Below are 127900 nucleotides of genomic sequence, written 5' to 3'. Positions count from 1 at the left end.
ACTTTCTAATGCGTCGTAAATTAACGTTTAAAAAGAAGTAGCACTATAAATACTTTTCTATTAATAAATCGTCACATTTATAATCGCTATATCATAAATCGTTTTCGCTCGATGACAATTTGAAGTGTTCTCAAAAATTTCAATGAGTTTTATTAGCAGCATTAACTGAATAATAAAATATGCAAAAAAAGGCTCAAGCGATGAGCTTATTATTTTATAAATTTTTTCTTCGAAAATTTAGCAATTAAATTGCACATTTTATTAGAGGCGAGGTCGTCATAAATGAGCAAACCGAATTGGTGTAAGGTCCGAGCGCTTCGGTGTGACCTAAGACCTTTAGCAACCGAGAGCTACTTTCGAAACGCTCGATCGCCTCTCACACTGTGGGTCGCGACCCCTCAACCGGTCGTGTCTCGTTACTATTGCTCTCTGAACCACCGGCCAGGGGGATGAACGTGAAAAGCCAACCTCGAGAGGAAAACAGCAAACTCCATTCGAATGGAAAACTCGATTTTATTTAACGCACTGATTATTTATGACACTCAAACTCCTTTCATGCTTAAATGGTGACGTTGTGTAATTCACCATTTGCAACTGCACCTGGTGCATCAATATGCGAGCGCGCATCTTCTGCAACTCATTACGATGGAACTTTTCCAGAGCGGTCATCCAAGCCGCAAATTGCATAATTCCGCAACATTGCGTTTTATCTATGATGATGCACGTATGTCATCAACAGTAGTACTTGCCAGTGCCTAATTAAACATCTCCGCTTTAGATGTTGCACAACGCATCTCATTTTTTTCAGACGTATCGGATCTGATGGAGCAATCGATGCCGTTTATCGGTAAATCGATCAAAATTTATATTTTTTTATCGAGTGCGTGTTCTAAAAACATTTAAATATTATGTTACAACATGTAAAGAAGCCATTTAAAAATACTTCCTTTGACTGTTTTTTTTTCGTTTAAGATGCGTTTACAATTTCAGGGTTGGTCTGATGATTTTTTTAATTTCAATATTATGCAACACTACTAGAAAGGTAATTTGTGTTCTAGGCCTGATATTACGTGACGTTACTCGGGTTTGACATTAAAACGTAGAGATGAGTTCGAATCGAACGCAAAACGTTAAATGAAAAAAAAAAACGTTAAAAATCGAAAGTCATACACCACACGTTGCAATTGGTCAATGACTTGGTGTGTTGCAAGTGTCTGATAAAAAAAAACTATGTTCGATTTGTAGAGGTGAATGCAAAAAAAAAATGAAATAAAAGATGAACGATGACTTTTATTGGTCATTTCTATCAATTAAAATGTATGGGCGTTCTTTTGCACAACTACTGTGGGTTTTATTTAGATTATTGGTTTGATCGATTTGTGTCAGTATTAATTATAGGAGATGATCAGTTAAAATGCAAACCCTGACTTTGAACATTAAATTAAACTAATATTCAGTGATTTGATCAAAGAAATATAGCTTTCAAAGCGGATATTGGACTATATAAACACATCGTATATAATAATTGTCTAATGCGTGCCTACATGCGTGTGTGCGTGTGTACGAAATACTCGCTTTCAGCACACTCCGTCTTTCTCTCTCCCTTGGAATCGTATATCGTAGAAAGAGACGCGGCATAGTGTGAGCTTTGCGCATGTCACTTCGACCAGTGGGTATCGTAAATAATACAAATATATAGTATGAATGGCGGCTTCTGTTGATCCGAATTGCAAAATTTTACAAAGTGTACAAGTTTGTGCTCGCAGGCCACTAGTACTTTTTCGGAATGTTTGAAAAACGATTACCACCTATATAGTAAGATCACACTGAAAAGTACGGCATGGCACACTTAGGTGACTACAGCTGTGATAGGCGTGTTATCATGTAATTTTTAATTCGTATGATCTTATTATGTCGACAAATTTCTTCTACATTTATTCAAATATGGGAATCACCGCTATTGACCGTTGTCAAATCTATGTCAATACAAGGATAAAACATCACTTGAAGAGATGAGGTTTGCGAAGGGACGTGACGGTAAAGATTTGGTGTACCGACGATTTTTTATCATGTGTTACACAATTATCTAAAAAAAAACACGTTTACCTCTATGTGTTTTAAAGTTAAAAGTTTTTCAAAAATTCATGGTTTTATTATAATTTATACAAAAAAAGTGTCCATTCATTATTATGTTGATCCTGCAGTTCAATAAGAGCGTTAACTATATATGTACATACATACATATACTATATGTATGTAATTAGTGATCAACTTTTAGTAGGAATTTTAAGATCTCAAGCACTCCACTATAATGTTTTACAAACTGTTTTTTATTTTAAGTTATTCTTGAACTGATTTTGTGATTTTCATATTATTCTATTACAAATATAAATATTTCCATACATACATATGCATCTGTACACACAATGTACATGTTATATTTAGATATTTATATGCAGTGGCGGACTGGCCATACAAGCGAACATGCCCGATGGCATGTGGGCCCCACTATCTGTTAGAAAATATGGGCCCTCAGTAAAAGTAAATAACTTTTTAACTATTTATAGGATATTGCACTTTGGGACCTAAAGCTTGGGTATTTCAACAAAACAAATTTCTTACTATATACACAAACAACTAATACCTGCTTTAACAGCCCACGGATCGGTTTTTTTATTAGGCTCGAATCGTGTAAGTTTCAAAATTTGCGTGGGCCCATTTCCAACGTCAATATTATGTATATACCAATACCTATGTAACAACTAACTACTGAAATATAAATGGGAATAAACAAATTTTCGTGAATAATATAAACAGAATTGCTTAAAACAATTTTGATAAGACGATTCATCATCAAACAGCGATTTAAATTTACTCCATACTTTCAAAATAACATTTGATTATACTTCGATGATATAGTAAGATTTAAATACACAATTTTAAACAGTTTCCGAATATAAAATCTATTCCTAATCTAGACACATCCATGTAAATAGAAATATAGGATAGGGGCCCCCTCCCCAAAATCCCGATTTTCGATTAACATTAATTTTATTAATTTAATTAATTTAATTTGGGGGGGCCATAGGGGGGCACTCGCCCCCCTAAATTAAGGAATAGTGTGAATTTAGAAAATATTATGAATTTAATGATTAATGAGATACTATGGATCTATGAATGCTACGTTTATTTCTTATGTACATATGTTATTTTTGGGTAACTAATAAAATAATCGCTGTTATGTGCTTTGAAGAAAAACAAAACAAAAATGTATCTATTGTTATTACGTACTTACATATGTACATAGATAAAGTGAAAAGACAGTTGGTAGAAATTAAGTTAATTGATAGTTTTTTGATGACTCAGTTTGATGGTCGATTAATGTTGACCATGTGAAGATTTGTGGAAAAAAATTTTCGCCTGCGGCGCTTTTTTCTCTTTTTACATAATATTTTTTTATAATTACTTTTTCAAAAATAAGTTCCTTTTTTTTATATTTTATAACTCAATAAGGTAAAGGATATTTTCTATATTTATTCTGATCTAAAAAAGATTTTTTGAAAAAAAATTTGACCAATCTTTGCCTGCCCCCCCCAAGAAAAAGCTGAAATGACGTCCCTGATTGTTTTCTAGCGAAAGTAAAAGCCGCTTTTATGCCGCATTCTATTTACCCAGGACAAGGGTTAAAACGAAATATATTTATTTATTTATTTATTTATATATATTTTAGCTATCAAGCTAATTTAAAAATACATCTTAATTATTATACTTAACTCTAAAATGTATAATTAACTTATATGTACTGTCCCTCACAGAGGTGTCTCTTCGCACCTCGCAGGAATGCATCCATGTTTTTAGCAGACCTGACGCACTCAGGTACAATGGTACAAAGGTACAAAGGTACAACTCAGGCATATGTACAATGAAATTTGTGGATCTATTTTGCTTTTGACATTTTTCTTGTACCTAAATTTGTTTATTCCCATTTTTTTAAATTTCATTTATTTTTTCCCTTGATTTTTAGCGTGGTGGAAAGAAGAAAATTTTGTTATATGGGGGGGGGGACAAAATTTTTTAACCCTGGGGGGGCCCCCTTTGACTCCTGGCATGCACTGATTTCAGTCCCAGTCCGCCACTGTTTATATGTATACATGGGTTTGGTGCAAACGATCGACAAGCGCCCGACAGACTGCACCACAGATAAACTGGATGGCTGCTTTAAACTCAATTCTCGACTTCACGAATGATAGATTGCACATCAGATGAAGAGTAACCTTTCGATGTGCACGGATGCAATTATTAAAATGGTAATTATTAAAATTGAGTTGGATCTTTCTGGCGAGTTTAATAAGGCAAAATTCGGAACTAAAGTATCAGAAGCACATAACATATACAGGGTACGTATGTCGGGACTTCGGGTAGAATTTGCATAGTGTAAGTGCGAGCAGTGCGCACGCATAAGGTACACGTGTCGTTAATCTGTGGTTCAGTCTGTCTGGCGCTTGTCGATCGTTTGCACCGCATCGTTATACATACATATATGTATGTATGTATATCCAGATTGAGAAATTCATTCTGACAAAATGATATTTCTCTTAAAAAATGCTGTGTTTTAAAATGAAAATGGAGTACCTTGAAAACTGTATATATGTATGTATGTAGATAAGTAGATACAATTTTTTAACATACGGTGTGGTATACATTCTCGTGAAAAAATACTCGAATCACGAACATATGTACATACATACATATGTCATCATCAAGACGGTGTACTGGATTTGAAGACGTCCTTCATCTGTTGCACATCTTCGTTTCAATTTTTAATAAAAAACCATTAAAAACAAAAAAAAGCATCAACAGGGACAATCGCTGATGACCAAGTAACATTTTTATTACGAGCGTTAAGTCATGTGTGTGTGACCTGAATTTGACCAGTCGTCTTTCGTTTTCGAAATGTCTAGGATGCAGATGCATCTTTCCAAAAACCAGTAATACTGGTGCATCGAAATGCATCTTTATTAAAGTGCACACGTTGCTTATCCACCGGCGACCTTGCGTATTTAAAAGGTCGTTCGGAGACGATTGACATTTTTTTAGTAATCTCAAAGAAAACGAGTTGACGGTTGGTTATTTCGTAACTTTGTTGACATTATGTATGCATATACATACATATGATACATATAAACAAAAGAAAATTTACATAAAATACATATGTATGATATATACATAATAGAAAATCTGAATCTAGTCCATAGATTAAATTAATTTTGTTAGCGAACGGGACTTTTGATATTTATAAATTTTGTTGAAAAACATTTCACAGATGTCGTTATGTTGACGCCTTCTTCAGCGATTTAAAAATTTTGCAATTTGAATACATGTGATATTTTCAACAACCTTGAAGAACTGAGGACGATGCACTCACTCTTCTATGTATTCATTCTTGAATTATTGTTATAATCACATGATTTTTTTTTTACATTCGTCATAGTCACACTTATTTATCGTATTTAAAGCTCTTCGTGACTATTTGACTAATATGTTTTAATATTTCCGTAATAGTATTTCAAATTTGATTGAACGCAAGCTTTTAGACAGTCAAACTATTAATGGAACATGCGTAAGTGCTTAAATTTGAATTGAGCAATGATTTATTCTCAAGAGTCATTTAAGAGTAAATACATATTTGTTATGACACTATTAATATGAAGTGGGTATTCGGGGAATTCCATTTTTTTTTAAACCAACACAAAATCAAAACTAATAAAAGAGGTATGTAAAAATACCACAGTTTATCAATCAAATTTTTATACCAGGGCTGTAGAGTCGGAACATTTCAAACGGAGTCATAAAAAATCAACCGACACTTTTTTAATATTTTCTTTAATTAATTACGGTGTGAGTCTCCAATTTTATTGAAGTAAATCCATTAATAAATTTTAATTTAATAATTGCATTATAAAAATCATAAATTTAAATTACATTATAAATTAAATGGTTGAATTGTGCGTGTTTTGATATGTTATTTCAAAAACCGATTATTTCGTCCGTTTCATGCTTTTTTTTTATAATTTTTCATTTTATCTTTTTTTTTCTCATTGATTTATTTGTGTATGTAATACATACACATATATTATTAATCTACGTACTTTTCCTTTATTTAATTACCAATAATTCAATAAATTGGGTAACATGTAAATCTTTAGTGATTTTTTAAATTCCTAAATAAATAATTTTTTATATTTTGAAAATCGTTATAATTTATTTCTAAAAAATTTATTCGTTGGCAAGAAAATTCGATCTTACTAAAATCGTTCAAGCTGGAGTCGGAGTAAATTTTGAACGGACTCCACATATCTGGTTTATACGGAAAATTGAATTAGATTTTTGTTTATTTGCCATTTCGTATTTGCAACGATTGCACAATCTCCACCTTTTGTCTTGCAAAACAGTTTCTAACGTGAAAAAAAGTGTACGAAAGGAAATTGGCAATTATAAAATAGCTCATACATCCACCACTCTTAATCTATTGTTGCTGCAATTAAATACAATATAATAAATGCGGGTGAAAGAGGTTAAAATGGATGCATTTACAACCTGGAGCGGTTTTCCTAATGACCTGCTTATTATTTTCTTTACTTCTCTAATGATTTTTATACACGAATACGAATACGTTTTAGATTATCTTCAGACAGTTCTGCTTCGTTACTATCATATTAAAATATTAGGTAACCACTTTGCGACTTTTCTGCTATTTGAATTCAAATATTCGGTCCATTGTGCTGCGACCTCTACATACAAGTTGTCGCGAATTACTGTAATTCTCAGTGAAAGTAACTTGAGTCTTGACCATCGTCTCCAAAACAATGTCTACCTAATGTTACATTTTTCGAATCGGCAACTTCGAAAGTGGCCCAACTGGTCGATCTTCGATGGCATCGTTAGGCCCACAATTATGCGCAGAATCGAAAGTTGAATGTTGTCTTTGTCGTACCGGGTGCTTCTTCTTACCGGGTTGACCCAGGATGACTTTCACCGCTCTAGCCATGATTATCCAATGGTTCAAATGCGAAACTGTTATAACTATTCAACTCTGTGTACCAGTAAACTATAGTTAAATTTTCTGAGCAATTGAACGATAATTGCTCAAAGAACATTCAATGCTTACTTTTATAGCTTATTAGGTACTTATTATATTATAAAGGCTACGTACATTTTGAAATTTAAGTCATTCGAACAATTATTCTTTTCACTTTGTTGCATCAATAACTACAAAAATAAAGTAATAAAACAAACGTTGTACTCATCGTTAATGTTTTCCTAGCTTTTTAATTTCTGAGAATGTGTCTGCTACATTTAACGTGTATACGGTTCTTATATTAATAATTTATAATTGCCTTTCAAATGTGAAAGATAGAAAAAATGTATAATAAATCAATTATAGCGTATAAAAATAAGTACTATACCATAGTTAGGGATTCCAATACCGGTACTACTGAAAAGGATTCTACCAGTGTTTGGTCAAAACTCGACTACCGGTATTACTGATAGTACAAAATAGACTACCGGTGGTAAAATAATATTTATTTTATGTTAGTTGATTATTTTTAAATTAAAATAAAACGTCGTATCGGCTAGTTTGTATAGATTAGTCAAAGAATGAGTCACCAATGAACACTCAACATCCTTTTGACCTGCTATTCAAAGGAGCCGCTAAGCGCATCATAAATTTAAAATCAAAAATAAAGTATGCCTTCCAGAAACCTATTTTTTTTCTTAACAGTTATTTGACTGCATATATAATATTTGAAAGCCAAACCATCCCTTCCACGCAAAAATTCAAGGAGCACGCAAAAAATTATTTACTTTTTTTTGACACTCGCTGATCGGTGATTCGCGTGGTGTAGAAGGACTCAATGCATTATTTTGTAATTTATAAAGTAATTGATTAACACTTGTGGCACTGTGATGGATAGCGAGTGTCCAGGACTTTTATTTTGTTTTGTTTCTTCAAAAATACTGAATGCAGGGTTTTCATATTTTATGCATACCTCATCAAAACCTTTATGATTTGAATCACTCCATTACGGAATAAAAACATTGATCAATATCAACAGAAATAATTATTTTCGCGGGAAGTCCCTTGTACACGTGCCTCACTGATACAAGAGAGAGGGGGAATTCAGTATGTACCGTGCTTAACGGCCAGTGTGAGAATGATATCCGCCTTGGAATGACAGCTCTGCTTCAGACCTCGTTTTTTCATTTCTATCACTTATTTTATATTATTCGACGTTTAATCCACGATAAAATGATTTTTATTGTATCCTATGTATAATTACAATAATTAATCTCGCAGATTTTGCAATATTTTAACTTAAAACACAAAATTTTATCTGGATGCTTGGAGTCCAGCATAGTGGCTAGCGGATTTTTTAGCACAATAAGAAAAGTCTTAAATTAAATAATGTTTAGCCTACAGTGAATTAATTATTATTTTATTGGTAATTAATTAAATTTTATTACACAAATTGCAAAAATAAATCAATTATTACAAATACCGGTACTATCGACATTGTGGATTTTTCGGTAATACCAATAGTGTCAAAAGGTTTTTTTTGGAATCCTTAACATCCATGGAATCTACATAGATATATGAAAATCCAAATGAGTCATACACCTCATCGGGAATCGAATCACATTTAACTATACTGTGACTATTAACAAAATGGAAAACCTGTATCTTAATTGAAAAATATGGAAAGAGGAGACGAGCGTGAGATCCGAATGAATCGTACGAACCATATTAAACCGTGCAATCAGTGAAAGTCACATCGTAAATGACCTATGTATCTGACATCGATTATGTCAAATCCACCGGTTATACACTAAATGGCCGTTGAGTTTAAGACTACATACCTACATACGTATCACGAAATACAAATCGATTCGTTTTAATTGGTAATTACAAGATCGCCTGTGCAAAAAAATGTGCATGTGAACAAGAGTGTATTTGTGTATGTGCATATAAATAAAAGCATTGTCCACGTTCACAATGAACCGATTGCGCAACTAGAAAAGACGAGTCGCAACAGAGTCGGCAACTTCTGGGTCACCGTATCAAATCTTACCTCGCCGCAAAATTGCCGAGAGATAGCGAAAAATTTCGCGCATTTATGTAAATAATTGCATGTCTGTCGGCCGGCAGAGGCTTTGCTTTCCGCAATCCGTTCCCACGCGTATTTTTCCTAACACTTTTCTCTCAAACTGTCGTCTGTTGATGCTGCTCAAAGATTTATCGCATTCGGGCGCATGGGAATTTGAGGAAAGCGCAGTTTATGCAAATTAATCGCCGCTGAAATTCCACGCATTTTAATTGACGATGAAATTTTGCGATTGATAAACTTATCATGTCAGAAATTCGAAATTAAACGATTTATAGGAGAGTTTTTTTTGTACAGTAATCTAATGGTTTATCCAAATGAAAGACACTTTCTGAAAGAAAAATCCGACTGTGGTCTTTCTTAACCATACTATGGAATGATTGATCTTTATTTTGAAAAGGGGATGTTGGTTGCAAAATAAATGGTTTGAATTTCATTGACTACTGTGCGGCAATTTTAAGTCAGAATATATTTGGACAGATACAGATGCTTTGATTTTAGGTGCATTTACTAAAATAGTATATTATGGTAATAAACAGGACTGGCACAAAGGCGTAGGAGACTAGGCACATGCCAAGGGGCGCCTGCATTTTTTATTTTTTATTATAAAATTGAAGAAATAAATATAGCAATTTGCTTTCTTTGAACTTGTAAAATATTTTATTTTCAATTTAATTTTTCTGCTCGAAGTAACAATACTGACTGTAAATACTATAATTTACGAAGAACGCAGGAAGTCGACTATCAAATATCAACGACAAATAAATAAAACTTATCAAAATAAATCGTCAATACAATCGGTTACTTGGAATGGTATTTTAATAAAATACTGCTGAACATAAGCGGATCCAAGAGGTGTGCCATGAGTACTATGGCCCCTGCTTGGTCGATTTTAATTTCAAATATACATATGTATATAAATAATTTTTTTTGATTTTTCACATTTGAATTCATTATTCAAAACAGATTTTATTGTATGTATATTTTAGCTATATCTATTTTAATTTTACATCAGAGATATATTTGTTTTGAGATAGATGTTTTTTTCTTAATATGATTTTCTTCAACAATTTAAAAAAAAATTATTGCTTAAAAAAATAAAGGGGAGGGGGGGGGGCTGAAAACCAATCTGCCTAGGGGCGTCATATACCTTCGGGCCGGGCCTGTTAATATATAATAAAAAAATTAAATAATATCTAATAATTAATTAAATATACACATATCACCAAAAATCGATCAACGGAGACGGTAATCTGATGTATGTACATACATATATGTAATATGAATGACTTGAGCAAAATATTTCTACGCGCCAGAGGGTAAGATTATACCAATGAAATTTTATCGATTTTTATAGTTGTACGTACGCTCCAAAATTTAGTAAAATCCCTGAAACATCACCACAGGCGAAATTTGGAAAGGCGATTTCTATCGAAAACCGCTTATTCAAGGCACGCAATTCGCATAATCCTAAGCCTTGTTTTCGAATTTTTGGTAAGCAGTGGTCTATCACTGATTGAGACATAATTTTGATATATGTATGTAGGTAGTACATATACAATGTATTAATGCATATAATGAATCATACACAATCGTATTTACAGATATTTCAATTTGACTTGATCAGACATGTACTGTGAAAATTATTTTCAGTTTTTCCTTCGCATTGAAGAGTGGGTAAAAATATTAAAAAAAAATTTTTTTTTAAATGTTATGATACTTATATACATATTTCTGAAAGTTTAGACAAATATGACTAACAATGCGTTTCAACAATGGCAATGTTTCATGTTATATTCATACGCAACAGTCAGCAGAGCGATGATGAAAGTCAATCTTGGTCGGAGACAATGTGCAGAATCTCTACACGTGTGTCGTACAGGAAGTGAGAGAGCAGATTACTTCCGCTACCGCATCTTTTGGGAATATTTTTAAATAATAAAGCGCTTGCGATTCAAGCGAATTATAATCGAGGGATTCATTCGCCTTTTCCCATTTCTATTTTGTAAAATAAAAGGAAAGAAAAAAATCAATGTTACTTTCTTCGACCTTTGGTTACGGTACAATTGACATGACTTGACCATCGATGTACCGGCATTTCTAAATCGTCGTAGATAAAACATTTCACATTAGATAAATGTATACTCAAGCGAGTTATGGAGTTAATTGAATAGTCAGATTTAAAAAATCAATTAAGGAGAAAATAATTAAGCTCGTCTTAACAACTACATATATTTTAAGACAGAATGAATTCAACCAACAGTACGAGGTACCGATTAAAAGTGATCGGAAGAGATGTTAACACTTTCATATATTTCAAAATACCTATTTGCACTACATATTTTGGTATTGTGAATTTTCATAATGAATAGAAAGTTAATATTCATATAACGTTTTGCACATTTTTGTGAATTAACTTTTTTGCATTATCGTGCTAATTGAACGTTTGTATTGAATCAATATTTGTATATTCCGATGATAATTTATAAATAAATTTTGCTTTAGATATATTTACCTACTCGAATGTGTTTCTACAATGTTTTTAATTAATTTTTAGACTGCTATCTCTGTGTATCATTAAGATTTCAAACATCTCTAATTCGTTTCATCATATTCTAATATCGTTATTATTATCAACCACGTGTCATTTACATACATACATATGTATGCATGTGTACATACTGCTAAATCCGACATGCTTTCGTTCCACTCTATTCTGGGCTATTATATTTTACTTTTAGAATTTAGCGTCATATATCCCAACTCGTGGTAAGAACACTCTCAAAATTACGGCATGGCACGCTTAGGTACACTCCAGCTGTAATAGCCGTTCTTCATGTCATTATTAATTCGTACGATCTTATTATTTTGACAAGTTTTTATTACATTTCTTCAAATATGGGAATCACTGTTATCGATCAATGTCGACCTATATCAATACAAGGATGAAATATTACCGAAAACACTTTGGAGGGTGAGTTTTGCCAAGGATCGCGATGACATATGTATGTAGATAAGGCACACTAGCGGGTTTTTTACATGTAAAAATCTATCTAACACTAGCTCCTTCACTAGCTCCTCTCTGTCAGCTATGTGCTTTAGTCATAAATATTATGCATACATATGTATGTATGTATGTACATATCAAATTGGCAAAAACGATCATTCCCGCTATGTCAGAAATATCTGAATTTAATTTATGTACAATATATAAAAATTTATGTACAAGTCTAAATCCATAGATGTTTCTATGGATGGATTCATTTATTAATTCATTGTTAATTTCGTGTTATTCAGCCTCTCGAAATACAGCGATTTATGTAATAAAAAATTCTGCAATGTTAGTACTTAATTTTGTAGGAAGGCGCATTGGGATTTACCTGTTAGACCTTCCTGGTATATATCTACAAATATGAAAATAAAATTAATAAAAATATATACATACTTTTAGAAATACATATATATTTCTTATCTGCATATGTATTTCCCTTACTTACTTTTTCATTATTTTTTGCATTTTTAATCCTCATACTTTGACCAATCCACGGCTTAGAAATAGTATCTACATAAATAATTCAAAATAAACGGATAAAGCCAATAATATTTTTTTATAATTAATTAGCAAGGCATATTTAACGACCGGCAAATGAATAATTTAATTGTTACTATCCACTAATATTAAAATAAAACGTCCATTTGAGAATTGCGATTTTGATACGTTATAAAACGCCAATATGTAAATATAAATCAAACGTAAATCAGGGGTTATATTTTTTAATTAAAATTTGTTGACCTATTGACTGCGGAGTATGAGGAGAAATTTTTGCAAATATTATACGGCTGTAAATTTTTTTTTTACATTTTCTTCGTTACGTTGATTATCAGAGATAAAATAAAAATTTAAGAATGCGATAATCAAAACTAATACGCGCTTTAATGATTATTATTGTTATATATTATACATAAGTACATATAAAAAACTTTATTAAAAACTGAATATTCAGAAGACTGCAGAAATTAGTCACGGATTTAACCAATTTCTTTATAACATCAATATTTGAAATTTATTCATACACATTATGTCGCATGAAGCGGAAACAATGCTGATTTTTTTCACCGGATGGATATAACATACATACATACATATGTGTACTTTCGTTATTCAACCATTTATTCGGTGATTGCAGGTTGTTGTATAATCTTGCGCTTTGCCAGTATTTCCTTTAATTAACCATTCGTTGAGTGGCTGTTTTGTGACGGAAAGAAACAAATTGGTACATCGGATGAAACCCGTGGCATCAACGCATCTCAGAACAATGAGTTACGTGCGTAGGTATCCCTATGTGTAATATTTTTTATTGAGATACCCAAACCAGATAGTATTGTTCACTTTTTTCTTAAATGTCATAACTGCGAATCAAATTTTCACATCGTTTTATTATTAAGTGAGTTGTCGCTATAGTTACGAATCGAAATAGCGCCATCACGATTTGAGAAGCACTGTTGTTGGTCATGTCCGAGTAAATTACATGTCTCATCTTCATCTATCCGGGAGGCTTTCACCGGATCGTAAGAAACGGTAACACAAGTATCGTATAATGGCCTATCACGACTACAAAAATTACCGGTTAAATATTTGTACGTATTCGATGAATGATATTTTATGTATTACAAACTCCTATCAGTTAAAATATTACACAAAAATGCCCTCGAATGTATGGATGTATGAAGATGTAGATATTTAAAAGTGAATCATTCAATGCATGTGATGAAACTTAATATTTACTGAATCATTGGACCAAAAGTGCTTTCTTATAAAAGACTCTTTAATAATTGATTTATAAATAAAAAGTATGTATAGGTACGTTTGTGAAGTAAGCATTTTGATTCATTCTTTATATGAACTGACATGATAATAAACCATAGTTATTAGAATTAAGAATGCTTCAATGACAATATGGAATATCGCAACAAAAATTTCCAAATCGCAGTCATCAATAGTCATAATGGTCTCGTTCGCTATTGTATGCTTGCGAAATTATTTTAATGGTAAGTAATATCATGTCATGGCAGGGGTAGGCAACTTTTTTATGATTATAACTACATACATACATACATATGTATGAGGCTGTATGTATACAAAAGTGTGAGATTCAATTAACTTTAATCCACATATGTAGATAAGTAATCCATGTCTTAATTGCTTACTTAAAATTTTAATCCTCCTTTTTCCTATCCTTTACATGAGCTTTTTCTTGTGATTAATGTAAAAGAAAATATAACAATTTGCACCAATATTGTATGTACATGTTCTTTAAATTAATTATAATTTTGCAATTCGTTGATTTATCAATTGAATATGAGACCGTACCAAGTTTACCGTGAATTTGGTAAACTTGAATATATTCAAATAAATATACAATCTTTGAAACATTTTAAAATTGGAAGATGTACCAAGGCCAAATTTTAAATCGAGGAAAACCAAGTTCGATTCACATGAAAAAATACGAATTGACAAGTAGTAAATTTAAATTCGCAACGTGTGTTTATTGCAACATTATCATTCAACACATTGAATTAAATTTAATGTGTTGAATGATAAGGTTGCCCATATGTACGGTGGCCATAAAGAAAATTTAGAATTTTAAACAATCATGTTTACTATTCATCATTGAAATTTAAATGTGCTATTACTATGCCAGCAGCATAGCTCGGTCGTTAAGCTTCTGCTTAGCGTCCAGAGGCGCCGGGTTCGATCCCTGGGACCGGGCCTCGAATGAAAATGAATTTTTCAGAGTATTTGCCAATTATCTCTGATTTCATTGTTGAAACGGTTCCCGGAAAAAAAATTGGCTAAAAATCCTTCCTACCTACTATGTCACCACTATTTGAAGTATGATTGATGTAAAATAAAATGTATGTACAATTCATAGATGTCTCGTTAATTTGCGAGTTTTTCAGTGTCTCGTAATTCAACGACTTGTTATAAAAATGCTGCATTTGTAATTGGCCAGGAAGGCGCATTGGGATTTACCTGTAAGGCCTTCCTGGTATATTGTATGTAAAAATAAAAAAATAAATAAATGACATAAATTTTGATATTTTTCACAAGAATTAACTTTTTTTAATAACGTGGGTTCGGGCTGTAAAAAAATGTATACAGCTTATTTTATAGTTGTACATATATATATATACATGTACATATTTGGTATAAATGCATCATCTCGATGTTCCTATTTACAAGGTTTTTATTTTAATTGGTTTGTTTCATTGGTCCACATATTGTGCATTAATGAAAATATTTGTTCAATGGGGACATTAGATCCAGGTATATGTACATAAGGAAAATTCAACAATTTTTAAAATTATTTTATTATCTGTGAAAAATCCAAAAATTTCGACCCACCCATGTTGGTAGGACTTGTCATTTTGTCGTCATTCTTCGATCTTTTCATCTGTTTCGATCTTCGATCTCTCTAACAGTTCTATAGCATTAAACAGAACCGATTTTTTAAGGTTTCCCAGTAGGGTCGTACTAATGAAACATCCATAGTCGATTTTACAAAAAACAAAGGACAAGAGGGCAGCTTAATAAATAAATAAATCTAAAGTACAGAGCAGTGAAATAAAGCACTGTTCTCTGAAATAAAGGACGTATGTTCAGCGTACCCATATGTACAAGTAGGATATATATTGTAAAATATGTACATATGTATGTACATATCTCGTATATGTACTGCTGCAAGTTATAGTAATAGCTTTTTATTCGTCACCGTGATTTTATTTCAAACAGTCTGATATGTTTTTGATCATTTTTAGCTTCGCTTTTATATGCCTATCTATAAATTTAATATAACATCCACTGTCTAATGTTGAGTATTTTCTTTCTTGCCGTTATAAACAAGCCATTAGATCTACCGTGCGTCATCGGTCGCGCGGTGTGTCGAAAATTACGCTTGAAAAAACAGCGTATCACACATTTTATTATTTGTTTATATATTGGACATAATTAATTGGCGTGTTATGCGTATTTAGTCGCAATTTCCGGTTATTTAAATTATTAAGTTGTCATCGTATCCTTGTGATTTATGCTCGCGCAATAAGCGTCCCTATGGCGCGTCTTCACAATTCACTTTCGTTTTCACTTTGATTGCTTGTTAAAAACTAGAAAATACCTGCGATTTAGCCGTGAAATCGATTGCGACTCTCGAACGACGAATCATGCGAATCTATTATATTTGCATATGAAAATTTCGCTTGTAATCGAACGTGTGCAAGTGCAGTGTAGGCGACATGCAGTTTTTATTGAGCCATCTAACCGAAATCATGACAGATTGTTTATCTATTGTAAACAGCCGGAATTATTACGACAATATATGAGCGCTTTATGCAAATTTGTGCCGTTTGAATGTGGAGGTGTTCTTGTAGTTGCAAAATGTATGGGTCAACTGACCACTCGATCGCGTTGAAGTTCTTTATACAGATAGGAATTTTCTTGGTCTCTAGTGGGACACTATACGTTGCGCATTATTGTTGGTTACGTAAAGGTGGCTCTTCACGCTCCGTCTTGTTCGAATTACACAATAAATAACAACAGGAAGGGATTATCGCACTCTTTCCCCCAGGTCAAACGTCACATCGTCGGTCTTCGGTCGGTTATACAACGATATCTTATAGACCGCTCCCCAAACTATGGCTCGGGGTCAGAATGGAAAGGTGCATATGTATACATATATTTATTACATCGCTTGGAGACTGCTAAATTCTTCGACGCATCTTCAAAGGCGATATTGAATAACTCTCTCGGAATTAAAAAAAGTAATGGAAATCTTACTCGCAATGAAGAAGCCTGTTACTTGTTGCGTTGTCTCTTACATGTGCAGCTTAGACCGGAGGGGAAAATACAAATTTTGGATTACCCATCACCTGAAAACTTACCTCGTATAAAGGGAACGTCAAATAAAACAAATCATCGATGTCCTTGACTACAATCAGTTGATTTATCTCTGTAAAAATCACGAAAACTACGACAAAATATGATATTCTGGCTTGCTTATATTTTATCCAATTAGTACATTTTTTCTGATTTTTTTTATATACATATCTAATATATAATTTCGAAAGAGACTTTGTATGTATGTATGTATGTAAGGTTTGTTGGTTATCAAAAAACAAATCAATGTTTCTATGACACGATTCGATATGGTTGAATTTGAATTATTTTTTATTAGATTCGCCATGTTTAAGCTGTTTATATTACAAATACTGAGTGATGCCGGGTAAAACAACTATTATAAGATTAAGATAGATACCAAAGGAAGTTTTCATTAACTTTTATATTTTAAATAATGATTTGAATACGACCAAAATAATGATTTTCTAAAAAGAAAGCTTCCGCCATACAAATGCCCGTTGTATGCGTGGCATGCCTTGAATGATTATTTATGGGAAAAACGACGACTTTAAATTATCTTTAATAAGTCAAAACTAATCATAATCGACTCAATTGAACTAAAATAGGTGGCTATATAGTGTTTATTTTTTAATTGTAAAAAATATCGAATCAATTCTAAAAAAAGACATGGAAAAACCCACTTTTTGTTATTTTTGTCGAGCTAAATCGATTGGATGGAGATTTCATAAACTATTATGGGAGATCCAAAATTTGCATTTTTCGCTCCGGCTTAATGTACATATAGATGTGCCTCTTAAATTTGCCATAGTACAATCTCCATGAGAGGGTTCATTTCAAATTATTATCAACCGCAACATTTCCGCAATGTTTTTGATTTATAAATTAATTTTTTCATCAATTGATTCAAGTTATAACTTTCTGTTTCGTTATACATACATATGTACATATGTATATAACATGAATAAATTTAATTATAAAGTCTGAAAAAGACAGTCAATATCAATTTATTTTTTCTGGATATTACCAGAAACTACAATAAATAATATACATATAATATAAATCATCTTCTTGAACACCATCCAGTATATTGATTCAATGCCAACACTAAGTTTTATCCGACATTCCAATTGAGAATCACTGTATTGTCATATTTTAGTTCATATAATGCTTCATCTCTATGGGTGACAACGCGTCATAGCAATTTTATTTTACTGTTAGAGCATCGTATTGGTCAAATATTGCAAAAAATGATGATCAATAAATTCTTGAATACATAAACAGAATTGTTTGATTAAATTGTTATATAAGCTGCGAATTCCTTTTATAAAAATGCTATTTTACTATTTAAATATATGTAATAATTTCATCGCTTACGACACGTTACATTTTTTATACGTATATGCAAATGTTGATCCATTTGAATATTACGCCCATCAAAAAGATTAATGCTTTGGGCAATCGAATGAAAATTTTCTCATCTTTATATTCCTTTCGTCTGTGAGAAGTTTTCCATTGTTATCGTCCGGACTGAGTTTTTTTCCACGTCTCATTTTCACTCTTTTCTAAAAGTGAAAATTACATTTTTGTTTATTGTTGAGTTTCATCGAAAACGAGTTTGTCTTCGATGTTCGAATATAATCTTTGCGAGATCATCGCTAGATTTATGCATTTATCTCGATCTCGGTCCATTGACCTTAAACTTCACTTTGGTGTTGGTCGACCTATGTACATATATGTATGTATATATAAAGTTTCAAAATAATAAAAATAATTCGTTAAATCAACTTTTTTTATATATATTCATATGTATGTACGTCATTTTTACTTTAAAAATGATACATACATATCGTATAACTAATATTTGAATATAAATAATCATTTGAGAAATAAAAATACCTTATTTAGTCTAAATTTTGAGGCTTATGTAAGATGTACTAAAAAAAAGGATATCCGCCCCAAAGTTTTGTCATAATTTCAGACCCAGTTTCATAAGTCATATAATCTTGTGATGCAATTGAAATTGTAGCACGGAAGTTTGAGTCGTTATATTTATCTGTTGCACAATTTTAAACGTTTTATTCAATACACAATCCTGCACTTATTTATTAAAATTGCTTGTTTGTCAACGCATCGATGTCACCGAAGTAGTTTCTACACTTTTCACAATTTATCTCAAATTACGTATGTTAAACTGAAAACAATAGTACAATGGCAAAACGAAAGCAGATTACAATCATTCCGAGAAAATGTAAGAAATTTTGGTAAAATTTGCAGATTTTTTCGTGTCGATTAGTAGGTACTAATGATACTATAATTGAGCTTTGTAATAAGATGACAAATTATCTCATTGTAATATTTATAGTTTTGCATAATGGATGTATTAATTATGTTTAGCTGAAAATGGTTGCAAAAAATTATTAATAAAAAATTCACAATTTATTCAGGACCATGATTTATTAGCAGAATTTTTTTTTCTAATACAATAGTGGAGTTAATTCGATTTTCTAAATAAAATTACTAAATATAGACATGCATATATTATATAGACATACTTGTGTTTATAAATAATTACAAATCTACTGCTGCTGTTCTTTTTTCTTAATAATTAATTTATGTGCTAACCAGCGGCGTGGACTAGTGGTCACTGGTTCGAGTCTCACTAGAGTCCCGCTGCTGGCTAGACCTTGGTTTGTGACTCCAGGTGGATCGTTTCTTGTTTGCTGATTTTTCTGATTTTCATTGAAACGGTTCTTGTAAAATTGGCATTTTCTTTCCTGTATCTCTTGCTAATCTCAAGGTATTCAGCGTCTTGAGGTTCAACAATTTAATTATATAATATGTTGCAATATTTTTTCCATATACATACATACATACACATATCACTGTGGATGTTTGTATGAATTCGCATTGTATAAAATGCTTACGTATATTAATTGTATTGTATCTATTTAAGTGCGCTAGTCGACTTCATGTTCTATGAAATAAAATAAAATTATAAAAATAAAACCAAATTATGAAATAAATTTAATATTAACTAAGTATTCAGTACAAAATTGATCAATGAAACATCCACATTTTATCACTACGTGACGGTTTGTGCAAATATAGCGATGTCTATATATTATATATACCAGCAGCATGGCCTAGTTGTTAGCATATAATGTTTTCCAACAAACTTGTGATGGGTTCGAATCCCACTGGTTGCTGCTGGCCAGATCTTGGTTCGTGATTCCAGGTCGATCGTTTGCCAATTTATCTGATTTTCATTGCAATGGTTCCTGCGAAATTGGCATCCTCGCCCCTATCTCTCTTGCAAGTGTCGAGCTATTTAACATCTCGATTTTTCGCTAGTTTTATAAATGCTACAATTTTCTCCGTAAATGTCTCTTTGGATGTTGATTGTATTTGCCTTGTGTAAATGCAATGTAAATTGTACTTCTGTACAATTTTTGACCATACATGTCATGTTTAATGTAAAAATATATAATAATTATGCAATGCTGTTGTATGCTGTTGGTCAGGCTAGGATATTTGTGACTCCAAGTCGATCGTTTCCTATCAGAGTTTGCCAATTTTTCTGTTTTCATTGTTGAAACGATGCCTCGATTAAAAATTGGCTACAAACCTTCCTACCAACAATGTCACCACTATTTGAGTATGATTATGTACAATAAAATGTATGTACAAGTTAAAATTCATAGATGTCTTGTTAATTTCGGGTTTTCAGTGTCTCGTAATTCGGCGACTTGTATAATAAAAATGCTGTATTGTTTGTAATTGGCCAGGAAGGCGCATTTAGGTTTACCTGTAAGGCCTTTCTGGTATATATTTATATAATAAATAAATCAATAAAAATATATAATTGATATTTCTTGATGTACACTCGTCCCATTGGAGCGATCTGTAAGAAGAGTGTACATGATTGATTGAATAATTGAATACCTCAGTATTAAGTACTATTAGATGAACATAAAAAATTCGGAATCACTGGTATGAACAATTTCACAGAAGCCTCTAATGAATTCACGATTCCAAATGTTTTTGCCAACTGATAAAAATGAAAACCAAGAATATAAAAACTCGTACGAAGATATTTTTTTTGTATTACTTTATGGCAAAATCATTGTACATATCTTATTCAGTATTAATATGGGAGCACACAGTGGCATAACACACGAACAAATTACGGTCGCTATTAAGTCACAATATGATTCAGCCGATTTTTCACATCTAATAAGCAAAAGACTGCCATACTCTTTTTTATTCAACCGCCAAAAGTGAACGTCTCAAAAGCCCGAACGAGACCGCCAGAATTTGTCGGTACAAAAAAAGAGCTTTATTCAAAGCGGCAGAGACGCGCTCGTGAGAATACTATTTAGTATTTAAATCTATTTTTGACAGAAAAAACCCTACATACATACATATGTACATATATGGATGAGATGAAATGGACGAAGAGACCATTCGTCCCCACTTGCGTTACAAAACCGATCTCAATTGCTCACCTCTTTTTAGAGATTACACGGGGCCGAGGTCATTAATACAGTCGAAACATCGAAAAAGTGCCTTGCTAAAATTAAAAAATGCCTAATGGTAGGTACACTTACGCGAAAATCGACCGAAAGTGAGCGTCGAATCGTCAATTTGGTACAATTGTTTCGACAAGTGGGTTAGGCTACGCCTACGATTACGTGTTCGCCTATAAAAAATATATTATGACGTATCGATCTGTGAACGTGTTTCAATATTAAAAGTACATATGTATATTCAAAGCATCTCCTATGAATATTGGAATTTTCTTTTATGAATGAACATAAAGTTTGAAAATTTTAAGGTTTCAACATTGAGTCAATAAAACGGGTATTTTATGAAATATCATAAAATTCAGACAACCTTTAAATGTACGTACATACATAAGTATGTTAACGTTTTGATCTAAGGTACATATCACACATATAGAATGTAAATATGTACACTTACACATATTCATATATGCATATCTACTTTATAGATACGAATTTATAATCAATTCCACATTATAAATTTACAAACATAAATTGAATTGTTTAAATTGTTATAAAAAAATATATGAAATATATTTTTGGTACATATATTTATTGGTAGATAGTCTATATTAAGAGTTTCGAAGACATGCAAATTTTGTCTGTACAAATGTTATCAAACTTAGTAAAACTTATTATTTTAATATGACTTATGAAAATTTTCTCTATCTACAGAGTATGTACATACATATATATTTCATATGTTCATATGTATATGTGTATGTACAAAAATACTATTTATATTTGACTTAATTCACAAATTGTTATCACTTATTTTAATTTTATATGTCCAGAATCTCGGAAAAGCAGAATAAACGTATTACAGGCCAACAGTATTTTTAAATATTGTTAAACGTAAAACATTATATTCAATGCTTGCGAAATATTTCACGAAATGAAGATAAGTGGACTTATGCCACTTTCAAATATAATGGCTGAATTATAATGTATATACATATGTAAATACTAAATCTAAAAAATCTACTAAATGATTTAATCTTTTGAATAAAGACAACTAAATTTTCCAATGACATTTTTATTAAAAAATCGTGTGATTTTTAAAAAATTTAAAGATCGTGTAGTTTCTATTGCAGTTTTGACAAACAATTTGAGTTTTTTTTTTTAATTTTGTGCCAAAACTCAATGTACATTTTTATCTTGAGAAAAATATCACTAATTTTATTTACATAAGCTTTGTATCAATTAATTAAATTTACATAAATACAATGTTCCTTGTTCATAAGCACTCATAAGTGATCTATAATTAGATTTAAAAACCCTTTTGCTTTAAAACTCTGCATGTCACAAGCCCTTATTTTTAAATATTGTATGTAAATATACACTTACATATGTACACGTAGATTTTAAATCTATATAATTTAATAATTATATACTTTAATATACATATATTAATTCAGATGGTATTCACAGTGATTACTTTATTTAAAACTAAACCAAATCAGTGATTAACCATTTGAAACATGAACTTTAAGTTTAATATTTCATTGGCCCACTTTCAAATAAAATTGAAATTTGAAACAAAGAAACAGTTAACCATCGTTCTGACTACATATGTATATGGACACTTAAATATTATAGTAATCGAAACTCTTTAAGATGAAAAATGTAACTTTTGACAGATGAGTGCTATAAATATGCAATGCAATCAACTTTTGTCTGAGGATTCGAATATCGGGTAAACTTTGGCATTGAAAACAATTGCGCAACCGGGTCAATTTTTCCCAGTGCGAAAAGTGAACTTGTTGTGAAGCACCGGCTACGGAATCGGCAGCAGATTCCCCTTGGTATAATCCCCACCATTGTCGTCAATGGCCAGAAGACGATCCCCATATATATAGCCGTACTGGCCGTTCACAAGGCGCATTCTCTCACCCCGACCCTCCCGGCGAGTACCGTCAACCTAAACAACATGAACAAATTCACCGTGGTAAGTGGACGGACACCCACACCTCTCTCAGTGACAACATCTCACCTGTGCTAATCAAAAGTGATCGATCGATGCCAATTTATAATCGAAAACTATTTAAAAAACCAAAAAAAATAATCAAGTGTATGTTGTGCGCGTGTGGTTCCTCCTAAATGTTGTTTATATTGGCAGTGTTGTTTACGACGGCCAAATATTTAACGGATCATTCTTTTTTTTGTATTTAACGGTACTTAAAACGATTTTGATTCTTATATGTTAGTTATTGTGCTGCCAAATAACTATGCTTATCAAATCTATTTTATGTATAATGTGCAAATCTCATCTTGACGATTTAAGATTGACGCAACAAGCAAAATCACACTGTATTCATTACCATATAAAACACAATTATTTTAATGACTAAATTTAGCATTCAATCAACTTAAATTGATCAAATTGTTTGAAAGTAAATTCAATTGATTTTTAAAGTTATGTATGGATGAGAGCAAAATATATACATATAAAAAATCTGACAAGATTAGTAATAGTACACTATTCTTAATCTCTTTCACTTTTATTGCCTAGTTTTCGATGGCAATGAATGCCATATTAAATTATATAAAATGAAAGAACACATTTTATTTGTCCAAATATAATTAATTGACGAAACGGTGTTAAAATTCGACACATTCACTCCTTTTCTTTCACTTTCAATTGCCATTCTATAGTAAATTTTATTCATATGTCTAATCAAATACAAATAATAAGAATGTTTCAATAATATTTTCAAATAAAATTTACAATATTATCAATATTACTATATTGAAGTATTTTTATACTAATAACGAATTTGGACCCAATTTATTTGAATGCGATCAAATCATAGCACAGCTGAAATGATTCACGAGAGCTTATAATGTTTTCATAATTCAAAATAAACTAACACAACTATAATTTTGTTTACACAGTGTGCTCTGGTGGCCCTTTTGGCGTGCGCTGCTGCTGAGCCTCCATCAGGCTACAACTACAACAGGCCATCAGGTGGTGGTGGTGGCGGAGGATTCTCGAGTGGAGGATTCTCAAGTGGAGGATTCTCAAGCGGTGGAGGATCAGGACTTATCGGAGGCGGTGGATACACCGCAGTCAGCTCCGGCTACCAGACCTCAGAAGGCCAACAAGTCGACCCCGTCCTCCTCGAACAGATTAAACAGATCCTCCTCAGAGAAGAATCCCAATCTGGAGGCGGTGGTGGTGGCGGCCATGGTGGCATTTCATCTCCCTCATCATCATACGGAGTACCTTCCTCGTCCTATGGCGTGCCCTCTTACAACAGCAGGGTCGTAGGAATCGAGATTGGACAGGTCCAACCAGCCCTCCAAGTCGCCCAATACGAACAACACGGAGGATCCTCCGGTGGTGGCTACCCAGCAGCGCGCCCATCAGGCTCATACGGTGCCCCTTACTAATTCCCATCCCATCCATAGTAACCCCTATAATCCCAAATCCCTTCCTTATTCTTCATCCCCCATTTTCCAATCATAACCGCCAAGAAAAAAACCATGCATTTTAAATGCAAACATTGTATAAAGCATTTTTTTAATGTTAATCAAACTAGCTTAAGTTTTATATTTATATTATATTTAAAAAAATAGAAAATACATTTTTTGCCACCGTTACATTGAATTTTAAATCATCTACATACATATCTACCTGATGCACAGTTTCCCAATGTGACTACAATTACTACTACTACCTGACTTCATGCATGATTATAGGTATTATATGTGAAGGTATTGAGACAATTTATCCAATTATATTTATTATAAAACATCCAAAGCTCAGATGTGCATATGTTACAGTCCAAGTGTACATTTCATTCGTTAATGAACGTACTAGTTTGTTCATAAACGAACCAATCTGGCCAATACTGTTCACAAAAGAACGAATTATTATAATTTGTTCATGACCCAACTGGTTCGGTGATTATTCCGCAAAAAGCGATCTTGCGCATCAAAATAAAATCTCGATCACGGAACATCTGGTACCCAAAAACTCCATCAAGCGAAATATTGTACTAACGAGAACTCGAGTGCCAGATATTCCATATTCGCGATTTTCGTGGAAACGATTGTCGTGCATTGTTGTAATGCGGTTTCCATAGGATTTCTCTTTTAAATACTTGGCGTTTTGACATCCCAAAGATTTTGACAGCTAAAAGTTTCTAGTGAGTATATTTGAAGATATGTAGCTTTTGACTGTTGGCACTTAAGTTCGTGTATGAACAAACTAGTATGTGAATAATCTAACCGAAGCGATCACTTGTATTATAGCATATGTATATGTACATTGTATATGAGACTCGATAAACTGAAGAAATAACTTTCTCTAAACCTTTAAGAACAGAATACTAGACGGATAGCATCTCAAACACAAGTTCGTGGTGAACTCTAACGTTACTCTTACCTGTCATTTGATCGCTTATTTATGTGCAAGTCAATTGCATCTATACTAGCATTGTAATAGAGAATTGGAAGCCGTTAAAATGAACTATTGTCATTCGAAATATAGTAATTTTATAGATGTATATGTATTTAGCATGTTTGCTACCACAAAAATTCTGAAATCGGCGATTTTTTATATATAATAGTACATATAGTACTGTTAATAACAACAATACTGAATTATGAATGTATTTATGTGAACGTTAAAAATGCACTAACGATCGTTACTATGCCTTTTAGCACGGTCTGTATTTGTCGAATGCATTTCTGCAACAACTTTCACCTTCCGCTTCCTTCCGTGAAAAATGAGTGCTGAATTTCTTCATTATCACTCTGGAGCTAATTTTCGAAAATATTTATTCAGAGTAGTACGTCATCTTCAAAAAGTCGGTTAGAGTAAAAAATTAATTTGCATACGTACTATTTTTTTGTAGTTTAAAACGGACATCGGATAAAAAAGAAGTTTCGAGTGAAAGTTAATATTTGTAATTGTTTAGTCCGTTCAATTTATCTTAATGTACACAAACAAAAAGTCGTAGAGATGTATTTTAAATAAGATCGAAATCAATTCATACGCCTAATTTTTGATGCAGGTATGTATATATGTAGATAGTAGTCCAATAGAACAATTGAAAAATGAAGAAGTTTTTACTCAATTGTATCGTAAAAATGTTGTGAATTTCTGCAGCAAATGAAGGCATTGTAGTCTTACGAATATGTGAATTTATTGTTTAGGCGTCATTAAAGGGAAATTTCAAAACTTTCACAAATACACACTATATTGCATGTCAAATCTTGGTATTTGACAATTCTATCAATTATTGTCCTAAACACGCGCACTCTGCAGATGGAGTATTTCAAAAACTCTTTGTGATTAAATCTTGGAAAGAGATTAAATGTTTCAACTTGATTTATCTATAATGTAATATAATGAATCAAATATATCACATGTGTGTATATATTCAAAATGCATTCCCATACGATTGATTCGAATTGAATTTTTATTCTCATGCCTTAAAAGCCTCGTATTGTGGTGGCCTTCGAAGAAAATTAGAAGTCATCTCCACAACATCTCGACAATTCTCATCGGCACTTTCTCTCCTGTTGATTGCCGAAAGCTCGGACACCAAAAGTGGTCATCTCAAGTGACGCCTTATCATTATTATTCATACATATACAATACTTATTTTTTGTTATCTCAGTATTAAACGGTTTAATTCTAAGCAAGATATGTTACGGACGTTTAATCACTTCAAACCGGATTTGAACCAGTAGCCGATTGGTTGATGAGTACATATATTGTATATATACATGTACATATAATACATTACTGTAGAATTACATATGATATATATTATAGTTTAAATGTTTACGTTGAATTCCTAGTCTTCAACTAAAAGCTCTTTTTATGATATGAAAATATTAGGTATAATTGGTTTACATTCCAGTATAATTAGACATATATAATAAGAATGCATGTATGTAAATCTTTCAATTCAATTACTGACGTCCAAAAGTTAATATGACATTTGACACGAATAAAAAATCACAAAGGTGAGATTAATGCAAATCAACGTCGTCAGTCATCTGAAGATTGATGATGATGAGCACGACAGACAGTCTAAGCCAGAATTTGGGTCCTGAAAATTGCACAAACACACATATAATTCGTTTTTCAAGCAAGAATTTGACTCACAGTCGACTACTTTAGACACCTGTGGATTCATTTCATCTCACGTGGTGATTCAAGTGTCATCGAGACGACATATGTCCATGGCATTTTTTATATCGAGAGAAAACACTTTTTATGTAGTCATACGTTGTTTTTTTTTTTCAGTTGTTTTTTTGTAAGCAAACTCTTATACGCTCCTCAAATGGCAATTAAGCTAAATACGCAAGATGGAATTTTGCCGAAATTTCGAAATCAAAGCTATAACCATGACCACGTATGTACATACGTACATACAGCAATGTAGTACTTGATGAGATTTCTTACGCGTTTACGAAAAGCTTTAGAAGCTTTCTAACTGGTAAGTATGTGATTTATAATTTGAATTATACTTCGTTAAAGTATGAAAAAAAAAATGTCATAATACAAGTAAGTAAACATAATATGCAAGTATTTGCCGAATCATCGATATATATATTTATTTATTGAAATTATCAAAATATGTACATATATCATTAAAAATATGCTCAATTACATATAACTTGGAATGACAACATGTATAAAATTGATGTTGACCCCATGCTTATTCACAATCAAATTCTTTAGTAATAAAGTTGCACAATAAATTTTCGCTGGAAAATGGCAGCAGTATTATTGATGCGAAAGAAAAGTTTTAATTGGCACAAAAGATTCTCGTGAGTTTTCATTGCACGAATATGTGATGCAACTTGCATTCTTCGAAATAAGGAAATTGAAAAACACCTTTATTGCAGATTGAATAAGAACATAATTTGTCACATTGTACTGACCTGAATGCAAGTAAATTTTATATCAATAAATGGAAAATGACTAAGTTTTCAGTCTACACATGTATGTATGTACATATAATAAATACAAAATAAAAAATTATGTCAAATATTATACATATGTACATACATACATACACGTATATTCATTATTATTATATTTTCTTGAGATATATGAATGCAAGGCTAATATGGAAACCTGAAATACGATAAGTTTAATCTTGGACGGAATTTCTCAAACTTCTTCTTCGACGATTCAAAATAGAAGGGTACGTGCCTCATTTTGAGGCCATTCTTAGTATGAGAGCAGCCTCCCTACGTCGTAGTGTATTTGTATCGTCAAATTATTTATTTGCTGCCGCCTCTTCTTTTTTTCGCCCATCTCTGTATGTTCGTTAGATGGAGCTACTTCATAAACATGAAATTGATTAATTATCATTTATTATTTAATATTATTATTATTATATGGAACGCTGTATGCTTGGCATGACGAGGAAATACTGGAAACGGAATACGTGAGTGAGAAGTATGACAAGAGTAGTGGGTATAGTGGATAGAGTGAAGAGAATGAAATGGCAATGGGAAAGCCACGTGGCATCAAGATGGACGAAAGGTGGACAAAAGAAGTACTAGAATAGTACCCGAGAGAATGCAAAAGTGTAAAATGAAGGCCACAGGGAAGATGGGTAGACGAAATTAGGAAAATGTGTGAGATGAGATGGATGATATTTATGCAATATAGATATGATTTGAAGCATGTTGGAGATGATGATAATTATATTATCTATATACTATTTACATATATGGACGATCGGGATTGTTAATTAAATATTTCACGGAACAACGTGGTTATTTTATAAGGTAGGCAGTTGTTATAAAATAGACATATGCGTTTAAACTATTTCAGGTGCATTTTGATTTTGATAATATTTCACGCATGCACAATCCACGGAACATTATTTGAGCAACCCCAACCTAGGGTATCTAGCATTTTGTGAAATAGGCTTCATTTTTACATCACTGAGTTTAACATATTAATAAATTTCCACATACCTATGTATGTACATAAATACAAATTCCAATTTATGAAGCCTTATAATCTCTCTCTCTCTCTATATTTTGATGCTTTAAAATTGTACACAAGTTGAAGTCATTGTGATGGATATACATACATATATACACAGTGGCGGACTGGCCATACAAGCGAACATGACCGATGGAATGTGGGCCCCACTATCTGTTAGAAAATATGGGCCCTCAGTAAAATTAAATAACTTTATAACTATCTCACGTGTGTAAAAAATTATAGGATATTGCACTTTGGGACTTAAAGTTTGGGTATTTCAACAAAACAAATTTCTTACGATATACACAAACAACTAATACCTGCTTTAACAGCCCAAGGATCGGTTAACTTTTTTTATAAGGCTCGAAATGTAAGTTTCAACATTTGCGTGGCCCATTTGCATTTTGCCGGGCCCATTTCCAACCTCAAGATTATGTATATACCCATACCTATGTATTTACTATACCTAATTTTTTTAACATTGGTTGGGCCCCCTTTGACTCCTGGCAAGCACTGATTTTGGACCCAGTCCTCCACTGTATATATATTATACATATGTATGTATGTATACATATACATACATACATATGTATAATATTATACGGGATGTACATATTAATCTGTTACACCAAAATGTCGTTTATATGTACATAGGTATATTTACACGTTGATGGAAACGTAATAGCATTTCTGGTTTTGATTGAAAGCATTTGAAAGATACATATGTACATTTATCATTTATTTTTTAATGATGTTTACGTTTACATATGGATGAGTCAAATTACTCCACTCTAAAAGTCTCGATCATTGATGCAATTAATTGCCATTTCTCTGCTAAAGCTTGTAGGAAGTAAGCAAGCGGACGCGTGCGTTACTTTCATCCTCGATGTATCGGAACGTGCGCTTACCGGAATGAGAATGAGCGTAATAATACGACGGACGCATAATGAGGAGTAGCTCTGTATTGCGTAATAAACGACTTTATGACCCGCAGAATTATTTTATTTTATTGGGTGGATATATAATATAATACATCGAAATTGAACCGATGGTAAATAACTCATTCGTAATCGTACAAGATTTTTTAAATATTTCATTCGCAATTTTAAAAATTGCAAACTTTGCATATTGAGGTCAGTGAAATAATATTAATTTTTATAGTTATTATTAACGCATATATTTTAAATTGAAGATCGAATATCGATTGCACTGTGATGACCTTCCGTCTCTATTTTTCTTTTTGTACTATTCTCTCGTCTTGTGCATCTTCAATTAACTTTCACTGTTACATGAGAATTGGTCATCGTGAGACCCGAAGAATCACAATGTTTGCCAAATTTTCCACAGCTACAAATCCTCATTCGTTTAAAATGTCGATAACGCAACGACCCGATTTTGCTTTGGATCTCTCTTTAGGCGACGTGCAAACAATGTCGATAAGAAAACGCGAGATATTTACCAAAATTTAATCGAATTCTAATGCACTTTCACAAAATATTATACATTTGAAATAACTATCATGAAAGGGAAAGAAAATGGTAATCATTAGAATATTCCGAGTTTCAGATTTAACGAGTTCAAATATTTCATACGTATGTATGTATGTATGTGAATATACATATGTACATACATACATTCTAAGTAAAAACAATGCCTACATTGAATTGTGCAAAACTTGAGTAATATAATCGAGTGCTTTTTTAAACCTGGTTGCCAAATTATGGTTTAAAGTGAGCACACACAAACATTGCTTCTTATCATATGTTTCAACACGAATGTTTATTTACTAATAATTAACGAAAGGTCATAAACTCAGTACATATTTTACACGCAGTTTGTGAAGAGCGAAATAAAAGAGAAAGGTGTTGTTATAATGATGATCATTTCGAGAGGTCATACATACCTTCTGTAAAATTTCATTATGATCGCGAGAAAGCTAAATTCTATCTACATATCTTTAGATCTTAGGAAAAGTAGCTTCCCAAGCATGTCCAAGTATATTTATATAGGTATGTAGCATGTATGTACACGTGTGAATACCATTGAATGTTAAATTTTTAATAATTGATAATGGATTTTGAACATAGGTACTAAATATTTTATCCAAATATGCTTATTCATAACAAATAAATAAGAAATCAATGTATGTATATATTTTAATAACAATCTAGTATGAAAGAAAAAATATTTTTAATGAGTGTTTTGTAGTATTTTTCAGCATGATAATAGTTTGAATAACTTTTTAGTTGTATAATATTGAATTAGTTATAGATCATTAATAAACAATTACATATAACAAAAATAATAGATTTTCAACTTATACAAATATATTATATGTACTAGCCAAAAAAAGCTTTTCAGAAATAATTTGCAGAAGTTTTATTGTACCTACATATGTACATATGTATATGTATGTAATATTATCTACCCTAATACCTTTCATGTTGATTTAAACATTACTAGCATATTTTTATTAGCATAACAATCTTGTATTAATTTGTAAGAAAAAATAATTGACACTTAATGTCAATCTCAATTTAAAAATATTTATCATGTATTCATATTTTTTACTACATCTTAGATCCGGATCAATAACTCTTAAATGATTATAATTTTGAAACGGATGAAAAAGTCTAATGTAATTAATTTCTTATATACAAATAGACATACATAATGTTATATCAAACTATAAGTGATTTATAAAACATATGTCTGTGTACTAGCGCGTGGCCAACACTACATATATTCGTTGGCTACGCCATAGTTGTTGACCATTTTGATTAAAAGAAAAAAAATTCTCTAAATTGACTGAATTACTGTAATGCCATCAACATTTGCTGCCAGTTATTAGTAAACGAGAGCACTGTGAGAGCTTAAAATATATTCCGTGATGATTTTTTATTTAAATTTAAATAGCCAACGACCCAATAAGCACTGGTCCATGAATATATGTAATATTTCCCCTTTATAATATAATATGTTCATAAATAATAATTTTCATTTCGAATTTTTTTTTTAAGTGACACAATTTATTTCTGTGAAAGAGCCATCTTTAGACCATTGATTGAATTTATTTTCTCATCAAAATTGTGGGATTTTTATAATACAAAATTGAATAATAAATAAATTGCAATTTCTTCACCTGACATATATAAAAAAAAGATAGAGAAGACTTGGGTTACTAAATAAATTAGAATTGTGTATATTATTAGTAGCCAATAATTATAAATATCTTAAAATCTAGATATATGTATGTATATATTTATGAAGACTTTTTCAAGAAAAAAAATGTGTCTCTTTTACTTGTGCTAAAGTGATGTAAAACACAACTTCGTGATATAATGAAACCAATAAAAAAAGTTTGTTAAAATAGTGCACATATCTACATAAATTGGTAGACTGGAATAATGGTTGGAATTTGTAGTCTTACGATCGAGTTAAACGTCAAAGCTCTAAACGTCACTCAAAATGTTCACGCTTTGGAGTCTCTTTGAAGCCTCTTTGCTTTGTTTAAATGCTATTTGCATTCTAAATGAAAACAGATTTTTGTCAAAAGGTATTTTTCTCAAAATTTATAAGTGAATAAAAAATATTTCAATTTAACCTATAAAAATTAAACAAATTCACTTTGTAAGAATAATATTGTCAATTATTTGTATCTATAAATTTTATTTATTTTAGTTGGCTGGGGAAGCACTAATCAGACGACTCAAGGCTATGGAGATCAACCCACTTTTAAAGGACAAATTTTAAATTTGATTCATTCCATTAGAACTGTTACCAGAAGTAAGTATTTAACTTTGGATTAAAATTGTTTTAAATATCTTACATATTGTTTATAAATTTTATTTCTTTGCAGTACCTTTGATATTTCTCAACATTATTGCAATATTCTTCAAGTTGCTACTGGGATAGAGGAATCGTCACTAATTTATTTTTACATACATCGGGAATATTATAAATATTTTTATATAATAATAAATTAACTATTTCAGTAATGTTCTTTTTTTGATAAACAGCATACATATCTTGAAAATGTTGTATATTTGTTGGAATGGTTATGGGATGTATGTAGTCAAGGCTTTCTTTTGAAAAAAAGTTACCGGAACGCACTTCTTGCTAACATTTTACCAAAGAAAATTTATACTCGAATATCATTTAAATGAAATTTAAGGCAGATTTTCCTATGTCAAGAAACAAAATTTGTCATATATTTTATTTTTATTTAATATACATGTCAAATCTAAAGTTAAATAAACAAATACAAATGTAACATACAATTGAAGCCTTATGTAAAAACATAATGTACATACATAAATTTTCATATGGCAAATCATCTCTTATTGTTTCACAACATCAGTGTGCCAATTTCGAATCCATCCATATTTCATAAGGACACCATATTTTATAATTTTGGCCATTTATATAAATATGGATTGTGATTATGTACGCACGAATATTGTTTCTTCTAATTGCTTTTAAAACATTAAAATACCGTGAAAAAAAAGTGCCGGAACGACGTTTCACCACGTTCTTGGGAATAAAAGTTTTGTACGTAACCCACATCGGGTCAAAACATTTGATTATTTTTTTTTGTGTTAAGCATCCTGATAATATTCAAATAAAATTAATAGGGGAAACATTAATAACTTAACCTATGCTTCATTGGCAACATGGATTTTAAAGTTAAAAAAATATTAACCATGTGATGTTACCAATTTTTTTTCAATGGTCCACCAATTTTCTTCACTACTCGTCCTATAGTAGACTGACCATGTTTTTTTTTTTACAAAAATCGGATGAGAGTTAAAAAACTCAAATCTAGTGGGGGTAGGCCCCTGTGAACCAAAATGAAGTTAATTGGACTATTCGTCATATTGCGGTGGTCACAAGGACAATTTTTGCCATGAAAATCGCGAATACACAATATTTGGCACTCAAGTTCTCGTTAGTATGAAATTTATCGTTACTATGATGGACTTTTCGGCTGCCAGATGTTCCGTTATAGAGATTTTAGTGACTTTGTGACCAGTAATCACCGAACCCAAAATGATATCCCTATTATGGACCCATAAACAAAAGTATTGTATTTTTATACAGTCAAATCAGATATCTATAATTTTCATATTATCACGATTTTGATGTAGGATTGAATTTTTTGGCTATGAATAATAAATTTATGATTAATCAATATTAAAATTATATTAATAATTTTTATACAATGGAAAACGATAAAGTAGTCGTGAAATATGAAAAAAGAGGAACCGTCCAGTTAAAAAACTTTGTGTATTACTTACTGATAGTATTATATAATTTCTTACCACGCGATAGTCGTTTGTATTAAAATAATACACGTTGATTGATGGTAACAAATACTAATAATGTCCCGGAGTTTTTATTTTTAAACTTTAAAATCCAAGTAGCCAGTGACATGGGCACCCGCAGGGGGAGGGGGGCACTTGCCGCCCCCCTGGATTGATTGAAAATACTCAAATAATGTTACTTTTATTTTAAATCACTTCGTGTTAGCATAAAGAAAGTGTAAAGAGACAGAATCTTATTTTGCGGAACAAATGATTTGGCAATTTGTGGGAAAGATAGCACCAAAGGAAATGTCGAACAACTTTATTCGTATCCAATTGAGGGAGGAGACAGTATTTTAAAAAACCATTTTGATACAGCTGCTGGAAATGCACGTTACACATCACACCGAACGCAGAATGATTTGATCAATTTGTCTGAACAAGCTCTGCGAGAAGACATTGTAAAAGCTGCTAACAATGCTGTTGGATTCTCGATCATAGCCGATGAAACAGCAGATATCTTAGGAACAGAACAGTTATCACTGGGAGTCCGGTTTGTAGATACGTCTAGTGAGAAGGCTATGATTCCTGAGGAATTCCTTGGACTACTAAACAACATTACTAAAATTATTACGCTCATGGCCAGTGACTGTACCATTTCCTCTTCTTCAACCTCAGCCTCGTTCACTATCGACTTATTCAATAATTAATGACACAGTTGGTATGACTGATACAACAGGAACTGTCAAATGTCGGCGTCGATTCAACTGCCAAAATGTCTTGTTCTTACGCCGATGGATTATCTCCATATGCTCATAAAGGGATACTGGGTGCTGCAGAGGTTTCAAAACAACTCATTTCTTTAGTTTGGAGTCGAAATAGAAAGCTGTTACTTTTTAATTGAACCCAGAGCCTAATATAAAACATAGGTTATTTTTCAATGAATGAATGAATTTTTATTTTCTCATCGAATTTCAGAAATTTGATTCACCTCAAACTCTAAAAGAAAAGTGTGAAACCCTTACTCAATGGATAAAAGAGTCTAAATATATCGTGATCCACACTGGTGCTGGTATAAGTACCTCTGCTGGGATTCCAGATTTTCGGTATTGCACTTTATCCTTCATTTCGAATATTGATTATATTTAAATTCAAACATAATTATAATTAATTTCAGAGGACCTAATGGTGTTTGGACTTTGGAAGAAAAAGGATTGAAACCTGATATCAACATTTCATTTAACGATGCAAAACCTACTGCTACACACATGGCGCTAAGGAAATTAATCGAAGACGATGTGATACACTATGTCATTAGCCAAAATATTGACGGGCTTCACTTAAAATCAGGTATCCCTCGATCACATATGGCTGAATTACATGGAAATATGTTTGTTGATCAATGTAATATTTGTAAACGGTAATACATAATATTTGTGCTTATAATAATTATATTTAATTTTTGTTTATTTAATATATTGTCAAACTCTTATCATTTTAAGTCAATTTGTGAGATCATCTCCAGCTCCAACTGTTGGACAAAAATCTGTTGGAAAACCATGTCACGGCGAAAGGTCTAGCGGGCGGTTGTGTCGAGGAAAACTACATGATACAATTTTAGATTGGGAGCACAGTTTACCCGATGATGATTTGGATATGGCCGATATGGTAACGAGGTAATTTAACACACTTTCAACTTTTGTGGTTTGAAATGCAAATTACATATTATATTGTGCATATTAAACAGTGCAAATTACACATTGTAATATTTCAGCATTGCTGATCTGAGTATTTGCCTTGGCACCACTTTGCAAATTGTTCCGAGTGGCAATTTACCACTAAATACATTGAGATATGGAGGAAAATTAGTTGTATGCAATCTTCAACCTACGAAACACGTATGTTTTTATATTTCTGTACCTGTATTATGTGCATTCATGGTTAATTACATTATAAATTTTATTCAATGTTCAATTTTTAAGGATAACAAAGCTGATCTTATTATTAACAGTTATGTTGATGAGATTTTACAACATATAATGACAAATTTAGATAAGAAAATACCAGAATATAACCGTGAAATGGATCCTACTAAGTCATGTGATATTCATGAATGGACAATAAGTAAACAACAATTGAAACAAACTCGGACATTATTTAAAAAACAGTGTGATGGTGTTTCAAAAAAACGCGTGTTAGTAAAAAAATCACAACCCGTTCAGAAATCTCAGATTAAAAATAAAAAAATCAAGAAAGAAAATGATGTAACCAAAGTATGTGTTAAAGATACTTTACGTGATTGCAAAATATTGCCAATGATAGACATTCCCAAAATAATAAAACACGAAATTATCGTTGATGAATGTATGGACGACACAAATAAGAGTGAATCGATCAAAGAAAATGTAATAAAAACTGAAATTAAAATTTCGAACGACAAGGTGGATAATTTTATTACTGACGTTGATTCCAAAGTAGATACGATTACACAAAATTTAACAAACGTTACATGATAACATCTCAGCCTACGATACGATTCCAATCAACTGAAATTCAAGTTTATGTTAAACATGAAAGTTGCGACTGTTTTTGTTTGCACACCAATTCATGACACGCACTAGAATAATATAAATGTTTTGTAAAATAAAATTATTTGTAATGTATGAAGTATGATCTTTTATTTGTTCATCTATTATACATTCACCTAACCTAATATTATACAAATATAATAGATAGAGCTATAGAAAGTGTAAATAAATTAGCGTAGCTTATAAACAAATTTCCGAACCCACATCCAAGTGGTAAATGCAGATAAACTGAACCAAGTGACAAGATAGGCGAAATGCTCATTGCGGTATGTCACTCTGGTCTGGTTAGGTATTGGCCAGCCTTTGAGTACATCATTAGTTCCTCTTGCATCTAATAAAACTGGCGCAGATCCTGCTATAACTGCCATCTCATCTAGATTCCTAGAAATTCATTAAATTATTCAATACTTTATCAAATGACATGTGTAATTTCATTGCATCTATTAAACATGTGGAAACTAACTTGTAGAACCACATTCCTTTTTCGGGGATATTTTTCGGTACGAATGTAGGGCGTTTTTCATTACTTCTTACAGTTCCTATGATCTCAACTTCGTAATTAATTTGCCCTTCGGGTCTATCGGCTGGCATTTTCATCTTTGGTGGTACCCATCCTCTATTTATCATAATAATCTCCCTAGTTCAAAATAATTTTCAGTATTAACATATTCATTAGATAAAATTTCATTGGAAATATAAACTGTTTTACTTTCTATCTTTAAGTTGGAATGGTGTAATGACTACAAATCCTTGATTTTTTGATGAACTTGATATGATGGAACCTCCTGACATGCTACCACCTTTTTCGATTAGAGCCCGTGGGCCTATCACAAATTCTTTATCGTGTAGGAAATGACCTGTCACTTTAACTGGACAGTATTCCAGCATATTCAGCTCCCAAAGGCTGAAATTTTAATAATTTTAATTCTAAAACTAATATCAGATAGTATAAAATATCACAACATTGGCATACTCTTCTGGAAAATCGATGGGTTCACTGTTAGTTTTTTCTTCCAATACTTTTATAAGATTTACTTTCCATTCTCGGCGTCTCACTTGCCAGCACCCCAAGCCGAACGATGTAACCGGTATTGTCTAAATTAAAATATTAAAGTGAATTCGGTGTAATTTATTATACGATAACAATAAAGCAGTTTAAAAATACCAGTAAAAGCCATTTTATATAATCTGTTTGTTCTTGTGGGGCAAATCGCCGTCTGGTTGATTGATACCTAATTTGATTAAAATTTTGAATTAAAGGTGTTGACACACGCCACATCCGAAACATAATTTTTGTTTGGTGTCTAATTTTAAGGTTAACTATTAGCCGAATGTCAAATTTTCCACGAATGGTCGTAGTACATCATTTTATGACCAGAAACTTATGTAACTATTTTTGTCAGAAACTATAACATCGGAAAACGCCACAGATGTTAGTCGGTTATATGTAGTTATTGCCTTTTGAACTAAAATAATTCACTAATGCTAATTGAGAGGAAAATATTGCATTACTATCAGCTAGTCAGTTATTGCATGCTGACACCATTGAGGCTCTCAGTACTCACAAATTTCATATTTCTTAACTATGAAAGACAAAAGCCTATAACTCTAGATAAACACTGTAATGTTTTCATCCCACGATGACGTATTTAAATAAAGCGGTTTTAAATGTATAGAAAACAAATATACCTATGTAGGTACAGGTCTATTACAGAAAGTTGGCGCATTCTCGTTCTCATCCAGAAGTGCGCAAAAGGTACAGAGCGTCTTTCAACTCTCGGTAACAGACTTGTACACATCGTATTATGTAAGTACATATATATTATGTACATAGATGCTGAAAGAAAATTTGGGGACTGGGGAAAATTTCATTTAGTGACCAAAAAAGTACATGTACATATAAAAAAAAGTTATCAAAAATAAAAATTAATTGTGCGTTTAATAAGTACATCTAAGCAGGTGCGTTACAAGGCAGGTGCCAGGGGTTGCGGAGCGTACTAGGTTCCCCGCTCTGGGAAAATCTGAAATGACGCCCCTGCTGTCTGGGAATATGTTTGTTTACCTGAATTTCATAGAAATATCTCTAACACAATGCAAAAAAAAAAAAATAAAGGGCAATCCAACTCAAGGATGGCTAGTGGTGCCATCATGTTACCTAGTGAAGCATGCAATTGAATAGGCGCTCTTAAATTTAGATGATCATGAAATTGCAATATAGAGAAGACCGTTTTAATTCTGAACTCCAGATCAGATCAAGAACCATTAAGGACGTAGCAGCCATGTTTCAGACTATCAAGCCAAGAGTATCATATTTGCCACTCAAGAAGATTTTTTTATTTTTTCCTTTGTAAATTTATGACTTTGGGTTAAGGGGTGACACCCACCCTAGCGACGCCACTGCATGTAAGTACTTGACTGTTTATGACAATTTCTTCAACAAATTCGTCACCGCTGGACAGACAGGAATTTCCTGGCTTCACTTACATCGCTTACCATTTCAGAGCAGGCCCTTAAAAGCAGCCGGATCCCCCTCTCCCCCCCTCTTCTTGGTCCTGCGTATACATACATACATATATACATTGGAGCTGATTAGTAACCAATTATCACATTTTAAATTTATTTATTATTAATATACATATTAATATCAGTTAGTAATGCACAGATCGAGGGCACAAAATAATAGTATAGGGTTCTTATTTTTTAACTTTAAAATTTGAGTGACCATCGATCTTATCATGGCCAACGACTGTAATGTTTCTCCTTGATATGTACATTTGAATATCGCTATTGGGTTTTTATTATTGTATGCTATCTACATAAAGCAATATCAAGCTTTTGTAATCGATACACACATACATAATTAAAGTATATAATTTATAATTATTAATTTTGATTTTCAATTTATATACATACATATGTACATAATACAAAATGTGTAAAAGAAAAATACATAGATTTTGGTTTATATAGAATTTATTGAAAAATGTTTTTACATTAGAGTAAATAATACATATTTAACAAAATTTAACCTATATTACTATCCAGGATCAACATAATAAAACTTACAAATAAATTAAAAACTATTTTGAATACGCTAGGGATATAATTAATTTATGGTAAATTATATTTATTTGCATACAAAGTATTTAAACTTCTTGGTGAATTTTAAAAATAATACTAATGGCAATCATGGGAGTAATATGTAATGTCTTTTGCTTACAACAAAATCTTCAGATTTACATTTCTAATGCCAAATTACCCCGTTGATATATATGTAAACATGTCCACGTTTCACACCCGAACAATTACACTTACATAGTTCGTAATCTTAAATTTACATCACAATTCACATTAAGTACTAAAGACAGAGAATAATATATTTCATTTGAGTATTTCTTGTTTACTTATAAATATACATAATATTTATATTAATGGAGTTTGTATTGCATGAGTACAATTAACCGGTAACTTTTTATTATTAATATTATTAAGGTGTAATAAGCAACTTATAAAAGAAAATCGTATCTATGATATGATATGGAAATTCTAAATTTATTTTATAATGAGAAAACTTCTTACAAACGATGCAATAAATTATCTTTCTTTTTATTTATTTTTCAATGATTTTTGTGTCATATATGTAGTTAATAAACATTTGATTGTTTCTACCAAATAAACAATTTTCTTTGTATAAATTATTACATTAAATGAAAGTTACGTGTTTGGCAACTTATTCAGTATAACATTTTTATTAAAAATGATTATTTTTCGAAGAAATTTCACGGTATTTACCTCTATACAAATATACAATAGGATTTGTTAAAATATATCAAAACATTAAAATTGGCAGTGTTTTCGTTTCTTAGATTATAATCTAATTTACAAATAGAGTTATGCAAAACAATTAGCCTCATCAGCGCCGTCAGTACAGTCAGTGTGGTGATCACACAATTGAGAGAATGTGATGCATCTGCCATCTACACATCTTAGTTCACCGGCAGGGCATGGTGATGAATGAGAAATGCCCGAAGAACCAGCATCATCATAGCTACTTTGACGGGTAGTGCTGCTAGCTTCAGTTGATGATGTAGTGGTACTAGTAGAGGAAGTTATGGTACTGTCGTTCTTTTTCTGATCTGTAGAACAGTTCATTCCGGAAGGACAGTTTGAAGTCCTTGTCAAACCAGCCTTGTTTCTTTTACAGCTCGGATCGTACTTTGGACAAGGAGAAGATACACTGATCGAAGAAGAAGAACTGGTCACTTGGTAAACTCTGGGCGTAGTTGTAGTGACGGTACTTATCTTCTTACGTGACGTTAGTGTTGATATAGGTTTAATCATTGGCATTACGGAATCACTCATCATCAATAATTCTTTACTACTCTCATATTCCGGGGTGGACTTAGAAGTAACTGGAAAATCAAGTAATAGATTGGCAATCAAGATCAGATATAAAGATAATTATCAACTACACATATAATATGTGGACGGTTTAACGATGATGATATTAGAAGCAATCATATTACCAGTATATATTGAAGAGCCTGGAAGTGGTTGAGGTCGAAGCTTAGGTCTCGGTACACGAGCTGGTCTCGGATGAAAGCTAGCAGCACTGACGACATCTCCTTCTCCCGCTGGTCCACATGATGCCTCGTCTTCAGCTCCAGGACAATCTTGATGTCCATCGCAAACCCATTCCTCGGGAATACAACTTCCGCGTCCTCCACATCTAAACAAATTTCAATTGAATACCCACTCTAAAACAAAGAAAAATGATTAAGAATCAACTCGTGTCATACCGGAATTCAGCAGGAGCACAAGACAAATCGTCACACTGAAGTTCATCAGTACCACCGGGACAATCACTGATGTTATCGCATCGCCAGTGGAGAGGAACACAAGATCCATCCAAAGGACATCGGAACTCTCCAGTCAAACAGTGAGCTCCTCTAGCCAGCGTCACACACTCAGACTCATGTTCTGGGTATTGCTGGCAGTTGAAAATTTGCGAAAGCTCCAACGTCCCGGCTATAACTTCTTGGCAAGACTCGGCAATCGCTAAAAATTATAATACACATAAATAATCAAGCTAATCAGAATTCATACTTAATTTATTCGTAGTAAAAATCATTTACCTTTGCAAGACCTCCTGCAAGGAGGCAGTATCTTCATACCCTTTGGTTTACATTCAGGCTCTAGTAAGGAGCAGATGAATTGTCTAGATCTTGGACTACATCCTGATCTTAAAATGTAGTCGAAGTAAGGAACTGCTGCATCCAATTCTTGGAAGGTAGTGATTCCAGCCACAAGAGGAAGTGTAGTCAAATCATATGGTAGGACACCACGGCACATAGAAAGACGAGTCGAATGACACATACCTAAAATTTAAACATTCGCATTATAATATAAGAAATTTCAAGGTAGACATTATCTAATAAATTATACATCACCGTCTTCGGTAGTATTCCATCTGCTTCTAACAGTTGTGCTCCTTATTTTATTATTTCCAGTAACTGTGGGTAAAGTTGGTGATACTTTGGTATTGTAGATTGCAGCTTGCGTGGTCGACTTAATCTTCCCAGCTTCTTCAATCGATAAACCGAAGCTATTTTGATGGCCAGAAGTGAACGTAGGCGCATTTAGTTCCTCTTCGTGCTTGACAGCTTCTTCCGCCTTCTCAGAGGAAGATTCGTGAGAATCTCCAGTGGTGGATTCTGCAGCATCTCGATTGTAAAATATGGCGAAGGTCTGCGTCAAGAACTTATCGTCGTATATATCAGTGACGGGATGCTGAAGAATCGGCTTCTTCGGTGTCCTCTTCTCATTTGAACCGTCATCTTGGTGCTCATTTCCATACTGAACCGATGGTGATATGTTTGTTGGAAATACGGGAGGAGATGGAGTCGTAGGTGTATTGAGTTTGACTTCAATGTGGGATTTTTCAGAACTGGATGGAGGGAGGAGTTTAACAAACTCATCAACATCGTCATCATCTGTTCCACCGTCGACATATCCAAAGTGAAATAGCCCTATAAAATAAAAAAAACTTGAGTTAATACTAACCTTTTGTATAAGCAGCGATGATCTAAATAATTAACTCTTAGTTTATGTTGAATGATTAGAAATCGTTCATGATTAACCTTTATCGTCGATAGTAGTATGTTGTGAAGGATTCGAAGATGATCTACCACCTCCCGGTTCAATCGAATTATTATCCAAAAACGATCCACCATCTTTAATGCCTGCCGAATCTGTTCCTTCTTGCTTGAACGACTGCTCCTCTTCTTGCAACCACTCAGTAGTAGAGTTGACATCATCGTACACCAAAACCGAAGGACTCATTTCTGTAATAGGAAAACGATGTTTTATCTATACTTTCTCCTTGGGTCAACATTTTAATAATGCATCGATTAGAAGCCCGACACCAGTCGATCGATTAATCGATTCAGACGCCTCGAGCGGCCCAAACTCGATCGGATACGTCTGAAATATCATAAAACGAGATGAAAAAAGTGGATCGCGTTACATAGTAGATTACTGGGAAACTGGAAGCATGGTTATAATACTGTTGGGTCGCAAATCGTGCGAATATGACTTTTTCAGTATGTATGTAGTATGTGGTGTGCGCTATTTGCCTTCGGGCATATTAGATATGAGACCGGAGTGATTTAAACGTGCAATTAAACCGCGTAACTCATAGTGTATCGCCCCGTCAAAAATGACGACTTAAATATATTTCTTATTTGCTAAATGTATTGGATGATTTATCAAATCGGTAGCGGCTCATTCAGAGATGCAGGGGCACTGCAATATTCATAAATAAATTATGTTTAATTTGGAAATTTAATATATGTATGTATGTATATGTGTGATATTTTATTTAATACATATTGTAGCTACATACATATATGTGCATATGAATATCTAATATATAATTTCGAAAGAGACTTTGTATGTAAGGTTTGTTGGAAACATCGAAAACAAATCAATGTTTCTATGACGGCGATATCGACATCGTTGAGTATTATTTTTTTTCAAATAAATAAATTTAATAAAAAAACAAATGAATGTTTACTATTAGATTGTTTTGCCATGTTTAAGCTCTTTATATTAAAAATACCGAGCCAATCCGGTTAAAACCACTAGTATAATATATACCAGGAAGGCCTAACAGGTAGATGCGCCTTGTGTCCAATTATCGTTAAAGGATGGATTCATCCCATGGAACAGTCTTACGTCATTTTTCATTTAAATATTTCCTGTCAGTCATTTCACTAATTAAAAATGCGCACGAACTTATGGACTGGCCTGATATTTACAACCAGTATAGCTCGGTGGTAGCGTTATGCTAACTATTGAGAGGTCTCGGGTTCGGGCACTAATTTGATCTGGATTAAAAATAATTTATTCTAAGCTTTTGTGCATTTCTGCTGCTCACACAGCAAGTTGATCGTTTTCTATTAGAGATTGACAACCTATCTTATTTCTTTGTTGAAATGCTCCCTCACCAAATTTGGCAACCAACCTTCCAACTATTTGTAACCACTATTCGAATATAATACAAGCTTAAAACCATAGGTGTCATTTTGGGTCAACCTGTAATGGCTGTAAAATATAAATTTTAAATAAAAAAGTCGACGAAAGTCCTACTGGGTGACAAGTCAAAGAGGACGACGCAAAATGTGGAAGAGGCGACATCTGGGCGACGTGACATGTGTGACATCTTCTACAATATCTGATGTTCAACTAATTTTAGTAAATTTTATATTGAACCCAAAGATTTTCCCCATTCATTACCAACTTGATATACTTTATTTTATGATACAATTTCTATAAACATTTTGCAATAACACGATAGATCATTTCATATAAGAATCCATGGCGTTGTTATTGAATGACGTCTACGTTTGAAAATGCATAATCGTAAATCTCAACGCGCACAAATGCATTCTAAATCGCACACACAATGTTCGACCATACTCGCTACACCAGGTATTGCAAAACTCATCATTTTACCGGGTGAATCGTTTTCTAAAACGCGGTTTACCATTATTGCATTAATTCGTATTGACTTTCTATTCTGAAGGAAACACAGTCGACTACACACATATAAATAAATACAACTACGTATGCAACATCTTCCGTGACTAGAATGCGACTCGTATGAAAGTAAGTGAATCAGATCAAAAACAATATCGATACCCTTAAACTTTTAAACGCAAAAAGATTACCGACGCCTGACACAGATCGTAAAAGAGTAATCGCATTTTAATTGAAAATTGCACGAGCGCGCGTCTTCCATCGTCATACATATTATATGATTAATGACTCTCAGATGAAATAACCATGATTTTCAATACATCATTACAGCATATTGTTAAATAAATAAACATATACACACATATACCTGTATACCTACATTAAACGTAGATTTTAATTAGAATGCATATATTAACAATAATGTATGTATGTTGCATGTGCAACATACGAATTATTCAGTCACACCTACTGCCTACTAGTCTATAATTCAAGTCGACTCGAAAGCTCCTATGCACTTTGCGTCGCAAGTTACTCACTTCAAAAAGGGCGTGGTGCAATTATTCTGAATGTGTGTGTGTGTGTTTTTGTGTCATAAGCCCTTATGAAACGCGACAGCTTTTCGGTGTAAATATCGCACGTGAACGATTAACGTCACATTTGCAAATTGTGTCGTATGTAATAATATGCACACTCTGGTATATGTACGGCGTTCACTTTAATACGATACATTTACATATAATTACAATTTTAGCTAGGTGGTAGTTGGCCACATTTTTTCATACGAAATGATCGAATTATATATACTCAGCGGAATATGATTTCAAATAAGAATACTTCCTAAGTAGGTATGTATGTACATAGTATGTACATACATAGTGCATACTACATAGAAGAAGGAATGCGTGGAATTTAATGTATGTACTTATGTATGAAAGTTGCACAAGAATAGTAGGAAGATAAATAGTACATCCAACAGTAGATAGTAAATAGTTGATGATATGTAAGTATATTATTAAATATATACATATAATCAACTATACCTAACTTGTAAATAATTGTTCTTATTTTAATACAAGCAATTAAGCACATTCTCCATCAGACGAATTGACGCTTAGTCTTAATCAGGGGATCTCATAGGGATAATCATATATGTATATATTAATAATGATATAGTTATTAATAGATAATAATATACATATATTGATAACGATATGGATTATTTCATTTTTGATAGTTTAATAAAATTTAAATTTTATAATTATTTAAATTTTTATTAAATTTAAATATATAACATAGTATACATATATAATTTAAATAATATCTAAAAATATACTAAACAACGGGTATATACTAAACAACGTTATTTTCTTCCAACCTAAATATATCCTTGACACATGCACTATTTTTTTTTAATTATCCAGAGGGAGAATTTTGGTCCTCGCGGTTCATAGAAAATATTAATTGCAAATATGTTTTATATGTTTATTGATTTCGTACTAATAATAATCGTCTTCTTCTTGTTTAAAACATAATTTAAATTTTATAAATTGTTATAATTCCGTGAAAAATATAAAGCAGTTGCCCAGTTCGGTCTCTAAAGTGACCATTATTATTATTAAGCTACTAACTGAACCCGGCATGCGTTGCAATGCTACAATAACGCATGCAATTCCCGTTCCCGTTCCCATTTGTCGGATGCGTTGCAATAACGTTGAAGAACATTTGAAATTATTGCGTTACCATGCCAGTCATTCCCGTTTTTCCCGTTTCCGTTCCCGGTTTTGGCCGATTTTTTTCACGGTAAGCTTCCCGGACATGCATAAAATAAATCCTGAAAGTTCCATCGTACAATAGCCCATGCAATTCCCGTTTCGATAAGTGAATGTTTCAGTTTCAAATTAATACTTAATAATCAAATTAAATTATAGTTTAGTATAGGAACGCATACGTGACAGACAGACAAACATTGATTTATATAGATATGTAGGATTGTTATGAGTGGTGCGTAATGTCAGGTTGGTATGAGTGGTACGTAATGTATTTGTACGTTGGCAATGCGTGCACGCAAGTTGGTTACCAACGTAAACATTTCCTTAAATACACACTGGCGCTTCATACTTTCGCGTCAATAAAATCGTAATTACGAATATTATTATTAAGAGGTTTTTTTTCTCTTTTTTTCACAGTAATCTTTCCGGACATGCATACAACAAATCCTGAAATTTCCATCGTAATCAGTTTTTTGGTTTAGGACCCTATTCGAGATAGACAGACAGACAGACACACAGTCGACAGACACACAGACAGACAGATAGACAGACAAACATTGATTTTTATATATATAGATATTTTCCCATTAATTTATTCCATATTTTTTTAAAATAAGCATAAATCCTAATATTTATTATTTCTTTCATAAATCCTTATATTTATATGTTCATTAAAAGTCTTTAAAATATATAAATCTGGTTGTCAGGAAACATAAACGGTACAAAAAAATGAGACTCGTTGAGCGTTTTGAAAACATTGTTTAATACTGGGAGCGCCGCACTGTCTAAACATCGTATTACATGTTACCAACATATGTATATATGTGTGTATATGTAGGAATCATTATTTTTTTTAATTCCAAAAATGTACAATAAGAGTACAGATGGTCACTCACTACGTATTACATTCATACTATAAATGTACTTCCAAGATCCCAGATGATGTCACTTTTTCCATGGAGCTGATAAGAGCTCTGTTACGATTCGGCGAAATCGATGACGCATTACAACGATTTGTTTTAAATTAGCGAACTTTCCCTAGTGTGGCGAACGAACTGTGACACTAAATAATCGTCGAAGCTCATTACGAGCTTTGGACGAACAATTTACCGTGTCGTAATTTGACCGCACGGTAAAAGTCATCCGACTCAAAAGTTGCCCAAGATTAATCCACTGTATATAAACCATTAAAAACGATGTACATACGTAGAGGCATTATCCGACGATATGAAATTACGGCGTAACTTCGTACCTGCGTGTGCTCAATTATAGTGCGGTGATTTACATAAACGTTCGTTCCAAATATTTTGTACGGATCATTGATGACTTTTTTGTCGAATTTATTGTGATCGGTATGTATGTATGAGGCCGTTGCATCCGAGATAGACGCGATTGCGCAACGACCACGAGGAAGTTATGTTGATTTTTGCAAAGCGAATTCAAAAACGTTATTACCGCACTTTCGTGTAATTAATTACGTAACTGTCGTTATGATTTACAACGCGTGAGGTTAAAGTGTTAATGCGTTGTCGCCAGTAGCGAACATCTTCATATCGACACACATATTTTCATTTACCGTACGTTTGGGCTTTTAAATGATTAATATAAGTAAAATTGTGAATATGTAATGACCCGTTAAGACTTAACGAATTTTAGTAGTTTTAGTAAATTTTCTTTTAATTGTTAAACAAGATGTACATATTTTGGTTTGCATTGTTTTGGAGTTCGGTGGTTGTGTTGATTCTAACCACCGAGAGGTTGCCGGGCTTGAGCTCAGGGTTGATTTCGATTTAAAATAATTTATTCCGAGTATTTTTACAGTGCTGCTGGTCAGACTTGAATATTTGTGATACAATCGTTTCATATCAGAGTTTGACTATTTATCGGTTTTCATTGTTGAAACGGTTCCTCATCAAATTAACAACACCATTTTACCTTCTATTTGTCACCATTTAATTTATAATCGCTCAGGAGTAAGCCCGTAATGGCATCTTTGTAAAACATAAATTTAAATAAATAAAAATAAAATATAATAAAAAGACCCCAAGTCAACTTAAATATGTATGCTACAATTTCGTGGCCTAGTTTATTTGCAATTGAAATGATTTATATAGCATTGATCGTATAGAATCGGGATGTAGTAGCCACTGGTATACATACAATAGTTGGTATATATGTAAATAAGTATGTACATATATACTTATGTGTGTTCGTATATAATATTTTAAATATTTTAAAAATAAAATACATATGTACATACATACAATTCCAAATACCAATAAAATACATAAATATAAACCATTTGCTTATGTTGAAAAATATATTACAGTAACATTGAATCATAAACAGTATTACTAGTATTTGTTTTATAAGGTCTCACCCTATATTCAAATTTTTAATGAGTCGAAAAACTTTTGTGCTTTTGAAATTGGTACCGATAACGATCAATTCTGTTCACACACGGCTACTGATATTTTTCCGAATGCATGTTTAATAGTTTACGGAACGGCAATTTAAATAATTATTACGTGTTGTATCTTTGATGTTCAGATAATGGCGCTGTTGAATATAAGGTTAAACATATTGTTATTATCGAAATATCTGACACACCTGCGAAATTGCCACGGACGTTTCGCTTCCATCTGTAAAATCCTATAAAAATATACATTTCGTATAATATTTGAGATAAGCGAATTAGATAACCGAATGGCAGTGCTAAAAGCGACCATTGTTGGATTTCCATTGCGGAAAACACAATCGACACGCTAAAGTGCTGTTTGACAGCATAATGGATCGCAAAAAGCGTTTCCATTCAACTTTGAAAAAGAACGGAATCTTCCGACTTTAAAAAACGAAAATGAAAAAAAGAAATGACACAGCTTCTGAAGCTAGAATACTTCGATGCAGATTGAGAGGAAGAATGATGTTTTTATTCTACATAATTTGAAAAGAAAATCAAAAAGCATACGACTCTGTTAAATGAGTTCATGGCAAAAATTTATTTAACAAATGAAAATTATATTTAATTTTAAAATTTTATTTAATTTGTAAGTTTATTTGTATTATTTAAATTTTGAACAATTAGAATTAAGTACATATATGTACATACACAATGTAGAGTAAATTCGATTTTATGAAAAATACATACATATGTAAATATATGTAATATATGTAACTAATGGGAAAATACAAAAAAGTTCATATTTCGAATGATGATATCAAAGTTGATTTTCTTTGAATTGATGCTGTAATATTTTGAAAAAAAAAGTTTTCTAAAAATAATGTACCGTGACCGATGACCTCTTGGGACGATTAAAATTAAAAATAGTGAAAATTTATGATTAGAAAGTTAAGTATCTATAATATTTAGTTTTTTGAATCATTCATCAAAATTTAAATTTGTATAACGTATGATTTTTCAACGCATCAAGTCACAGTTAATAGACATTTAAGGTGCAGATACAGATTCGTACGCTGCACGCGTATATTTTAATAGTTTTGCACATGCAAAAAAAGCTAGCACGCCTAATCTATGCCATCGCGATCCTTGACAAAACTCGCCATCTAGAGTGTTTTCGGTGATATATTATCCTTGTGTTGACATAGGTTTGACAGTGATACGTTTGACAATGATTCCCCATATCTGAAGAAATTTATGTAAAACTTGTCGAAATAATAAGATCGTATGAATTTACAACGACATGATAGACCCATTACAGCTAGAAACCACAAGAACATCTCATACCGGGTGTTATTACCATTATAAGGCGCCTCAAGTTAAGTTAGGCTAGATTTGAGTTAAAATTTATCGGTATATCAAAGAAAGCCTACTCTCTATAGGTGTACATTTTCAAACAAGAGCCTCGAGATGAAGATGAACCAGTGTCAAATGACAATGGACGATCGATTCCTCGGCGAGACATTCATCACGCAGTCGTCCTCTAACGACCGGACATCAATCACTCTCGAATCGAGATTCAAAAGTTGCCATTGTTTCCGGTCATTAATCGGAAATCGATCAAAGCGCGGGGGCCATTGTGTAAATGACAAAAAAAAATACACATAACAAAACAAAACATATAAAACTTTCTCTGCGCGTATGTAACCTATTGAATGCGACTCGTATATTACGCACATACCGTTTATTAAAACGTAAGATTGAATTAGTGGACATTTTTTTAAGAATAGCCCGGAACCGGTTGGTATTCGTAATTCGAAATTTTCCACTCGGTGGAGATAATGCGTCCGAATGAAAAATGTGTGCTTTGGGTGATATAAAAACCGTCGTGAAAATGTCGCTTCTCAAACTATCCACGAACAGTATTAAAACTCAACAAATGTATGTAATAAATGAAGACATTCAATGACAGATTTTCCATTGACAGACGTTTAAAGAAATGAATAATTATAAAATCGAGCGACGGCAAATGTGGACCGCATTCTCGTGTCGGATAATTACGATCGTTTTGACGTATGGGAGAAATGTGTTTTAATTTGCAAAATTGAGCCATATAATAAAACTACATAATGCCATAAATCAATAAATAATCTCGGTTCCGATTTTTATTATGACACATGCTGGAAAATCTTGTCTTTCGGAATTTCGAATGAAATCATTAGAAAAATGCATTTGTCAACGGTGGCGTAACGAACATGAGCGGGATTGGAGCAGCATACTAGACGTTTTAATAGCGCAATAATTATAATTTTTATTAAATTAATTTTTTGTTGGGATTGGAACGGCTTATCATTTATACATTTATACATTTATACACCTGGCATTAAGAAGTAAACTAGAAGGGCCAGGCTGATGCAGAGGGCGGCTAGGGCCAAGGGCCATCTCATTAAGCGGCAGGGGGCGCGTAGGCGGGAGGCTGCGGCGCTACGCCCCCATGGAGAGCTCCCCACTGGAACACGGCATAGTGAATCCGGATGAGAGCCCTGCAATAAAAAATAACATAAATTTATTTAAAAAATAACATAAATATGGTTTTTTATACTACATACTTGTCACACAAAGTTACACTCAAAACACACAAAACAGTAAAAGATAGAGAGTTCTTAATATTTCTGCATTTCAATTTACATATATTTGTAGTTTTGCCAAAGTAAAACTAACCGATGTAAGAAATTTTCGACATTTATCACAATATGACGTTTCCACAGAGTACTGAAAACTCAGAGCGGGCGATCTGAAGAGTCGACCCCAAATAAATGGGATAAGGCTATGGTAATAAGTAGAGGTAGGATAGTCACAGTGCTATCCATTGTTCGGCAAACCTTTAACAATGCATTTACAACCTTTGAACAATACACGGCCCCCTCAGGCTCCTGTGACTAGTAATAAGTATAATATGCTTTCGAACAGAGTGGTCACGGTTTTGAGTCCCACTGATGGCTGCTGGAGAGACCTTGTGACTCCAGGTCGACCATTTACTATAAGAGTTTGAGAAAGAGAGAGAGAGAGGGGGGAGGGGGGGGGTCACGAGTGCTTTTTATTCCTGCTATATATAGAAATATTCAAATGGGATCAGGTTATATATGTACATGCATAGTTCTATTGAAAAAAATACCTCCAATTCATTATAAAGTTGCTGTTTATTTTAATTTTTAAATTTTATTTATGTTAGTTAAAAATAAATGCATATTAATAATTAAATGATCCACAAAAACTAGCACTCAGTGAATAAAAACATGACATAAAAAAAACTTATTCTCATCAATCAAATTTATTTGATTAGAAGTTGAGTATAGTTTTAAATATATTAATCAACTATATAGTACAACTAATTTAAAATAATTAAATAATGTTTAGCAAAAAAAGGCCACAAACCAAACAATGAACATAAACGTGAGATCGCTGCAGATTATAATTAACCTTGGAAAAGCTGTTTTTTATTACTAAAAATCATCGTTTGGTTTTTATTATTTTTTTTATTGCGATTATAACTCGACAATAGTCCAAAATATTGTTTGTATCTACATATACTAATGCTAATGCTAGAAATGTTATTAATTCGACAATATTAATTTTAAACAAAGGTTTCTAGTTTTTGCTAACGGGTAAGTACCTTTTTTGTCCTCGTTTGTACTATACGTACACAGAAGAATTTACTTAAGTGCAATCAATCTTCTGATGAATCAAGGTTAACAGTACATGAAATGCTTGATTGAGTCATTTGTTAAATTTGTGTAGGTATAAGGAAAAGTTAAATCTTAAAAGCAATTTTTATATTCATTCAGATTATAATAAAAAAATTATTAAAATACATATGTATAATGATATAAATTGCACAACGTGTCATAACGAAGCACCGGAAGCCGCAGCTTGGCCATAATCGACGATAAGCATAATTTTAACCCTTTGAAAGCCGTCAATTGTAAATTTTACGTAACGAACACGACGAAAACGTATTTTTTAACCATTCGTATTCAAATCCATACCATTATGTTATCGAAGCGTCATTTACGATACGACAAAGCGATATTGTCTCGTTCGCGCTCAATACATTATTTTACACACCAGTATATTTACAATATTTGTATGTTAAGTAGTAAAAGTAGGAAACGAAAGAAAACGGTACGGCTGATAAGAGATGCCATTAAGCTGATCGACAAGTCGACGATTAATATTCAAACAATTTTTAAATGCGATAAAACCAAAGCTACCTTTTGATACAAATTATACCGCGGTCATATAATTTTTATATGTTATATCTATTCGTGGAAAATCGCAGGCTGAATTTTCACGCAACTTTCTTCTATGCTGAAATAATTGATCATTTGTCGATTTTTAAACGGTGAACCAGATGTATCATAAAGGTGCGATACTTATCTACCTCGGAAAGTGTGAGTATGTCTAGTAGAAAGTAACATTTTTATCTCGGGTAGATGTATTATTAAACTGTCGATTGTTACGATGCACGATTGGGAAGCGTTGGCTTAACCTCCCGTATTGACCCGAAACATTTTTTCAATTTATTTCAACGACTTGTGAGGTCATCCAGTGTAATCGAATTTCGTTTTCGAACCGTTGCAATAAAAGTGGAGGTAAATTAAAATCGGCGATGCAAAATGAGATGCAGTTACGCACAAGACAAGCGCATTTATTCGCATCGAATGTCATAGTCGAAAAGCGTAACGGATATGCACCAGATGACGCTCTACAGTTGGAGCATTTGACATTTTTTTTTCAATGACGTGAGAAAATATTTCAACGTAACAAAAGTCACATATTCTGTAAGAACTGATCATTAAATAAAGTCAAAGTTATGTTTAGTAAAAATGACCAAATAAGGAGACATCGTTTTCGAGTCAAAGGAAAAATTCCATACATACCTTACATGTATTGCATTGCATGTTTCTCAATAAAAGTATATTACTTGGACATTTGAAAAAGGTAAGTTTCCCTTACTTTAGACGAGCTGTTTGAGATATTCCTTACTCAAAATAATCCTTGTCTATCAAAATCGAGCAAATGAATTGTGTATACATATGTGTGTATATGTATGTATATTCACTTCGTATGTTCACTAGTATATATGTACCTACATATATACTAGTGAGCGTAAATTGTCGGAAATTACTCTAACCCATTTATCTGGTAGTCTGCGATCATCATTGTTTTCATGATTGATTGTGATTTATGAGTGAAATTTTGATTAACTCTCTTCCATTTGGGCCTTACAGGGATGTTTTGTATTTGTAGTTGTTTCTTACATATTTATTGAAACTGGCTGTAGGTGCAAGGCATTCCTTATGCTATATTTTATTTGATATTTTTACTTTATCTGTTATTATTAAATGCTATTTTTTATGTTTATGTATGGATGTATTTATGTTTATGTTCAAATGTATTTTTTTATGTATAATTGATGAGTATATTATTTTCGTTATGTATTAATTTATGTTTAATTGTTATTTTCTTTTTTTTTGTGTTATATTTTTTGACCATTGTGGCGATTTAAGAATTCCTGTTATGCCACAATGGTCTGTTTAGAATAAAATAAATAAAAAAATAAAATAAATAAATATATCAAACTAGAATGTTTACTTCGGTTCGTTCATGAACATATTAGTTTGTTGGAACTATTGGTTTTGGTTAAGTTTTTAGTTACGGTTTTAGTTAAATGCTAACAGTCAAGAGCTATCTTCAAATTTTATTATTTTTTGTATTTTAAAGTTTTATATTGTATGCATGTACTTAAATGTACAGTGTGTGCTAACTCTATATTTTACTTTTTCTCTTATAATATGTGTGTATACATATATATGTCTGGCCAAAGTAGCAGCGTATTGGGAAACTGTACAGGCACTATGAGACAATTTTAGACAGCTATTATTTTTAAATATTGCAACCCAGTATAAGCATACTTACATATAGGATGGGAAAACGATTGGGAATACTTAAACTTATGCCTAATATTTTGTGCATAAACCAACTACATACATACATACATAGTTCGTTTGTCAATTTGTTCTTTTATGTACACTGTAATTGGACAGATAGGTTCGTGTGTGAACAAACTAGTATGTTCATAAACGAACGAAATGTGCAGTTGTACTGTAACATATACATTTTGTTTGGAAATGTTTTTATTCGAAATACTTTATAATTACACAGTGAAATTATATTTCAAGTGAAAATATATTTTCACTGACGTTTCAGTGAAATCATAACCAGTTACATTTTCAGGGTTGGTTTTATTCATTGTAAGATTATATTGTTAGGGTTGATATTATTTAAGGGTTAGGATAGGTTAGGTTAAGTAAGGGTTGGCCCTATTCATTTAAGATTGGGTTGTTAGGGTTAAATTTATAGAGTTTAAAACGATTTAAATTCATTGTTGGATACATTTGAACTGCTTGAATTGGTAAAAATATATTTTTACTTGAAATATGCTTTCACTGTAACATATGTATATACGTAACATATATATAGAAAATTGAATGAGTAGTGAATGTTTTATATGGTTGAAAGTCGTCGAATCGACAAGCTTCGCGAAAGTGTATATAAATTCGGCAAATACTTTATGGCATTTGCGGTGCGATAAAGATTACAATAGCAATGAGCTTTTTGAACAGGATTCGGCGTTCGGCGAAAGCGATAACACATTAAGCACTGGAGTCGCTTTTACGCGTCGTTGATTTTTGTGAGTAATTGATACGTCAAACGGGTGCGGTCTTCGAGATTCGCACGTCCAGATTACATTCAGCTTCCGAGTTGAAAGTTTCGAATATTTGCAGTTGATGTATTAATAACTTAATAATTTTCTGTTATATTAATATATGTACGTATATGCATACTTGACTTTCAGATTGTTTAATGATAGTATTCGCGTGTTTAGTTTAGGAAACATTATCGATCATTGGACAATAAAAATTACCTAGTATTGTTCAATATGGATTATTGTGACATTGTTGCATAAAAAAATAAACAATATCTGATGTGAGAGATCGTCGTTCTATCAATGAATGATCTTACTTTCTCCTCAAAATATCACACAATGATTCGTCGATAGCGATTGTATCGCAATCTCGATCGATCATGCATTTATCAGATTCGATTGCACCTCTTTTCCATCCGCAAAGGTTACAAACTTATTAAGCGTGTACGAAATTGAGCGATTTGTTCAGTTGACCTAATCATTTGTCACGATTTAGAATGCGACAGAAAGAAAGTTGAAATATGACAGTATTGTTCGTCGACAATGGTAGGACGGACCGTCTGTTGACGTTCTTCATCAACACCTACTTCGTGCACGTCAGATTTGACGTCTTCGAGGGTCCTCACTATTGTTTTAGTCTTAAACTTTCATTTTAGTTACGTCTTTGTAACGATTTATAGTCGAATTGTACGAGTGGTGCAACAGGTTGGTCTGATGAATCAAAACCAGAAACGAGTAACGCAAATCATGGTTTTATAGGTGATCTTCAAGCTTTTGCACAATTTATACAATTTAGCAATCGGCCTTTGAAACCGCTGGGAAAATGTAAGAAGTTGTGCGCCATATCATCAATCAAAATGAGAAAAAAATGTATATATTATAAAAAAAAAAATATATTAAAAGGCATTCTCACCAAATCAATAATATAGTAAAAGATAAAAATGCTGTTTAAGTGTATTCAAGAAAACTAGAAAAACCTGATAACAGCGCATTTCGTAATTTGATCTCATTAAAACTCGACTTAAGAGTATTTAATTTTTTTATAAACTGTTTGGGCATCGTTAATTTATATGCTAGCTTTGGGTGTCCGATTACGCCAAGCAACATACTTTAAATACTTTTGGCAACGTTCAAAAGATGAAGACATCTTATTACAGTCAAATTAAACCCACAACATAGTCCAGTCAGTGGTAAGCGTATAATGCCATCAACTAAGGGGTCATGGGTTCAAACCCTGCCCAGTATTCCTGACCAAACCTTGAATATATGTTTTCTATCAGAGTTTGACAATCTGATTTCACTATTGAAACGTTTCCAAATAAATTGGCAACCTATCCTCATTTTTCACCATTATTTGAATGTAATTGCAAATTTTTAATAATAATGTTTTAAATTTATATAAAGTACATACATATGTACTGATTTGGCCATATGTGTCGACTTGGGACAAAACCCATAGTGGCGCCTAGGTAAATATAAATATTAAATACAAATATTTAAAAAAAATCAAACACGCTTCTAAGGTATCAACATATGTATGTAAATATGTATGTGTAAATAAAGCTGCGCGATAGAAACACAGAAATTTCCACCCCACGCCTTTGAATTATGTATACATATATGTATATACATATATTATTCATATATGCATTAAATTAGAGCTAAATTAGATTATTCTAATCATTCATAAACAATATGTTTAAATACCAAACTAACGTACAAGTTTGTTTGGTATTTTAAATTACATAAATTGAAATGTGCCACGTCTCATAATAGACTGTGTGAAAGATTGCAATGTTTGGTTTTGTTTATCATTAAAATTAATTAAACCCACTATCCAATGTTCTATACATTTAACTGATATTTCTAAACATTTTACATACGCTAAGCGTCCTCTGAAACAATACTTTTTACTGCATTCTCTTGCTTACCATGTTCATTAGAACACATCTTTTCATTCTACATATCTACATATGGACATATGTACGTGCAGTTCATTCATCTATCTATAAGTGCATATACATACATATAATCATATGTATGTACAGACAGCAGTACAGCTCGGTGGTTGCGCTAATGCTAACTACCGAGAGATTCCCGGGTTCAAGCCCTGGGTCGACCTCGATGGAAAATAATCTATTCGGAAGTATTTCTGGAATGCTGCTGGTCAGTTTGGATTCTTAATCGAATATAACGTTACAGGTTAGCCAGCAGTATAACTCGGTGGTTGCGTTAATACTAATCACCGAAAGGTTTCCAGGTTCAAGCCCTGGGTTGACCCCGATTGAAGAGAATTTCTGCAGAGTTGTGGTCAGATTTGTATATTTGTGACTCTAATTTGATCGTTTACTATCCGAGTTTGGCAATTTGTCGGATTTAATTGTTGAAACGGTTCCTCATCAAATTGGGAAAACCATCCTACCTAATATTTGTCACATACAATGGCATTATGAGAAAATATAAATTTTACTAATTTTATTATTGTATGTTCTAATGACTTCCGCTAGTATTATATTTTCATGCTATATTTATGAATATTAACGGCATTTGATATTCCAAAAAAAAATTTTTTTTTTAGATAACATTAACCTGTAGTCAAGATGATGAATACACACATCGGAAAACAGAGTCTCGTTTTCCTCGATTTTCTCACATATTTCAAACATGACCCACTAGCGTCTGGCATTGTTCATGTCGGGATGATTCTTTCCGGTCGCTCGCAAAAGTGAAACGAGGCGAAAACTATTACAAATATGACGAAACAATTGCCATAATCGCTTTTGTTAACGTTACGGTATTTACCTATATATATTCACTACATACTCGCATTACCTAACAGATCGCGTACACATTATATCTACATACGAAAGTATAATATAACCGTTTCGTCTTATCACTCAATAAAGATTCGTCAATAGATAGATAATTCCGCAACGTTTAATTCGACACTTAAGGTTGACTTTCGAACACAGACAAATGTATGCAACAACAGGTGAGAAATATGTTATAATTATAGGTTTATCGGGGCTGACGTATGTTCGGAGCAATTAATTTCGCAGTATGGTAGTTAACGCCCGTTGTTATCAACAGTTGTCTTAAGACGCGTGCCCAATAAAAGAAAGTGATTTACTGAGGTTGTGGCGGCGGTTAGCGTGTTATCTTAGAGTGAGATACTAACAGGCGCGAACGCGTCAAAAATTAGAGCTACCACAAATTTTCCTTTGACTTTCTACCCGATTTGGGATCAACGGGGTCAACCTTTGGATGAGTGTGATCAATGATTAAACTGGCAGACATCATTGAAAAGCTGACGTGATAAATATCAAAGGAAATCTTTAAAATTCTATACCTTTTCAAGATTGAATTGAACGATTTATAATTTAATATTTCATTGGATGAATAAAATCATCATTCATTTCGCTGAATTGATTTCACAATTAAAACATTCTAGCATTATTGTAACGTTCTAGCATTATTGTAACGTTCATTCTAGCATTTTGTAGATCTCTACATATGTACATATATACATACATATGTATTTGTGCCGTCTTTTGTTTTTGACATAACATCTCAAATGTAGATATAAGTTGTACTTGGGGGCATATATGTACATACCTATTGTATAAAGGTAATATATTTTCATCTAATATACTTTTACATAAGTTTTTTACACAATAAAAATACCTACGAAAATTCCCCTCCAAAAAATCGTTTAAAATAAAAACATGTAAAGGGCGGCAAAAACAAGAGCATTTTGCCCAGAGCGCTGAAATAGCTGAATCGGGGCTTGGCAGTGAAACATGAAAACATGAAAGTGGTATAAGTTCACTTTTCTCCATTTCTAGAAATATATCGCAAAACATTAAATATAATAAAAATATTTAAAAATACTGGTGACCTGTAATACGTTTATTTTGCTTTTCCGAGATTCTGGACATATTGAATTAAAATAAGTGATCATATATATTGACTGAATCTAACCAGTCAGATTGTAAATCCATTGTGTCCTATAAACTAACTATGTACATACGTGGGATAAATGAAACATATTTTAACTATTCGAAATATATTACAACTGGTAACACACTTTGACTGAAACATATGAACTCTATATGTTCATATATGGTCCAGTTATTTTCTTGCGCATAAACAGTCGTTCAAATATGTAAAAATATCAATTTTCCTTAATTCCTAATTTCATCTTCGAAACAAAAAATATCTTCTTACTAATACACATACATATGTATGTATATTTTAGAATGTCAAGATCATAAATGTTGTTAGTGGACATTATCTTGATCTACAATAGGGATTACCTCTGTTTAAAAGAGTGAATTTATGATGGTCAAAAATTAATTGATACAAACTGGAACTAGCAGTTATGATAGACTTATTGTCAGTCAACTTTCAAAAGTGGACTTAAATTAATTTCAAATTAGACATCCAGACAACGCGCATAAAATACGTCTGATTGTTTCGCGCCGAATGGACGTAATCTTCAACATTTTAAAATTGATAGTAGCGTTTACAGCTTTTCATTTCCGGTCGAAAAGTAACCGCGACAGTTAGACACATTGACTGTGAAAAGGAAACGGGTTTGCAGTGGAATATGCGCCTTGTAATTTCTATATATGTTATCATCGTCTTAATTGATAACTCGTTTTTTGAATGGAAACGTTGCACGCGATGTGAAATATATTTATTATTTTTATACACGGACGATTAGTATTCAAACACCCGGTGCAAATACATTGTCGTAAATTGAGCTAAACAATCAGAAAAAAAATAAAACTTAAGCAACGATCATTTGCGTATTTTTTTTTACGTATTTTAATTTATGATAAGCGAGCCGTTAAAAAAATTTACAAGTAAAAAGGGGAGAAAGCTCGGCGCCGAAGACGTTGTCTTTTTTGCATTTTTACATCGTTCACCTAAGGTCGTTTAGATAACCTCGACCGTGTTTTATCAAACATGCGCACATACGAAAATAATATTCGTTAAAAAGGCCGTCGGTTGTCAGCGTGTTAACAGAATCCATTGCGCAACTTTAGAGTAGCATTATCTCGAGTTTCACAATTCGATCGAACTCATCCAAAATTTCGACACTTTCCCCCCGAATTGATCCGCAATTAATAATACATAAAGCCTATTTCGATTGTCCTTTCTATGAGCTGACATTAATAAAGAGCGTATGCGTGAGAATTAACTTCGCAACGTAAGGCTGTATATAACGAGCTGTCGTAAAGTTTACAACTCTACGGTAGCTCAATGCATCGAATATGTTCCACGGATACTTAATTAATTTCAAATCTAAAGAAAATTATGCAGAAACTGGTCTTCCTACTTAGATAATAAAATGTTAAAAAAAATCGAGAGTGGTGATATAAAATATATTTTTCATCATATAATTAGTGTTCTTATTGAGCCAATTAGATATCTGAGTCATAAAAAATTTATATTACATTTCCTCAGAGCATTCTGCCAGATTTTAAAGTTATAAAAATGATAGATAGCCTTACATTTTAATTATCAATGTATGTACTTCAAAGAAATTTATAAATTTGGTGGAAATCAACATTTCTCTTTTGTATACTGAATTCTTTCTAATTTTTTTTTATTAAATAATATTTGAAACAATGTATGTATGCAGCTGAAAAATCATGCTTTCCACCAAGAAAATGCATTATGTTAATTCAAACATTACTCGTTTTTATTATAGTCACGTAATCTATTAATGCATGTGGATGAAAAATCAATCGCGACACCCTCAAATTTGTTGTTTTCTTGTAGTTTTTCAAAAGCCATTTTGATGAGGAACTGTTTCAACAATAAAATCAGATAAATTGACAAACTCTGATAGGAAACGTTCCACTTGGAGTCATAAATATCCAAGTCTAATCAGCGGTACTACTAAAATACTTCCGAATAAATTCTTTTCAATTTAGGTCAACCCAGGGCTTGAACCCGGGAATCTCTCGTTAGTAATAACGCAACTATAGGTATACTGCTGGTTTATTTGGCTAGTATGTATTTTATTCCCCTCAAATATTATTTATAAATATGCAGACAAAATATAAAAATATGTTATGTTTGTTTAAATAGGAATCTATTTGTTTATAGAAAAAGGGGCTTAGCTTTCGTGGCACGGTTATTGAAAAGCTACCGATTCGTTAAATTAATTAGCTGTAGATCAACGACTATCATGATCAGTCAAATCATGATCGAATCAATCCAGACTCGTTTTAGATATCTATATAGATCTATTATGATTTTTTCTTTATGCTTTTAATAGCAATTTCGTGTACGACAGAGAGAAATCATCCACCGGTCTGGTTTCTGTCGTGTCGTGATGCGCTTTCCTTGCCGTACAACAGGAAAAAAACTGATGGACTTCGGAGAGATTTAAAGCTGGATATTAGAAACTTCCATGTCGTAAGGTCACGCCGATACTAAAGCATTTTTTGTGTATTGTTGAGAAACTTCAGCAAAATTATCCAAATTAAACTTTCATACACAATACTTATTAACCTTGTGAGAAGTACTACCGCAAATTTCACACTTCGATATGACCGCTTTCAAGGCATAATTTTCGATGGAAATCATGACGATATCACGACTGCAGCGTACATAATTAGCATAATACGAGAGCATTTTCGAATTTTGCTTAAGTAATTTATTAATCCACTTAGTCACGACGCGTACAAAGAACTGGGCGAGGAATTGAGTGTCACGTTGAAATTGTTAACTGTTGAACTGTTAAACGGCTGTTGAACATAATCGAATCATATAGAAGCGTGTAAAATTGTCAATGGCTGCCTTTGTGTGGAACTTTTTCTTCATGACACGACGATTATACGATGGCAATCGAAGCATACCCGTGTATTTGAATTTGATAGAAAGAAAAGTGATAGATAAGTGGTGGAGGTATTGCAGAACAGTCGAAGAAATTAATTCTGCGGTTGAGATTTGATAATTTTGCGGGCAAAATGAAATAAATTGTCTAGTGATCGGACAGCCATTAACACATCGTGATATAATAGAATATTTAAATACTATTTTCTCTTCATTCGCTTTTATTACCCTTGTATGCTATTGACGACTTTTTTATTGTTTTCACCACCAGCTATTTGGCATACATATAATATAATATATAGAGTTCATTTAAAAAAATATATCAACATATTGTATGAAAGAGCTTTAAAATCAAATAATCCGTTGCAGCAACTCGGCTTAAGATACTTATTACAGTATAAATGTTACGAGTGCAAAAGGTTAACGTACATAAAATGTGACATTTTAGTCATAATAAATGCATTATGCAAATGTAACTTTTCAAATCGACTTATCGGATGTGATTCTTTGTTGACAGTGATCGTAAACATTTTCACCGCTTTTTCGGAAGATTGTCCGTTATGTCGCTTTCGTTTACTACCTCACATTATTTTTTCATCGGCGGCTTCTCAAACTGCAATACGATTTATCAAATTAAAATATATAATAAGTTCATATATTCAATTTACAATCATTATTTATATCAAATGATATGTAATGAATCATCTTATATTAAAACAATACAAATGTTATTTGTACATCCTGCTCAATGCCCAAAAAGCGACATGACGTTCATCGGCAACAGGCAATTAATTCTATATCTATATATATAAAATTTAATGTTTGTATATCTGTCTGTCTGTCTGTCTTGAATAGGCTCCTAAACCACTGAACCGATTACGATGGAACTTTCAGGATTTGTTGTATGCATGTCCGGGAAGATTACTGTGAAAAAAAACGGGAAAAAACCTCTAAATAATATCATTCGTAATTACGATTTTACCGACGCGAAAATATGAAGCGCCATTGTGTAGTCAAGGAAATGTGTTTGTTGGTAGCCACTTTAACAGGTTGGTTTATGACGACACGGCGTTGAAGAGACGTTACTCCACGGCGTTGAGCTTCAACCATCACTTGAAACGGGAACGGGAATTGCATGCCTTATTCTGGCATTGCAACGCATGCCGGGTTCAGCTAGTATTTAATAAAAACGATATGCATAATTCGTGCGAAAATGTTTGAGAAGCACGCGACTCGTAAATAACGTTTATGCGGGGGAAAAAAGCGCTTCATTTGAATACCGAATGGATTCGATGATCACAAACGATCAAACGATTATATACGACTTTTATTTATATAAACATCATCATTTCGTACGAATACGGTCGAATGGAAAGAAGTGTTTATAGTTTTTATATATTTTCATTTCTTACGGTCGAAATCTGATCAACTCCCGTACAGGTACAGGTGTGACTTTGATGTGTAATGCGATAGCTAGAGGCGTTTGTAAATATATTTTGTTCTGTATGTACGTATAATGAAATATTGTTATTAAATTATTTTGATGAGAAGTTGTCTCTTGCGCTCCAGTGAACCGATCGAAGTAATGATTAAGTCGCATTACTTTTGATTATCTTTTTGTTATGAGTAAATCAATGGCAATTTGATTTTCACTCACGTTTCAATGTGCACCGCTGTATTGTATCGTTCAATGATCAAATTAAATTGTAAAGAAAGGGAAGAGCTCTTTGTCGACACGACCATTATTATTAAACGCCTTTACTTCAACATCCTTTCTACGCCATTTTCTTTCATTACAATCCGTGGTCGATTAAGATCGTCGTAAAAGGAATTGCACGCGGAAATGACTCCACCTACGAAACTTTCCCAAATTATATGAACGCGGCGAATTTTTATTGCATTTACGGTTATTTACCACTACATTGTTATATTTTTAAAATTAATATCATAACATAACATCGAGTTACGACATTTGTTGTTGGTAGTTAAGTAAGGGTTAGCACGCGTGGGCGTCGTGGTACAATTTGGAAAGTGAAAAAACGACATCTTCGTACGAAAGTGCTTTACTTTTCGACATCGAAAGTCAATAATGGATAGACACGGCCAAAGATACGGAGAGGACAATAAAAAACACCCCGAGGTCACGGTGGATACTTTATTCGACGGCCATGCTGTTCTCCAGCCTCCAAAAGTGCACCATAAAATTGTTAACAAGTGGCGGAGGACAAGGAGAAGAAAGCGAGCCAGTTTTAAAAAGCACAAGAAGAAATTGCAAACATTCGTAATAACTTTGATAATTTACTATATAGTGCGACCTCGGAGTGAAAGTATTATATTATCTCGCTTACATACAAACCAAATCTGTCGGAATTTGTGCGATAATTCAGTTAAGGGGCGGCATCTTTAAATTCATACGAAACATTAAGATTTTAATGGTAACTTTACATTGAAATTCCATTTAAAATAAATGGGTATACATACATACATATAAAAAAAATAATTTACTAAACTTGCAGTATAAAATTTAAATTAGAAAATCACCTATACATATGAACATATACATATATGTATGTATGAAGACAATTTTTGCAAACAAGAAGAGTCTTCAAAATGGTTTTCATAGTTTTGAATACAAATTATACCCGACGCAAAGGCATAGAGATTAAATGCGAATAAAGTAAATTGAGAGAGCAGTGGCGTGCCGTCTTTAGACTGGAAGGTCTGTTCCCTTCGCGCAACTGGCAAATTGTTATATTATATATAGGCGTTCCATCGAAAACTAAACATTTTTTAATTTATGTGCTCGTCTTCTCGAGCATTTATGGAATTTTCACTAAAAATAATCTGATTTCTATCTATCAAACATTATTCTGAACTATTTTTTTGTTAAAATAACACACATTTACACAGAACTTTTTGAGCGTAAATATGGCAAGGGACTCGATAAGCGAAACAATTCCCTCAGAACAAATCAGTGCGGAACCAAATAACGAGGCCTTGGAATTTTGCATTATCGATCGATTCTTCGACAAATCGTTCATTTTACAAGATTAAGCTTTGAAGACAAACAAGATGGTATTAAGAAAAGCTTTTTTTGTTATATTTATATTTTGTTATATTTATCTAAGCACAAAAATGAAAAGACAGTCTATTATAATTTTTTTTTTGTTTATACATACATACATATATATATTTTTGTCTACACCTAGTCCCCTGTTTTAAAAGTCACGGCCCACCACTTGTATGTACATATATTTTGCAAACACTTAACATAGGTTTTCCAGTCAAATATTTGTATTTTGATCCTGACTCTTGGCTAAAATATGTACATACTTTTAGTAATTTAGTATTTTGCTCACTATGTTCCTACATATTTTAAATTTATTAAAATATTCAAGATTTCAGATGATACATAAAAACCACTTTATTACCTTTATATACAAAAAAAATTTTACATCGATTAACATATTAAAGATTTCAGAAACCGATACTAAGTTTCAGTTCGATAGATCTAACGATGTTCAAAAAATCCCCAAAAAAGCCACACACGCACACACACATTTTTTCTAAATCATGAAAACGTGATTAGTGATCGATTATGGGTATACAATAGTACTACAATTCGTTACTAAGAAAAATCCCAAGCCCTCAATAATGAAATATAGCCCTCAACAAGTATAGTATAAAATTTTCTTAGATATATCATAGAATTTCATAATGTCACACAAAATTATGAAGAAAAAAATGTCTTCCTTTTCTTTCACCAATTAACACATACCTGATACTTGTACTTGTTGCGTTCTTTGAGCGTGTCACTTATTTCCGTCGCATACTGAAAATGGCCGCTTCTCAAACTGTGGACGGCGTGCTCCCTGCAGCAAGAATCCTCCTGTCGATTCTCATACCCCTCATCTTTATTACTCCCCCTGAGAGCAGTATTAGCCAAGCACTTGGCAGCCTTAGTACTATACTCAAAATGATTTCCAACATCGACCGGATACTCTCCATCCTCGATGACGCTCTCGGCGATCGTCGGTAAATTGGCCGCGTTGTTATTCGAAGATCCGTTGCTGGGTGTCGTGGATCTGATCTTGAAAGATTTCACGGAATACGTGTCCGAATTCGAGGAAAAGCTGCTCGTATTTTTCGGATACGGGGCCGTTTCGGTGTAGTTCCTCTTGTGGGAGGACTCGCTGTAGATCGGATCTTTGGCGACTGGTACGAAAGTAAAATTGGCGATTGGCTCACCGATCGGCTTTATGCTCTTCAAGTCTACGTTTGTACTCAGATCTTGATTCACAGTTGGCGTGTAAGTTGGGATTATAGACGACTTTTCATACTTTGTTTTCGGCAATGGAGCCGAGTAGGTATATTGGGTCGTTTGAGAGCAATACTGAGTTCCGACTGATGCTTGTGTGTAATGTATATTTTGCTTAGTTTTAGATACGTTGCTTTGGATAGTTTTGGTTGAATATTGAGTACCATTATTAGGACTTTTGGCATTCAAAGTGATGCCTTTATCAGACTGGACGTTATAGTTCCGGCTAACCATTTTGTCAACGTCTTGATGTCACTCACTTTATTTTATGTTCATTTTCAAACAAATCGGTTTACTTAATTAAAAAAATATATGAATTAAATTAAAACCGATATCCTCGTTACTATTATGTACTATGTAAAATCTGTATTAGTCTCGTTAGTATTGTACGTAATGTACTATGACTCAAACCGGTGCACTAACGACGCATTCAATGCAGTTTACATTGCACTTTGTATTCAAATCGAACGAATCGGAATATATAAACGATTCTAAGATAAATCACACGGTGTTTTGTCGGAAAACTTGCGTACGTAACACCAGTAATATGTATGGGTGATTCAATGGTAATTTATAATGAAATACGATTTCTTTCGCAAGCTAAGTGTATGAATCTACCATCTACATATTACAAACTGTTTTTTCAAATTAAAATTTCATTATTACAGCAAATAATTTTAGCGCGCAAAATTTTCCATATAATTTAATTAGTCACAGATTATTTCCTGCAATTCACAAATAATCTATAGCGCAATAGTGTCAAGGAGTTATTCATTTAAAAATCTGTATTGTTTTTTCCGAACCCTACGACAAAACGAATCGTGAATACGCATCGCATTGATGACGAGAATGATTGCGCAAACGTTGCATCTTAACAGTTCATTTGTTACCGTTTGATCCGATTTCGATAGCGAACTTTAACATATAAATACAACACTCGCAATTGCTCTTATTTCTCCATCGATTCGGATAATTTGAGAACGGCATTGTTAGTGTGTTATGAAAATGTGCTCTCTTATGGGAAACTTCCCATGGACGATGGGTCCAGGGCGCGCCGGTACCTCACCGCTTACGAAATCCATTGTCGGAAAAGCGGTTCATTTCCCACGAACCCCACCGGCGATTATTATGAAGGAAAATTTCTCATCTATATTAATAATATTTATATACATATATACGTGTGCGCGGCGCAAGTGTGAGCCTCGTAGTGAATCGGTGAAAATTTCGCTCTCGTTCGCTCGCATTGTATGCACAACGCAACTGTTATGTTACGAAAATTGCATTTATTTTCTCACTGGTAGCTAACGAAATTGTTCGAATGATGTAAATTAAATATTGCACCATTTTATTTTGATTAATTTTAAACAAACGACCGTACGAGTGGCTTGAAAAAATCCAACAAGTTGAAAAACATTCAACGTATAATTTTCAACTCTACATCTACATAAGTAACAGTAAATACGTTAAATATGAATGACGAAATTCTACAAGGACTTACTTTTTCGATACTTAAATTTATCGATTAACTGTTTGCCGAAAATAATAAATAAATATTCAAACAAAATTATACAGCTATTTTATTTTAATGCATTTATTTATTTGAGGCACTTTCTACTAGATATGTATATGTAATTATTTCAATACAAATAAATTGTTCTTTTATGTAAGGGGTTTACTTCTACAATCTGAAAAATTTACAGCTATCACATAATATACCTAAAGGGAAAAACTAACTGTTTTTCTTATTCATAATACATATGTATACCTATATATATTTAAGTACGCTAAATGCAATCATCAATTTTTGAATTCCATAAAAATAACCAATGGTATTGCTATAATAATTCACATAGTCATGCTAACATAATTCATCGAAAACCAATAAATAGCTATTATTGGTTTTATTTTAGTTATTGTTTTTAGTTTTAGTTATTATTTATTATTGGTTTTATTTTAGAATTATACATAGATTCATCGGTATTATATATATGTATGTACATACATTAATGCATACCGATAGCATTTCATTATATGATCAAACAGTAGAAGCAGTCAGTAATTATTTACATTTAGGACAAATAAAAGACAAGTACGGTAGTAAAGAAGAGGAAATAAAGAGACGTATGAAATAAGGATGCAATGCATTTGGGCTAATGAACGCCGTTTTTAAATCGAAAATGCCACTTTGCCTAAAGAAAAAGATCTTTAAACAAAGTAATTTTTCAGTGATCGAATATGGATGAGAAACTTAGACATTGCACGCTAAAATATTACACCAATTCCAATGAACTCAAATAAGTATGGAACCCTGTATGCTTGGCATACTGAAGACAGATAGAAAACGGAATACGTGGATGAGATATGTAAAAATGTTAGTTGATAAAGTGGAGAGAGTGAAGAGATTAAAATGATAAGGGGGGTCACGTATGTAGTTGGAAGAATGGACGAAAGGTGGAAAAAATAAGTGCTGGAATGGTACCCGAGAAAATGTAAAGGAGTGAAAGGAAGTTTACAATGAAGATGGGTGGACGAAATTAAAAAATATATGCTAGGTGAATGAGTCAGAGTTGCGCAAAACAGAAACGAATGGAAGTGTATTGGAGAGTGCTTCATCCACCATTGGATGGTGAATGCTGTAAGTGATAATGATACATTGAAGTATTTCATAATACAATAATACAATATAAAATTTTTGTATCAAATAGTCTGAATTTAACCACAGACAATACAAAAAATGCATACAAGAGTGATGTATTCATTTTTAACAGCTGCAAGGAATGTAGTAAAAGTTAACACAGTGAGAGTGAAACCGCAATAGAACGCAATAATAAATAAAAGTAAATTATCTTATAGATATGTATGTACATATGTATATATGTATGTATAAAACATGAAAAAATTGTTCATCACGAACAGTTTCTTTAGCATCAAGTCACGGCATATAAAACAAGAACATCCGGACAAACGAAATGTCGAAAGAAGTCGATCGAATCGAATTAATTCCATCCGATCTATACAATATAATAAAATATAATATTCACGTCTGGCCACGGTTTAAAAATCGTAATTACGCAATCGTAAAAGCGAAGATACTGGCGCACTTTGAGCGTTATCGAATCAATTTGTTTTGACTACTTAATAACACGACCTGTCACGTTTCATACATTGAAACATATGACGAACGGAAGCCGGAAGATACTTTTAGAAGTGAGATAAATTTAGATGTTGCGAAATTGGATTTGCGTGCTTCATTTATAAGTCGCTCATGTCGAGAGTAAAAGGAGAAGCATGCGATTTTCTTCGGTCGTGATACATTATTATTTTTTTTCTTGTATGTGAAGAAGAAGAAAACCTTTTAAATCGACACCTAACATTTCCTTTGCTCTTTTTATGTGTTAGTTCAATCTGAACAGCATATAACAGCCAGTATGTCAGTGGAATTGAGTGATAAGCGTTATTTAACAATAAAGCCATCAAGATTGAGATTGGAAATCAATAATATACATTGTAAAATATTAGAAGGTTTTTTAAAATTAATTGAACAAGGTCGCTTATTTGTACGTACATATGCGGTGTTAATTTGAGCTATACGGAAGCTTCTGAACGTTGCACTGAATACTATAATTTGAGTCAAAAATTTGTAAATAAAATTCTTGAATGACTAATTTCAAAACGGTTTTGACAAATTAACTTCGTGAATGCCTTAATTTGAATAGCGAAATCAAAGTTACAAAAATTTCACGAAGATGCTTTACAAAATGCGTTTTCACGATTCGGCCTAATTTACATTAGGAAAATTGCGTAGGTACACGGTTCGCAGTTTACTAAGGAAAATCGTTAAAGAGAGCTTTTCAGTGTGAATTTGCCCATCGCCAACTTTACTCAATCCAACCGATTGCTTTTTATCTACAGACAATAATTAGAATCATTAAAAATTTATTTATCGTATTATACGTTTGTAGTACAATGTTTTCACCTCTAAAAGGCAATTATACAATGATGTATGAATATTACAATACAAAACTATTTACATAAAATCAATATATTTAACTTCTAGTGCGACAAAATTCCTGACATCATTCTTTCAATTAGACCTCTGTATACATGCTATGTATATTTTAATAAGTAAATTAATTAGAATGAGAAATATCTGTTTTTTTAATTATTTTTAGAATTTTGTATTTATAATTTATGCCTTTCACAATAACTTATCTATCTGAAAAAAAACTGGGAATCGTTTTGATATTTAATGTGTATACTATCAGCGTGAATATATACAAAAGTATAGTCAGGGCTGCCCTGGAAATATAATTTCGAGTCCTATGGTAAACTAAAAATAAGATATTATGCATATATTTTTAATATGCCAAATATCTATTAGAACTATTAGAAAAATTCTTATATGTTGGTTGTTATTTTTTAAAATAATTTAATGAGAAAGTATGATATTACAGGTACGATTTCACATGGACACAAATAATTCGCGGATCGAAAAAAATAAACATTTAGGATAAAATAAATATATGAATTTGTATGTGGAATAATATAAAATATCAATATCGGTCAGTCGAACGCCCCTCGAGTAGTCCGAGCCCTGGAACTTTACTCCAGCTTCCCTTCCCCCCCTCATCGACCCTGCATATAGGTACATACATATGTACATATGTACATAGATACATTTTAATAAAAGGCTTGTAAAAATAAAGATGGTCCAATTTTTAAATTACAGAAGACGTGAAATTTTCCTATCAATTTTTGTATATAAAATAAATCCTTTTAGATTGCAATGGCCCTGAAACTTTGAGGATATCGATTTTTTAAAATATTTTTTTCACTTGGTATCATCACACACTTTTGTCACTTGGCTGGTGGCACGCGACGCGCAATCCTCACCGATTGACCGTTAAAATCGGATAGAACACAACGATTTCGGAGGGCAACTGCTCCGCATCGGCTCACACTGTCGACTGTCATCGGCCCATTGCACCCGCTGCGGCGATTTTTTTTCTCCAACATGAAAAATCGGAACAAAAGCGACAACGCAACATTAACGCCACTTGTTAAAAAGACAATAGCGGAAAAATGAACCGCGTGGGAAAGCGTCGTGCGGGCCGCATGCTGTTGCGTGCCGCCGAACTGCTTCTCACCGAGATGGAGAGCAATTCCTCAACAGAGTCATCGAGCTTCGGATAACAATCAAAGAAAGACATCAGACGTGAGGCAATCGAGCAACGCTTAATTTGGCTAATTTTGAAAAGAAAGAAATGAGGAGGAAATTGTGCCACGATGGATCGACTCGATTGGACGATACATTTTATATTACGTGTAAACAAATTGCTCAAGCCATTCATTTTATTATGCTTGTTCAATTGTTCATTAGTGTACTGGAAAATAAATTATGCATAACTTCATTTGAATTTCTTAATAATTTTTCATCGAGTATTATGTATCATATAACCGATTCCATTCAAATGATTTACGACTCATGATTCATTATAAAGATCATTCGGTTATTAAAAAGTAATTACAGTTATCGAATTATACACCAGCTTCACAAAGTCATGACAAATGATTTTTTTCTCAATAAACGATATACATATTATATGTATATTCGAAAGATAGTATCGGAACGTAAGTTTATAGTTAACTAGTGGTTTTACACGGCTTTGATCGGTATTTGTAATATAAACCACTTAAACATGGCTAATCTAATAGTAAATATTTTATTAAATTTATTTGAATAGTTTTATTTTATTTAAATTCATTTGTTCGACGACGTCACGGATTTTACGATCCAAACAAACATACAAAGTCTCTTTCGAAATTATATATTAGATTTGAAGAGCCCGTATCTGTATGTTATATTGTTCCCTTAGATGAGACAATAAAAAGGAGAAATAAGAGGATATTCAACTGATCAATTAATTTAAAAATGGTTTTCGTTGAATTTCTGTTCGGCGAACGACTTACAATATACATATCTGGCCATTATATAATTATATAATATACTTTGTATTTCTATATAAAATTAGTTCATACTTTCTATAATCCATTATACCTAATAGCCTTCTGCCATTATTGTAACCTTTTTTAAAGTACTGTGAACTAAAAAGTACAATTGTTTTGCACTTACAAAAAATGTTATTCCTCTTCCTCAAAGCTACATTTTTTTTCAGTGTTCATACAATTCCACACGCCCTTTCTCTATTCTCTATTTTCCGTAAAATTGCACATATTGCGCAACACAACTTCCTCGTTCCGTTTGCAAAGAAAAACTTTCCATCTCAAAGCAACAAAGAATAACCCTAACAGACCTGCATTATGTTCCGATGCATCGCTGATGCAACACAGTCGCACAGACAAAAAGTTTAAAAAAAATGCATACAGCTTCTCATCCGATAGCGCAACGAGGAAGAGAACGAATGACTAACACTAATTGTGTAAACTCGGACAAGATGAAACCTCTTCTTCTTGAGATACCTTTAAACGGTCTTCACATACGTACATACATAAATACTTCATACATTTTTTTTTCGTCGCGTCCTTTTACGCAACACGCACGCTAACTCGTCGTTATTATTATTATCATTATATTGAACGATTAAAGAGTCGGTACGCGACGAAAAAAGTTTGACAGTTTGCGTGTGTGACGTCATACAGATACTCATCAACGCTAGCTTTGTACGCGTGTCATCTATCGCGTGTTGTGCAACACGGATAATACTGGAACCGCTTATTATTTTAAATCTGTGTGTATGTGTTTTTTTTATAACGAATGTAATTTGAAGATTACACAAATAATTATGAGAAATTTTTTAAGTAATCTTTGAATGTATCTATGTATTTATGTATGTACATTTTATTTTCAATGTAAAGAAAATATAAATTTGATTATACATACATATGTACCTAGTACATATACCTGAATTTCTGATTACGAGAAAGTTGTTGTGAAATATTATAAATATAGTGAATTAATTGATATTATTATGACACAGTTTATTTATAAGACACGAGCCAAAAGAGATGAATTGATAAAAGTCGTAATAATATTTACTCTTAGCACCGCCATATTCTTAAGGTTTTCCATTTTGAAAGTGCATTAGATCGGAACGAAAAACGCGAATTTTGGATTTTCATCGATGGATGGGTGGACAAAAAATATATTGATTTTAAACAACGTCCTGTGCCTCAAACCAATCGATTTATCACGACAAAAATTTCGAAAAAGCAGGCTTTTTCATAATGAGCCGTTATATTTGAAAGTATCGGAAGTCCAATTTTCAGTTCCAAAAATACTATTTCTGTTTGATTTATCACCAATTGTTATCACGTCTTTTAATTCGATATTTTATTTTTACTTTATCTATGTACGTAGTAAACAATATATGAAGTTTTGTGATCATGTGAAAATTCGAACTCGAGATTTTGACTGATTCGAACTCAGAATCGATCACTGATCACGTTTTTATGATCTATAAAAAAATGTATGTGTGTGTCTGTGGGTCTGTGTGTATGTGTGTCAGTGTGTTTTGGGAATTTTTTGAACACCGTTCGTCCTATCAAACTGAAACTTTGTATCGGTTACTGAAATTCTATTGATACGACGATAAGAGTCTTTTTTCTATGTTTTTGAATTCAATCATTTCCCAAACCGCTAATCGAATAGGAATGTATTTACATGTAATAGAAATTATAAATTTTACTACCGGAATATTTTTTAAATATTTTTTTCCTAAACCGGAAGTAGTACTGTTACTCTAAAAAATCGAGGTTTTTTATGTTTTTTTCAGAAACTTTTTAATATTTTGAACTGAAATTTCATATATAAAACTTTTGGTTTAATACCAAGTTATCCATCAACCGAAAGTGGCAGTTAACTCTTGTTCGATTTTTCTTCCACTATTTGTTTCGACCCTTTAAACATGTGTGCGCTTCATGAAAAAATTCAAGAATAATTCTTATATCATTTTGATGAAAATAAAAAAAAATCACTAAACTTGATAAGCCCGGAAGTGGGATTTTTTCCTTTTAGAAAAGTCAAAAATCCCATGACCACGATTTCTTCCACACCCCTGAACGTATCAAGCTGAAAATTAATATTTATATTTTTATGTACTAACTTAGAGTTGATTTTATTAACTTAGAGGTTTTGGTGAGAATTCGTAAACCAGAAGTAGTAATTTTTTTAAAACAATATTTCGTTATTTTATTTTGACCTTTAAAATTATTTTTATTTTTTTGATATTTAATATATGTTTGCAATATTTATAATAATTTTAAGTAATAAAAAAAGTAGAACCATTGTCTTGTGTAAGTTTCCCTACATTTGCGTTCAATTTGTTTTATTTTACACACACATTGCTGAAAACTGGAGATTTACGAAAAAATGGCAAGGCTGCCAATTCGTTGGAACCGTTTCAATAAAAATCAGATAAATTTGCAAACTCTGATAGGAAACGATCGACCTGGGAGTCACAAATCCAAGGTTAGGCCAGCAGGAACCAATGGGATTTGAACCCGTGACCACTTTGTTCAAAGCATTATATGCTAACCACTAGTCAATAATGCTGGTTATGTAAAGAATCTCGGAAAAACAGAATTAGCGTATTACTGGCCATCATTATTCAAAAATATTGTTGAACGCAAAACATTACATTTAACGACAAAAGTTTTCCATTCTGTTCGTCGATGAAAATTCAAAATTCGCATTTTTCGCTCCGGTATAATATACATATATATGTACATACATATGTCGTTAAAAATCTTTTGAGATGTTTTCAATGAAAATGTGAACGATTTAAATGTAAATTTTTAGACGCATCACCGATCAGTATTTAACAGGTTAAAAATACATTTCAAAACTTGACGATTTACGATATTTCACATACTATCGATGTTCGAGTTCATTAAAATACAATAAATAAGCGATTCGGTTCGTCCCCGTTTCGATTTCCGTTGTGAACCAATTCAATTCCTCACACATTGCAAATATCATAATAAATAAAGTGTAATTTTTTGTTTATTTAATAAAAAAAATTCCATCAACGTTCTGATATTGTGAAATAAAACAAATTCATGAGAAAGTTCAAGAGACGATCTGATTGATCGCTGAAGGTTTTGAAAGCGATAAGTCGTGTATTCTAAGGCGGTACATACACGGCTACATACATACATACATACATATAATATAATGGGAATGTTAATGACTCGGAGAAAAAAGCTTTCGTTTAAAGCGCGTTGATGTTTTATACCTCAAAACTACCCGTAAGAGATTGATGATGATGACTGCGTTAATCGGTATGTTTGAAATATACGTATAATTAAGTCATTAAGAGGTTCGCTTTTATCATTTTCTTGTTTAAATACCACTTATATGCATAAGCTCACTCAATCAAAAGAAGAAATACATTTTATGCAGGGATGTGACTGGCAATAATTGCGCCTTATGCGAAATTATTCTCTTTCATATCTTCATTAAATATTTTGAGTTTTTGATTTTTAAATGCTTTTTATTATTACGAAATTATGTTCACAATACATCTTATATCTATTTTAATAGCTACTGATCTACTGATCATTTTCTGTTTTACAATTTTAATTTAATTTTGTTAGTAATCATAGTATAATATTATTCTAAGCTTTGAAATTGGGTATATTTAAGTATTATTTTCAAATTAGAACATTTTCTATTGTAATTTTTGGGAGATAAAATGATACCAGAGACAAATTTATTATAAATCGAAATATTATAATATAATAATATTGTCATTCGAAATTTACTTATATACACACAACAAATTAATTTAATTTAACATATGTATGTACATACATATACACCAGGAAGGCCTAATAGGTAAACCCCAATGCGCGTTCCTGACCAATTACAAACATTGCAGCATTTTTTATGACACAAGTCGCTGAATTTCAAGACAATGAAATATTTATATACAAAAATATCAAATAAAATTAAATAAAAATAAACGTGATCATATCCATCGCCGAAATCACCAACCCGATTGTTTTTATTGAATTTTTTCAATTCCAATTACATATTGAGATTTAAACCGAATTAGGAGATGGTTTGAATCATCAAATCAAACAAAAGAAATTTATAATGTATGCGAATATTTTATTGAGATCAAATTCATATTCTCGTTTCGCAATATTATGATCGCATCGGATTGTAAATAATCAAAAATTTCCCAACACGCCCAAAGGTGAGCTTCTCAAAATTTTAATACACTTTTATTACTTCTTGACTTTGATAAATGAATAAACGAAACAATCCCAAACCACAACAATACTCGCAGGAATGTACATAAAGTGTACATGCGTATGTACATACATACCTATGTACACATTGTACAACCTTTCACCGTATTGCACAAATTTATTAAATGCATACTTGCCATGTTAACATTTAACCCCTTTCTATAAGACGATCGACGTTTTACAATACGACTTACGTACACGGTACTTGAATTACGAATTATAGGTACATATGTATGTCGGCTACGAATTTCTTCAAGTTTCACCTTTAAATCGCAGTCGGGTCTCAAAGACCCCGTCGGCTACGGGTCACACATTGCCGCATGACCTTTCGTCGAAATTTCGATTTGCCGAGTGATTAATTTTGGCAGATCGAGCGAAAGTCCCTCGAACGTACGAGTTCCGATCCATATTACTAACATACGTACACATTGTTAATGTATATACACATCTTAGAACTGGCCAGTCATAGTACCTATGTACATATATATCATATATAAAACTGACCAGACACATATATAGTACCTATATAATACATAAAACTCAATGCTAGAAAATAACAAAACGACAATATCATCCATGTAATCCCACAACCTTTGATTTGAACTGCATTGCGAATTCTCATTCCAATAATATATAATCATAATAATAGAAAAGTATGGCTATTGTCGGAATAGATATGTTTTCATAAAGTTAATCGAATGGGTCGACTGAGCGATGGCCTCAAGTCGAAGATGCTGAGATTTATGTCGTTTAAAGGTTGCATAAAGTGGAGGTCCATATTTCATTGTAGCTATAACGAACCATTAAAATAATCTTCTAAGCACCCAGTAGGAAGTGTCAGGAGTGCTTATAGTAATTTTCAAATATCCTGTATAATAAATAACCTTTTACGCGACGATCGCGTTTATTTATTGACTTGCACAATGCGTTACATTTACGTAATCACTGTGAATTATAATTGTATTTAAATTGTAATTTAACCTTTACACTGTTTAATCTAAAGATTCTGGTTGTTTTTAAACCGTATAATGAAATATTACATAAACGAACGCATTTGCGTCATTATTATACCGAAGCATACTTATTATAGATTTCTCGGATGCATTAAGATTTTTTTCTCAATACTTACATATGTACTTATTGAGAGGCCAGAAAATATCAAAAGAAACAAAAATATTCTGCTAGACAAAATATTGTTTTTTTTTTTTTGATCCATTATTATTAACGGAAACCAATATGAGTGACTTTCAAAATTAAATTCGTTATACCTGTAAAATTTATTTATTTATTTTTATTTTTTAAACTTACAGTATTTCAATATATTTTTATATTATTTTTTTTTCTTCCCAATTCATCGAGCAAAACTAAAGAGTTGATTGCAGTGAGCCTCAATATTTGCTGCTGCTTCTCACTCATTCAACTAGGAAGGTCAACTGTTCCGACATTACATCGTCATGGGCGTCTAGTCTTACAAATATTCCATCGATAACGGTCAAACTGCACTCTGTAGCCCTTCTTGTAAAAGTGCTGAGATTATTGATGCGAATTGTTAACAATTCCGAAACACTAAAGATTTCATTCAATCGATTGAATAAACCTTTCACCATCATTTATTTTTATTCTGATACTATTAAATTATTTAAATAAAAATGAAAATCTTTCAAAATGTAATGAAATGTAAATATGTTAAAGGACGATAAACATACATTCGCAAATGGTGTTAGAAAAGCATACATGCAATGTGAAAGTGACCACTGCACTTATTCAAATCGCTTTCTTCCGAGATAACATGTGTGTCGGACCCTATCATCATCGTCGTCATCGTCTACCAAGTTTCCTCTGATGTAATTGAAACAAACATTCACAACTAACCACACATCCATACCACTTTCGTACGCGAGATGTTTATTGACAAAGTCGGCTACCTTGCGCATAAGCTTCGTTAACTCGGTTCGGTGATAAAAAGGTGCCCCAATGAAAAGAAAGCACTTCACTCCTCATAAGACACGTTAATTTGCATACAATAAGTAGGTAACCAAAGATAGTCGATTAATAATAAATTGAATTATTAGAGTTATTTGATTTATATGTGGCGATCGGACCAATTAATAAACGCTTGAAAAACTCGTCTCGATAAATTTCTCATAGGCGGACAAAAAAGTTAAACAATTGAATTCAGTTTCAATTAGCTAATTTGCAGTTGATCGTTTAGAAAGTTGTGATTTTTTTCGTGGGATAAACAAGTTGGTAAACCGCTGTTGAAAAAATGGGAGATACCTATATTAATTTATTTTTAATCACCCACAATACATATTTACTCTGTACAAAAATGGCGAAATCGACAAAATTACATATTCCTCCATAATCGTTACAAGGATTTCAAAAAATATTTTTATGAGATAAAAAACATGAAAAACGTATATTTTTGACATTTCGTATATTCTCATGCTATGAAAATATGTAAGTATCAAAGGTTATCATATTATAATTAAAGTCAAAGCGAAAGTAATGAGATTCAAATTCAATCTAATGATCAAAATAAAAAAAATTGTTCAACTTTTCTAATAGATCGTCTATATTTGTTGAGTCAATAAAATTTAAAAAATTTGTCACAATATTTTCATCTTGTCTATTAAATTTACATTTCTGTTTCCTCAAACGATAGATGGACTTAAAACTCAAAAATGCCTTAAAAAATTAAGGACTATAATCAATATCAATATCAAAAATATAGCACATATATAAATATGTATTTATATATGTACATATATATTTCATATGTATGACGAAAATTGTTGTACATATTAGAGCAATAAACATCAATCATATTAATTAAAATATAATCACAGAACGACTTTGCTTTGCATTATCTATGTATGTATATTCGCTGAATTTTCCCACGGAACTGATTCTGTGTCCGGCCAGAACGAGTCGCATACGTTGACTCCAATTTCCTGAACAGCTCTAGATCAGTCGATAATCGTGTTTATGTAAAACGACTTATCGCATTAGTGACAAATCGCTTGTTGCTCAGTCAAAAAATCTATCTCTTTTTATATTAATGTAATCGTAATTAAACAGGGAAAAAAATTCACCCAAGATACGACGAGCAATGTTATGATTGAACATAAACAGTGAAACTGTTTAAGGTAAAAAAAATATGTATATTACACAATGTCAAATTATAATATACCTTAATGATTTCTCCATCAAGTTAATAAGTTTTTTATGCGTTTGGCATATGAAAAGTATGCAAATTATTATTTTTTTTGTTTAAAAAATTAGGGAGTACTCTGATGGTTGTCTACTCCGGAATTTAACTAAAATAAAATCGTTCAAATCCGCGTTCACTTTCCAAAAAACAATACCGGTTTTTGCGGTGCACTCGTTGCACTCAGACGTCAACAACTTTTGTAACTTCTAAACGCAAAATATTCCATACACTTTCTTTCTTTCCTTTTGAATTGATGTGAATAATTACACAAAAAAGGTTGGAAATGTCTCAATCTAGTTTAAAAAAAAGATCACGTCGTATGAATAATTGATTAAACTTTAATTTTTCTAAGCTCATGTAAGCATTACGTCTTTCGATTAGACAAGAAGTCGAACTGGTAAAATTTTTGCATGCCTGTAAGTATACCGATTTGTCTATGTTAAACCAATTATCGGATGCCAGGTTATTGATTTTTTAATCAATTTTCCGTCAGATTGCTTCCTTAGCAATACACGTCGCAAATTGATTTATCATCAAGTTAACAAGTTCGTTATTCAATACTAACCGGACCGAAAGCGCACTGAGTGGTTACATTAATAAACATTGATTAATTCCTATATTTTTTGTTATAGTTATCTGGAGCAAGATACACATAACTATAATAATATTAATATTTTTTATGCAGAAAAAGTGCATAACTTCCACACTAATTTAATTACTCAAATCATATGAAAATTCTATATTACATGCATAGCCATTATAGTATTTATTATTTGTAACAAACATTTTTAAAGTATAAAAAACTAAAATTATACAACTAAATTGGAATGTATTAGGTATCATAAAAAAGGTGTGTAATTTATTTATACATACACATATGTACATAGTTTAATCTCAAGTTCAAAAGTTTCGAAAGTGATAGTAGAATTACATTTAAAAAGCATTATACGTTTGTATTGTCCGTATAAATAACCAATTACATGATTATCATTACAATTATTTAGCTTTGAAGTAGGCTAAAAAAAGTGCGTATTACTAATACAATACAATATTTACACGAATAAAAGGAGTGAAAGCATATCACTGAGAAGTTAATTAAAGTTCATAGCATGTAAAGATATGTAGTAGTGATATCATCGTTTAATTAAAAATATTTAATGTGTTACATAAATCATATTTTTGCATTCCATTACAATTTTTTAATGACGTCAATTTCTTTACTATGCTGTGTGTATTGGAATCAATTTTGGGTTTATACAATATTTCATCAACAATTCTGTAAATTGGTGCAATTATCAAAATTATTTTCCATCATAAGATCAGAATTGAATTTTTGCCAATATGTATATTGTAACCACCAATATAATCTACAAAACATTGATTGCATAATTGCCAAATATAGCAAAGTTTAATTGCATTATTAGCCTAAATAGTTTTCTATAACGATTTAAAATTTTCAACTGCAATATTAAAATACATAGAACATTAGAACAAATTAGTGTGAATGCTTCTGTAAGAAATCACACTACGTACACACAATCTAAGAATTATCGTCGTTCCAATCTTAATTAATTAACCGAATTTTGCAAGAAGTGCATTCGTAGAAAAATACTAAACAAAAACGTATTGTTGGTTTTTTGAATTTCGCAAAATTAAATTTCGAAAAAAATGCATGTCTAAAAGTCACTTTCTCACGGAACGAACACCCAAATATCAAGAGTTAAAGAAATAGGTCGAATACTTAAATAATTTTAATTTGAATTTGAAAAATATCAATAGATCAATTTTAAATACATAATAAAAAGGATTCATCAATTGCTTACTAAGAACCAACTAAAAAATAGGCATTAAAATTGCATACATACATACTTTGCAGAATTGTTATTTAGATCAAGAACAACATTTTTAAATAGAGTTTTTTTCAATTTTGAACCAGTTTAAGTTTATTATTTAATACAATTTCATCAGAAACTATTACACCATCATTTGCAATTTAGTTTTCTACGAATTATCCACATATGGAATACTTATTGTATGTTCGAATCGATATTGACCTGACGCCCGTCGTGTGACCCGATTGCGATACAATAACATCGTTATGTATAAAAAACCAACTTTTATCGCCTGCAGACTAACATCTTATACACACACACACATACATACATACTATTTTTAAAATAATGATTCGTAGCGTGTAGCCCTTCGTTTTGATATTTAAAGCGATTTTATGATTTTATAGACCCATCGTAAGGTATCTTAAAACAATATTTTTTTGGATAGAAATCTTAGGCCTACTCATTTGAACTGAATCAACGTATATAAAAAAAAAACACAATTTTTCCGCATCTTTAAAATATTACCTACAGAGAAACGAACATTCCCGCCAAAATATCAATTGAATGCAATCGCAAATTTTATTTTGAGGATCACCGATTTTCACCATGCCCGTGGGTGTATGATTATTTGAACAAATAGTGAACGTATTTCGAGACGGAGCCATTGTCTTTCAATGATCCATCAAATATATTGACAGACAGGCATACTACGGATTCAATCGATTGCGAAAAATCTTCCATTATATCAATCGAACGTGTTGTATTTTTATTACGTATATTTATTTATATTACCGTACACTTGTAACGATCAAAGTCATAAGTATAATACATATATCCCACATATGAATCAAAATATACATTGTAAATACACACACATGTACATACCTCAATATTATATAACAATCGTTTTAAAGTATCGTATTCAAATTCCCTATGTGGAATAGTTCGCCTTACGACACCTCTTCATTCGAACGTCACATTCGCATAACAAATGACCGAATTTGCATAGTCGTGATGTAAAACTGGAGAAAGAACATATTCGATTCCCTTTATTAGTACAAATTTGAGATGATACACACCCGGCGGTGATGCAATGAAAAACATCGCCGATTGCGCAAGTTGCATTGTCGAAAATCGACACATTCGCAATACCTTTCACTACACATTCCGTTCGGTATGCAAGTGCGGACTTCACTATACATGTAGGATGTCCAATGAGATTTAAATTTTACACATACTCGAACATTAACGAGGGGCGCTATTACTTAACATTCATGAGATTGGAAATTGGATGCGAAAACGTTTCCTCACTTATTTGTAATGCAGAATTGGATTTATGTACTTCAAAATATGTCACATGTATATACACAAGTTTCCACATGCCGGAGATGGAGGCACTAATCGAAATGTTTATCAACTGTATTTTAAAATATGTCAAATTAGTAAACACTGAACCAAAATTTCCATGGAGAGCATTTATGTACGTGACGAAACTACCAGAGCGAGCCCGTCCATCAAAATTGTTTCTACAACTGACGCGTGTTGGCGGAAGAGTAATTAATTTTCATATTTTTGTACATAGAAAAACGTCGATTACAATATGAGTGCAAATTTTGTATTGGAATAAGATACGTTATTTATTATTTTGTATGTCGTATATGACTTGCAAATTATTATAAGAACTTAATGCCTTTGGGTTAACTTTGGAAATCGACGATGCGATGCGAAACGTTCCAACACACTTATATTTGTACATTTTTGTATGAGAAATGCGAAATTAACGATTTATTCATTCGCAGCAAGATATGCAATAATATAATAATAAAAAAAATAATCGAGTATTTCTTCTTATACATAGGTATATAATTGCTTTATATCTATGTATGTGTTAAAATTGGGCACGTTTTGCAAACGTGGAATTATCCCAATATGGAGATCTCAACGAGCGAGTACTAGCGAAACCCATATTTACTTTTATTTTATGTGAACATCCAATAATTTATCTAAATAATCTATATTGTAAATGTAATGTTTGCATACTTTCACAACATCAAATGATGAATATATATACTTAATATTCTGAAACAATTGCAATGTTATAATTAAATTAAATTATAATTGTAACGAAAATTGCCAAAAATTTGCATTGCATTATTGATATATTTTTAATTAATTATTATCAATTTTGATGTCATCAATAATCATTAAAAATAATATGGGTCGAGTTGTACTAAATGCTGACAAAAGTATTTATGATTTTGTACGATGTTCATGCACTTTTGCGAAATGACGAATGCAATTTTGTAAAGATTCGAAAACTGAATTGTAATGCAATTGCATAAATAGACTGATAGATAATTAGACTTTTGGAAAATGAGGTATGCGTTTAAAAATAATGTGCAATATATAACAAGGATTGAATGAAATTAACAAATCGTGGAAACTAAGATTACAATTTAGGTAAGCGTTTACAACACACTAGCGCTTGATAATAATAAAAATTAAGTTGTCAGTTTTTTATTCGTAATATTTCCAGGCGTCGAGTAAGTGAAGGTGTTAATTGACGACGATGCTTGTGTTATCTGATATGTTTGTCAATCAAACATCCAGATTAGGAAAATCGTTCTGGACTTGCGGATTATTAGCATAAAAACGCAACGTAGAGGTATTACACTCAATCAGAATTCAAAGGCTCTAATCTGCATCGTAAAAATAAATTCTAGTGTTACATTTGTTTGTGAAACGGTTTACGGGATGTGTGCTAACTGTCGGTTTAATTAAGACGAAAACGTATAAAAGTAACTTTTACCACGCATTCAACGAATATAATTCAAATACAAAAATCACAAAAGGAGGAATTGAAATGGAAAGTCGTTATTAGTCTTTCGCAATTGGCTATCATAAAAAAGGTTTGAAAAGCGTGGTCTCTTTGTTTTTTTTCATTAATTATTTTCAATTCAAAACATTCATTGACTTTTGAAAAAAATTTATTCAAAATAAATCGTTCTTTAAGTTTGCTCATACGTACATACATTTTAATACCAAAAAAGAAGAATCTCATGCTAATTTAGATTACGCATGCTTCTAGACAATTAATATATTTAATTAATTATTATAAATTCGTTACAAATTAATTATTTCATACCGATTCCGTACGACCATGTCGAAACGATAGTCCTTGAAAGAATCGCCTATTATAAACGAGACGTATTAATTAATCGACAAACCAAAAGCGAAAATTTTACTCGTGCACACGTTTATATACGATATATTATAATGTATCTCATGAGTAGAAAGCGATACTATATATGTATATATATATATATATACCTTTTTTATTTATTATATAATGACATTATTTGTCTTAACAGTAATTCCCCATGTTCGGTTATGTTTCATCCGCGTGGGTGGGCTTATGTTATTATTATTTTATTTATATTGTCTTGTTGTATGTTCGCAACGTTTTCCTAATGTGATATATCACACAAAGACATATCAACAATGTGTGAAATTAAGTGTATTTTTATATAATATAATTCGAACGAAAACAGTCAACAATGGATCGTTAAGTTGTATGTGCATTTTGATCAGAGAAATGTAAGAGTTTGAAGAAAAAAATAAAAATAAAAACATTAATTTTTGTATGATGGTAGATATTAATCTTCTTAATATTAAAAAATATTAAAAATAAATGTCAAATCGTGACAGCCCTCAACGTCGCTGTCTCATTACAAGCTCGGGCATTTGTTCAACATGTCCAGTTATGAATTATTAATCGTTCTTCCAATATCTCCGTATGTATCTTTCTCTCGAAGAGATATTTTCGCCTGATGACTTCGTATTGGTGGCATTTTCGAAACGTTTTACAAAAGAAAGTTCCCTGCTCCTTTTCGATCACTTTGCAGTACCAATCTATCTATAGTTTAATACATACATACATACATACATACAGACATACATACATACATACGTATACATTACACAAAATATGTACGACTGTCGAGTCAAAGCGATACACTCGTTACCCCTTTCTAATAATTAATGTTCAAACAACAACGATTGTAATTTGGTCTTTGAATTGTGAACACGGTGAGTCATCCAAATCCAATCAATAACGTCGAAAACTAGTAGTTATTCTTTTAATATATTTACTAGACGATTGGGTGTGTTTCGGCATAAAGAACTCTCAATCATGAATATTTCGCTCGATTCATTCAAAATATAATCTTACTCAATTTTCATGACTAAAAAAATGTAATGAACCTTTCAACTATTTTTCGAAACATATCAATCTATATATTTGACGATGAAAAACTATCAATCTGTATTTGAAATCGTTAAATATTATTTACAACTTCTACGTACATATGTATAATATTGTCTTTCTAATATATAATATTAAATATTTTTTTATTAAGTTTTTAAACGTATTCTCATCATATCGTTTCGATGACTGATGACCATTTGTCACTTCTTATAGTCAAATCTCATAGCTACCAAATTAGTATTGTTTGATCTTGTTCATTACCATTCCATCAATCAATACATCGATCGAAATCAATCCGATTTTTTATCATCGCGATAGACACAATTATAAATCATCCAATGTCTCGGTCAGATCTGTCGTCAACGTTCATAAATTTGAAAGTGTTCAATCTAGTTTTGACTGGACGTTACGATAAGAAACGATCATATGAATTATACACTACCAACTGACAAACTAAGATTCAAATAAGTGTGTGAAATTGTTTTGATCTTATATAATAAAAATAACGGCTTTTAACATTGCGCTTCCCAGCAACCAGCGTCGCCCAAAGCGTTCGCCAATTCGTCCAATTAAAAAAATGTACGTACGCTTCGCACATAAACATTTCTGTTTATATACATACATAGATATATTATACATACACAAAGTTGCAGTGGACTTTCGTCGAATTCCCACAATCGTGCATTTATTATATCACAGATATCGTTCGTGTTTTGCAACGGTTGAAGAGAGTCCACTTCGTACATATTATATCTAGTATAGTATAATTTTTTTCGTGAGGTTTTGAAATAGACGATCTCACGTAATAGATGTGTTCTGTTGCTAACGCACCACACTTTGAGCAGCCGGAAAAATCAGATCGATAGAATATTTCAACACGGAAAATCGTTATCAACGAAATTGCGATGCTCCAGCGGAAAATTATACGCGAATCGGTAAAGCGTGAGAATCTCCTTGAAATATATATATATATATATATATATATATATATATATATATATATATATATATATATATATATATATATATATATATATATATATATATATATATATATATATATATATATATATATATATATATATATATAATATATATATATATATATATATATCAAAGATAAAACAAACAATAATGTTACGCATCTATGTTTGTTTTTTTTAATTTTGGTGCGCACTACATATTTATTTTTTTGATTAGAATAAAATTTAAATTAATTATTTTAAATAAACATAAATTTTAGTATAGCATAGTTCAAATGTATCCATTTAATGTATTCATTTAATTCTAGCGAATAAACATTTCAAATTTCTACTAGCTTTCTTTTATATCAAAATCAAGAATATGAACATATAAATCACTGATACAATATTGTATTGAAAATAAGAAACCTGACATTTTTCTTATTTTTTTTCAATATCCCTCAATACAAATAATTTTATTTAAGGCACCTTTAAAATTTTGAAAATACGTATGAAATTTAAGAATGAAGTTTTAAAAACTGCCAAAATTATCGTACAGTTTAGGAATCGCTGTAAATGAAGATGGTCGTTGCTCTATTTTGGATCTATCGATTTACTAATACGATTACGGAATGACACGACACGTTCATAAGTGTTCCATATTTTACCATTAATGCTTTTTTACGTTAATACGTGATCTTTTGACATAGTACAGATTTTTGAATAAAAAAATCATATATATAGAACAACCTGTGCAATAATACCTACATACATACATACATATATGGCAAAATTTCAATAGAAAATATTAACATAACACCACCAAAATTTGTCTTTAATGTTACGTTTCTGTAACTGTGACATAACTGCAGTTTATTTATAGTATCGATCGAATTTTTAACAGGGAACGTAAACATGTTCGAATTAAATTTATGGCAGTTGGAAAATTTTAGAGAGCGAAACATCGTCCTGGAAAAAAAATCGTGCGTCAATTTCCTCCTACGTTACCGGATAAACCGTATAATTCAATTAGATCTTTTCCTATTTTTTGTGGTCTTCGATGTATCTTCCGGCATTCTGTGTTAATTTCGCAAGATGTCAGCAACACCCACAGCCTGTTTCGAAATAGATACATAATTATCCTGGGCTATTAATCATATAAAAATGCAATACTTTCGCTCACGAATCCGCGCGCGCTACTGAACTGTATTACGTGCAGCGCGCACTAATACAAGATGGTTCAAAAAATACGGTCTCGATTCAGATACATAAACCACTCTCAGTTTAAGTATGAGATCATGGAATCAGTGAACAGGAAATACTTTATAAAGAGTAATATTTATGCGTCGCGCGATGTCATAAATCAAATCCAAAATAATAAACGTAGACTGCGTTATTGTTTCTATTAACAGACTTGGCTGACCTGTAACTTTGACAAATAAAAAAAAGTAAATGAACATTTATAATTTGCCAAACCACACGATCTGGTCACTCCGGTAATGATCTCACTAGCCACGAACTGGTTGGTAAAAAATCGATTATCGTCCAGGATGTTGTGACTTCCTCGTTTGGAGATGGCAATCTATTCAATTATTTTTGCATAAGAAAGTTTTGTGATGTATGTAGATATGTACGACAATTACTCTCCGTTATTTGATAATCAATGTTACATACTATATACATAGGTATATGATCCGCTATAATTGAAAGTGGCAAAACTCCACTTTTCTTCATTTCGAGGAATATTATATCTCGCAAAACATTAAATATAATGTTTTGCATGTAACAATATTTAAAAATACTGGTGGCCTGAAATAGGTTTATTTTGATTTTCTGAGATTCTGAACATATCGAAATAAGTGATAACAATTTGTGAATTAAGTCAAACAGAAATAGTGTTTTTGGAACTTAAAATTGGACTTTCGCCACTTTCAAATATAACGGCTCATATGTAGGCCTATAATCCAGATATATGCATAGGTATATACATATGTATGTATGTACATACTTACAGAATTTAACCACTCTGTAATGAAGTCAAAAGCATGAAGTGAAAATTCAAACCCACCAATCGACAAAATTGTCAAGTTTAAATCATATCATATTGTATTGAAAATATATGTATATCTGGGAGTTCTCCAGACTCCAGACTTATCCCCTACTTTTTTCTAAACTTCCTCAAAGAGATAATGATATTTGCGGCAATACTTACGTATGTATATATGTATGTATGTATGTATATACTAAAATATTTAATGAAATACGTATATAAATATCCAAAATTTAGTGGTGTAAGTTTAGTTTTTAGTATACAATAATCGAATCAGGAAAACGAAGACACTCTATCTATCAATGTCAACGCATATAACAAACGAGTATATGTATAGTTATATTATTATTAAAGCGTTTTTATAGAGGAAGTGAAACACTATATGTAGTACATTCGATAATACCAATAAGACCAATTAAAATTATAGGTCACAACTCGAACATCAATAACAACGTGTGTTAGAACAATCAATCCTAAGAATGGGAATAAAAGTGGACATCGGAATTTGACATATGTCACGAAAGTCGTGACCGGCTTTTGAAGGACTCAAACCTTGAAAAATCAAGTGGCAATACTCCACTTCGACCATAATTCATTTCCTATCGTTGCAATAAATCTGTCGACAAAACAATTTGTTTGGTGTCAACGAAAAAATGATCACAATTCGTACATATAATATATGCCCGTGTCTTTCCATAGCAATGATTTATCGAACGACGCACACGTGAAAGTTCTGAAAAGTTTTACAAGCCTGGTCTTATAATATGCAAATTTATGAATGAACTGACAATTTCGTACGAGCAAATCGAAACGAAATTGCAAAACGTGTTCTTTGGTGTTTGCATTTGGAAATAACGTGAGAAAATTTCATTTTTAACCATGCGTTTGGTGTTGGGGCCACGTCGACCCCACGGCGAATTCAGCTCAATTACTTTTGCAAACGAAAAATTGAAAATAAAAAACCTAATCTCAATTCAATGCAATATATAATTTTACAAATTGCAGATACAATCTGCACGTCAAACGAGCTAAATTTACAATCTTCGAAAAGCTAAGATCGAGAAGGATAAGTTGTTGAAATTGTAATGCCGAAATACCAGATCGAATTTGGGATAAGAAAATAACACCTACTTATCTCCAATGATTATGAAAAGATTTATAGAAATAAAACAAAAAAAAAAAAATTACAACATGGAGAAATTAGCAATGATTCATGAGGAAGACGCTAACCATTATGAAGGAAACATTCAATTTTGTGACCTTCGATTTCATCAGTTTCCCATGATTATAATCGCACATTTGAGAGCTCTCGATAAGCCAGCGATGGATGACAAAATTATACTTATTACGAACGAACGCATTGGTTCTAATTTTTACAATTTCCTCCTGTATTTTACTCCTTGTAAATGATGCAATTTCAATTTTTTCATAAATCATTCAGCCGACAATTTAATCAGATTTGTATTAAATAATAATAAAATATTGTTTTATAACGATTTACATTTATATTTTTTTACTATCGATAGTACATTAGCATTTATATGAATTATCAAAGCGCGAAATAAATGTTTATTTTATTCATATTTACAGCAAAAAGACATTTTCAAAACAATAAACTACATTTTTTATATATAGTGATTTACTGTTTATAATAGTTACTATAAGAGGTGATAGAGTTCAATGAAAAAAAATCATAAAAGACAAAAAAAAAAAGAAATCAAAAAATTATACAAATTAGAAATTTTTTACTAATATTCATTCTTTTACATATATGTATTCCATTTATATAATAACATTTACTAGCTTATCTTAAAATTACCAATTGAATAATTAGTTATCTCTATTTTCATTGTCAAATCATTTTATTGAAAAGCGTCGTAATTTTACGACGTCGTCATTTTTAGTAGAGCAGCATTCATACAGTCAAACAAGAAACAATAATTTCATGAAGTTCGTCAAAAATCATTCCAAAACGAATGTTTGACAATTTGTTTTTGCGTTAATAAAATTCAAAATGTCGCCACAATGTGTTTCCCAATAAATCAAGTTGCTTTCTTCACGGCAACAATGACCGTGCGACACTCGACTCGTTCTTTTGAGCCACACATATGTACGAAACGACACGTCGCGACAGTCACGACTACCACTTTGTAAAGTGACATTTAAACTTTGGCATGTGTCTGTGGCCACCATCCTCGACATCGTGACCTTAACTTACGGCCCGGCCGGTGAATTCCTCGACGTGTGGTGTATTATATGTATATGTGTGGTATTGGTGTACGCCATAATCTCGAATATTATCTCGGGAATTGCAACAGTTCGACGAGAAACTTGATATTGAATCTCGAGCTACGTATGTGGTAGAACTATCACGCTATTGAATGCGTCACGAGTATTTTATATTTTCATATTTTCCACTCTATTGGTGGATATTAAACGCGCATAAAATTGAGAAAAACTACCTCTTGCGATAATTGTATGTATGGCCAATAGAAACACCAGATATCGAATGTTCACGATCACTATTCATTTTGGATACTGCATAATTATGAAATGATGCAATAGGGTGAAGGTCTCGATTCCGCCAAGCGACAATAATTATCAAGTGAGATTATTTAACCTTTAGAAATCTGTTACATTACCACATTAATAATCCACAGCTTAAACTATCGCCTCACATATTGAAGTTAAAACTACAATAAGTGGAAAACTCTCATTGAGTAATTGAAGTATTGAAATACATATTTGTCAACCTCGTAAATTTTTTACTACCTATTCAATGCAGTTTTAATACAAATCCGGTTTTGACAGGGAAAATAGATCCGTTAAATTTGACGTGAAATGTCATCTACATTTATACTTTAACGGTCGTTTTGTCTATTTAGTAGGCTTCTCAACGCGTGACTACCCAACAATGCAGTTTAACTTTTGTAAAAAATAGATGTTCTAACAAAAAGATCTAATCTGCCTAAGAAGCGAGTAATTACGATTCGATGTGGTCAATTTCGCGGTCGGAAAAGTTGAGTAGGTTAAGCCGATGACCACCTCGATTAGCAATCTTTTCAAAGTTGAACATATTAAAATAACGTTTTACATATGTACATATTTGTTTTACATACATATTTTAAATATATATTTTACATATATGTATATATACGGGAAGGCCTAACAGGTAAACCCCAATGCAAACATCTATGTATATACAATTTTTTTGAGAATAATTTTAACAATGCACCAAAGAGACATCTATGGATAAATGTTGACAAATTTTGGATATCTCGAAATTTGAGATATTTGTGGACAAATTTACAGCATTTTTATACGAATCAGAAAAATTCGAGGTGCTGAAAACTCGAAAATTGCGAGAAATGAGTAAAGGTTGCTAATTTCTTGGAACCGTTTCAATGAAAATCAGATAAATTGGCAAACTCTGATAGGGAACGGAGTCGAAAAACCAAGGCCTGGCCAGCAGCAACTAGTGGGACTAGGACCCGTGACCACAATGTTCGAAAGCATATATGCTAACCACTAGTCCGCGCTGCTAGTTTTGACTTGCCAATCTGGGTATATTTAGGCTATGAAAAACCCTGAAGAATATTAAAACCCAGTTATTTATCTACCACATAATAAAATTTATTTTTATTTTAATAATCTTTGTAGACTGCAATTCATGGCAACATATTTTCATAATTTCTAATTTATTGAAACATAATTCTAATTAGGTTTAGAAGGGATGTAAATGTGTAGATATACATACATAAAGATAAATTAAAATAATTTGGAGTATAGAAGGAAGTATTTCCAGGAGACAAATTTGTGTGGATATTTTCTCAACCATAAATTTACCCAATTAAGTCAAATTAAATCAATATATTCAAATACATACAATTCAAATAAACCGAACACGATAGAAAAATATTTTTTGCTAGTGTGCAATTAAAAATAATACGAAAATTGTACCCATACATACATTCATGAGTTTACTGGGGGAAAACTATTTCAGACCTTCAGTTATGACTCATAAGCCGGTAACTACATAGTGTAAGGCGAAACTAAGGCTATATTATAATAATATTTATAATATAAACAAAATTGATTGGATACCATAAATGATGTTAAATTAATTAAGACATAAAGTAACAAGAAAATAAATTATCGAATTGCGTGTGCGCGAATAGCAAGGTACAACACTAACATTCTATTTTGCGATTTTTACTTAAAATCACAATGATTACTCAATTTGCGCGAAATTAACAACGTGTCGACTAATGATGTCAATGAATAAATTTGCATACTAGTTGCCCAATCGCTGTTCCAAAATAAATATGTATTTAAAAAAAAGTGGGCGTTTGATTCAATTCCGTTATTAATTGTACGCGATCGAACGTTGTTCGATTTATTTGATTGAAAAAAAAAACATTCGACTGACCTTTTCACCCGTTGCTTTTGTATGCATATGCATTTTTGGAAAACAAACAAGGTAGGAGTATTGATGAAGTGCTTACCTGAAACAAAAATTAAACAATCATTAGTCATCATGTGCTACATAAGTGGATCAAGTTCATATTTATAATATTTTGACAAATTATTCCACTCCAAATTTATTAGTCATGTACATACATAGATATAATATATTAAATATTAGTTTATTCCAATTAACTATAGTTAATTAAGATTTTAATTTAATGTTTAATTTATATACCTATAAATAAGCAGTTTTATACATTCGAATTCATCAATGTTCTTTAAATGCTTCGAAAAGGTATATTTTGAACTTCAATTGTGATATTTTTAGCAATTTCAATTCAATAATAAACGACAGACATCATCAATAGACCATCACTAACAACCTTCATACAACAATTCAGGAAATATACGCCACATCCGCATACTAGGTAAATCATCGCTTTTCGCATGTAATACAATATAATAATTCAAAAGATGCCATTGCGCAATTGACATTTACATTATCAGAAAAAGCAAAGCTCATGTCATGATTATTTATTTAAACCAAATCTACCACAGGGTCACACACAACGCATCTCAAAGCGATTTAACCTTTTCTCGACTGAAACTCACGATCATTACATGATATCACTCATTGAGACGGAGAGCGATTTCTGATCGGTACAGGCTAATTAATCGATTCAAGTGTACCACATTGGACTTGAACCTTGGATTTTCCCCCATAGCGATCGGAACGATTGATTGCGCAATATCGACCGCAACACTTGACCCACACTGTTGAACGACCCGGCCGAAGCGATGACGGCAGATTCGCCAACAGTTTGGCGGCAAGTAGTTGTCGTGTGCAGGATCTTCTTCTGTTGGTGCAATTGAATTTGTTGGCTAATTGTCGTGGGTCGCAGACAGCGTTGCGCAAAGTGCAACCCGGGCCGAGGATGCAATTGTGCAGTTATGCAAAATCATTGCCAAGATAATAAGTGATTTTGCGAAACCGTCGCCACCGTTGTACAATCCAGCGTTCGGCGATGAGTTTACACGTGCGATTCTGTTTTATGATGGAATGTGAGACCAGCACGAAACTTTCAAGATCCCATTAACCGATTGATATATTACTACATACAAATATATCGATATTGTGCTGTAACTTACCTACATATATGTATAACAGCGCGGGTGTGAAAATGTTATGACGATTTAAATTTAAAGAATATATGGGGATGAAATGATGAACACAAGTGAGTTTTTTAAGTAAATATATATAATATAATACATACATAAGTTGCACTGGAAATCAAGTTTTTATAAATCTTTTCTTAAATCAAAATTTTAATATACATATGTATAATAATAGTACAGTGCTAATACTGGCACGCGCGACAAGTTTCAGATTATTTTTCTTACTATAGCAATATGAGGTTTTTTTAATGTAAAATTGTTTTATCTTACATATAAAACACTAAAGTTGGTTCGTATGTATGTATGTATGTACCTACGTATTTTTCGTCAATTTAATTAATAGTCGACAGTCTATTATTCTGACGTCATCGAACAAACAATTCGCTTTTTTCCGATTCAAAGTATTCGAAGTTCCCGGGGGCGTTTGCGCCAAGGGCAAAGCCCCCTAGGGGGCGCAGACGCGGAGCCCCAGGGGGCGCAGACCCCGGGGGTGTACATATAATTTTTTATAAGAGACTTACTATATACGTTTGTTTGTTCGTGACAGTCAATTTAATAAAAAAAAACAAATGAGTATTCAAATAAATTTAAATAATATAAAACTATTCAAATAAATTTTATAAAATGTTTACTATTAGATTAGTCATGTTAAAGCGGTTTATGTTGCAAATACCGAGCGAAACCATGTAATAAAGATAGTATGATATAAAAATAAACTACTAAAAGTAAATTTAATTAAAAATAAACCTTCGAAAATCGGTAAAATTTACGATTTTCACAACTTGAACGAGTTGTAAGAACTAAAAATATTTTTTTTAGAATTTTCATTTTATTTTTTACAAATTCTCCATAATACATAAGCGTCACAGTGCTATCCATTGTTCCATTGTTGTAAATCCCTTGTAAAAAAGGTTCGGCAAACCTTTAACAATGCATTTACAACCTTTGAACAATACACGGCCCCCTCAGGCTCCGGTGACTATACATAACATCTTTTCCAATATACTTATCATCTAGAGGTGTTTCCAAATTCCAAAATTCGCTATTTTCGATGCATCCATACATGTGCATACATACAAACATACATAGATATATATCTATAAAATATTCTGTAAATCATACGAGTATGTGAACTATAATATTAAACAGCAAACAAACATTAATTTTGGATACACACATAATAGAATGTAACAAGAAATACGATACACGTCTTTAGCGTATGTCAAAACGCGTATTAATTTTTTCGATTGAACGCTCGTATAATGTACTCCGACGAGTATGGTCAAAATTAACTACATATATGTGTAGTTACATCTTGTGAAACATCCTGCGCTTCCCAATCGTATATTGCACCTACGAAATAAATAATAATAAAAAAACTTCGATCGGGAATAATTGCAGACGTTCGACAATACGTTTCGTGGGACATTAGTAAAGCATCTACACGATTTCGCAACCACATAGTACAACGAGCAAGTATAGTATGTGGGTAATGACGATAAATACATAGGTAGTGAGTATATTATATTATTTCATTGCAGTTAGTAGTAAATTTTCGATTTATTGCCATGACTATTACTCGCAAACATTTCAAGGATCCATCCATTACATACGACACCCACTTTAGCACTTTGCCGACGACAATAATTAACTTTTCAACGGAAAGAACAAAGAACTTTGAAAAAAATCACTCGCACGCCAATACATAGAGTATTTTAATTGTCTTGGCGTACTTTACGAGTGAATTACACGGTTTTGTTTAGGTGTGTATGCGATTTGAATCGAAGGTGTGCGCGTTTCTTTAGAAAATGGGATGACATCAAGGTCTCGTGTAAGTTTCACAATTTTTTCGTATTTTTTTATGATAAAAATTCGTGAAGAAATCAATTTGTTGGGCGCGCACGGTGGCGGGAGAAGCTCGTTCTGTGCGGCAACGCTTTACATTGAGAAAAGTTGCCGGGTCACATGCACAAACACACATTCAAATATGCAACAGAGTTTGACGATTTATCTATTATCACTGTGGGCGTAATTTTCAAAAGAAAAAACCCCGTTTACTAGTTGTATAAATTTTCAGAAATGAACGTAGTCAAATTCGCACAACTAATCCATCATCGTACGTTCGCCAATTCGGGCTATACATTTTTTATTTTTATTGTGCTTTAGGCTCGCTTGTATGTATTATATGTGTAATATTTCGCAATTTCTACGGCGAATGTGCAATAAATCGCAGATGGATCGGACCCATTAGTCGAAAGTAGAAAATAATCGGTAAAGTATGCAAGTTTTGGGCGTGAGATGTTACAGTTGCTACATATCAAAAATTACATAGTTAATTATAACCTCTACGGTTTTAATTACTTTTGATCGACAACACACGATACAGTAATATAAAATTTTCACGTTGATTAATCGCTATAAATTTTAATACATATACGAGGCGTGATTGAAATACATATAAAGTGCATGTTGTAATACATCAAAAAGTATAAAATATATGTATTTCATATTTAAATTAGACAGTATTAAAACACTTATTGAGTAATCACATATTTATACGAACAATCCTGCATCTTTCAAAAGCCACTTTAAAATCCAACAAATATTTTGTGATACAGTAATTTTTCATCAAGAAAACTGTGTTTATCAAAATCGACATTCGAACTTTATGATTAAAAGAATCATATCGTATGTATGTTGGGTTTCTCAAGTTATACTTATATTTATCCCTGTAAAAGTCGATTTTAGAGAGTATTTAGTTAATATTATGTATAAAATGTATTATCAGCATTTTTAAGAATTGTAAATAGGGTTTTGAACTATTTTTCCTATATCCAGCTGCGTGTACTAGTGGTTAGCATATTATGCTTTCGAGCAGAGTGATCACGAGTTCGAGTCCCACTAGAGTACGCTGATGGCCACACCTTGGTTTTTGACTCTAGGTCGAACGTTTCTAATCAGAGTTTGCCAATTATCCTAATTTTCATTGAAACAATTCCTATAAAATTGGCATCTCCTTTCCTACATATCTCTCTTGCTAATCTCAAGTTATTCAGCATTTTGAGGTTCACCAATTTGATTATAAAAAGCCGCAAAAATTTCTCCATAGATGTCACTGTGGATGTTTGTATGAATTCGCATTGTATAAGATGCTTATGTATATTAATTGATTGTATTGTATTTGTAAAGGCGAGTTTTCAAGTTACATGAAATAAAAATAAAAATTAGCATTAAAATAATATAATACGATTGTAAAATAGAAAATGATCATTAGATCAGTAATATTAAAATAGATATAAGATGTATTGTGAACACAATTTAGTAATAATAAAAAGCATTTTAAAATCAAAAAACCAAGTAAATGTTAACTAGCATCGCATGCCTTCTATCTGAAGCTTTAACAAACTATCGAAAAACCAATCAATTTCAAAATAGTTGAAATAATACTACACTAAATAATCAAACATCAATTGATTTATTGATTGATTTGACTAAACGTACCTGTCAAGATAGCACTAATTAATTTAAGATAAAACAGTGTATTGTATATAATTCTAATCCAATTAGTTCATATTAAAAAAGGGTATGTATGTATATACTTATCATTCAGTTGAAATACAAACCAGTCAATTTAAAATTTTTGATTCCAGCTTGAGCTTATAACCAATTAAATTAATTCCCTACCAAGCGTGGAAATTCGTTAAACTTTACTCGAAGACCATGTCCCATGAGAACGGAGTATCGCAATTGACAGTTCATCGGATGGTTCTTACAACCAGAAAGGAGTGGTCCTGGCCTCTTAATAGCCACGATTATATGGTCGTGAACGGAGAAAAACGCTTATAAAGAGCCTCGGGTCTTCGGCCGAGCCTTCACCTATCGACTTGCGAAACCAAAAGTCGATGAAAATCGCAAAGCTTGTGAAAATCTTAAATGAAATAAAAACCTACGCATACTTTAAATTCAGCGATTGCCCTTCAAATCGTTTAGAGAAGCGCTGCCGATGTCCCTTAAAATGGGGCGACGCGAAAACGTAACGAGATCAACTTTTACCCGTTGAGAAAATTTGTCAACAACTTGTCAAAATCAAAAACCTAATAGATAAAATCGCGATATGCAAAAGTAGCTAATACGCTTAGTTAAATCAGAAAGCGCGTTTCTTACATACACACTCACTGATTTATCTGATCGATCTGTCTGTCGGCTTTTAGTGTGCTCGCTTATCTGCTCCACCGCGGAAATCTTCATTTTTATACACATATGAATACATACAAATATACACATAGGTATTCTTTATATATTAATAATTATTCACTTTCGAACCTGTTCGTCTATGCCTCGGCAAGTGGCGGTTAACGCGCTCATAATAAACATGTCTGGATTATATAGTTCGTTCATTTTTTAGTAGATTGAGAAATGCTGGTGTCAACGCTTCAATTTCATGTCGGATAAGCTTAAGAGTAAGGGCTGACAATTAATTAAAATTATATTTAATCGAAATACTAAAATGATTATATACTAATATTTAATGAATCCTTCTTTTTTCTTGGACGAAAATAATCGTAGCTATTTTGGCGCGTAAATCATTTTTCATAAAAATAAAACAATGCAGCTTGCAGCTATTAAAAAAATAAATTCTATCATATAAAAAACGGTGTGAAAATTTGAATTCCATTAAAAAACTATAAAATTTTAAATGTCAAAAAAATACAAAGATCATATCTTCAATGTCAAGATAATAATAACATATGTGCTGTAGATATGTATGTATGTATAAGTATTAAGTATAGGTCTTTCAGTTGTAGACGAACGCGAGACGTTGCTATCACGATCCCAGCTGATGGACTCGAAACGAAAAACAATAGTGATCAAAATATGCGATAATGTCTACATGGCAACAACATTTCTTTATCAAATTTATACACTTGGTTGCCATATGCTATTTTTTGTCACGTTTACACACTTGAGAAATGTGTAATACAAATACAGAAAAAAAACCTTTATGGATTTCGGTCTTATCGCAGAAACGAGTAAATATTTACACTTACATTTATCAATGAGAAAAGTGAGATTACTTAATTGCGTATTTAATTTATGATTTAAAAATTGTAATTAAACACCTAGAAGTATTTCAAATATTTTATGCTGGAAAACTATATTTTTTAGATTATACTTTCCAGTTAGAATAAAATTTTCCTGCAATATCTATCGTATGACCTTACGACCCATCGTATAATATAATCTTCATATAATAAATCACACTGATAAAATATTCCAATGGCCTGTTTTACGGTTACTATGTCATTCTGATTTGTCCTCAACGAATATTATTACGCTCTTTCAATCATATGAAATTTAATTACCCCTTTGTGCTAAATATTTGATATGAATACAATAATTACATACATATGTACATATTTTTAGTATAAAAAATAAGTCAAATTAAAACTACATTTTTGTATGTAAATACATATGTTGTACATATGTACATACAAACGTATTGCACATTTCTATTCTTTCACTTACCAAATTGCAATTTATTACAACCCATAGTTTTCATTCAATATTAAAACGTAGCATTGCGATTTTTAAAATTTCAAAGACTCCGTTAAATTGTCGAAATTTCGTTGAATATTTAATAATATAAGTTTTACGGACTGTGAACGTTTTGTAAAGTTGCCAAAATATCGGTGAACAATTTTCTTTTATGATGTTTCGTATTTTGTGCACGCATTGATTAACTAAACCAATGATACGAAACGAAATTTTATTCAATAGAATAATATAATAGAACGAAACGACATTAAATCACTTGAATGGAATTCAATGTTCATTGATTTTATTTATTAAAGTGACGATACTTGTTTACGTATTTTTCAATAATTTCAATCCGTTTATATGTGACCCACATATCGCCAAACAATTACACCAATGTCATGAATATTAATAAACAAGTAAATAAACATACATATGTATATATCATTCAATATAGAGAAGATTTACATAAAAGTACATTTACAATTTTGGAAAAGCCCTAACGATAAGTTTAAAAAGGTTGAAAATACAAATTAAATACCTAAATAAATTATCAAGTCGATGCAATAGGAGTTTATTAGAATTACTTTCAAGAAATAATCCTTCAACTTTCCATGAAAGGTAAAACTACATTTTTGTACCGATCTTTAAGCGGCATCAAAATCCAATAAAATGAGCAATATTTCTGGCAATGTTTTGAAACAATTCAACACACATACGTACATATGTATGTATGTACAACACATCTTACATATTTTGACACAAGTTTCAACACAATCTTAAACATTTTCTTCCATTCGATTGATTCACACCTATTTCACCCGCACATTGAAACATCGTACAATACATTGCCTAACCCTTAACTTCCAAACTTCAAAAATGTATCAATGACCCACAAAAAAAAGTACTCAAATATGTACATATATGAAGATCCATCCAAAAGCAGTTTGTTGATTTTTTACCCATTGAAACTGTGTTAAAGACACGAGGATGGACCCTTGCGTATTACTGGTTTTTTAACAACCGCAGGGCAAAAGAAGTTGCTGACCGTATTGAGCGACCTTGCGATCTCCACTAGAGGCAGATGGTCCAAAGAACGAGTCATTTGGTTCGCAACGAAAGCAAAAACACCGATTGTATAATTCAACATTAATCCATTTAAGTACTTGCCGTACTATCAACCATTAAATACACCAAAACAAACTTCGTTTTAAATAATTATTTTTGATTAATTTCTTAAACCATTCTTCTTCAATTTATTTGTGACAAACCTGAAAACATTATTCCAGGATGTCAAGTCTGAACTGACATTGTGGACTGTATTGAAATTCAAGGAAACTGATAATAAGGAACTGAACAATATGCCTACATCACGCTCAGTTTAGATTATGAATTGTTGTCATAATCAGTCGATTTACTGTATTAATTATTATATACAATCCAATTTAGTTCAATGTAAGAACTGTAATATTATTTTATTGCTGAACCTTTTAAATTTAATATGAAATAATCATCTTGAGTCAAACTCATAAACTACCTATACATATGATATTACAAAAATGCGATCGTAAAAAAATCGCAATTTGGCAACAGGAAAAGTTCAATATAATTATTCAATCAAGTCGTAAAACATTTTATTGGTCCATGCCAAAGGTTTATAACGTCTGCTTCGTTAGTCGATAGTAGATGGACATCCAAAGTGTGCGATATATCTACAGACTCATCGATGTGTGTTTTTAAACACGGTAACCTCATTTTATTGAGTTTTCCGTTTATGGCGAATGCGCCAGTTCAGATGCATTCCAAAATTATCTAATCACGTGCATTTTATCTTATAATAATAATAAAATTAATTGTGTCAAAATTCCTTATAAGGGCGCTAACCTTAATCCCGAAACCAAAAACGAGTCCACCCCCAAAGATACGATGTCATAATCGAATTGAGCAATGAACAGAGTTGTCATTCAATTCCAAATAACGTGCACATTAAGTTTGATATGAAAAAAAACATACACCCACGATCTTTTTGTTGAAACTGAAATTAAAATAAATATAATGAGTGATAAATAAAAATCTCCTACTCATTAGCCGGTCCATTTTGATTTGCCATGCAAAACATCGTTTAAAATATTAAATCACTATCGTCGATCAATTTATCCTTCTTAATGAGGCAAATTTAGCGTCGAAAATACTCGTTAATTACGTATATAAATAAGGATACGTTCTTGACGATCTTCAAGCGAGCCTTTTAAAATTTTCACTCTACACTTTCTAATATATTTTAGCACGTCAAAAACCGTGGGCTTTACGATCCAATATCTTAAAAGAGATATCAAATTTTAAAAGAGATATTCGATGAAGCTTCTAACGAGGTGACATATTAAAATTTTAATACTGTTTATTTTAATTTATTATATGAAAGAAATATTTATCTACATTTTTAAAATAATATTGATCCATACATACATATGTACATATATTGATCAATGATCAATTAATAGACCATTCCAAATACGCGCTTAGTAAATAATAGTTCATTTACGTTATAACAAATTTATGTATACATATGTACGTACATACAAATGCGATAGGCATCATAGAAATTAAAAAATAGTAATTAATTATTGACGTTTATGATATAATTGATGGATGCGATCGCTTTTAGGACGTGAGATTTATACGTTATTGAAGGTGCTTGTCAATCATGTCAAATATTGATATAGAGCTCTTTCCAATGAATCTTTACTATTGCAAAATTTTACGCAATAAAATAAATAATACATTTCGATTGAATTTTCTTCCGAATACATACACGATACTTATATTATTGAACGACGACAATGCTAATGATTTGAAAAAAATAATTAAATATGAATTAACGTAAAACAATTGTATTGCGAAATTTTTTCACAAATCAACCCTTCCCACACGTTATTCCAATTTAAAACAATTCCTTTTTCACTCTCTTCAATAATGATTCGTCATTTTTTGTGAAGAAAGTTACACATCTTGCCAATGAAAAACTTGCACACATCGTTCATACAATGATAAATAGTCGCTTTGCGAAATTATTGACAATGGCTGATGGTGCACCTTTGACTCTTACCCTGAACGACGCCTCCTTACCCAACGTCCGCCATTTTGCAAGAATCTTTCGAGCAAAAGAAGACTTTTGTTAACTTCACGCACGAGCGTTAATCAAATTGAACCTATAAGTACATATACCTATAAGTATATGTAGGTACATCAATCTACAGTTGAATACAAGGTGTTTGCGTGACGATCAAAGTAGGGCTCGTGTCGAAAAGGCGACATTTTACGAAATGGTCATTTCTTGATTTATTATTGCACGCACTGTGTATTTCGGCAGCAAATGTACAAGAATACAAAATAAATATTTGAACTTAAGATTTTTAAAGAAAATCTCTACTGAAATTCACGATATAACATATATACGAACTTTTTATTTAAAAAAAAAAATCATAATTTATATGAGATACAAATATACTATATCTGTCACGGAATGAATTAACGTTGCAATAATTATCACCAGTATTCCATATTGTAAATAAATATAGACCATAAATTATACTCAGCATTGTTTCATGTCATGACCCTGATTACGTTAAACAAATATACATACATATATAGGTATGTATATATTAACTTTGTGCATTATGAATATCAATTATAATACCGATTAATTCATTCTTGTAACTCTTCCCGTTGACGTTTAGTCGGAAAATTTAAAAACTAATAATATGATATGAGCCGTTATATTTGGAAGTGGCGAAAGTCCTATTTTCAGTTCCAAAAACACTTTTTCTGTTTGAATTAATTCACAAATTGTTATCACTTATTTTAATTCGATATGTCCAGAATCTCAGCAAACCAGAATAAACATATTACAAGCCACCAGTATTTTTGAATATTGTAAAACGTTAAAAATTATAGTTAAATTTTTGCGAAATATTTCTAGAAATCTTCGAAAAGTGGATTTTTCACCACACCAAACATCACGCTTTTTGGACGCCACTTTCAAATATAACGGCTGAAATGAATATGATTGAATTGCGAAAGAAAAATTTGAATCCCTCTTTAATAAAAAAGTGTATAGATATTGACTTTTGGGTAAAACTCTGAAAGGTTGCATTCCAATTAATCAAAAGATTTATAAATTAACGAATTCATAAATTTTAATTAATAAACTACAATGCATTTGCATTTTAGTTTATTAATTAACTAGAAAATACATTAAAAATAACAATCAACGCGAAAAAATTTTAAATATCTGCAAATGAGTATCGTTTTTTAGCCAGTTGACCTTTGCAAACAATGAGACGAAAATACGAATTGTGTGTGTGACGAAGAGACGAGACCAGCTCGACCGGTTTTCCACAGAACTCCAGGAGTCTGTTCGCTGCAGTCAGTCCAGACACGTGGCCGGCTGTCATAATGATACTATGTACATACATATGTATTGCATCATTGACCCACTGAATGAACGCAACATCAACTCTTTTTGTTCAATACGAACGACCATCTTAGGCTAGAGAGTTCGACATCTTCCCCTTTTCATCTCGACCGTCACGCAAAATTTACATTATTTTGACATTCAATAATCGTAAAAAGGATTGACCACTTGCACGTATGCACTTTCCGAAGAGAAGAAGAAGAACGCCTTGAATTAACGACATCCTTTGCTACCTTGACCCAATAGAAGAACGTTTCGTTTCAATATCAAACTGACAGCACACGTAATGTGTATGTAGTAGGGAGTTCCCATGCTTTTAACACTCTCGTTGCTAATTAGCATGCGGTTCGTGAACGAGCATTAGCGCTCAAAATCAATTGATTAATTACGACATCGATTTCCCAATACGGCATGCAAGAAGAAATATTTGTTGAAATGGATTCGGTATAGTCTGACAGAATCTTAATATGTACCTGTCTAAAAACTATATTATTCAATAATGATAGCTGTTTGAAAAGTAACATGACAGTAGTAAGTAAGCAGAACAAAGGGTTCTATTCATTTGAATGGTTTAAGTTTCTCCGGAATACAATAAGATAGACATGCAATGTGAAACGATTAACTGAATTGAATTATATGTTACATTAAACGTACATAGAAAAAAAAATGTTTTTTAAACATTGATCTAGGAATATTTTTTAAATCTTAGGAATCAGGGTTATTACATTTATTGAATCCTTTGAACTTCGCGATTATTTTGATTTTATTTTGACAATTGATAAACATACATCCGGAATTTGTTAGTACTGCTTAGAATACTTTCAATCAAGTATAAATCTAGAACGAATATAAATCCATTCCTACTTCAATTCCAGCATTCTTCACAATGATCGTTTTGTTACCTTACAATCTAGGAGGAAATTTCATGATTTAGGCATATTATTTAAGCTTTTGAATTATATAATTGATATTCAATATTTATTAAGCAATATACTATTCCAATATCCAATCGAATCGGATCCCTCCGTAATCCTTCATTATTTCACATTCATTCTTGTTTCACCAATTATTCCTGTAATTCCTTTTTAAATAAATCTTGCTCTTCTCTTAACAATATTCCTCCTCATATTGATCAATTTTGTTCCTTTTCTTGATTTAAATTTCTATTATTTAATAATTTTTCTTAGTATTAACGTATATCCCATTCCTACCACTCTTCAATGCTTTCCTTCTTTATTTTTATTTTATTTCATTGTTGTATTTTATTTTTAGAAACTTTTATGATATCAATGTAATGTTAAAAAATAAATAAATAAATACAAATGGAGTAAATTGAAAGAAAATAAACAAATTCGAGCTACATAAATTTTAAGAAACGATATTTTCAAATTTATGATACCCATACACGATGACATATCACCAAGGCAGTAACATCTAAATTGGGATTTGTTATCTTTTACATACTCTAAACATTCATCTATGTACATAATATCGTCGCATTTGTCGATTTTTTTTACTACCCATCATTTTAATAACGGAACCAATCCTACTCGATGCAAAATTCTCTCCACATACATATTCAAAGGCGATGATCGTAATTACACACGCATCACTTCGATTTTACAGGGGCGTATCGGGAATTCGATTGCCTCAGTGTGTGAAGCGATCGAACGAGGTCAACGATTGGACGATCGATCGCTCCGCATTGTGTTGTTGCGCGGTGAATTCGCTTATTTACACATCTGCCTTAAGGTAAATCAATATAAGATCTGAGACATGTTGAACTGCAGAGTGAACACGATTCAAAAGTCTAATTGAAAACCAAAAAACAAAAAAACAACAACATCGGTGACGTATCAAACGAAATCGTGTCAGTCGAACTCGATGAAATGCGATATCACCGAGTCCAAACAACACACATTCACAATCTACATAGGTGTCAACGAATGGATCAAAGCAATATCAGATCATCGTCCGTTTCAAAGTTTGCATACATGCATATGTAGCTACTTCACCTTCACATTCAAACGGTAAAAGTACAGCGGCCTTTCCAATGTGTCACGTACGTAATCGATACAAATGCACGTTTCATTGAGTTGGCTCATTGGGAACGCTGCGTTTAGGATTTAAATCCTGGTTAACACTCACATACACGACACGAGCCTCTAAATCAACTTCTCCTATCTACAAAGTACGTCAGAATTTTTGTTAGTGTGAAAATTCACTAAAGCCGTGAAAACCCCAATTACCGAACGAAATTCGATGCATTTCATAAAATTTATTAATTTTTCATAATCTTCATATGTATTTGGAATATTTACGATTAATTGATTACGATGTGAAAATTAAATGTATATTTTGACGCAATTTCGAACACTATACGTGAATTTTAAATAATAAAAAAAATACCTAAAATACGATACGATCGAACTTGCGATGGCATATAAGAGAAATTCAACCAAATTACCGTTTAATTATTCGCATATATAAAATAATAATTAAGCGCTAATGACTACGCGAGATGTCATTAAGAAAGTGAAAATAAAATTTTACGAGACATATTGAATCAATAAAAAAAATATAACATATATTTCGTCACTTAAAAGCCTCATTTTTGTCTTAATGAAATCAACATATCACTTTCGAATCTATAATATAATGTATGTATATATATATATATATATATATATATATATATATATATATATATATATATATATATATATATATATATACCCATCTATACTTAATTTATCTATTAAATATGCACAAACATATCTCACATGTAAGTAGTTTATATGCAGCAACTTATTTATTAGTCCTACAGAACTATTACACCAGAATTTTAAGACCACTTAGGTAATATAAACTCTTTGAAGTAATACACAGTAGTCCCAGAGAGTGGAGGTCGGGGGTGGGGTTTAGCCGGTAAAAATCCGGCACTACCCTGCACTTCGGACTGTAGGCTGTCTTCCGAAGATTCCCCACCTCCAGCGCAGCGAAAAAAAAAAGGAAATTCCTGATATTTCCATAATGATATAATTATTTATATTAAACTAAAAAAGCACATTTTTCAGCATTCCTACTGGAATCTTACGGGACAGTCTAGCAATCCAAAAACCTGAATTCAAACTATTTCTAATGTTATTTTAATATTCACATTGCAAGCACGTCATAAGATGTACAATATAAAAATCAAACATGATATTTCTCAATGTCGCTCGATGTCACAATCGTATCGAATATGTATGACCTGGAGCAGAGGTCAGGACCTCGAACGCAGCATGCGCCCCCGGGGGCCCCCTAGGGACGTCTTATCAATGATTCAGATAAGTCAAGAACAGTAATAAAAAGAAATCAAACTACTCGACAGCGGAATTCTTATCGAACGGACCGAACCGTTCGAGCCGTTGAACTCTCGCTCATCAAATTACATACATAAATAAATGAATTTATTTTCGAATCGAAACACTTATCGAATGAATTTTAAAGGTTGCACGTCTGCAATTTCGAGGCGTGTGCGTAAACGGTAAATACATATATTTTTTTCGCAATTTATTAAAATATATGTATATAAAATATTCTTACGGGTCAAATGAATTAGCCGTTTCATGCTAATCGCCCGTCAATTATTGCTTAATTATTATTGCGACCCATCCGAAACTTCTTGCACCATTTTACCGTTGATCAACGCGGACGTTTAGCAATTGCCTATCGAGATCAGATGTCGAAGATAAGGAGATGAGCAACGGTTGGTGTAAAACATAAATAAAGTATAATAGTATGTGCGGCAATACCGTCGAATAGGTATGTGTATTGTAATCGACGAGACAAAAGCGTATGTGAAATAAAATAAAAAAAATTGCGAAATTAATTTCTTAATTTATATCAAACGTACTCTATTGTAGAAAAACGAAACAGTAATGAATATGTGTCTTTTGGATTATTTCAAAATTAGGCTTTCCGTTCGAAAGAGAGATCATTCACGTTATGTTGTAATAAAAACGACTGACACAATAACAATTTTAATTGCTGTATTATCGGTTAAAGTGTCACAAAATGTTTTTCTACCTTATGGTTTCTCCTTATGGAGAAAGCCGCAATTATTACTCTTAAACAATGAAATAAATGATTAGCTTTATTTATTACTATTTATTTTACCCGGCTTCGCTCAGTATTTATTATATAAACAGCTTAAACATGGCGAATTTAATAGTAAATATTCATTTGTTTATTTACTAAATTTATTTGAATCGAAAAAAAAAAGTCGAATCGTCGTCATAGAAACTTTGACTTGTTTTCGATTCCCAACAAAAAATAATTACATACTTACATACAAATATACAAAGTCTTTCGAAATTATATATTTGATTAAAGATAAAATAGCATTTCCACACAAGAGGTAATTTTTTTTTTTAAATTATCAAATTTATTTATTTTGAGTTCAACGTTTATCGTCAGTTAATCAATTAATTGTAAACTATCGATAAATGTGTGATTAAAAAATATCAATTTTGCACCAATACTTTTTGATTCAAACGTTGATACTGATTCCATTAAACATATACAAAGGTCGAATACAATCACAATCCGGTCAAAAGTCTAATTTTAGCATTTAAAAAATGTAAATATTGTGCCGTTTTGAAAAACACTAAAAAAATGTATGCAAACGGCAAGACAGATCAAATACAGCCGTTTCTAAGCAAAGCAAACAAAATATTAAACAGAACAAACATGCAATAATTATATTACATTATGCATACAAAAATTACAATAATGTTTCACAACTTGACTACACATATCTACTATTATTATAATATAAACAGACTAGAACTACACATATTTTTTAACAAACCAACTATTCCAACATTACGTATATTTCAGATAAAAATGGCGGCCTTGACAGATAAACCGATAAAGATTGATTGGAATCAATAAGAATATATGAAGTATTGACAATCAGACGCATACAAACAATATGAACTCACTTAATTTTATGACTCATTGTTTGATCTACATACATACATAAATATATTGTATATTTATAATACACATGTATTATATTTTAACATTCAGCATTCCATAAGGTATTTTAACAATAGAACTTATACGGGATAATTAACAATCGGCAAAATATTTGTATTTAAAACATTTTGCCTCTGGACACACATTCCTCTATTGTCTAAAATACATATATCAACCAAATAGTTCCAGTAATTGCTTGTCATATTTCAAAAACATTCCCTGCAACGGAAGAACAATCGATCAATTCGACCGTTTCTCGTGACATACAAGTTTTGATTAGAATCAAAATACTTCACGCACATATTGACCATAGACAGTGTCAAAATAATAAAAATTGTAAATAACAATAAAACCAGGAACTGATTATGTCGCCGTCTTGTCGAGGTCGAATTTTCACGGAGACAATGTAATTTTCACCCCGGGGCACACACAACCTGACCCTACTTCTATTCGTATTGAAAAAGCATAGGATCTGATAGACACAATAAACTGGTACAAGGTCGGACGAGATGGTTATCTCTGAAGTGATAAATCTTCGCGTCGATAATGGGGTCGCCTTACAAATGTCATTTTGACATGGACTATTTGCACGAAGAAAGGGTGAGTCGACAATTGTTATGAAAGACAATGAAACATTTTGAACAACTTGAAGCCAACTCCCAACACGCTTTTTATACAAAGAAAATATCTAACAAATGTCAATTATTTACACACCATAATCAAATTACATTTAAGTTTGATCGAACAATAAGCGAAGTGAAACAGAAAAGCTGTGTAAAAATAAAATAAGATAAAAACCCGTCTTTAAAATCTACACTACAAAAGTAAAATAATTGAATCTCACTCCAAGCTAAAATGATTCAATTCTAAAAGGACATAATTTTGCATTTTTACTCTGCATGGATACTTAACAAGTATTATGTACATTATTTTAAATTACATTGCCTTAAAATTAAAATTTATAATTTTTTCCTTGAAGTTATTATATAGAGCTATTAAATAATTCATTATTCCGGTATTGTGAAAAACGACATCAATAAAACAAACACGCATCGTTAAGGTGTTAGAAAAAAAACTTCCAAAGGAAACAGTGGGCGTCATTGGTGTCCGATCAATGCAAATTTTACAGCGAGAAATTTCACATTACATAAGATTTATCGGAAGAAAAAAATGTGTTATAAAATTTCGTTGCAAGCTTGATAATCATAATTGAAATTGACGTGCAATAAATTCACATGTCGCGTAAGTTAAAATTATATTTAATAAAAATTCATGAAAAAAATGGCATTATTACTTTATTGCAATTTCAAGTTGCAACTATTATTCATTTCTTTGGAATGTCCACACTACAAATATATATTTAATATTCACAAATCTTAAATATGTATGTACATATATAATACGTAGACACATATTTAACGATCGATTTATTTATAACAATACTCTACTAACCTTAATTGTTTTGTTTATGTTAAAACAAATCCATTTCGAAGTTGCACAAGTAACACTGTAATTTATGGCTTGAGAATACAGTGGCTTTAAAATTGTATCGACAATAACCTCAAACGTCAACGAATTCTAATTGATTTTTTTTTGTTCTCCGTTTCCTACACGATGTAATGTATATTAATTTTCGGAAGACGTGAGTTCAACGATACCTAAGAACGAATCAAGATCACCTTGTGTTCTTACCTTCACTGTGAAGAAATTAAGTTTTAAAACCTCTATTTGGGTTAAGGCGCCAATTCCGATCAAATAACCGATTTTTTCAATACCGAAACGCGCTGAAAAATCGCATTCAATCCTTACGACCCAGATAATATTTTCCTTTGTTCTAAAAGTTGAACTAAAAACACTGAATCTGTTCACACGATTTGATGCAAATTAGGTTACGCAAAACCGTTATCACCACCTGTAGTAAGCTTTTTATGGATCGTAAAAAAACTTATCGAAATCGAAACCCAAGGACCAAGCCATCATTTTGTCGAACGTAAAGAACCCAACTAACATTGTATTCGATTATTTTTCCCACTCTTCTTTATCGTAATTTTATTTGGCAGGCGGATTCGAACCGGTAACCTTTTTTTTGGAAAAAATTTTACTCGACTGCGGTATCATCGCACCGATCGTGATGTTACTTTCACAATCGACCTTGCGGATAGGTCGCATAATTTTTATTTATTTTTTATTTTTTTGGTACGAACTAACATTACAGACGTACAAATTTGAGAGCGCATCGTGCAGATTATCGTTGGGAAGAAAAAAAAATTATGATTCAACAATTGTATTGGATAACAATAGTGATGATGATGATGACGAATACGTGTCAGAAAAAAATATATACCGAAATAATATGTATAGAATTATCCACGCCAATGAACTCAAACACAGCTAAGTTATGTATAAAAGAAGATGCAAGAATACAAATTTAACATTTTTACCATTATTTCTACAAAATCATGTTTTATAATACATAGAAAACCTTCAACTTAAGTTATTTGCTGGGAAGTGAAGTCGGAGTCAAAGTTGCTGAATCGTAGCATTTCAAGCAGAGTCGGAGTCGGAGTCGTTAAAAATTAACCGATTCGACTCGTTTTTATATTTTTAAATCAATAGTATTACGGTATGTCTCCAATTTTATTGAAGTAAATCCAATAGTAAATTTATAAAAATAATGAATTTAAATTACATTGTAAATAAAATCGTTAATGTGTTGTGGTCAAAACTGATTGTTTCCTCCGTCTTATAATTTTTTATTCTCATGTTTTTATTAAATTGATCTGTTTGTATATGAAATTCATACACATACATACATTATTATTTATTTATTTATTTATTTTAAACAGACCATTGTGGCATAACAGGAATTCCTAAAGCGCCACATATACATATATACATACATACATACACTATGAATGTACTTACTTTTTGTTTATACCTATTTCATCAATAAATTGGGCTACATGACAATTTTTAGTGATTTTTTAATTTTTTTTAATAGTTTATAATTTGAAAATCGCTATTATTTTTACTACTAACATTTTTATACGTTGGCCAGAAAAGTCTATCTTAGTATTTATACGTTGGCCGGAGTCGAAACCGAAGTCGAATCATAAGATAAAGTCGGAGTCAAAGTCGGTAAATTTTAAACTGACTCCACAGGCCTGTTTTAGCTTAAATACCAAAAGCAAACGCCCATTAAAAATCCACAATTTGAAAACAAAACTACAAAGTTGTGAAGTTACAAAAAAATACAGTTAGTCGATTTAGCTTTTAACAGATATCCATACTTATGTATGTATGTACATACATTTAGGTTTACTCCTGAGTAAAAAAAAAATTTATAATTTGATATTGATAAAAAGTTCTAGCATTTTTGATTCTGTATTACTACGGTGAATCATAGCAGGATTTAGACCGTTCGTTGAAATGTCGAATCATGACCGAAACAATGGAGGATACCACCTGAGTTATAGGCAATGCACGTCGTGAAGTAAAAGGCTGCTGCTCTTGTGGTGCCCACCTTGTTGCCCAATAGGTGCAAGAGTTAAAAGGTCCTTGCCGATCTCTCAAATTTATCCATACACGCCATAAGGTAAGACCGACGAATATTTTCCCATCAAAATGAATCGACCGTTGCATTGCAAATAAAATGAACGATCCGATAAATTTTGACAATCGCCGCCAAGTACATAATGCAACTCAATAAATTGCACTAAAATTTTTGTATATAGGCGAACGGTCAAGTATGACAAATTTAACGCATGATCAGCTGGGATTTCTATCACAAAGTGTGCCACGATAGTTTGCAAAAACGTTACGACACGATTAAATTTTAAAAAAATGTTTGAGAATCTCACAACACTAAAAAAAATACCGACGACTTTGATTTATTTCGTATTTTTATAGAATCGTCCGAAATTGAATTTGTTCACACGTTAAAATAACACTTTTGTTGAAAGCGTAAGGCGAAAATTTCTCGTGGAATGCATTTAAAAAAATCAGGCCACCATTTTTTCAACGATGTCTTAGTATGTCTGTCCGATAAACATGTACATACATATTTATCGTTGTGCAACCAATCAAATGATAAAAGAAGAATTTGAAATACCCATGATGATCCCAAAACATGCTGTCGACTTTAAGTGTTCAAGAGTATGGTAATCAATTAACTTTCAATCAGATTGAAATAAAATGAGAATTTCGCAACGTTTTCGTATTTTTCTCGATTTAAATTTTGACGCATTAAATTTCGTGAATAACGAACGTTAAGCCAATAGCTACTTGAAAGTTAGTGTGCATACATACATACATATACATATACATATGTAATATCTGCCCAACAAAAAGAAAATACCTATACATATGTATGTACATATGTACCTATGTGAAAAGGAAATTCTTATTATATAACCCGTAAGTCCTTTGAGAATCAACGTAAAATTTATAGAAATCGGAATTTGACATTAAAATTTATATCTTCTTAATTAAGTATTAAAATAATTAATTCTAGTTTTTTTGAAAATATTCATCTACGACGCACTTCACTAAGATTATTATTTAAGATAAGAGAATAAATACTTTCCAATCAAGGTTAGCTCACGGGATCAAACCTGACAACCTCTCGGGGCCTAGTATCAACGCAACCACCGAGCCCCGCTGCTGACTTAATCTGCTAATAAGTCAATTATAAGTTGTTCATGGAAAAATTTTTATATTTTCGAAATATAAATTTTTATATGCATTAAATCTTTTAAATCACTTAAATCACACAATAAAATGTAAAATGTAAAAAGTGAATACATACATATTGTCTTGAACGAATCTAATTAAATCTATTTACATTTTTTTTTTGATAATATTTGAGACTTATGCATGCTTTCAACACTTACATAATTCAAAACGGAGGTTGCAAAAGTGGATACCTATCCAAACCTTTAATAGGTATGTATTTACGTATGTACTTGCTATGAAAGATTTTATCTGATTATAAGAGATCGAAGTGGCTCATTGTTCAGCAGCCACCATGGCATTTACCATTTGTCCTACTGATCCAAATAGTCCAAACGGTATGCTCCAGCACCGCCTTCTTCGTCATAATAACATCCCATCGTCGAATTCAAATTGCGCAATGGCAATCAAGTGCGTCTCGAAACAATGAAGAGTTTCAACAATAGGAGAGACGCAAATGTCGTCTTCGTCGATATTGAAGAATTCGACCGCAAATCGATTGTCTTAGAAAGTTGCGGGATACGCGTCGACGATTTCAACCAGAATACATGCATACATGAAATGTATAATAAAATCAATAATAAAACATTGTAAAGATTGGCCGTCTCGATATTGAGTAACATCCGCCAGATTGCCCGAGATCGTTTTCAGAAAGAAAGGTCATCGCATAAGGTGCGGTTCATCTACTTTATCCTTGTCGTCTTTTTATAAACCTTCTAACTGTTTGGAATTAATCCTCAAACTACAGTTATTATATGGTATGAATGTCTTTCGGATTTCAAGATCGTTCAGTGCGAATGCGCACTTTTGACCTTCGTGCGAGATGCGCTCACATGATGCGTTTTTAGTTGATTTTTTCATCGTTTTTTATTTGCATATTTTACTAAAAGCTTGATTTTGCTTCCAAGTATCGAATATAGTATGTACTTTTGTACCATTCGGTGTCGATTGTTTGAATTCTGGATCACGTTTTTGCCGACACCTGCTGAGAAATCGATTTGACCCGATTGTTCTACTGTTCCGTTTTTCCAGGCGATTTTCCCACGACATTCAAAAATAGCAAAATTAAATTACAACTTCGCGTACAGCACGTCAAATTTTTGCCATGTCAAGATTGTTGCCGTCGATATTGTTCATACATACATATGAGTATAAACGCCGAAAAACGGTTCCCATATAAATAACAAAAAGCGAAATTGAAACGAAGTGCCTTGAAAAGTGAAGTACTCGCAAAATTTGTTCATAATTCTATAAACTCGAGGACGATTTTTATTTTCAATATTTTCATATGGGTTTTTCATATATTCTTTTGTATTTTTTTCCATATGAAACGAGGATACGTGGGATCGAAATTATACTGTGATAATAATTGAAGTATAGATATCGTACTAATAAAAACTGGTAAAACGTGAATGTTAATCCTGAACAACGTTGATTTGTGTCAATCAAATTTTTTTTTCGTATTAAACCCAAGTACCTACACGTTTTAAATAAATACATAATTACAATATTTTGAATTATACATACATACATACATTCTAAAATCAAGAAAACTAGTCCGTTAATATTGGATTGATTTTCATATGTACCTATACATAAAATTTGACTAAATTTTGTAAAATCAATAAAAAATTGGAAGGATTATTGTTACATAATATTATATATGTACATATAGGTATACCTTTTTCCCGCACAGTTATTTATCAGATGGCTTCTATTCCAAGAGCAATCAAATTTCCTAATAAAATCGTTGCCGTGTCTGAATGTGGTATTTTCCGCCTCAGTGGGCGTATAGATTATCAGAGATAATTTTAGCCTATATGTCTGGCAGCCTGCTCTCATCATTATTTTCATAATTAAATGTGATGTCTGAGTGAATTTTGATATTCTCTACTCTATTTGGGCCTCACAGGGATGTTTTGTATTCACGGCTGGTTCTTGTACTCACATACATTGGTGCTTAGTGTTGATGCAAGACATTCCCAATTTTTCTCATTATATTCAACTATTATTATATGTTTTGTGACTACTTTTATTATTATTTGAACTTTTGCTACTATTGTTTTTTATGTATTATGTATAAATATATATTTTATTTCTGTATAATTATATATTTTTTGTTTCTTCTTTGTTATATTTTCGTCCATTGTGGCCAATTTTAAATAAATACATACATATTATTATATATTCTCCGTACAATTAAATCAAATCACGGAGAAATTTTAACTAATGTAAGTAAATAAATATTATATGAAATAAGACATAGACTTTTATTGTATTATACATGCATACATTAACATATATATCTACTTAAGTCAATAAATATGGAACCACAAATGGCAACATCCTGTGGCTGCATCTGATTTATAACATTTGGGTAATAAGCATGTGCAAATTTCACATATTTCTCATTATGGAGACGCTCATTTTTTACTCGGTTGAGAGCTTGCAAGACGATTTTCAATACATTCATACATGCTATTGCACAATTCCTCGTCGCTTCTTTCCTTCTTCCATATTAATTTAATTTTTGCCCATTTTTCACCGAGGAGGGTCAAATGTGACCCGTCCGGGTGTAAGGTTTCGCGCGATGCCAATCTCAGTTTCTCAACGAGAGAAGAAGTGGTTGAATAAAAAAAAGAGTTACCTGTCCGTCCGTGAGAGCGGTAAATCAAACTCGATTTGATCGATGGCCTAACGACCGCTTTACCAACACAATAAAAAATTCACATATGTACATCATAATATTATTATTATCAAATAAAAAAAACAACAACATTTGTATTCGTGACCCGCACCGTTCGACTAAATATTCCCGCAGTCGAAAGTAAACCTTACGAGAAATTATTACCGTATATATCATTCACGTATACGAGTCGAAAAAATGGTAAATAATAAATAGACGTTTAATTTGTAGTATTACACGCATTAAGAACGGTTACTTCACAGTTTAACTTGCGTTCCATTATGCAAGACGAACCTTTAAAAATTCGCTCTTAGAATATTTTGTACACTCGATACGTGTTGCGTATTATAAATTTTCAAATCGTACCCAATTTCGCAACAACAAAAAATGTCACAGTTAATGTGCTTTAATTATTACGAATATATTACTTGAAATTTGCCTTGCTTGTTAATTTTTCCACCTATACGTTACTTACTGTGAATGCTAGTCGGGTTTAGACTCGCTCGATGTGGTTCATACGAAAGAGTATAACCCGTCACTGACATTTCTACAGTGAGCAACATACATTAAAATTTATTGCGATGATCGAGTTTTCCGTGAGCCGTATTTTTTTTCCTTTCGTTAACGACCATAATTAATGAACAATGCGGTAGAATGCAGACGCACCTCTTTCGCTCTCGGTGGTTTCCATACAAAACCGGTCGCACATATTAGGATAGGTCGTAGAGTCACATTCGTTGCGTAACCAGTTTTTCAATTTTATTCTTCTTCATTTTCCTCGCACTCGATGTTTGTTATTGTATTTATACGTAATTATATGTCTTATTTTGTAATTGTAATCACAAATCCAAACGCTTACGAACATATATGTACATAAAACATAGATTTTAATCGAATCCGTCACATTACCATTTTGTAGGTAATGATTAGAGACACGTATTTTGGGCATTTCGCTATTATTGATGGCAACAAAAATTAAATATGAAGAGTTTATTTGTGCAGCTCTAAAATCTATTTGGTGTCCCGTCAATAATATGGATGCTGAAAGGTATTTTAGTAAATACAATATAATTGTCGTTGATCGTCGCACGAATCTCAAAAAATAATCTGTAGAAATATGCTTTTAATAGTTTTAATAAATTTTAATTTGTATTATATTTTTATATTCATATTTTTTGTCTTTGTATTTTTATATTCGTGTTTTTTTCAATGTAATTTTAATTCCAAAATATTTTTTAATTTTTCTATTATTTTTCAATTGTTTTGTTGTCTTTAAATTGTATATATGTACATATATAAATTTTACTAAAATTCATCGAAATTTTTTATTATATAAAATTTAACATTTTTAATGCCCTAAAACGCTAAAACAAAAAATAAAAATGCTAAAATCGACAAAAATAGATGTCCAAAATACGTGTCTCTATTAATGATCAATGCTCGCTCGATCAACATTCGAAAAATGATTTTTTTAAGTTATTATTCGGTCAGATCAATGATAATGTCGATTATTCAGGATCTCGGAAAATCAGCGAAAGCTTACTATGTAACGCCCAGTAATTTAGTGCTAATTAAAAAAAGTACCGGGGCGGTATTTAATTTAAACGACACCCCCCCCCCTCCCACTTTTTTCGTTACTTAAAAATATATATCCTAATCTTGGTAGTTTGTTACTACATTGTATTCCTATAATACAATAGAATAAATTTCCAACTTTGAAATTCAATACTTTCACAGTTAAAAGTATAAATTTTCGACGACTTTCATAACCATAATAGATGTATTGTATATGTAGCTTTCAGTATGAAAAACAAATCTTTTGCTAGATTCACCAGAATCTGCTTCCATTGATCTTAGTTTTTCACAGATAAGGGTTTTTGTTTTTCCTCATCCCCTTGTGGATCTTCCTAAAAGATTTTACCAGCAGATAAGAATCCTCTGCAACAAAATTTCCTCGAATATTCCGAATACATATCCTATTCTTGTAAATTAGCATTCAGTTCCAGCGCTGGTCTGTGAATTACCTAAATATGTATGACATCATGGTCCCATTGAGCTCCTTTTCTTAATAGCAGAACTGTGAGGTATCTTGAACAACCCTTGCTGATCCAATTTTCCTATCCTATATTGGACGAGAATTTCACTAACAAATAAATTGAAGCTTTCAACAGTTTTAAATTGAGCATCTCTGTCAAAATTGCGTATTAATATGGCTGACATTGAATTTTATATGAAATATAATATAATGCAAATATGCGTTATATTAGCTAGAAATAGATATCGTCGTTATATTGCCATTTTCGGAATCAGAAGCATGTCGAAAAAAAGTTTCACGTGGTTGGGTGAATTTTCGATGTCGTCTTCGCGCAATTATTGACCAATCGACCTTGGGCGTCGGCGTCGGATCCCAATTAGCATTCCCGTTTTGTGTTTTATCATTTTTACTTTTTCATTCTGCTATGAAGAAACCTATGTCGACTAAATTATTCGAATTGTATCACAATAGCGTCGTTGCACACTATCAATCAAATCGCTTCGCATTTTATTACTTATTTACTATTCGGATCGTACAACGGCTCAGCTGTGGTGAAATTGACCGCGAACGCGCGTGCGTAATACGCGTCAATTCACCACTGTTGCACAATCTCCATTTTCTGAAAATTGTTGCTTATTATAGTTCAAATCCAAATGAAATGTCAGTGAAAAGTAGTATTTTAAAAATTTACACCAAATCAAAATAAAGTTTTAAACGACCTAAGAGTATAAAATGGCATTCAAAGTTTTGCTGCGGATCATGAAAGACGAATAAAATAGTTATATAAAAAAATCAGTTACCATCGAGGAAAACGAAAGGAATCTAAAAAAATCATATGTGGGTGAGAAACATGACTGAGGTCACGGTTATTGCAGAACAAGCTAAAAATTATCGTAGACGAATGGAAATTCCATTAAAAATTATTATTTTATAAAAATACACAAATCCTTTAAAAAGAAAAAAAATAAAAAATAATGAACACTATCACAAAAGTGTATTTTTGAATCTTTATTATTTAAAAATTTATACACGAGAACTTGTTTGGGAAGAATTAAAAAAATTTTAGCAAAAAATTTGCGTGCGCTTCCTAATTATTGACCGCTAGTGGACATGCAATAATAATCTATAGTTCTATAATGTAATACACAGATATGCAAATTGATAGAAATATTAAAGCATTATTACTAGTGATAGGCACCATATAAAAAAATATTTTCAACGGCTAATAAAGAAGTAGACATAATAAGAGTTGAAGGTGTGCAGCATCAGTGTCAATGGATGATTTACCGATTTGAAAATACCACCAACGACATTCCCACGATGGCTTACCAAACGTACAAGCACCAGAAAAACCTTGAACCGATCAAGAAATAAAAAACCGAAATCAGATTTCGCCAGTGCTAGATCTTCTGTCGACGTGTCGTCTTTTTTCCAACTTCGATTCGATCTACCACGACCTCACATCTCCTAAATGCCAAGAATCATTGTCTCCTTGGAGCCAATTTGATTCCTTTTGTCTGGTTCGAATTCCTCCTGTCAATATTGTATTCCACATACATATGTACATACATTGTAGAAGCTGTTTAACCTTTTTTACGCTCGCATGCACTGATCGCGCCTTGACCCGCACACCTCGGGTTAAATCGCTAGACAACACCGATTCACTCAAACCGATCTTGAATGAGACAAAGTATAGTTTTGATTACGAGCGCATCTTCTCTCGTTATGCCTACCTATTCAAAAGCAGAGGTTACCACGAAAACCTCACGATTATCAAATTTCGCAGCCTTGATCGACTCAAATGTCAAAATGGCGATTAGTGCGTAGCCGAAAACGATGCATGGCGTGACGATGTATCGATATTCGACCGAAAACGTAATATTAAAATAACAGCACTTATTTATAACCCATCAAATGTGAGACCGATTAAATTGTAGTTAACAACACTATTACTTTTACATCCATTTTTTTTCTTTCTTGCTCGTTTACGTACATATATTATGTACATACAAAAGTGCATGTTATTCGAGTATATAAATTTAACAGTAAGTCTGATAATCATTATTGCATTCCGACAACGATATACCGATCGAACATGATGGATAATACGCGTTAATTGAAGCATGCGTTACGGATCGACCTCGAATGTACATACCTACAATGTACATACGTATGTATGTATGTATGTATATATATTTATCGTAATTATTTTCTTACACCTAGTACGTCTAATATGGCAAACACATTTCATATTTAACCGTGCAATTTGTAATTAATTAAAATTAATGAAATCACTCACCGTGAATGCGACTTTGCACTTGTTCATCATTTTCTTCTTGTGCAGAGTGGTACCTGTCGCAAATAGAAGTAGCCGCTGTAACAAGAATAGAAAAAATATACATAAAAATTATAAAAAAAATTCTTCTATGTATGTATGACATTTAAATTTTTTTACAAACGAGCTTTAAAAATAACTATGATCTTGTAGATGTTTTCTTATCGAATACACTTTATTATGAAACAGGTGGACTTGAAAAATAAACGAATTTAAAAATTACCATCGTATAATCTTCTTATTTTACAATAAAGTAGGAAAAAGTTATAGTTATGAAACAAAAATAGACTTTTTGCATAAAAATTTTGTATTATTTTAAAAAAAAATCTATTCAGTCTATGTATGTATATCGATCACAATAAAATGGTGCAAATACGAATGATGTTTATTTAGAATTAGTTCTACTACTTTCGTAATATATGTATGTATATTTACAACCATGAACAATCCGATGAACTCGTAATCAATTTGCTGAACTTAAAGTCAGTTAAGAGTAATGTGTATTCATATATATGTATAAATATATATATATATATATATATATATATATATATATATGTAAATATAACATCTTATATAAAATTCTAATTGTTCACTAATTAAAATCCTAACATACATATTATTTTATTTTTTTAACAAAATACGATTATTAAAAACCAATAACATAAGCACCTTGATTAAAAACCAATAACAGTAAATTGGATTTTTTTAAACAAACACTTATAATTTTCATTTAAACACAAAAAATACATTGAGATGTTCACCTGGAGATAAAAAAAATATTTTCTCCAAATTGAGGACCACTCTAAACTAAACATAATTATTTTCTCGAAAACTATTAACTATTGTCATCACATCAGATAATAAAAGTATGTATGAGGAATGTATTTACACGTGAAATAATTATGTAAATCTACATACATATGTATGTATGTACATACATATAAACATGAAATAATTTTCATATACTCAGTGATACCAGCGCATGGTCAAGAGCGAAACCCAGCCATACATAAATATTTACATTTTTACCATTATTTACATTTCAGCACACAATTTCACGAACAAAACAACACTTCAACGCTTAATAAATTCACGAAATGCTAAAACTTAAATTCCAATCCAAATCCATACCACACTTCGTCGCACAAACAAACGCCGCATCAATCAGCGACTAAGAAGAACAAATCGACCAATTAGGTAAATCGGAAATCGGCCAGAAAAAATCAATCCAACACATACATACATGCGGATAAGCGCATAGCGGGCACGGATGCGTGAGCATAATACACACGTGTTGGCATGGCGTGTTAACGAGCGAGATATCGCGGCATTCCATTGTCGATCGTCAAGGTGCTCGCAGATCTCACGCCGTGTCCGTTTTGACAGCGATCTGAATTCTCTGCCAGAAGGTCACCGTGACCACGAACCGACGATGACAAAACGACGAAGTCCCGACGATTGACCGCCACTGTTGACATTTTGCATAACACGATCGCAATCGGCGCACAATTGTAGGGTCCTCTGCTTTGCGCATCGAATGACCTTTTCGGTTCACGGCATTACATATTATTAGCCCTTCCCAGTTTGCAATCGCAACGTTGAAGGTTGGCTGTGGATGCTAATTCGAAAACGTGATAGGCCACACACTGTGAACGCTCATAAAAATTGTGCCCTTATTTACTCTATAGTATATAAACAATGAAGAAATAATGGTTCGCGTGCCGAAACTCGAGTTTTAAATCTACGTGATTTCTCGACTTGAATCGAATCTCGCTCTGGCAGTGTAAATGAACTGAGTCCGGATAACAAATTTAAGCTAAATTATTCGCAAAGGTTTTTTTAAACCTTGTTGAAGAACTAGGAAATGAAGTAGCATAAATATGTATGGAGGTTGTATTGAAATTCTTACGCCCGTCTAAACTTCACGAATTATAATAGGTACTATCATTAAAAAGTAAAAATGGAGTACCAGTATACACATTTAATATGTTAATTCGTTGCGTATTTACATACAAGATTTAATTCAATGAAATACTCAAAGCGATTTAGATATTACATACATATTATAATTTTTACATTTATTGCATGCATGCCATTAATGATGTTGACTTGAAAAATAAATAAAACATACATAGTTGAATGTAGTCTCAATAAAAAAATATTCTTATTTACATATAAGAGGAATACTTATACATATATAGGGTGACCATGTTTCCCAGGACTCAAAACGGGATGCTCTTCAAAAAATTGTCTCCCCCCCCCCTACATAAAAATATGTGTTGCACGTCCAAAAACTTGGACGTGCATTATTTAATATTTTTCCCTTGAATACCCATTAATATTGTCAAAGATTTTTTTTCAAAATGTAGAATTCTTGTTTACAAAAAAAATAGAAACAAGATAAAAAAATCATAATAAACGACGTTCTTACACCGTAAACGTGTAATATTAACAAATAAAATGCCTACAAAATTTTCAAAAAGATATTCTTGGTTTCTTTTAATTAATCATATGCAACTGAAAATTTTGAATTCTTTCATTTTCATTTCTTCTTTTGATAAGTAATATATATTTTTTATAAGAATGTACATTTCTTTAAAAGGAGAAATTAAACAAGATAAAATATTAAATATAATATATTTTATCTTACAGTAATTTAAAAATTATTATAATGAAAATAATGGCACAAAGCTTTTATTTTTCAGAAACATGTTACAAAATATTTAAATATTATTTCAAAATGAATATATTGTAGGTATATATGTATGTATATTTAAATAATAATATTTGTTTTTGGGAAACAAATTAAAATTGTTTTTGGGAATCAAAAAACAAGAAAAATATGGAAATAAAAACAATTTCGAAAAAATAAAAAAAGTTCTTCTGTGCATCAGTGGACGGAGTAAACGAACAACAAAACGGACGAAAAATCGACGGGACGAGCGCAAAGAATGTAAAAAATGGGACTGTCCCGGCTAAAACGGGACGTATGGTCACCCTATTTATATGTATTACAGTGTTAATCGGTATAGAGAAAATTTTCATTAAAAATGAAAACGCAGATTCTTGCAGTAAAACAGCATATTTTATGCTGTAGAATTCCATCTATTTGCTAAACTTCAATTATAAAAAAATCATTCAATTATAAATCTACCGACATTACCACATTAAAACCACTTTTATAAATACATGTAATAAAACGGATGAATATATTTGCTATTTTGCAAAAAACGATAACAATAAATTCTGGATCATTATAAAACTAGTTATAAATTTGTTTTTGTATGTGTTAAATGTTGTAATGAACACTTTTTCAAACCGGTCGAAAATTTTTTGATTTTATAGATATACATACATAATGATACGATTTCAACATATTGTGGACGAGTTTTCAAAAAATTCGACAACTATGTACATTGTATGTACAATACATATGTATATTTTCCATTAGAAATTAACAATCAATATCGAGTTCGCTAAAAACAACCAGCATACATACAATAGCTCAACACAAATGAAAATCTACTTGATATAATCATGTTTATATATTTTAAACAATGCTGACAGTTTCAAACCTGAAACTGCTACATATATCCATAACATATGCATATACATACATAACATTATAGCATATGTTATGTATTTTGTATTTTTTTTTCGACCATTGTACCGCATTAAGGATTCTTGTTTTCCAAGCTCGAAATAATACAAAATAAATCCCTAAATATAATTATTAATTCACCCATATATACTAACTTGAAAAAACTGCATGCCATAAATAATATTCCGTTTGTTGCAGACATTTCTAACAAACTAAGCAGTAGATTCTATGGCAGAATCACTAATAACCGTACTAACCCACTTGTGAAGAATCTCGGTGATTACAACAAAATGTATATACCCACAGGTATAAACACAGATAACCTAAACACAATCTGCTTTAGGTCATCGACTTTAGAGAGTCTTTAATTAATATTATGTATTAGATGTATTATGAGCATTTATAAGAATTGTAAATAGGTTTTTGAGCTCTTTTTCCTATTACGCTGTACATATTAACATTATAATAATATAATACTATGATTACTAACAAAATTAAATTAAAATTGTAAAATAGAAAATGATCAGTAGATCAGTAGCTATTAAAATAGATATAAGATGTATTGTGAACATAATTTAGTAATAATAAAAAGCATTTAAATATAAAAAAAAGGATTCCCGTAATGCCACAATGGTCCCACCTTAAATAAATAAATAAAAATAAAATAAAATAAATGCATATTTGCTTAGTTCAAATAATTTAGATCTACATTAATTCCTCATACATTGACAATTCACAACAGTACATATGAACAATGCACACGAAAAGTTTAACAATGAATACTTACAGCAGCGAAAAGGATCTAGTATGTAATATCCCAGTGGTGGGCGAGTAATCCTTTCGAAACACTTATTCGTACGAAAGAACAAAATTGTAGATGTCAAAATATGTGCTTGGCAAAAAACACACCAGTATTTATATTTTCATACAAATACCAACACTTATATCTCATACGATCAAAGTATTATGTGCACCGGAAACGACCCTTGCGATCGATAGCTATTGCGATTTTTTCGAACTGCTATTCGGTCGGTCCAGTAGACCTGTAGAGCTTGTTGATAATAAAAGGCATACGATTCGCAAACCCGTGATTTGGTTTTCGTCGAGTGTTCGCGGTGCGATGTTGTTGCAGACCGGTCTGCGATGGTGTTGTGTTGGCGGCCGGGCCGCGAATAACAACCGAAACACCATGGTTGGCGTCTGCAAGAACCGATTGAGAGTAGGAGGATGACCATACCGGTTCTCAGCGTTCCGGCACGATTTTCACACCCCCGCAACTCCGTGGAAAATCTTCAGCCGGCTGCTGAAAAAACCTTGTCAGGTCGACGGCCGGCAACTACAAGTTTTTACTTTTTTTGTATGTACCGAATGAATTGTACTGCAATACCGATTAAGCTAAGCCACATTCACTGGTAAAGTGATCGTTTACCAGTAGAGAGAGGTCGTGGCCAGTCGAAAAAATTATCTGATTTTCTCGATGATTACGAGTACTTCTATTACCACTAGCAAGATCTGAATGGTAGATTTTCCAATCCGAGTACTCGATGCTCGGATATACTCGGCCTTAGGACTTCGAAGACGG

At 32.0% G+C, this 127900-nt stretch overlaps 5 protein-coding genes across 5 annotated transcripts; 3 read left to right on the top strand and 2 right to left on the bottom strand.

Moving 5' to 3' along the window:
• The first annotated feature begins 23542 nt into the window (after nt 1-23542).
• Nucleotides 23543-25212, top strand: LOC143910726 (uncharacterized). The gene is made up of 2 exons (XM_077429323.1): nt 23543-23589; nt 24537-25212. Exons 1-2 carry the CDS (start codon nt 23572-23574, stop codon nt 25032-25034), a joined length of 516 nt encoding a protein of 171 aa, XP_077285449.1. The 5' UTR covers nt 23543-23571; the 3' UTR covers nt 25035-25212.
• A 7823-nt stretch (nt 25213-33035) lies between these two features.
• Nucleotides 33036-33585, top strand: LOC143911018 (immediate early response 3-interacting protein 1). Its single transcript, XM_077429721.1, has 3 exons — nt 33036-33166; nt 33292-33396; nt 33470-33585. The coding sequence occupies exons 1-3, from the start codon at nt 33079-33081 to the stop codon at nt 33523-33525; spliced, it is 249 nt and encodes an 82-aa protein (XP_077285847.1). The 5' UTR covers nt 33036-33078; the 3' UTR covers nt 33526-33585.
• Nucleotides 33586-35610: 2025 nt separating this feature from the next.
• On the top strand, nt 35611-37578 carry Sirt6 (sirtuin 6). Its single transcript, XM_077429017.1, has 6 exons — nt 35611-35754; nt 35892-36019; nt 36091-36333; nt 36416-36589; nt 36688-36811; nt 36896-37578. Exons 1-6 carry the CDS (start codon nt 35689-35691, stop codon nt 37424-37426), a joined length of 1266 nt encoding a protein of 421 aa, XP_077285143.1. The 5' UTR covers nt 35611-35688; the 3' UTR covers nt 37427-37578.
• Surf1 (surfeit locus protein 1) lies at nt 37336-38893 on the bottom strand. Its single transcript, XM_077429018.1, has 5 exons — nt 38667-38893; nt 38475-38596; nt 38211-38405; nt 37965-38138; nt 37336-37882 (listed from the first exon to the last, which is right to left on the bottom strand). Exons 1-5 carry the CDS (start codon nt 38787-38789, stop codon nt 37672-37674), a joined length of 825 nt encoding a protein of 274 aa, XP_077285144.1. The 5' UTR covers nt 38790-38893; the 3' UTR covers nt 37336-37671.
• A 1567-nt stretch (nt 38894-40460) lies between these two features.
• On the bottom strand, nt 40461-127492 carry LOC143910599 (uncharacterized). Its single transcript, XM_077429136.1, has 9 exons — nt 127106-127492; nt 122679-122753; nt 52086-52251; nt 43642-43845; nt 42952-43530; nt 42637-42879; nt 42301-42559; nt 42028-42230; nt 40461-41913 (listed from the first exon to the last, which is right to left on the bottom strand). The coding sequence occupies exons 2-9, from the start codon at nt 122706-122708 to the stop codon at nt 41393-41395; spliced, it is 2205 nt and encodes a 734-aa protein (XP_077285262.1). The 5' UTR covers nt 122709-122753; nt 127106-127492; the 3' UTR covers nt 40461-41392.
• Nucleotides 127493-127900: the final 408 nt, after the last annotated feature.

This window comes from Arctopsyche grandis, chromosome 4 (assembly GCF_051622035.1).
Source record: "Arctopsyche grandis isolate Sample6627 chromosome 4, ASM5162203v2, whole genome shotgun sequence".
Classification (NCBI taxonomy): Eukaryota; Metazoa; Arthropoda; class Insecta; order Trichoptera; family Hydropsychidae; genus Arctopsyche; species Arctopsyche grandis.
Note: the sequence above shows the minus strand (reverse complement) of the source record. Positions and strands in the feature narration are given on the sequence as shown.

Coding starts and splice junctions, on each gene's coding strand:
- LOC143911018 (XM_077429721.1), top strand. CDS start 33,079: ATGTTCACGCTTTGGAGTCTCTTTGAAGCCTCTTTGCTTTGTTTAAAT. Junction 33,167..33,291: donor AAACAGATTTTTGTCAAAAG/GTATTTTTCTCA, acceptor TATTTATTTTAG/TTGGCTGGGGAAGCACTAAT. Junction 33,397..33,469: donor CATTAGAACTGTTACCAGAA/GTAAGTATTTAA, acceptor ATTTCTTTGCAG/TACCTTTGATATTTCTCAAC.
- Sirt6 (XM_077429017.1), top strand. CDS start 35,689: ATGTCTTGTTCTTACGCCGATGGATTATCTCCATATGCTCATAAAGGG. Junction 36,590..36,687: donor ATGGCCGATATGGTAACGAG/GTAATTTAACAC, acceptor GTAATATTTCAG/CATTGCTGATCTGAGTATTT. Junction 36,812..36,895: donor ATCTTCAACCTACGAAACAC/GTATGTTTTTAT, acceptor TCAATTTTTAAG/GATAACAAAGCTGATCTTAT.
- Surf1 (XM_077429018.1), bottom strand. CDS start 38,789: ATGTTTCGGATGTGGCGTGTGTCAACACCTTTAATTCAAAATTTTAAT. Junction 38,406..38,474: donor CCCATCGATTTTCCAGAAGA/GTATGCCAATGT, acceptor TTAAAATTTCAG/CCTTTGGGAGCTGAATATGC. Junction 37,883..37,964: donor AAAGGAATGTGGTTCTACAA/GTTAGTTTCCAC, acceptor ATGAATTTCTAG/GAATCTAGATGAGATGGCAG.
- LOC143910599 (XM_077429136.1), bottom strand. CDS start 122,708: ATGATGAACAAGTGCAAAGTCGCATTCACG. Junction 42,560..42,636: donor TTGCAGGAGGTCTTGCAAAG/GTAAATGATTTT, acceptor TATAATTTTTAG/CGATTGCCGAGTCTTGCCAA. Junction 41,914..42,027: donor AGGCTCTTCAATATATACTG/GTAATATGATTG, acceptor TTGATTTTCCAG/TTACTTCTAAGTCCACCCCG.